The sequence below is a fragment of the Xenopus tropicalis genome, chromosome 1, assembly GCF_000004195.4.
Source record: "Xenopus tropicalis strain Nigerian chromosome 1, UCB_Xtro_10.0, whole genome shotgun sequence".
Taxonomy (NCBI): Eukaryota; Metazoa; Chordata; class Amphibia; order Anura; family Pipidae; genus Xenopus; species Xenopus tropicalis.
In genome coordinates, this window is record NC_030677.2 from 143,405,113 (window position 1) to 143,549,291 (window position 144,179).

Sequence of the window (144,179 nt, forward strand, 5' to 3'; positions counted from 1 at the left end):
AATTAGGGCCCACTTGCACCTGGGCCCACCAGGAGTTTTCCTGGTATCCTGGTAGACCAGTCTGACGCTGAGCTCAGTCAACCCATTTGCTATAGTAATGTACTAGAGTAAAGCAAGAGGGAATATAAGCAGCACTAGAAACAGCTTTTGATTTAGGTATGCTGCATATGCAATCATTTCTGTCTGACCACTGACACTTTTTTTGTGGTCATCTCTCACAAACCCAGCTCTAAAGAAAAGAGATTCTATATCAGAACAAGTTGATAGGAACACTTGCTGACTCATAACAAAACACCAGCAACAATCAATATTAATAATTGTATGCTGATGTGGTATTCATAGACTGAGGAGGGTTGGATGCCCCCAAACTACTGAATCCCTAGGAGAAAAAAGGTAAGACTTGGTAGCTACAGTATAAGGACATATACCTATGATGATGATTTCAGTCTTTTTTTAGAGCCTTCGGACATTGTTTAAATGAGAATCAGCAGCAGAGGTCACGCGGTAGCGAGGCAGAGTTGGGATTTTCCAAACTGATAAGCAGAAAATGCTTGTGAAAAATCATTTATGCAAAAGTGAAGTCTCTTTTCAGCAAACCTTTTCAGACAAACAGACTTTATCAGTACTCTATAGAGTACACAGCATTGCCTAACAATTGGCATCCGTCATTCAGCACAATCATTCATTTATATATGTCTGGAACAGTCCACAGTTATAATTCATTAATCTGGAGAGTGGTTTAAACAATATCACAATCAGTTAAACATCCATGAAGAAACTTAGGGTAACAGAAATCCTCTTGGTCCTTTCATGCCACCTGAAGCTAGCTCTTCAGGAGGGGGTGATTACGTCCTGAACTACAGGAGTGATGAATTGGTGCTGAGCAGCTGTACAAATCATAAAGCAGGGCTCATATCCTCATTTTCACTATCTTCATCTTTGGTGGTCCCGGTAGAAGTAAGAATAGGTAGGCGGTCTCCCCACTCAGAGTTTCTAGCACATCGATATAGATCCCTGAAAAAAGGCAAGCAAAAATGTAATATATACAGGATCTGCAAGTAGCATTGTATTCTTTTAGTTTCATTTAATAAAAGCCATATATGTTTCACACATCTAGAAACCCATACCAAGCAATCACGTGTTTTTAAGAAAAAAAAAAAAATCAGTAAATGCCACTTGCCGATTGGCTGTTATGGGTTAATGGACAAGTTGAATGCTTAAGACCATTACATTACCCCCTATAATTGCTCATTATTTACATAGATACAATGATATGATTCAATAATGCAAAAACTATTAAACATGATGGTGTGTGGTGATTAAAGCTTTAAACACTCGGTAAGTGGTTTAATAACACTAATAAGCTTAAAAGTGATAATAACACTTTCCTAAGAAAACCCATAGGAACACATCTGTATTAATAATGAGTTGTGACACACAAAATGTTTGGGGCCAAAAGTATCGCAAGGCCCAGCAATACTTACCGAGCCCGACACTGGCTAAAGGCTGTCCCCAGTGCACCATAACTTAAACAGCTAGGGGAGAGGCTTTAGCCATGTCGGAGTGTCAGGCTCGGTAAGTATTGATGGCTGGGGTATTGTGCCAGTATCACTTTAATATGGCAAACACCTAGCAAATCTGGAATGTTGAATTTTGGAAAATGAAGTTCCTCCACAATAATAGCAAAGCACAAACTATAGGAAAGTAAAATCAGTAAAGAATTGTAGTCACGACATCTTTCCTCATATTTTGCAATATATGACTATTAGTGTACTTGACTAGGGGTAATTTACCAATTCCCAGGGCACAAGTGCTAATGCACTAAGAGGTACAAGAGCGTGCCCCTTAGTTCTTACTTAAATATTTGCACCCAGGGAAAAGCTGTGTATCTGCACCTAGAGTCAGATTTAAAATGCTGTTACTAGAAGTGTTAACTTTACCGGCCATGCCTCCGTGCTGTAATAACTTCATGCTTTAACTCCCCATCAGCACAACACATGTGACAGTGCACGTGTCGTGGCCTACTTAGTACATGGCTAATTATACGTGGCCAGTAAGCGCCTCCAACATATCCACGGGAAATTATTATGAAGGAAAATTTTTCCCAGCGCTCATGAGGGTTCTGTGGAAAAATGTAATATATTTAGTAAGCAAGAATTAAAAACAGCTATAAACAAACTGAAAAATAAAGGGTAGAATCTAGCATCAATTAATTTTTTTGGGTCAATGGCACACAGGGCCATTGTTAGTAGCACAGGAGGCTTCATCAAATTGCCTCAAATTGCCCCCATTTCTTGCTAAGGCAATCATATAAAAAAGTGCTCCTGCTATAGTGATGTGCAAATCAGGAAACATTGCTAATTTCATAGGGACTGTGGCCATTTATGGGTAATCAGCAAGGGTGCTCTTGCTATGAGGCAAGGTGAGAAGATATTCTTGTTTTTATGGGGAGCCATGATTAGGACCTGAACTTTCCTTGATGAGAGGAGGAGAATTTTGGCAGCAGTATTTCAGACAGACTGTAAGGGGGGGAAGAGATGGGAGTTAGGGAGGCCAGTTAGAAGCAGGTTACAATAGTCTAGTCGGGATAGGATGAGAACATGCATGAGCATCCTATCTGTAACAGTTGAAAGAAAGAGACAGATTTTGACAATACTGCATAAGAAAAGTGACAGGTTTTGACAGTGCTGTTAATACAGCCAGAGAAGGACAGAGGGGAGTCAATGCTCACCCCCAGTTATAATATATGAGTCTCAGTTTCAACTGTTAATGAAGGAGTGGAAAAGTATATTTGGATATCATCAGTATATACTTTAAGAAATTAATATATTTAGGTGAATTCTAAAGAACTTTCAAGTCTTTTCTTTACAATATGAAACATTTTAACCCTATCCTCATAATTTACGTTTCTAGACCTGTTTCAAGGAATACAATTCTTTATATAAAAAAACACAGAAAATTCACAAGTAGAAATACAGCAAAGGGCATATGCAGTTAGTTTCACTTTAAAGTAAAATGTGTGTGGCTAAGGGAACTCACCCAGTTGAAAGGCAGTGGTTGGTACTTTTGAATAAAGTTACAGGGCATCTGCAGCCTGTTAGACAGCTTAGGACATGGCATCTGATGTGGACACTTAAGGAGAGAGAAGAGGAGAATTAACAAAATTCTTGAGGGATAACAGCTTTAACTTTTGTAGGCATCAGCCACAGTGCAGCTATGGAATATAAAATAATGTTTTCTACAAAACAGGGAGACCAAAATGCATAGCCAAAAACAAGTGCACACATAAAAGAAAGTAAAAGTCAGACTAGACAAAGAGGCAGACAGAATGCACCATGATGCTTGGAGGTCAACCACCATGAAGTGTGTGCTGGTCCAGTCATTTTTTAGATATATACTGTATATTTCTGTGATGTTCTTTTTTATATGCCATCATCTTTTATCCCTTTTTTTGCCCATATTACTTTACCACAGTTATATCCAACTCACCTCCCTATAAACTTATACCACCACTTTTCATAACATTAATCATGCTTAATCCCCCTTGAGCCTTTGCTCTAATCAAACCCACCCCCAGAAGCAGAGTGCCCTAATTTAAATGTGTGCCCTACAAAAAAATATGGTGCCTTCCCTCATTTATACACATACACAAATATCTACATTAACTGGACAAAAAGACAAACAAAATTAGCAACATGTACTCACTGGGGCAAATACTTGGGGGGGACGGTGGTCCCAAATCTCCTTGTCTTCTTTCTATGAACGAGAAAATATATGAACAAGAAAACATGTTTTTGCATTTTCCCACAATTAAGCTGAATCACAGAAAGAACTAGGTTTTACTTTTGGCGATCTTGAACTGATCAACTATACTCAATGTTCAGACCAGATTATAGCAAATTGATAATGATGTTTAAGGGAGTTTGGGAAGCCCTTGGGTCAGCTGGGGTCATAAAAATAATATAGCTGGAGGTCCAAAACCAATCAGTTCAGAGGCTTTGTGTTACATTGTTATTTTACCATACCATATCTATAAATGTGCATGCAATATATTACAATTACATATGTATGCTTAATTGTATGGGGAATATTCACCTGCAAAACTATGTCCCGAGCTTCCATCAGAAGTTGATGCCCCTCCTTTGTACCACTCTCCACCAACACCTATAGCACAGAGAAAATGATTAGGCATAGGCTCATATTGGCTAGTGTAAAGATACAGTACTTTTAAGAGAGCATCTTCAGAACTGGGGATTAAATGAATAAACAAACAAACCAAAAAGCCTCCTGTTTTCCTCCACAAAGCTTGGACGACTTTCTCCCTTTCAGACAGACTTGGAAGATCAGTTAGTGAGAAGGCAGAGACTACCAGATCATATTGAACCTTGGGGAAAAAATGGCAAAAGTAGTAGTCAGCACAAAGAAGGGCTCATTTAATAACATGGGTACCAACTTGCACTGGTGCAGTTACTTGCTTTCATTTTCTAGCTTGTTTTCTAGCAGTTGCTAATTGGCCACTATGTCTTGCAGCATTGGTGCAAAGCATGTAAATAAGTCCCAGTTTGCAGTTATTGTCCACTGGGGTAGATGAGGAGATCTGTTGCCTGTGGCAAATCTTCCGAAAATGCCTTCCCCTACCCCCTTTGCTTCACAAAGACTACTATAGTTTATATAAATAAGCTGCTGTGTAGTTACGGGGGCAGACACTCAAGCTGGAAAAAGGGAGAAAGGTGTAGGTTACATAGCAGATACCAGATATGTAACAAGATAAGTAGAATGCAATGGCGTTTCACAGAACCTATTTGTTACCTACTATGTAATTTGTGCCATTTAGCCCTATAATTTGAATAGCTACCCCCATGACTACACAGCAGCTTTGCTTATATGAACTAAAGCAAACACACAACCACTGTAGGGCAACAGTAGTATAGGTTTACTTGCAGCAGTTTGAAGGTTAGGCAAGGGACACTATAAGGTTTGTGCCCACAGTAGTGCAAATTTACCACAAGCAAGAAATAAGTATAGTAATAAACACAGTTTACCTTAGGTGAAAGTGGCAGAAACTGTCGGAAGTAAACTCCAGAGATATGCATCTCACCAGACTCTGAGCCGCCTGGAAACAGACTTTTGCAGTCAAGGTAATGAAACAGACTTAAAGACATAAAAGCACCACGTTTGTATTGTTCATAAAATGCAAATGTCAAAATGTACTTCAGCCTGACCTGGCCTCCTTAATTGTATTTCAACAATCAAAACCAAACCTTCTGAAGTGTTCTTGGTCAGTTAATAAATGTGCTTGGCTTCAAGAAACAACTGTACATTTTAAACAATATATATGGAGCTAGGATAAAATGTTTTAAATAACAGTAAGGAAACTGCATCTAATTCAGAAGTTCTATAACTGTGCGTATGCTCTCCATAAATAACAATTGAGTTAAATTCTGGGTTTATTTGCAAGAATGTTTTCCTGTATCTGTTAACATTTTGAGATATGATCTCTCTCACTGTTACGTTGCAATATTATTAAAATATATTAAAAATTGAAATCGCAAGGCAGGGAGCTTGACCCAAAAAACATTATAATAATAACAGTACAATTTTAAAATCACCTAAATGCAAGGTCCAAGGGTATGGGGTCAGAACACTCTATTTACAAGCAAGACTTTACAAAATGTAAAATGTCCATCTCGTATGTTTGAGGAATGTTAAGAGTTCTACAATGATTAGCCAGTTATTGTGTACGTAATTTTAGGAAAGTATTATCCGTTACCAACATATCATACAATTGATAAGCTACATATTGTATTATACAATTAAAGAAAGACAGTAACTGAATGCAACTGTATATAAACTCTTACCTTTTAGCACCAGTTCACTGAGTCTATTCATGGGTGCCGCACTGTCTACACACATGTATTCAACCAGACTTTTACCCCAGAGATTGTTTGCTGCCCTGAGATCCAGAAAGTAGATGTTACAAAGAACAGCTAAATGTGGTTAAACATATCAATACACATGTATTTAACCAGACTTTTACCCCAGATATATTATTTGCAGACCTGAGGGTCACAAAGTAAATGTTACAAAGAGTGTCTAATCAAGGTTAAACTTGTATGGAAGATAAAAGCACAAGGAAACATAGATAAACAAACAATACTATAATAAAAAAATACATCTATAAGGAACAGTGAGTACCTTAAAATAATGAACGAGTACCTTAATATAAGAAATATTTGCAAAACATTGTTCATGAACTAATAGTTTGCTCTCACCATGTAACTGATCCAGTACCAGAGCCAAAATCCAGCAGTGTTTGAGGCTTGAATTCCGGGCAACGCTGATGTATCTGGCATAGAAAATAAAACAGAAGAGAAATATACACCCACAATTGAGCGATACACAAATAATATAAAGAACGGAGAGGATAAAAGTGTAATAAGAGAAAGAATCAAAATACAGTGCAAGAAAGAGGTGTTTTCCTCTCATCCACTTTGGAAGAGAATCCCTTGCTTAGGGATAAAATAGGCACAAGGACAATAAACACAAATGCAATATTTTAAAACAGGTATATAAATTATCCTTAACAGCTTTTGGGTACTCTAAAATTCTAATTTTCTCCTCACCTCTTTCAGAGCTCGGGTTACTGCTGCATATCCTCCATCAAAACGAGCAGCAAAATACACCAGACTCAGTTCCTCTGTGTAGCTATGCCAAAGAGAAAGATATTAATGTGATGTGAAAAAGCATGGGCAAAATATAAAAGAATATATAGTAAGTCAAAGTGCCAAAGTGATTCAACAGGATACAAAAGTAGAGATGCACTGAATCCAGGATTCGGTTTGGGATTTAGCCTTTTTCATCAGGATTTAAATCCAGCTGAATCCATGTGCCTGACCGAACTAACTCCAAATATTTAAAATCACATGACTTTTTGTCACATAAACACAGACTTTTTCACTGCGCAAAAAGCACACGGTTCTCTTTAACCCCTCTATGTCCTAATTTATATGTGCAAATTAGGATTTGGATTCAGTTCTGTATTCGTCCAAATCTTTCACCAAGGATTTGGCCGGATCCCAAAATAGTGGATTTGATGCATCCCTAATACAAAAGTTCCTGTTATAATAATAAGCACAGGTTCACATTTTGTTGCAGGAGGGGTTAAAATGAAGCAAGATTTGAAGTAGATGATTCATAGCCAATATACTGGGTGCATGCAGAACTAAGTCTTTGATTTCACTTTATAAGTCTTTCAATTCTTGCTGTAATTTTTTATGCAGATCACATTTACTTCCCAGATCCTTTTGGCCCGTTTGCATGTTTAAGAACAAGATTTTTAGAGGGATTGAGAGGGCTAATCCAAAACCTCCAGCTAGCTTTTCTTTAAGTAGCTCGTGGTGGTTTTTGAGATGTGAAAGTGTGATGTGACTGATTTAGTCAAAATTGCATCAAACATACAAAATGCATTTTCAAAAAGCAAGAATGTGCTGAAACATTCAATATCAAGATCAAGATCAATAAAGATGACTAAAAACATGTAGAAACATCTCCATGCAAATGTATATTTGTTATACTATACAGAGTAAATGAGTGCTAAATACCTCATTGGCTGCCAATGATATATATTCTTGCGCAGAGTATTTAGCACACGATTCCTTAACTTCTCTTGCTGTTCAAAACTTTCAGTCTCTGTCACAGAAAGGCACATTTCACAAAACTAATTAGAATACAGTAAGTAAAGTGGTATAGCAACTCTGCTATGCATATACTGTAGACCATTTCCTTCAATTTACCTGCATCACAACCCACAGAGGCTCTAAACTTCTTCTCCAGTTCTTCAGCCCGAACTCTCAAGTCCTTGTCTTCAGCTGGGCGTTTACGACTCCAAAGAAAATTGTTTAGGGAGTTAACGTGTCCTTGTAAATCTCTAATAGTGCTACCTGAAACCAGAAATTGGACAGAAAATTAAACTATGTTAATACGGGCAAACAAAATAAAAGACATATATAAATTAAATGAGGCATAAGGTGGAAGGAGTTGGACTCTCGTTTGATGGTCTAGTGTTTCCTACAATATAAACAGCTGCTATTTTGGAAACAAAAAAAAAAGTGAATATCACCTCTGCTTGCTTCAGAGACTGATTTAGAAGGCCTCTCCTTAGAATATTTAAAATTATATACAGGTATGGCACCTGTTATCCAGACTGCTTGGGACATGGGGTTTTCTGGATAAAGAATCCATAATTTGGATCTCTCTACCTTAATCATTTAAACATTAAAAAAAAACCTAATAGGATTGTTTTGCCTACAATAAGATTTAATTATATCTTAGTTGGGATCAAGTACATTGTCCTATTTTATTATTACAGAGTAAAGGGTAGTCATTTTTAAAAATTTGAATTATTTGATTACAGTTGAGTCTATAGGATATGGCCTTCCCATAATTTGGGGCTTTCAGGATAACAGGTTTCCAGATAACGGATCCTATACCTGTATATAGATTTATGACATTGCACTTTTGAACAGCAATATTAATTTCTTTGTAAATTTAGCTACAAACACATACCACACATATTGAATAAAAATCAATATCAGCAATGGGACTTTATTTTGTATACAATTTATAAAATGTATAAAAATAATGTATAATAATTTATAAAATACTGTATCAATGTTTTCATTTGCTAAACACTTTTATCAAGATTACAGGAATGGACCTTTCGCAAAATACATGATAACAAATGTAACCCTTACGCTTTCATTAACTTCTCTTATATGAACCACTCAGGATGATGTTCACCTTCTCCTTAACATGAAGTTTGGTGGTGGCTAGGGTGCCCCTTGAATTTGGGCTTTCCTGTGGGCCTTGAGTACCCCAGTCTGACATTGCTTAAACCAATTTAACTGGAGTCCATTTTCCACCAGGTCTGTTAATCAGCTTACTTGCAATGTTGTTTTAGAAACCGGAGTACAGAGAATATACAATATCAATATTTGCCTGGCTGCTGTATGTATGTATGTATGTATAACTTTATTTATAAAGCGCCACAAGGGTACGCAGCGCTGTACAATCTTACAATATACAAAATTACACACAGGGAGGACAAGTGTTATAATAAATACAATAAATAAGTATAAATACACAGGGAATAAGTGCCATGTGGTATGAGACACAGTAGGAAGGAGGTCCCTGCCCCATAGAGCTTACAGTCTAAGTGGTTGGGTAACATACAGGCACAAATTGGAAGGTAAGAGTGCACCAGGTATGGGCATTTGCCCTTAAGCGCAGGACTGGGCAAAATAATGTTTTAGTGCTCCAGAAGGTAACAGCTGAGCTTTTTCTTAAAGAGAGTGGGTGAGTGTTCCCTACGGAGGGATTCAGGGATAGAGTTCCAGAGGTAAGGAGCAACAAGATAGAAAGGTTTAAGACGAGAGAGCGCAGTAGGTGTGGATGGTGTAAAAAGACGAAGGCTCTAAGAGGAGTGGAGGAGACGACCAGGAACATGCAGAGAGACCAGTGAAGAAATGTAGAGAGGAGCAGAGGAGTGAAGGGCTTGGAATGTTAGCAGAGGGATTTATATATATATTATACAAAAATGCTGGAAAAGCTGCACACCATGAGCTAGTGTCGATACCTGGGTGCCTGTGCAAAAAATAAGTATACAGGCTGGAGTGACGGCACACAGGATTTTCACAAAGGAGTCTCAGGATCAAAAAAAATTGAATAAATCAGAGGTTTATTGTGACCAACGTTTCAGCTCCACACAGGAGCTTTCGTCCCCTGACGAAAGCTCCTGTGTGGAGCTGAAACATTGGGCACAATAAACCTCTGATTTATTCAATTTTTTTTGATCCTGAGACTCCTTTGTGAATATATATATATATATTATATATATATATATATATATATATATATATATATTATATATATATATATATATATATATATATATATACACACACACACACACAAACCATAAAGTCACAAAAGGCAGGCACTCGCGTAGAAATCCATAATGTTGGCCTGAGTCCAAAGCTGAAGATATAAGTCCTGTGTTATACAGACCCTTTCTACCCTTTGTATACACCAAAATGTTCTTTACAATACCTGTAAAGGTCCTTCTAATAAATCTCACCTTTTGCATTCAATTATGATTTGTTGTCCTTAAAAACGATTGTGGAAATCCTGAGAGTGCCAACACTGTCTATTGCTATATATATATATATATATATATATATATATATATATATACAGAGATATATGGACTGAGTTTATTTTGCTATTATCTTTATTGCGTGAACCTACCTTGTAATAGAACCTTTGCTGCATCCTGAGCCTCCTTTGGCAATTGAACAACTTTCAGATTTATGACTCCAGGGTGTTTACGGTGAGGAACGTGAGCCAGGAAATCAGACGTGTTATCAAGCTGAGATACAGTGGGTGCCAATGAAGCCAAAGCCTGATAAAGGAGAAATCAGGATAACAGGATATTTGACCAGTATGCCTAACCTAGAGGGCTAGTTAGATGGAGTAAAACTGTGCAACAAACAGTGACATGACGCTGGTTTTGGAAGGGTGTCAGTTCTGGTATACTGGTATACTGAATTCAGGATTTGGCATAATCCCAGCATTTTTCATGCAAATTAGTGTACAACTTGGTTTAGTATTCTTTTATTAAGGATTTCATATTTAGACAAATCCAAAAATATGAATTCATTGCATTCCAAATATATATATATATATAAAATATATAACTATGATAAACCTATGCAGTGACACAGGACAAACATTTGAAAAAGAACAAAGTTTTTTGGCCTACCCCATTATCTGTCCCCCATAGAGGGCCAGAGCCACCTGCCAAAAATGGTTGAGCTGCACAACGCACAATGTTACCTCACCTGGGATTGCTCCCTTCTTCTATAGCGCAAACAGTCACCACAACAAAATGTAAGGGCTATTGTAACCAGAAAAGGACTACATGGGCATAGTCATCAAAATCCAAGTGGCTTTCTCGTGTTCTATTAATTCATCTCCAGTGTGAGAAATCGCAAAATGTTTCTTGCTATTTTTGACAGAGAATTCATTTTTCAAATGTATTATTTCTTGCATCAAACAAATGCTGGTGTGTCTAACTGGAGGTGATCTTGGGCCCCAGTCTAGGAGAATTTCCATCGGCCTATAACTTTTAGAAATTACTTTATAGAATTGCTGTGAGTGTGGGTCCAGAGTTTCAGGTTCTTTGGAGGGCCCAGGAGACCAAGTTCAACACTGCAGAAGCTAGTCACTTTCTGATAAACTGACTATAAGCAACCAAATTCAGTGCTTTAATGGGGGTGCCTCTCTACCTCATATATATATATATATATATATATATATATATATTTTTTTTTTATCTGCAGGGCACTCCATGACATCTTTTGTTTTGTGCAGGAGTGAAGGCACATAGGTACTACGAGAAATAAGCACTCCCATTCCATAAGTAAGCATCAGAGTGAGCTGCTATTTAAGAAAAAATACCAGTGAGTCAAAGAGTCAGGGGGATATGGGAACTTTCACACTTTGCACCTTTAACCCTATCTTGGTCTACGCTGATGCTTCAACTGCTGTAAAACACAGAGCTCTTTGCTCTCCAAATTGGGCCCTTCAATGTTGTGTGGAGAAATGAGTGGTGTTGTGAAACTACCCCTCTCAATTCTGCACAACCGCGATTTAAAGATGTGGATCTTGAACAGATAACAAATGTTTATTTAGCATACAAGGATAAAGTACTCATGCAGTACTAAGGTTGTTATGATGGTTTAAGGTTTGCAAAAATATTCATTTACAGAGCAGGATTACTGCCGCCAATGTGGATATGATCTGGTAGGCGTAAGGTGCAAGATATACCTTATGTGGAATACCATCTAGTTGTCTGGATCCCCTCCAGCGGAAACCACATGGAATAAGTCTAGCCCAAATCCCTTTCCTAAATTTGGTCCCTTAACGTTAAGGCCAGTAATACCTTGAGAAAACTATAAATCTTACGTTGGAGCTCAGTGCTTCTCTTCCTAGCTAAATCTGCCTTTCTTAAACAACTTGAGTGTCTGTGACAGAGTTAGCTCTTTTGCTGATCTATGCTTTGTTCACAGGTTCTCCAACAAACATCCACCGTATTTGTCATGTGGAGGCCAAAGATGGTTTCCAGGAACCATATTAAACAAAAACAGGAAATAGTAACTGTCTGGGCCAGGCTTACCAGCCTTTAGGAAAGGTGGGGGGGGAATAAGAGGATGGGGCTATGATGTTGCAGGGGAGCAGTTGTATGATTGCAGGCGAATTGTGGGTGAAGGGATCCAGTAAGCGTGGTGGTGATTTTGGAGGATATGGATCAATGATCCCTCTTAGCTGTGCATGAATTATAAAGTGAGTGCACAAAAAAAATTAGTGGCAAGCACAAAGGATATTAGGGCTGATTCACTAAAGTGCGATAAAACGTGCGCTATTTATAGTGTGCGTTATAAATTTTATCGCGTCTAAATTTTCGCAACTTTTCGCACGATACACTATAAGCATACTTGCGCTAATTTACGTGCGATGTTGCATGCGTTATTTAACTTGCGAAGACTATTTTTGTGCGGTAGTTGACATTACATGCGCTAAATAACGCCCGCGTATAGTCGCCGCATATAAATAGTAGCATTTAAATAGTAGCATTTAAATAGTGCATATAAATTGTCGCCGCATATAAATAGTGTATATAAATAGTAGCCACATATAAATAGTATCATATAAATGGTATCATATAAAGAGTAGATGCTTATAAATATCTTTGGTGAAAAATTTGCAAATCTTTCAAAAGATCCACGAAACGGCAAAAATGTTGTGCGGCCAAAAAAATTGTTGCCCGCGACTATTATTTTTTGACGCCTGTGTCAATTTTTGGACGTGCGGTGAATTTTTGCGTGGCGAATTTTTTCATGCGTTTTGCCATTGGCAGATTGTTTTGCGAAACGCATGAAAAAATTTGCCGCGGAAAAATTTGCCGCACGTCCAAAAATTTGCTGCAAATCCATGCCTGGCGAAACATTTCATCGCTTGTAGCCGCATATAAATAGTCGCGCGAATAAACGCACGCCATGTTAGCCATACTCGCCAATACTTGAGGAAAATTACTGTATTAAAAATGACCATTTCGCTGCAAACTGGCACTCTAGGGGAAACACAGACTTGAATAAATAACACTGTAAGTCCATATTTTATTGCCAAAAGCTCATGAACTGTACTTTTCTATAATTATCGCCTGCCTGAAGTAGGTGTTAATTTTCGCATAGCCTAATGCGATATTTAGCGCGCCTTACTGTTAGTATTCTTTTCTGTGCGCTAATTAACGCATGTGTTAAATCTACCGCATGCGGTCGTGCGAAAATTAACGCATGTGATATGCGACTTAACGCACTTTAGTGAATCAACCCCATTGTGTCAAAACACAACATTTTGCATTTATTCTGTCCAGAGCACACAGTTTTAACAATGCACACACAAATTTAAAATGTGCACACAAAATAGATTTTTTTCCCCACACATAGCCATTGAGGAATTAGAGGGAACACTGATACTGAACTATTTAAAGGATAATGACATTTTAGAAACAAATTCATGTAAAACTGCTCATAATTGCGCATTAATATAAATTACAATAGTGCTTAGGAAAGTGCTCTGAGCAATCTTACATTAACTTGATGTTAAGGTTGATAAAAGCTAGTTGGAGGGGCAGGTGATTTACCAGTAAGTAAAATATCTGCCAGGTGGGTGGCAACTCCTTACACAGATAATTGCCATGTTATCAAAACAGTCACAACAAAAGGTAAAGTGGAGGTGCTGCTTACTGGTATCTTACTCAAAAACACCAAACATGGAGTAGCTTTAAAGGGGTTGTTAACAATTAAATGATCGTGTAGGTGCATTTTTATTAACATTAGAGACAAACATCACCGGCATTGTTGCCCATAGCAATTGGTTTTTGTTTTTTCAGCTTTTTGTTCAGCAGCTCTCCAGCATGGATTTTAAGAAGCAATCTGGTTACCTTAGCAACCAAGGATGGAATATGAATAGGAAAGGGACTGACTAGAAAGATAAGTAATACAAAAATAACAATATAAATAAAATTGTAAGTTTACAGAGCAAAAGTTTTTGGGCTACTGGGGTCAGTGACCCCCTTTTAAAAGTTGGCAATATGTGGAAGGCAAATAACTTAAAAACTGTAAGAAATAAATAATGAAGGACAACTGCAAAGTTGGTAGGAATATGACATTCTAGAACAAACTAAAAGTTAATGCAAAGTTGAACCATCCTTAACTTCCCTTTGACCTGACTTGCAACAGATTTTTTTACTTGAGCTTTGAATGAGCTTTCTATCCCACCAGAGCTCGATAAACGCTGCAACTATGGGTTAAAAGCTACACTACTAGCGCCCTTGTTGCTATAAACAAATTGCTTGAACTCCCCAGAAAATGACAGCTTTGACGTTCGCAATGAGACGAAATGATTTTATTAGGTGTAAAACAGAGAAATCTAATAAAAGAGCGGCGGGAGAGTAGTCTGACTTGGGTTATGAGGTGCGCACCAATCCCGTGCTGCTACCTCACCTCAGCCATTGGACTAACTGTGCCAGCCGTGAGCCACTTCCAAGGTCCGGGGAGGAGGCAGCATCAGCTCGTCTGTGTCGCACATGGGAGGTGGGAGGTACCTCAATCTGTGGCACGCCTCCTTCCACTACGATCAGATTGCGCTTCTCCTGCATAGCCTCCACCACTTTACGGACTGTTCCACTCCAGCGTGGGGTTTCTGGGGACTCACCCACCCGTTACTCGGGTGACGCCCTGCGAGGGCTGCTTGCGGCTCAAGTCTCAGACCTTCCCGGAGGGAATGATTGGAGTGACGACACGGATGTGACGCACCCAGCATGTGCCCTCAGCAATGAGCTTCCCTTCCGCTCTTCTTACTTACAGCGCCTCAGCCGTATATATACCGCCAGAACAATAAATTCTTACATTAGGGAGATTTTATTCTTTGTGATATTAGTATTCCTGTTGACAACTTTAGTGTGAAAAATTAATTTCAGCAGTCTGTAAGGCTTTATTATATTTTAAAAATAATGAACGTTGAATTTAAAGCCAGAAAACTCCCAGAAATACCCACACGTTGTGAGGTTCATTTAAATAAGAGGCGGGCCTTTCAAACGTGTCCTCAAAGTTAAAGCTTACAATGTCATTGCTAGTTAATCTGCATTGGGCCCAAACGCGCAGTTACTTACCCGGAGCTGGCGGAAGCATATCTTTGAAGAGAGCATGTTTCAGAAGCAGGCAAGAAGTGTCAATCACCGGCTGTGTTGCCTTTTACTGGCAGTAGTACTTAGCACCCAACATGCTCCAATTCTCTCTCAGACGTCCAATGGGATTGCAAATCATGAACCAATCCCTGCGCGAAAAATATGCGTCATTTTCCCTCCACTGACATAGCAACCAATAGGGGCGTGGGGCCGGCGAGGAAACTACTGAGTAGAAGAGGCCGTAACGAGAGGAATACTGCAGCGAAGTGGGTTTGGGCAATAACGCACCCCGCTTAGTGGAGATGTCAGGGCGCAGCGGAAAGGTCCAAGGGCGGGCGAGAAAGGCCCGGGGTGAGTAGTCTGTCCGTGTAAACAAGTCATGTGTGCGTCACTGAGTATGACACCTGTCAGTGCCTCTATATATTCAGCCTTTGCCTCCTCTACCCCCAACTGGCTTTGCACTACAACTCCCAGCAGCCACTCACAGCTTTATTGGGTTTGTACAAAGCAGGCTGTCTCTGTAATATAACCAACACATAAAGTATGTTGCTTGTGCCATTTAAAGGGGATCTGTCTCCTAGGGAATAATTCCAAATTCTTTTTATTGTGGTTTTTCAAGAAAAGTAATCTTTACTTACTCTATATACATTTTTTTAAATCTTGTGTTCTTCAATCTTTTGGAATCCAAAATTAGAGCCATTTTGTGGGCACTATTATTAAGGCAATATTTGCATTATCCCAAAATCTTGTGTTTATGCACCAGAATGGGGGACCCAACATCCATGCCCACTTGCCCAGGCAATAGAATTATAGACAGTGAGTAAAGCTGGCCATACACGTGGCAATCTGACGATGTTTCATGCGACCATCGGTCGCACGAAACATCGTCAGATCCGCCACACACCATTCAGGGCTGAATCGGCAGGTAAGGAGGTAGAAACAATAGGATTTCTACCTCCTTCTGCCGATTCAGCGCTGAAGGGAGATTTTGGTCAGGAGCCTTCTATGGCGCCCGATCAAAATTTTCAAACTGGTCCGATCGACGAGTCGGCTGATATCAGCAGCTTCCTGCGATATCGGTCGACTTGCCGACATACCATACACGCACCGAATATCGTACGAAATGAGGTTTCGTATGATATTATCGGTGCGTGTATGGCCACCTTAAGAGGGGGAATGTAAGGAGAACAGGGACAGAAAGTGTAGCATGAAAAATGAAAGTGATTACTATGCCCAAGTCAAAGAGGCAGGGCAGGCAGTATATGATTGACAGGTGAGATTTTTTAAATATTCTTATGACAGGATAGGGATATTTTAATTAAAAAAATGGGTTTCATGCTTAATTTGAAATGGTCTTTTTATTATACAGATTTTTATATCTTAGTGACATGTCCCCTTTAAATTGAATTGTAAAACCAAAGGAGTGAGGATTTCATCTTCATAGTATTTAAGATATGATAACCGTAATAGAATTTTCTATAGCTATTTAGTATAATAGTATCTCAACAAATGTATTTTATTGGCCCAAGAGAAAAGAATATACTGTTCGTTTCATGCCAAACAGTTCTTTCAAGATCTTGCAAGATGTGCTTTATGAGAGGGCAGAGGCTGGGTCAAGATATGTGTCCTTTGAACAGAGCAAAGCCATTGATAGTGCATGTATGTATATTGGAAAATTATGCACAATTACATTTTCTTTCATTAAACAGCGTTTTATTTTTAGGTTTACATCTCCTTTAAATTGTACTCAGCACTGTGACTATGAACAGCCTGCGGAGTCTTTGGAACTGCTAGTCGTAGTTATTAGCAGCCATTGTCTTCAAGTACATCTGTTATGTACTGTCTGTTTATTGTAAAGCAAAATGCATATTAATCAGTTACGTGTATCTTTTGTTAATTTGCCCGTCAATTTGCTTTGTTGATTGGTTTAGTGGAGGAAAGCTTGGCAATTCTTCACAGACAGCATTTCAAATAGATAAATATTGGGACAGCATTTCATTTTTTGTTTGCTTTTTTGTCTTTGTTTTTGGCTCTATCTCAACTATACACAGTGTATTAAAACTCCTCTCAGTACTAAATTCAAATACATACAAAATTAAGATACAGGTAACTGTGCCCTTGTTATAAATTCTTTTATCTTAATAAATGGAAGCTAAATTGCTAATTCTAAACTGTGGTTCCTAAAGTTGTAAATGACTTAGTTTTCCTTTTACTTTGTAGTTTCCCAGAAGAGAAAAGCAGAGTCTGATCCAGAGCCAGACTTTGTGGTGAAAATAGAACCGGATGAGGAGAATAATGTTGCTGCAGATGTTTGTGATGGAGAGGCAAGGACCAGTATGAAAACAGAGCTAGACTCCCGCTGGGAATGGGAAGGAGATGGTGGCATTTGGATTCCTTTTTCCCCTGAGCTCAGCACTCAGATTAATTTGGCATTCAGGTAAGAAGTGCAAACCAAACATTCTCAGGATATTGGTGGATATCTTTCTATTTCTCAATCACATTATGAGAGGGTGTATTCTGAAGCTGTATAACGCTTTCTATCAAGCCCAGATTTGTGGGTAGGCCACAAAGGCCCAGGCCTAGAGTGGCAAAGATCTGGGGGCAGCATGCTGTCTGCTGGCCGCATCTGAGCTAACAGTTGTCCAAATCTCCCGCCCCCACCCAGTCCCCAGTTCCAGCAATCAAAGGAACTGCATTAGCAGCAATTATTGCTCTAGTAAGCAGTGAGTCTGTTTCCTTGTGAGTTAGATAAAAGATGGATGAGAGCATGGCATGGAAGATACCATTAGGGCCATGGTAGATGGGGAGATTAGTCGCCCGCGACAAATCGCCCTTGTTGCGGGCGACTAATATCCCCAACATGCCATCCCACCACTTGAATGTAAATTGCCGGTGGGATGGCAGTCGTGAAAGTTGCCTTGAGAGGAAACAGGGTGCAGTTCTTTATTTTTGGTGAAAATTTACTGCTTCCTCAGCCAGCTTATATGAACATTACAACTGTCAACATCCTGTTTTGTTTGCTGTTGGGAGTTGCATGTTAACAACAGCTGGAGTTCTGGTGTTTGGACATCAATATGCTATAGATTTTGCCTCTAGCCATTTTATCTTTTAAGAAACAGTGCAATTTCTATATGCTGCTTATGCTTAAGGAAAAAATTGCCATCAGTGGGGACTGAATAAGCCACCTACACAAAAAAGAGGGTTGACCAAATGACAACTAGAGAGCAGCAAATTTGAGGTATAAAAGAGATGCTACAGATAAGACACTGTGTAGCAATTTAGTAAAAGGTAATTACTCATATAAATTATATAAGTATATAATTACTAATATAAAATTATGATTATGTTTTACTTATAGTAACCTTTTACATTTTTATTGCATATAACCCCTCTTAAGTTTTTTGTGTGTTGAATAATATCTTGAAGTGAAAATTCAAAGTTGTTTTGTTTCTTCTTTAGTTCAGGGAAACGATTTGTGACAGTCTCACCAGCTGCAGGGGTGTCGATAAAGGTAGATATGCAGAAAATGGTTCAGAAAAACACACAGACTGGGTACCAGAGATTTGTCCGACTGGCAGTTCAAGATTGTGACAAATGTAAGATGCCAAATAATTTTCCCTGCGATCGTGTCTTTGAATCATTCTTTAATTTAGAGTATAAACATTTGACTGCAGAGAAGAACCAACATGTAATCTTTCAAATGATTAAAGATTTAAAAGATTAATTTCATAAATATTTATTTCAAATGGCCTTACTTTTGTGCAAGCCATGTATGCTTATAATTTAATATATATATATATATATATATATATATATATATATAATATGCTGTTACTTAATAAACGTCAAAAGCCAGCTTTTACTAATTCCACTAAAATTTTGCAGTTTGGGACATTGTTTCGTTCTGTGGAAGATATAAACTTATGTCACAAAAATAAGCAGTATGGACATAATCAGTTAATTATAGCTCTGGCATAGAATAGCTAATGCCATGTAATATTTATAGAAAGTGAATGTAAATGCTACTTATAGGCATCCTTCTTGCCTCAGACATTATAGGATAAAAATGGATTTAAAGGGGATATATAGCATATTCTAAAAACACCCTCATCATATAGGCAGTGCTAAATACATGGTGGCTGATTGTATTTGGGCCTAAAAGCGTCCTTAACTAGGAAGGGCAGATGCCATTAAAGGAGAAGGAAAGGCTAAGTCACTTGGGGGTTCTAAAATGTTAGGCACTCCCAAGTGACTTTAATCGCTTACCTTGTACCCCGGGCTGGTGCCCCTGTTAGGAGAAAACAGCACCAGCCCAGGGTACCTCTAGCGATGCGCTTCCTCCTTCTGGCTTCATTTCGCTGCGACTAGACGATAGGCGCATGCGCAGTACAGTGAAAAGCCGACTTCTCTGTTAAAGTTCGATTTTCACTCTACAGCGCATGCGCGCGCTCATGAAGACAGAAGGAGGAAGCGCTGCAGCTACCCCGGGCTGGTGCTGTTCTCTCTGAACAGGGGCACCAGCCCGGGGGAAAAGGTAGGCGATTCAAGTCACTTGGGCGTGCCTAACATTTTGGCACCCCCAAGTGACTGATTTTCTTACAAGCTAGCCTGCTTGTACAGCTTTTACAGTGACACAAGTCCATAGGATAGTTTTTCCAGCTTTAATTTAGCAGATACTGTGGATCAAAGTGGACAACCGTGGGTCAGATGCAACACCCTAATGATTTTGTTCCCATCAAACCACTACAGAGCATAACAAAAAGTTATTGTTTGTACTGTACTCATAACTTTTGAATCAGCTAGAAAATATCAGCACCTTAATTACAAAGTAGTTTTTTTCCTTGTAAAGTTAGTGTGCTTTATTGCGATTCTGTTGTCTTTCAGATTTTGTGTGGCAGTGGTGGTCTGATGAGGGAGACTGGATTTCCTATGATGCTTGCACGTGTGTGGCTCTGGAGGCTGGATTTCAATCAGAAGCTAAGATGGTGTCTGTAAGCTTGGGGGGTCGCCCATACATCATCGATTTAGAAACAATGGTGCAAAAAAACAGTCAAACTGAACATGAAAGACAGATTCAACGCTGTTTATCTGGTAGGTTCAAAGATGTTAAGAAAAAACCAGTGAACAAGTCTTCATAAAAGTCTTCTAAAATGTTTTGAAATTGCTTTGAGAGCGTTATTGAGAGAAGATTATATTAAACTAGGTATGTATGAGTGAATTCTCTTTTTTCAAGTTGGTAGGTAACTTGTGCTGATTTGATAAAGGCTAATTATTGGATCATATTTAGGAGCTATGCAGATCCAGGCAGAGGACCACAAATGCAGCCCAGTACAGTCCGTGTACTGCTGTACTGATCAGTATCCAACAAATACTAAATATCAGTCTGATACACTACATACATGGGCTGATAAGTTGCTAACTCACTCAAGAGTTGGCCGAGTGGGCAGCCAATATTGGCACATGTATGGCCAGCCTAGTTTACTAGTACATGTGTATGCTGTGAAATAGGAAAACATAAAAGGGCTTATCTGGCCTGGTTTCTCTTTTGCTGCAGGTCCTAGTAGTGCTCCTCAGCAAAAGAGCACCATTAGTGCACCTGCAAAGAGATCCCGTGGAAGCAAGAGTGTTATAAATGTAGAAGATGAATCAGAGGAGAATAAAGGTAAATATAGCAATATTTCTTTTATTGTTGAATTTTTATCTCTTGTGTCAAAAACAAATTATTTTTACTGAAGTGCCTCTTTAAACAGAACAGGTTAGGACTCTGGTAATGAAAGGCAAAGCTCCAGTAGATCCAGAATGCTCCACGAAGCTGGGGAGGGTATGTACCTAACTTCTTAATGACTATTTATCAAAGTCTTGCTGCACATGTAATGGACAAAACTAAATAGGCTACCTAGATTTTATTGCTCAACAATACTGCAAAGTCCCATGACAGAAGAGACCAACACAGGCATATGTTGTGATTAAATCTAGTGCCATGCATTATTTCTGCTTTTCCCTATATCCTGTGCCCCACCTAAGTTATCATTTAAAAAGTGCCAACATATTCCACAGAGCTATACAATAAATGGGTGTATGCAATACACACAAATATTTTACAATACAGAAACAACCAATAAGCAAAAGTCAAAATAAGCTTATTATTGTTATTAATTTAACATATTTATAAAGCAGAATTATATTCTGCAGTGCTGAAATAATCACTGAATTGCATACAAAAATACAACTGATAATCAAAAGAGGTAAAGTGGGCCCTGCCCAAAAGAGCTTAGCTCTTCAGCATATGCCATGCCCTCCGATACCTACTTCCCTAAACTCTCTGATATCTGCTTAGTATCTATCTTGCAGGGTTAAACATCTTCCTCCAAGCCATCCAATGACTGTGCAACCAAGCCAGATCTAAGTTGCTCTTAGTAACGTTAAGATTTTTCTCTCCCTAACAACCAATTTCAGTGCAATCCGTCAAATCTGTCAAATTATTGTAAGGTTAGTGGACACTAAATGATCAGACAGGTTTGAAAGTTTTCATTGTTAATGAAATTTGCCCATTGTTCAGTTGTTTGCAGGACCAAACAGGTAGTTTTTCTAGCTTCAACTAGACAATATCGCTTAAATATGGCTTAAAACGATCATTCCAGGATAAAGCTGCCCATACACGGGCATATCCGCTTGCTTGGCGATGTCGCCAAGCGATCGGATCTTCACCTGATATCCCCACCTACGGGTGGGCGATAGGGCCAAATGATCGAATTCTAATGGCAGCAATGGGGCAGTCGGTTCGCGGACCGCATTAACGAGCCGATGTCCCCGATCCGACTGAATTTTCTAACCTGGCCGATCTGGCCAATTTCAGGCCCCTTGTTTCTGCCCCTACACGGGCCGATAAGCTGCCGAGTCGGTCCAAGGGACCGATATCGGCAGCTACTATCGGGCCGTGTATGGGGACCTTAAGCTCAGTCTTACGATAAATAAAAGATATTTTTAAAATCTTGACGTGTATGGCCATCTTAAATCAAAGGACTGGTATCTGTTGTCTGCACTGTTATGGTAAATTACCTCCTCACCTCTTCCCAGCATTGATCTGGATCTGTCCTGTGCCATGAACTAATACTGCAAAACTAGAGGTTTAAGCAAAATTTGTAAAAACGCTGTCAGTTCTGCACTTAACCAGAGCTACGTATCCATGGTAATTGTTGAACTGGAGCATGTGTAAATTTTGATGGTGATGCCTTTGAATGAACATAAACTTTGTCACAAAAATGAGGAAATGATTGTGTTGTACCACTGACAAATATGCAGTTTTACAGTGTTCCAGTATTCTCAGGAGAATTGCATCTTAGCTAGCATGGTTGTCAGTTATTACTCTCCATGACTTAAGCATTATAACTTGTTGTTATACTACTTGCTCTCTACTCTATCATGCATTTAAATATGTTAATTCTATTCTGCATGTTCAACTGTACATTGTTGCTAGTATAGGCTACAGCCAATGATATTTTATCAATAACTAAATGTAAAGAAACAGACAAGTTATGCATGTTGACTGAATGGTATTTTATTACTTGTTTAGTGAGTTAAAATATTAAATTTCATATTTTAGCACAAGGCTGTAGTTTACAAAAAATGAAGTTGTTACTAAATCTAGATAATTGCGTGCAGTTTGTAACGTGATAATGATTTAATATGGAAGCAGCTAAACAATGTATTAATATCTACTCTTTCTTAGGCTCATGTGTTCTGTGAGGGAGATGATGTGTATGATGTCATGTTAAACCAGGTGAGACAAAACCATACATGTTTACTTAATTAATCATTAATGCTTTACTTCACCATGTCTGTTCACATAACAATTGCAAGCATTATCTGATCAAAATTAACTGATATTGGATCAAATTCTGAAAACACTTTTGTCCAGTAATAGGAGTCCTATGCAGGAGTGCTGAGAGTTAAAATTGTACTGTGGGGATAGCTAAGGCACTGATCACTACAAAAGGGCACTACAGTTTAACTTACAATAACCAGAGAAACTTAAATTGGCCTCCAGTTAAAATGGTCTCTGCATTTTATACATTATTCTTTGGTATTTGGGCAAAGCAATTGCTTTTAAAACTAGAACTTTTTTCTAACATATTGTTTGACTGCATAGTTAGCATGTTTGCACCCTGTCCAAGTATGATGCACAGATGGGAGCAGGGGGGTCTCCAGGTGCTGACTTGCTCCAAGAATCTAAACTGGAAGATGGCTTAATGGATTCTGAGATGGTGGGTTGATTGAGAGACATACTGAGAATCATACTGTTTCTCCAGCTGTGCCATGTATGTTCTAGTGCCGATAAACTGGTCAAGTAGGTTGCGGTGGGCAGGTGTTGATCTGCATTGCTAATGTATGTCACTGGCCTAATATCTCATGCTTAAGTAAAAGGGATATTAAACACTCTGTGCATTGCACAGCACATAGAGACACCCTGCACAAGTCACACAAGAATGCAGCTCACCTCATACTACTTGTCTGCCTCTGGTACAGGTATGCTATCTGTGCCTCACCAGCAGTACATTTGTAGTTTATTTACCACCGGCATAGTAACAACGTAGGGACAGATTTATCAGATATCAGACTATGGAATCATAAAAGATTTTGATATTTTTACAATGTATCAATACTTTCTGAACAACTTCCTACTGTATGGGGTGTTTGAAATAAGCAACATTCTAAGGGCGAAGACACAAGTAGCAGCTACTTGTGGCTACAAAAATAGACAATGCTAATCACTTACTTGTCTCCATGTGTGTTTTAGCAGAGGCTGCTGCTGCTAAGTAGTTCCATGTGTCTTCACCCTAACACCCCTCTGAATCCATAATTCCCCCTTAAAATTGCAATAAGGTTAAGTGTCTAACAATTTTTTTTCCCACTTTGTTATATAAAATTTGTTTCACCAGTCAGATTAACACTCAGCAAAAGAGATTAGGGTGTGATATATCTTGTCCAGATATGTGACGGGCTGTAACAGGCCTTCTTGACCCATAAGCTGTAAATGGTATATTTATCAGGTGAGAGAACTTTAAGGTCAGGGATATGTTTTTCTGTTTTTTTTTGTTTTGTTTTGTTTTTTTATTCAGCAGTTAGCACAAGATGTTGGTGCCATTTTAAGACTTAATCAAATGGCAGGAACATTTGACGTGCATGTGTAGCCAAGCCACAAATGCGCAAGGTTACTAATTACGTTCACTTGGCACTGAATCCCCCACATGGAATTAAGTTATACTGTGAATTCAAGATAACTAGTTATAGTATACAAGCCCATGGCATGGCTGCATAAGTATATCCTAAGCCTATTCAGGAACTACAGTCAATATTTATTTGTATTAACCTATTCCAGATATGGATACCAGCGATGGAGAGTAGTTTGTTGTGATTATATGAGAATCGGGGATGACTGCTAATATGGCAGCTGGCTGAATGTAAAGAACAGTATGAATGCATCGTTGAAAAGACATAAGCCATACAGTTAACTTGTAGACAAGTTGAGAATATTATCCTCCAGTCTCTGACAGTTAAAGGGTTAAATAACTATCTTAAACCCATTTATATATATATTGGTTTAAAATGACAGGTTTTATGTACTTGTTTACCTCCAATTATGGGACCTTCCAACTTATCTTATGTTATTAGCAGATATAATGAAGAAATCTCCACCACAGTTCCGCACAAGCCCAAAAATACAGTATTCTGCTTATGCTTCTAATTTAAATACTGTCTCAGAAGCAGTTGTTAATAAGATGTTTGTCATTCAGACTGATAAACTGAGAGAAAAATCTGCACCGAATATTCTTACATATCTTCTTAAAGGGGTGGTTCACCTTTAAGTTAACTTTTTGTATGCTATAGAATGGACTAGTCTAAGCAAATTTTTAATTAGTTTTCATTATGATTTTTTTATTTTTATGTGCAATCTTCTTTTGACTCTTTCCAACTTTCAAATGGGGACCTCAGCAGCCAAAAAACGATTGCTCTTCGAGGCTACAGTTTTATTATTGTAATTATCTATTACTTATTTTTCTATTCAGACCCTCTCCTATAAATGTATTTTTTATGTGTGTGTTCCCCAGTGGAACCTGTGCAATGCTTTTATAAGAATTTTAGTAAAACAGTAACATTTGGTCACATTCTTGTCTACTCTTAGGATCTGCAGCCACCCTAACTAGAGAGCTACATTTTGTAGAAGAGCAACCCATTATTGTTCTGAGTCACCCGGTGACACCATACATGTCTGGGGCCCTGGCTTCTGTTTATTGTAACTATGGGGCAATCAAGCAATGATAACAATTTACAGGCAAATAAGTCCAAAGTTTTGCAGTCTGAATTTCAATAAAGCTGCCTGTCGGAAAACCTTGAAAACATTTTAAGCCTTTCCCCTTAAAGTTTAGCATATGTTCCTCTTGTAGCATGTACCGAGAGGCTTCTTAAAATATAAGGTATTCACGTGCCTCATGCTATGCACATAGTACTGCCTCAGAACCAAAAATGAGAGCACTGTGTCCCAGGGCCCCCTAGCAAAAACATCTTTGGAGGGGCCTTGTGCATTCCTTGTGCTATTCCTACTCGGACTTCTGCCTCCCCTCCCCCGCCGGATTCTCCCGCCCACTACCTGTCCACAAGTAGGAAAGTGGCTGGGGAAGAGGAAGCAGAGTCTGCAGCTTCCAGACCAGCTGGATGCATATTTAGCCACAAGAACATTAAGGAGTAATTGCATGTTTGCCTATATATCCTTAAAGGAAAACTATATCCCCAAACAATGTAGGTCTCTATAAAAAATATATTACATAAACAAGCTCATATAAAACCCTGCGTCATCTAAATAAACCATTGTCATAAAAATATACTTTTTTAATTGTATGTGCTATTGGGTACACCTAAATAGAAAATTGGGATCATAGGATTCACAGTGCAGACAAACAAGCAAAGGCACACATACATGTTAGGCCACATCAGCCAATTAATGGACAGAGTTCTGCTTTTGCTTTCGCACTTCTTCCTGTTACAGTTAGACCTGGATTATTTCTGGTCATGTGATCTCTAATATAAACTAGCTATTGGTTAGGTATTCATTCTGAGGGTATAGTTTTCCTTTGAGTAGTAAGGTTAATGCCTTACTATTGTTTAGCATGAGGCACGTAAAAACCTTCTATTTTAAGGAATTTTAGTTGCATGCCTTGGGCTCCTTTTTATTATTTTTACCCCAGTTTATTGTGACTACCTGTGCATCTATTTGTTTTTTTTTGGGGGGTGGGGGGAGTAACACTCCCTTTACCAGGATCTTCATATGGACATTTTGAGGAATTGTGCTTTTTGCCACATCCAAAAACACCTGGAAAAAACTTTGGAATTGTATCACATTTAAAATGCATGAAGTAATATAGAATGGGCAGAGGTGTTAATTTGGTTGTATAATCACCAACAGGGAGAAATAACCAGGCACCTTTGGGAGCACAGTGTTGGTGAAGAAAATCAGCATCAAGAGCATTTCCAGCAGCCCCAGCAACAGTTCCAAACCTGGCACTCCATGTCTGCCTTAAGCAGTCAGCATGATTCCCAAATGCATTGTACAGGATTGAATCCACCTGATTTACTTGAAACTGGCAGCATTTACATAGATGATTGTCCTGATTACACAGACAGAGTGGCACTTACTTCTGGCAGAGAGGTAGAAAATGTAGAGCTCCACATGCCATATGCACACAGAAAGTCTACTGTATGGGATTTCTTTCACCTGAAAAACCCAAGTATTGGCATAAGGAATGCGACAAGTGCCTTTTGCAATCTCTGCACCAGAGAGGTAAAACGTGGCTCCACACCTGGAAGGCTGGGTACAACGGCAATGAGAAACCATTTAGCAAAGCACCACCAAAAGGAGTGGGCAGCCTCTGGCACTGGGAATGCAGCAACTCCACCCTCTTCAAGGAATAACTCTATCCGCCACTATGCAGTGACCTCAACCTCTCAAGCTCCACCCCCAGAGCAGGACCAACCCCTTTTACATTCAGTGTTTGATATCTGCTACTGCTTTTTTGCAACTGTATGCACACTGTGTGGGGCAGTAGTTTCTCGTGGAGAGACTGTCAGTGCCAACAGGGAGTATCTGATGTTGCAGCACATGCAATCTGCTCATTGCAGCATCCTACGGGTGTCTCTGAGTGAGATGAAGGGACATGCAGATGATGAAAACAGCAACTCTTCCTAAATTTTCAGGCTGCCGTCATGCAGCATATATAAAACCAGTCCAATTAAATAGGCATTGGGTAAGGTTTTATTGTGGTGGTGTGGGACTTATTCCAGACTCGAATATATCACAGTTTAAGCAAATGTAACTTTTTTTGACTGAACACTTTACTGAGCACAGACTTGGTATACTGTCCTTTAACAGTAGAACACAAACTGTATATATTTTATGCCAGTAGAAATATATATATAAATATATCGAGTTTTTACTATATGTTTCCTTTAGTATAATAGTTTAATATATTCAGGGTTTAGCCACATTTTAGAACTTTGTAGCGAGTGGACTTTAATATATAACTTTTCTTCTTTAACAGCCTGTTGTTAACACTTATCTCTTATCAGTGTTTTATATTTTATAATAAAACTATGATCAGTGTTATGTAGAGGAAGCTCGGTGCCATAGTGGTTAGCGTTGCAGCGCTAGCGTCCTGGGCTAGGCCCATGTATATTCTTCTTGTATCTGTGTGGGTTTCCTCCAACACTAAAAACCTACTGATAGGTTAATCAGCTCCTGATCAAACTGACCCTAGTGTTATGTGTTTGCATATAAGTGGCTTAGAATGTAAGCTCCACTGGAGCAGGGATTCATTTAGACAATAAACTGTAAGCCACTATCTAAGTAAAGAAGTAAAGCTATAAATATTTAAAATATAATAAAAATAACTTGTTTTATTGTTATATTTGTGGAACTTTTTTTTAAAGGAATTGGCTGTTCTAATGTTTATTAATAAGTACATGTTTAAGTATTTTAAGTGCTGAATTGGATCACATGCCCTGGTCTGAAAAGCCATCACGTTGATCATTTTTCTATTCAGCCCCCATGTACTATTGTTGTCCTTGAAAAAAACAGAGATTCTAAAACTAGACAGAAAAACATGAGGCTTTCTGCATGTCTTTTACAGACCAACCTTCAGTTCAATAACAATAAGTACTACCTAATCCAGCTGCTGGAAGATGATGGTGTGAGAAATTTCTCTGTTTGGATGCGTTGGGGAAGAGGTAAGGGAGCCACCTTCTCCTTTATTTTGACTTATAACAACTGCAGATGGTTCTCTTCAGAGGTTTCTGCTCTATTTTAATGTATTGAGAGCTTAGAGCATTAGGCTTCAGTGTACAAAATCTGGTTTATCACATGTCTCTTACAGTTGGCAAAGTTGGGCAGAACTCTCTGGTATGTTGTGGAGGAGACCTACAAAAAGCAAAAGATATTTTTCAAAAAAAGTAAGTATTAAATTTAGATGTTATATATATATATATATATATATATATATATATATATATAATGTTGTTTTTTGTAATGTTAAGTATAGGGAGAATATATATACAGGGACAGTAATAGTTTCTATGTTAGGCAAATGCTTCAGACTATTTTCTTGTGCTGTGTCATTTTATTGGCATTTGAAACATACCATGTGTTTTAGAACCAGGGATATTGGCCATGGTAGGTTATAGGTTAGCTTGTCCTAAACATGTATTAAACTGGCAGCACTAATAACTTTATAATATATCATAACCTGTAAAAATGTTTTCTTTGGAATCAGGATATATTCATTTATGTGTACAGGGAGGATATAAAAACTCCTTGGTATTGAACCTGGGTTCCCAATACAGCAAGTCGGCAATGCTAACCATTGTCTCATTCTTGGATAATACATAATTATGATTTGGGCTGGAAGTACAGGCAAAGTAATTGGTGGTGGAAATGTTTATTTCTGTATACATTTATGTTGCTCATTTCCATACTGTGATATAAAAGACCTTTCCTTTTGCCCACTTAATAGGTTTCTTGATAAAACGAAGAACTTATGGACTGAGCGAGCACAGTTTGAAAAATGCCCTGGTAAATATGATATGCTGCAGATGGACTATAATGCAACTGAGCAGGTATGTCTGTTTATTCAACATGAGCTTGTCTCATGATGAATGCAAGGAATTTTATTTTTCATAAATTATATATGTTCTATCTACACTGCTATGAGTACACAGACAAATATCTTGCATATTTGCAGGCATGTTATATTTAATTAAAACGGTGAAGGTACATCTAAATGCAATGCAGGGCAATGTAAGCAACATTATCTAATACAAGCTTTCTTCAAAATCTCTTTAGTTATGCTACTGCCCGAACCTCCTTGTGGTTAGAAAACATGGTTAATTGTGCCAGCCTTTTTCACTTTGCATTACTTTAGTAAATTAGCCCTTATATCTTTAACCACTTAGATCTGGTACCAAGGTGAATTTTTCTTTTCTGTGCATTAAAACCCCCAATACACTGTTGTTTACATGTTTACACAACAGGAAGAAGAGAGAGCAGTGAAGGAAGAGAGCCTGGCTGACCTTCCCAAACCAGAATGCCAATTAGACCTCAGTATCCAAGAGTTGATTCAGCTGATTTGCAATTTAAAAGCCATGGAGGAGACTGTACTTGAGATGAAATTTGATACAAAGAAAGCTCCCCTAGGTTGTAAATTTTATTTAATTTCCAACCTTACTAGCAACTGGCTAACAAGTATCACAAGGCAATGTTTTGATTACCACAAACAAGTTGAATAAATAGTACCATCTTCTCTATCACACAGGGAAACTGACAGTCGATCAGATACGTGCTGGCTACTGCTCCCTTCAACGTATTGAAAACTGTATTAAGAAGCAAAAGTTTGGCCGGGATCTTCTTGAGGCATGCAATGAGTTTTACACACGCATTCCCCATGACTTTGGGTCAGTATCTGGTTCTGTGGGGGACTGGTAGTAGGCTTGATGTAGTTTGTGCACAATACCCGGCAAAGAAATAAAGTCAACTAATTTTTCTCTACAGGCTACGAACACCTCCTCTTATTAGGACATTAGAAGACCTGACAGTAAAAGTTCGGCTATTGGAAGTAAGGCAGCTAATAGATAGCCATAAAGTACACACACTTTATTGTAGCCTGGTTACTTTAATTGAAGTCTATAAATATCTTTATTATTACTTAGACCCTGACCCAAAATTACATCCCTTATCTTATTGCTCAGTTACAGAGCACTGTGAGCACAGTTACTGCACTCTGTACTTTGCACCACCTCAAGGGCTGTCTGGTGCAAGTTATCCCTATATATAACACCTCTGTAGGGCAGAAATGATATGCATTAAATATATCCTTATAAATTGTGCTTAGTGGTGTCATTAGTTATTATGAGTGCTTTGTCATATCTCTTCTGTTCCAAAACCTCTGTACCATCTGCTGTAAAGTTCAAGAATTAGTTACCTCAAGGTTCTATGCCCTCTTTTAAAATCTAACTTCAGTTAATAGGGCTTGTGCTTTTAACTTATTCTTTTTATAAGGAAATATGTATGGTTTTTGTTATTTTTTGCACTGAGCAGGGCAAATTCTGATACTGAAAGTAAAGTTGCATTCTACTTTCAGTTCACATAAGCACAGCCAATACAAATCAGCAACCCACAGCAGGCCCACTTTATAATGAGTTGCTCCTTCTCGGACCTTAACAAAAGCTGCAACTTAGGGAAGGAAGGGGTTTGTTTATACAGAAGGCTTTACAGTGGACTGGTGATTTGTTTTGATTAAAATTGTAAGAACAAGGAAATAGAATGTGACTTTAATTTTAGTTTTGCCTAACAAAAGGAATTCTGGGAATAAATTCCAAACTCTTAAAAAAATCCCATTTACATGAGTTTATCCTATAGGCTACAGCTCACCCACTGGGTTTGAAGCTGAAGCCAGGATAATAGCTGATCAGATTTCCAACTACAGACCGGTTTCGCCTTTTTTGAGGCTCATAAGTGTAGTGCAGGGTTTTCTGATCAGCTTAGGTAGAGTCACCATGTGGTTCTACAAACAAATAAATAAGGTTGAGGAGACTGCCTCATACAGACAAAAGCAAACTCTACCTAAGCTGATCAGAAAACCCTGCACTACACTGATGAGCCTCAAGAAAGGCGAAACCGGTCTGTAGTTGGGAATCTGATCAGCTATTATCCTGGCTTCAGTTTTTTTTAAGAGTTTGGAATTCATTCCCAGAATTCCTTTTGTTTGCTTTTGTCTGTATGAGGCAGTCTCCTCAACCTTATTTATTAGTTTTGCCTAACAAAAGACATACATGTTTTTGAGGCAAAAAGTATGTTCTAAACAAGCCCTCTATTCAACTATTAGCATATTTAATATTTATGGGTTATTTATGTAGGTATATATGTGTTTATTGATACATCTAAATGATTGTCTCTACAGGCGCTGGGTGATATTCAGATTGCAGTGAAGTTAGCAAGCATGGATCTCAACTCTCTGGAGCACCCTATCGACCGACAGTATCGGCAGTTAAATTGTTCTATTCAGCCCCTAGACAAAACATCCAGTACTTTCCAGGTACTGCTCTTCATAAACAGGTTGAAATCTAGTTAAACAAAACAGCAAGTTTGTTTTTTAAAGGGGCACATGAGGGATACAAGCATAGCTCCATGGTTCTGCCCTTTCTGTTTTTGACTTTTTCCCCAGCATACCTCCAATTTTTCAGTCAGTTAGGGCAGTGAGAACGCATGTGGTATGGTGGATTGGGCATAATGAAAATGGTCAGAAAGCATATTGGCGTGCTTGTAGCGCAGAGACACACTAATAACAGTTTACTGCAAACTTTTCTAAACCTTGTGAAAATGATAAAGTCATGCTGCAGTTACATTAAAGCACCATTAGCTGGCTTTGTTTTTTCTAAACATTAAAACTGAGCAAGCCTATCTGTAGAGTTAAGGGAGACAGTCCACAGATATGTTTTCATGCCATCTCACCAAAAAAAATCTGTGGGTGTGCAATCAACTTTTGTGGCTGTTTAGGTTTGTGCAGATGATGTTAGTAATACAATGCAACATTAGTATTAATTAGCATAAAGGAAGCAAAATAGCAACAATATAACTTTGTTTATGCCTCTCTGGTCAGTAACCACTACTGTTTCCTCCTATCAGCTTATTGATGGTTATCTGCAGAGCACCCATGCTCCAACGCACAATGATTACACTATGACACTGCTGCAGGTCTTTGAGTTACAGCGAATGGGAGAAGAATGCAGCTTTAGAGCAGACCTACCTAACAGGTCTGTTTCGCACATAACTTGTTTCCATTCTAACACTCAAAGATCCATCTACACAAGTGTTGGAAAAATGTAACTAATGCTTAGCACTCAGTGAAAAGTTCCTAGTCATGTTTCTTGTCTGCTTATATAACTCCTATCATTGTACAGGATGCTGCTGTGGCATGGCTCTCGGCTAACTAACTGGGTCGGAATCCTTAGCCAGGGACTAAGAGTGGCCCCTCCAGAGGCTCCAGTAACTGGGTACATGGTAAGTAACAGCTACAGTTCAGTTAAGCAGCAAGGAAAGTAAATAGGATAGGATTTTTGTTCTTCTGTTCCTTCATTTGGAGAGATGGGCAAAAATGTTGATGAAGATGCTTATGTTAAAGAGTGGGCTTTAAATGTAAACCCGCCACAAAAAAATTAATTGGTGAACAGCCTCTTTAAAATCTTTAAATACCTGTCACTCCAGTTGTTCAAAGGTTGCAGCATCCCCTTAATTACTTGGGATTCCTTCTCCTCCTCTAACCTACTCGACCCTCTCCCTTAGGAATTGATTTTGGCTGTTGGCTACTGAACATGTACATTTCTTAACTCGGGTTACCAAACACACTCTCCAGTCTAGCAGCCAATGGAGAGATGGCACTGCTGGTTCCCATAGTCTCTAGCCATGGAAGAAGGAGTCAAATACTCTAAACAAGCTGGTCTGACAGTAGGACTCCTCAGAATAATACCAATAATCTAGCAACAGAATGGCTTTTTGTTGGATTTCTGGACACTTTTACTATATTTACAATATTTTTACAATATTTGCAATATTCAATATGTAGTTAGAAGTTACTATGAAAATATGTTTTAGCATCAGCGCACTGGGCAATTCACTAAAGGTCGTTAACACTTAACGCGTAGTTTTATGCGTTAAAAAGTGTTTGTTAATTAAGTACCGCTTCATCAAAGTAATTTCGCATACATTACTACTCAAATTGCATGCGCAAAAACCCCAGTTATCGCATAGCGTTATTTCCATCGCATTGCGGTAATTATCTAATAGAAATAATACTAACGCTTAATTCACAGACATATTTTAAGCATTAAAAGCATAAAATGAGGTGATAATTACTGTGAAACTTAACGCCTCCCAGTAGTAGGCGTTACTAAACAAAATTGCAGCTGGTGATTGTCTGTGGTGACAAGATGGGCGTTGCAGTCGGATTTTTTCAAGTATGTGATTGCCCTAGAGTGATGCATCCTCCAGTTTTCAGGGAAATAATAATTTTTATGTAGTTTTCAGAAAGTAGCGGTTACGTGCGTAATAGCGAGCACTAATATCGCATGCTACGAAATAACAAATATATTGCATGGTTTAAAATATTGCTTAAAATTATGTCATTGTAACATAAATAACGACAATAAAATTGCTTCTTAATTCAGTGTCCTTTTAGTGAATCGATCGTTAATTCTCCAAATATAAGAAGTGATAATATTTTTAACACATGCTAAAAATAACACCCGTTTTTTCGGCCTTTAGTTAATCGGCCCCACGGTCTCTTATTTACAGATGGATGGTAACTGTTAACCTCTTATACCCTTCTGCCTTTTACAGTTTGGAAAAGGGATATATTTTGCTGATGTCTCATCAAAAAGTGCAAATTACTGCTTCTCATCCCGGGACAAAAATGTTGGAGTTCTCCTACTGTCTGAGGTAATGTAATCCTTCCAGTGTATAAACGTCTTGTGCCTTATTTACCAAGTACAGAGCAGGGTGTAAAGTGCAAAAGATGAGTGCCAGTTCAAATCACCTTTTTTTTTTTTTAATATTTCCATGGGTGCAAACGGGCCACAAAGGCCTACACCCCCTCCCATGAATACAACACTGCAGGCATTCACCAGTAATGTATTTATGAGGGGTGAGCTGGGAGACTGGGGAAAATTGATATTCTGAGACAGTGTGTAGTTGGTTTTACTTATTTTTTTTGTGGAGTTTTTTGTTTTATAATTAAGCTTTTTGTTTAGCAGCTTTCCAGTTTAGGATTGCAGCAAATATTTGGTGGGTAGGGTCCAATGTGTCCTCACAACCAGGCAGTGGTTTAAATTTTTGAATAAGAGACTAGAGTATAAATAGGGAAAGGCCTGAATAAATGATAAGTAATTAAAACCCCATTTTAAAACTGAAAAGAACCAGAGGATTTAATACAAGTGAACTTAAAGGTGAAGTAACCCCTTTAAAGCAAAGAGTAAATGCATCTTTGGGGACAGTTCATAGACATAGTAAATATCTTGCTTCTGTCTAAAGCCCTACATGTTCCTTGTAAGTGTTTTCTTCCAGAGCTCACTCTCAGTCTGTGTGTTCATTCTCATAGGTGGCTCTCGGGGAAAGTAATGAGCTTCTTGCTGCAGATTATGATGCCCAAAAGAAGCTGAAGTCAAAGCACAGCACAAAAGGATTGGGAAGGAGCATCCCAGACCCCAAGAACAGCATCACCCAGTGAGTAAGATACAGGCAGTGGCACAGGGGCTAAATACCCCTCCATATAAAAGTTCAGCAGTGTGGATTTTAGACTTCTACTTTGTTATTTTAAGAGTCAGAACAAGGAGGACAATAAGGAATAAACAAGAAAAGTAGCCCTGGCAAAGCTGCAGGTTTAAAGAGATAATGACAAGAGTAAATTACATCCATGTCATGCCCAGGAACTGATTTGCTGGGGATGGCAATTGTTTTCTTTCAGAACAAAAGCCCTAGAACTTCCCGGCCTGATTCACTTCAGTTAAAAGTCTGGTTACTGCTCATGTTACTGTATACAAGCCAGCAGAAACACCTCCTTTAGTTTTAAACTAGTCTTAAATGAGTCAGGGCTATGGCTACACGCACATAGGCAGGTGCTTGGGAAGATGGCATGGGTACCAACATCCCTAGAAGCAGATGAAAGTGAGTGCATTAATTTTGTCAATCCTTGGGGGGGGTTGGCTACCATGCTGAGACAGACTGCCTAATGTACCTTAGAAATGCTAGCTTTAGTTTAATTCTTGTTCCAACACACTCTCATTGCAGTGACGGAGCTGTGGTTCCATTGGGTCCACTAATAGACACAGGCATGACGAATGACAGCGACTACACGCTAAATTACAACGAGTACATTGTTTATGACCCTCATCAGGTTCGCATGAAGTACCTGCTACAGGTCCACTTTAACTATAGTTCCTTATGGTAACATCTGTGCAGAAGGAGCCTAAGGAGATCTGATGCATCTCAGTGTCATGGGAGTAGAATGCATTAATGTGTTGTTACTGGCAGCAGAAGCGCTCAGAATGACATACATTTCTTTTATATAAACCCTAATTATATAATTACATACTTCTAAATATGTTGTTGCTTTTTCTATATTGGCTTATATAATAGAGGACATTAGTTCTACATTAAAGAAATTATTAACCTTATGTGATGGTGGTTGTGTGTTTATCCTTCTGTCTACCGGTAACCACATAAAATCCTTGTGAGGCTGGCCTCATACACCATGACCAGGTGATTCAGTTGATCAAGTATTAAGGAAGTGACTTGCCATTGGGTAATGTGTGTTGCCAACTAGCTTGTTGGCTAACAGATCTGCTGAATCAGACAAACCAAAATTGACCAACTGCCAAAACTATATGTTACCAGGTCTCAGGGAATGTTTTGGATGTGTCACTAATGAAGGAGGCCTGTACTACCAACAAAAATCAGGTAAGTGAATACAACCACTGGGGAGTGCCTAACATTTTGACATGCTGGCAAGATCACTGTAGAAGGGAAAATGTGAACATTAACCTCAGACATCCAATAGGTTTAACTGCACAAAAATTAGATTGAAAGCATTGCCTCACCCACACTTGCACAAGTAGAATACCACAAATGTATCGTCTTCTAGTCCTCCCATGCTGCTTGCCTTGTTGTGCCTTCAGCATGGCTAAAACTCCTGCATAAAAAGATTGCTTTATTTTTACTGCCCCTGGTAACTGCTCACTCGCTAACACCTGAGGCAAGGTTCTTAAAGTGATACTGACACGAAAAAACAACTTTTTAAAATATGAATCTACATAAAAAGTTGCCTATAGGTCATGTTGATTATCTTTTGCTGATAGGGCTGCTTTTGTAAGTAATTGCTACTTGAAATCCCAAAACCTGACTGTTTTGCCAACCTGACTGTCCCTTCTCAGCCTGACAGTTACAGCTTCTAATGCTAACGGCCCCCTGCTGGACAAATATGGCAGCCCGCTCATAGAGGAACATGGGGGATCAGATAGGGAATGTAAAAGTTTGGACAAATACTTTTATGGCAAAATTATAAATAGCATGCAAAGGCAATGTTATGACAATGTTATAAAAAAGGTTTAATTTCTGGTGTCAGTATCACTTTAACTTGGCTGGAGCAGCCCTGTCCCTGTGAGCCAGTCCAACCCTAAACAAAATGAAAGTCTATGTTTGCCTGTATGTGTTTGACTGTTTCAGGTAGATAATCCTTCTTTTTAATGAGGTATTAGCATTCTGCTGCTTGGCATATCCCTACATTTTGAATAGTAACACTAGTGTCACATGCAGGGCCGGAACTAGGGGTAGGCAGAAGAGGCACCAGCCTAGGGTGCAACGGTGGGAGGGCGCCAGGCAGGTATCTCTTCTTTCACCTACCTCTAGTCAAGGGCACTTTCCCCCTTACTGTAGTCCCTCCGCCAGCAGCCCGCCACCCTGTGTACTTGTTTGCGCATGCATGTGAGCACACACACTCACACAGGGGCGGGGTAGGTGGGCCAAGCTGACCAAGTTGCCTAGGTCGCCTGGCCGGTTTGGCCCAGCACTGGTCACATGGGCAATATTTGTTATCTGCTGCTCTTTACTTAAAGTGGACCTGTCACCCAGACATAAAAAGCTGTATAATAAAAGTCCTTTTCAAATTAAACAAGAAACCCAAATTCATTTTTATATTAACACATCCATATCCATTATAAAGGCATTTAAAAATTCCAGCTGTCAATCATATATTGCCTGCCCCGCCTCTATGCCTTAGGCAAACAATTAATTTCCATTCAGCACTCACTTCCCCCTTTACTCCTCACCATCTAATTGTGTAGGCCAGTGCATGAGTATGGGCATGAGGTCCCCCATTCTATCACATAAACAAGATTTCGGCATGATGCAAAGCTTGCCTTAATAACAGTGCTCACAAAATGGTGCGTGCTTGCTGCGATTGTGTAATTCCAAAACCGAAATAAACAACAATGACTTGTTATATGGGAAAGAGGTTGAGCGACTGGTACCAGAATAACTGCCTGACCCTAAGTGGCAGATTTACTAATGGTCATATTTTTTCGAGACAAAACACTTTTTTTTTTTGTGTAAAAAAAAAAAAAAGTAAATATTTCGCCATTTATTATGTATCAAAACCACTAAAAACACAAATGTAAAAACACGCCATCTAAAAGCTGTCAAACTCCTGTAGAAGTCAATGGCAGCTGTCCAAGGCAAACTGTCACAATCTTTATTTAATTCATGGTTTTTAAAGGCTTTCGGGAGGACAGTTAGTTTGTAAGTGCACGAAAATACTTACGAAAAAGAAAACCATTCAGATCAGAATATTGACAAATCTGCCTCCAAATGTTGAAAAGCCTAAAGAGATGATGATTGATTTTAGAAAAGCTGTGGTTCCCACCCCATTGTATCCAGAGGGTAGTAGTGTACATTTTGCAGGAGTAAATTTGGCAGACAATTTCTCATGGAACTTGAATACAGCTTCTATCACAAAGTACATTTTTTAGGGAAGCTAAAGAAAGCTGGACTTTCTATTCACACATCTTTTTATCAAGGGACTATTGAAAGTGTTTTAATTCTATTCCACTCATTTCACAACTTAACCGGAAACATGTCATTCATCGTGCAAATAGCATAGAGGAGAACATGCTTCATCCATCTCATGCAATGTTCTCTTCCCTACCATTGGGGAAGAGGTTTTCGTAGTATTTAAACAACAGCTGGAAAAATAACCATAAACACTGTAAGAGTTCCTTCATAAAGCAATTAAAATTTTAAATTCACTATTATAATAAAGAATTTGTATCTGTATTGGATTTTTCAGCTATGCACATGTTCACTTTGGGTCCATTGTTTTTGGGTTGTAGATTATATTTGGTAAAGGTGGCCATACACAGGCCGATTCTAGCTGCTGATATCGGTACCTTAAACCGACTCAGCAGCTTATCGGCCAATATATGGGCACTACCAAGGGGCCTGCCCATTATTGATTATATTTGGTAAAGGTGGCCATACACAGGCCGATTCTAGCTGCTGATATCGGTACATTAAACCGACTCGGCAGCTTATCGGCCAATATATGGGCACTACCGAGGGGCCTGCCCATTATTGATTATATTTGGTAAAGGTGGCCATACACAGGCCACTTTTCTCGTGCCCATGACAGGTGTAAAATAAATGTATCTCTCTCTATTGTTAGACATCCCCCCCTTCCTTTATGATGGGAGGTATGCCATTTTCCAAACTATAATTAGGTTTTTTTTTTTAATTTAGCCTAAACAGGACCTGGCCAAGAGAGCTGCAGAGGGTCTGAGTTTCTGGCAAACAGAGAACTACAATGTGCTGGGTCCTGCCTTCTGAGTTGAAGAAAGGATGAAGGCTGCTAAACAACAATAATCTTTTAAGTGAAATGAATTCTTAAATTTAAAAGCTGATAAGAATACATACTAAATGTATTTATAAGGCAAACTACCCTTTTAATTTGCCCTTTTTTCTCTTTTAGTATAAATAGGACCCAGCAATGAGTGCTGCAGAGTGTTGGAGTTTCTGGCAAAGAGATTTAAAGCGCTGGGTCCTGCCTTGAGAGAGGCAGAAATAGAAAGGGTTGCTAAAGGACAGAGCAACTTTTCTTTTTCTAAATAGAGGGATTGAATTCAATGCGGGATCCTGGTTTCCTTGTCCTTTAAGAATATAGGCTATTTTGTAGCATTCTGACAATACAATATGTAATGCAATATGTACTATAATGACAATTTAATGATAATTTTCTGATTTACTGTAAACAAGGCCAAGCAAAGAGCTGGAAAGCATCAGAGCTTCCAGCTAATTGATTTCTATTGCCAGAGGCACAAGGATCACACCAATGCTTGGCATGCCTGCAATTACTACACTGTGCCAAGAATGTGTTCCAGATTAAATGGAAAGAGGGCCTAAACTTTCAGGAATGTGAACCCTTAATAAAGCACTTGGTAAAGGGCTGTCAAGATAAACTGAGGGGGTCTGACTAACAACCCTTGTTACAGTAAGTGAAGTGCTGAACACACATCCCCTCCAACTGAGGTTCCTCCCACCAAATTGCAGTGTTATGAGTATGTTGCTAATGTGTCTGTAAACATTGCAACTTGTATGGTACATCTCTGTATATATATTGTACAACTGTATATCTCCCTGCTCAATTAAAAGAACGTTGACACAGATGATTATAGGCAGTTGGGAGCTGAATGCCCTTAATATCCAAGCCAAATAAAGAGAGAAACAGGTACGTTCTTATTCCCACCCCCAAGTACAATCCATTTGTCTCACTTAGAACTGACACAAAGACGCTACCTTGATAGGAAGTGCTTTGTACAAACTGTGGCTTTATTAAATCAGGTATTTACCTTCAATGTGTATCAGATTAGTATAGTGCTAGGGTTATATGTATAGTGTGTGTGTTTAACAAAACATATTTTTTCTACACATTAATGTTCAGAACAAGAAACACACACACTAGTGAGTTTTATATATAACACAGAAATCTCTTTTTATTGCAAAATATTCTTATTTGCCATATGCTCTTTATATTGTTATAAGGTCCCTTTCTTTGAAATTGTGCTGCTTTTTTAGGACAGGTGCAATTCTTATAAAGCAGGGGTAGGGAACCTATGGCTCGGGAGCCAGATGTGGCTCTTTTGATGGCTGCATCTGGCTCGCTGCCAAATCTTTAATAAAAAAAAATAAAGGGGGCCTGGCCTGCGCTCGGCAGATAGAAGACATGTTCTAAGGCTTAGAACATGTCTTCTATACGCCGAGCACAGGCCACACCCTCCTCCGCATTGCATCCAGCATCCTTGGGACCCACCCAACCTTGCCCCGCAGCATCCGCGGCCAAACATATTGTATGGCTCCCACGGAATTACATTTTAAAATATGTGGTGTTTATAGCTCTCTCAGCCAAAAAGGTTCCCGACCCCTGTTATAAAGTATCCATTAAGCTGGCTTGTCTATGTGGCTGCTGTATTATAATGAGTAACAGAGGAAAGGGTACATTTATGATGGCCAGTAGTTGTAGGTGTAGCATATAACAAAAGCAACGGCACAAAACTATAATAATCATATAAACAGCAAGTGATTACGAGCATTGGAATAGAATTAATAAAGCCACTGCAGAACAGGCCTGCATAGTATGTTGGTTTAATGTATATAATTATAAGGTTAAATTAGGTTTCAGACATTAAAGGGGTGACTCACCTTCAGATTAACTTTCAGTATGCTATAGAATGGCCTGTTCTTAACAACTTTTTCTAATTATTACCGTATTTTTCGGACCATAAGACGCACTTTTTTTCCCCCCAGAAGTGGGGGGGAAAAGTCCCTGCGTCTTATGGTCCGAATATAGCCTACAGATATACTTTAAAAAAATGTTTTTACTTGCCCGTGTGGTCTCCGTGCAGGGCCCTCCTCTATTTACCGGCGCTTAGCTCTGGCGCTGTGCGCATGCACAATGACGCACATGCGTATGGGCATGCGCAATATGTTGGGTGCTGCTGGTACAGGTGGGGGGCAATATGTTGGGTGCTGCTGGTACAGGTGGGGGGCAATATGTTGGGTGCTGCTGGTACAGGTGGGGGGCACTATTTGTTTCAGAATCTTTTTTTCTTCATTACCTTCTCTAAAAACTGGTGCGTCTTATGGTCCGGTGCGTCTTATGGTCCGAAAAATACGGTAAATTATTTGCTTTCCTCTTCTGACTCTTTCCAGCTTTCAAATGGGGATCACTGAACCCAGCAGCCAAAACTATTGCTCTGTGAGGCTACAATTATTATTGTTACTTTTTACTATTAATCTTTCTATTTTGGCCCTCCTCGATTCATATTCCTGTCTCTTTTTCAAACCAGTGCCTGACTGCCAGGTTAAACAGGACCCTAGCAACCAGATTGCTGCTAAATTCCAAACTGGAGAGCTTTTGAACAAAAAATGCAAAATAAAAAAAAAAAAAAAAAAAAAACCCCACAAATACTAAAAAAGTGTCTCAGAATATTACTCTCTACATAAAATGTGTCTCAGAATATTACTCTCTACATCATATTAAAAGTTAATTTAAAGGTGAACAAACCCTTTAGGATATAGTGAATTTGGGAGATGGCTCACATTAAGATGTCGCCCAGACATCCAAATCTCATGAAAATGCCATCCTCTTCTCTAACTTTAGAATTAACCACAGACAACAAATCTGTGTGCCATGCCCCTTACAGTTAATATGTGCCAGGCCTTGGGGAGATGCAGGCTATTATTCAAGTATCTAAACACCTTCCTCGTGCTCGTAATCACAACCCAATCTGAAAGTATGTAAAATATAAGATCCATAAAGCAGGACTAGGAAATGGTCTTCTCTCAATATATGGAAACCCAACCACCATTCACTATTTAAAGTATGAGCACTATTAAATCATGAAATTTAGTAAACATAAATAAAAAGATATTAGTGTAGTATCATTAATCTCTTAGGGACAGCTTAGGATCATTGATAAGGCCACCTAATTGTGCTCCACAGGTTACACTGGTTTAGAGGCAGCTTAATAGATACACATTGCCGTACTGGTCACCGCAGGCGATGTGAAACTGCTCCGCACACGATTCGTTTCCTTCAGTAAAATATGCCGACAGGCAGGTGACTGCACCTTTGCACTGGAAAAGTCCAACCTGAAAATAAAAAATTAAACATTAAAATGTTGGTTAAGATATACAGGTCTCTTTAGTAGTCTTTTCATGGGAGCACTCACCTGTCTGAAGGTCCTACGTTCCCACACTTTAACAGTCCGGTCTGCAGATCCTGTAATAAAGTGCTCATCCAACACATAGAGACAGGAGACAGAGGCACTGTGTATCTGAGAACCACCAACAACAGAGAAGATTAACATGGAAACATTTTAAGCAAAAGACAAGACAATTTGTATCGTTGCCAGACTTGGATACATTAGTGATGCCTCCACATATCAGTCCGGACCCCCCATGTATTCACGGTTTTCTACTGTTATTGCTCCTGATATAAGTGTATAAGATATTAGGGCTAAGCCTCATGATTTCAGTTCTCTAACCTCTTAGTCAGTGATTTTATGGGGCAGCCATATGGGACATAAGTTAAGTTAGTTTGTAAACACGCAAGTCAGACTGAAATACAAACTAACTGAACAGTTATGTCCCATATGCCCCCCCCCCCCCTTCATGTCACTGATTGGTTACAGACTGCTAACAGCTTAGAGAGCTGTAAAGGAGGAAGTAGTGTTCTGGCTATTATGTTAGACATCTGCTCACTCTAGCCTTTATAGATTATATTTTTGCCTTATTAACTATATTGAAAATTTTTTTATTTTGTGCAGTCTGTCTATTTTACCTAGTTTAATTTTTACACTGAACTATTCCTTTAAAACTCCTCAGACTAGTGGAAAACTTAATGAAGAGACATTATAAAATCACATTACAAATAAGCCTTTACTGATTTATTTTAAAAACAAAATGGCACATTGGAGTGAATATTATCGGCAGAACATTTTTATAAAAATATATTAGATAGATAGATAGATAAGATATAGCCAGAATAGTGATGCATATATTTAGGGGCACATTTACTAATCCACGAACGCCCGAAAAGCGTCCAAATGCTTTTTTTCTCGTAATGATCGTTATTTTGCGACTTTTTCGCGAATTGTCGCGAATTTTTCTAGCTCAATACGGAAAAGTTGCGACAATTCGCGAAAGTCGTAATGGCTATGAAAAAGTCGCGACAATTCACGAAAGTCATAATGGCTATGAAAAAGTTGCGACAATTCACGAAAGTCATAATGGCTATGAAAAAGTCGCGACAATTCACGAAAGTCATAATGGCTATGAAAAAGTTGCGACAATTCACGAAAGTCATAATTGCTATGAAAAAGTCGCGACAATTCACGAAAGTCATAATGGCTATGAAAAAGTCGCGACAATTCACGCAAGTCGTAACGGCTACGAAAAAGTCGCAACAGTGACGGAAAAATCGCAAAAAATACGAAAAAGTCGCAAAATGTTTGTTTCCAATCTGATTTTTTCCCATTCGGGATTCGGAATTGTGGATTAGTAAATCAGCCCCTTAGTATTGCTACATAAGAACAGGAATAAATAACAAAGAAATGGGAACTTGTATCAAAGCAGTATAAGCATAAGGTTTAGTTTCCAGGCATCTGAAAATCCTGCATTAAACAATAATGTACCCAGAAAGGTAAGAATCTATGGTGGCAGAGTGCCCGTACCATAGATTCTATCGTCTATGGCTTAGAAAGGGTTAAACAGGTGCAGGCCTGTTCCTTTAAGTCTTATACAATTGGATCAAGAATGCAGAGGGAAGATATATCCAAGACAAAACATATGGGATCAGTAATCCAGAATGCCTGGACCTGGCGTTTTTTTAAATTAGGGGCCTTTGGAGAAATTTGCCTTAAGTAAGGCTACTACATTTTCTTTAACCCTTTTACTGCCAGCCATTTTGGTCAAAGCGGAACTTGTATTGCCAGACCGTTTTTGAACATTTTGCACTGTTTCACTTTAGGGGCCTTTCCTCGGGGGGACTTTTAGTTTACCAAGGAAAACAATATATCGTTTTTTTCAGAACAACCTAAGCTTTCAAAATATGGTAGAATTTTTGTGTAATTCCAATTCTGTAACAAGATATAGGCTTCTAAATGTCTAAAAATGCAAAAAAAATCAAATTTTCCATAATATAATCACACATACTAGAAACAAAAATTATTTTATGCACGAATATACAACTGATTTGGAAAGTCCCATGTCTCCTGAACGTGCCAATACCAAATATATATAGTTTTATGGAGATTTCTCACTTGTATAGGTCAAAAACTCCCAGCAGTACACTACCAAATTTCCAAAGCACTGCTCCAAAAAAACTGCATACTTTGGATTTCAAGGCCAAAATTCCACTAACAGAAGGTTTATCCCAGAAAATTGTACATTTTTGGAAAGAACAGATTCTGGGGAATACAGAATAGGCACAACTGTCGGTCTACTCCAAACTATCAAGTCGCAATGCTTTCCTAAAGTTATTGGTTTTTATCAAAATTTGTGATTTTTTTTAAAAATCGCTTCAAAGCTTCTAGTCTATAGTATCTTATCTCCTACAGGTCATAAAGTAACCAAATAAAACACCCTAAATATGAATGCCTGGGGTCCACTGAACAGTTTGATGCCCAATATGTATAGGTTTACCTAAGTATGTGGCATGTAGGGGCCCGAATGTGAACATACCCCATATGAACTGTCATTTCTGTCATTTCAGCTCCTGCAAAATCAACACATTTACATCATTATATGTGAGATAAAGCTACAAAAAAGTACGCTCACCCCAGACAGCCATATATTTTTGGAAAGTACACATTCCCCCGAATCTAAAATGGGTACCCATGTCTTTCTACTCCAAAGTACCAAGCCGCACAGCTTTTCTAAAGTTAGCAATTTTGATGACATTTCCAAAAATCCCCTCAAAGCTTCCATTTTGAAGCATCTTATCTCCCACATAGCATTAGGTACCAAGATAAAACACCCTGAATTTGAACGCCAGGGGTCCACTGAACAGTTTGATGCCCAATATGTATAGGTTTACCTAAGTATGTGGCATGTAGGGGCCCCAATGTGAACATACCCCCATATATACTGTCATTTCTGTCATTTCAGCTCCTGCAAAATCAACACATTTACATCATTATATGTGGGATAAAGCTACAAAAAAGTACGCTCACCCCAGAAAGTCATATATTTTTGGAAAGTACACATTCCCCCGAATCTAAAATGGGTACCCATGTCTTTCTACTCCAAAGTACCAAGCCGCACAGCTTTTCTAAAGTTAGCAATTTTGATGACATTTCCAAAAATCCCCTCAAAGCTTCCACTTTGCAGCATCTTATCTCCCACATAGCATTAGGTACCAAGATAAAACACCCTGAATTTGAACACCAGGGGTCCACTGAACAGTTTGATGCCCAATATGTATAGGTTTACCCAAGTATGTGGCATGTAGGGGCCCGAATGTGAACATACCCCCATATATACTGTCATTTCTGTCATTTCAGCTCCTGCAAAATCAACACATTTACATCATTATATGTGAGATAAAGCTACAAAAAAGTACGCTCACCCCAGAAAGCCATATATTTTTGGAAAGTACACATTCCCCCGAATCTAAAATGGGTACCCATGTCTTTCTACTCCAAAGTACCAAGCCGCACAGCTTTTCTAAAGTTAGCAATTTTGATGACATTTCCAAAAATCCCCTCAAAGCTTCCATTTTGAAGCATCTTATCTCCCACATAGCATTAGGTACCAAGATAAAACACCCTGAATTTGAACGCCAGGGGTCCACTGAACAGTTTGATGCCCAATATGTATAGGTTTACCTAAGTATGTGGCATGTAGGGGCCCCAATGTGAACATACCCCCATATATACTGTCATTTCTGTCATTTCAGCTCCTGCAAAATCAACACATTTACATCATTATATGTGGGATAAAGCTACAAAAAAGTACGCTCACCCCAGAAAGTCATATATTTTTGGAAAGTACACATTCCCCCGAATCTAAAATGGGTACCCATGTCTTTCTACTCCAAAGTACCAAGCCGCACAGCTTTTCTAAAGTTAGCAATTTTGATGACATTTCCAAAAATCCCCTCAAAGCTTCCACTTTGCAGCATCTTATCTCCCACATAGCATTAGGTACCAAGATAAAACACCCTGAATTTGAACACCAGGGGTCCACTGAACAGTTTGATGCCCAATATGTATAGGTTTACCCAAGTATGTGGCATGTAGGGGCCCGAATGTGAACATACCCCCATATATACTGTCATTTCTGTCATTTCAGCTCCTGCAAAATCAACACATTTACATCATTATATGTGAGATAAAGCTACAAAAAAGTACGCTCACCCCAGAAAGCCATATATTTTTGGAAAGTACACATTCCCCCGAATCTAAAATGGGTACCCATGTCTTTCTACTCCAAAGTACCAAGCCGCACAGCTTTTCTAAAGTTAGCAATTTTGATGACATTTCCAAAAATCCCCTCAAAGCTTCCATTTTGAAGCATCTTATCTCCCACATAGCATTAGGTACCAAGATAAAACACCCTGAATTTGAACGCCAGGGGTCCACTGAACAGTTTGATGCCCAATATGTATAGGTTTACCTAAGTATGTGGCATGTAGGGGCCCCAATGTGAACATACCCCCATATATACTGTCATTTCTGTCATTTCAGCTCCTGCAAAATCAACACATTTACATCATTATATGTGGGATAAAGCTACAAAAAAGTACGCTCACCCCAGAAAGTCATATATTTTTGGAAAGTACACATTCCCCCGAATCTAAAATGGGTACCCATGTCTTTCTACTCCAAAGTACCAAGCCGCACAGCTTTTCTAAAGTTAGCAATTTTGATGACATTTCCAAAAATCCCCTCAAAGCTTCCACTTTGCAGCATCTTATCTCCCACATAGCATTAGGTACCAAGATAAAACACCCTGAATTTGAACACCAGGGGTCCACTGAACAGTTTGATGCCCAATATGTATAGGTTTACCCAAGTATGTGGCATGTAGGGGCCCGAATGTGAACATACCCCCATATATACTGTCATTTCTGTCATTTCAGCTCCTGCAAAATCAACACATTTACATCATTATATGTGAGATAAAGCTACAAAAAAGTACGCTCACCCCAGAAAGCCATATATTTTTGGAAAGTACACATTCCCCCGAATCTAAAATGGGTACCCATGTCTTTCTACTCCAAAGTACCAAGCCGCACAGCTTTTCTAAAGTTAGCAATTTTGATGACATTTCCAAAAATCCCCTCAAAGCTTCCATTTTGAAGCATCTTATCTCCCACATAGCATTAGGTACCAAGATAAAACACCCTGAATTTGAACGCCAGGGGTCCACTGAACAGTTTGATGCCCAATATGTATAGGTTTACCTAAGTATGTGGCATGTAGGGGCCCCAATGTGAACATACCCCCATATATACTGTCATTTCTGTCATTTCAGCTCCTGCAAAATCAACACATTTACATCATTATATGTGGGATAAAGCTACAAAAAAGTACGCTCACCCCAGAAAGTCATATATTTTTGGAAAGTACACATTCCCCCGAATCTAAAATGGGTACCCATGTCTTTCTACTCCAAAGTACCAAGCCGCACAGCTTTTCTAAAGTTAGCAATTTTGATGACATTTCCAAAAATCCCCTCAAAGCTTCCACTTTGCAGCATCTTATCTCCCACATAGTGTTAGGTACCAAGATAAAACACCCTAAATTTGAACGCCAGGGGTCCACTGAACAGTTTGATGCCCAATATGTATAGGTTTACCTAAGTATGTGGCATGTAGGGGCCCCAATGGGAACATACCCCCATATGATCTATCATTTCAGCTCCTGCAAAATCAACACATTTACATCCTTTATGTGGGATAATGCTACAAAAAAAGTACATTCACCCCAGAAAGCCATATATTTTTGGAAAATACACATCCCCCCGAATCTATAATGGGTAAATATTTCTTATTGCTACAAAGTACCAAGCTGTAAAGCTTTCCTAAGTTTGCAGATTTATATGACATTTTCGAAAATCGCATAAAAATGTTGCAATTTGCCGCATTTATCTCTCACAATTTCTTGATAAAGATCAGATAAAGACAAATCACCCCAAAAAGGAACACCAGAGGTCTACTGAACAGTTTGATGCCCAATATGCATAGATATACCAAAGTCTGCGGTATGTACTGAACCCTAAATGAAAATAGCGCATAAGGATTTCTCGCCTGCCAGCTCAGCTTTTGCACACAGAGCCCCCTGTCAGTGTATTATGTGCCAAAACTTCCCCTAACCATACAGTGACCCCCACAAAACCATATATTTTTGGAAAGTACACATTCTGACAAATCCAACAAGGGTAAAGAGTCCTTTCTACACCAAAGTACCAATCTGCAGAGCTTTCCTAAAGTTATTGGTTTTTATGACATTTCAGAAAATCGCCTAAAAATGTTGCAATTTGTCGCATTTATCTCACACAATTTCTTGCGTACAAAGGCAAGTCACCCCAAATAGGAACACCAGAGGCCTACTGAACAGTTTGATGCCCAATATGCATAGATATACCAAAGTCTGCGGTATGTACTGAACCCTAAATGAAAATAGCGCATAAGGATTTCTCGCCTGCCAGCTCAGCTTTTGCACACAGAGCCCCCTGTCAGTGTATTATGTGCCAAAACTTCCCCTAACTATACAGATCCCCCACAAAACCATATATTTTTGGAAAGTACACATTCTGACAAATCCAACAAGGGTAAAGAGTCCTTTCTACACCAAAGTACCAATCTGCAGAGCTTTCCTAAAGTTATTGGTTTTTATGACATTTCAGAAAATCGCCTAAAAATGTTGCAATTTGTCGCATTTATCTCACACAATTTCTTGCGTACAAAGGCAAGTCACCCCAAATAGGAACACCAGAGGCCTACTGAACAGTTTGATGCCCAATATGCATAGATATACCAAAGTCTGCAGTATGTACTGAACCCTAAATGAAAATAGCGCATAAGGATTTCTCGCCTGCCAGCTCAGCTTTTGCACACAGAGCCCCCTGTCAGTGTATTATGTGCCAAAACTTCCCCTAACTATACAGAGACCCCCACAAAACCATATATTTTTGGAAAGTACACATTCTGACAAATCCAACAAAGGTAAAGAGTCCTTTCTACACCAAAGTACCAATCTGCAGAGCTTTCCTAAAGTTATTGGTTTTTATGACATTTCAGAAAATTGCCTAAAAATGTTGCAATTTGCCGCATTTATCTCACACAATTTCTTGCGTACAAAGGCAAGTCACCCCAAATAGGAACACCAGAGGCCTACTGAACAGTTTGATGCCCAATATGCATAGATATACCAAAGTCTGCGGTATGTACTGAACCCTAAATGAAAATAGCGCATAAGGATTTCTCGCCTGCCAGCTCAGCTTTTGCACACAGAGCCCCCTGTCAGTGTATTATGTGCCAAAACTTCCCCTAACTATACAGAGACCCCCACAAAACCATATATTTTTGGAAAGTACACATTCTGACAAATCCAACAAGGGTAAAGAGTCCTTTCTACACCAAAGTACCAAGCCGCAAAGCTTTCCTAAAGTTATCGGTTTTTATGAGATTTCAGAAAATCGCCTAAAAATGTTGCAATTTGCCGCATTTATCTCACACAATTTCTTGCGTACAAAGGCAAGTCACCCCAAATAGGAACACCAGAGGTCTACTGAACAGATTGATGCCCAATATGCATAGATATACCAAAGTCTGCGGTATGTACTGAACCCTAAATGAAAATAGCGCATAAGGATTTCTCGCCTGCCAGCTCAGCTTTTGCACACAGAGCCCCCTGACAGCCTATTATATGCAGTAAGACCCCCAAACTACACAGGGACCCCCAGAAAACCATATATTTTTGGAAAGTACACATTCTGACAAATCCAACAAGGGTAAAGTTATTTTTGTACACCAAAGTTACACCTGGCAAAGCTACGCTAAAAACAGATCAGGAACACTTATATAGAGATAAAATGTGATAAAACCACAAAAATTGTGCAAATCAGTGAAACAACAAAATAAGTTACATGACAGTGTAATTAGTGGCCAGAATATCTGATCCAATAGTTACGCTGTCAAAATAAACAGTTTTTAGGTAAAAGAAAATAAAAACAAAGTGGTAAAATGAAAAAAAAAAAAAAAAAAAGCAAAACAAAAAAAAACCAAAGTGTTTGTGTATACATGTGTGTACATGTGTAAAAGTTGTGTGATAGTGTGTAAGTGTGTATATGAGTGTAAATAAGTGTATAAAAGTGTGAAAAATGAAAAAAAAAAAAAAAAAAAAAATGCTAAAATGTGTGCTGTAAGTGTGTGTAAATGTATGTAAGTGTGTATAAATGTATGTATAAGTGTGTAAAAGTGTGTAAAAGTGTGTAAATGCAATAAAAAAAAAAAGTCCTTACCTGTTCCTGAAGACCGATCGCCTCCTTCGTCATTTGGGCCGGCGCTGGGGGAGAGGGAGGAAGCAGGAAGCAGCAGATGCGATGCGATCGCATCTGCTGCTTCCTGGAGGGTCCTGCGAGCGATCGGCTCGCAGGACCCTGATGACAGCCCCCCTGGCACATTGCCCAGGGGGGCTGTCATTGTTAGAAGCCCTCTGCAGCAGCGGCACATGCCGCCGCTGCAGAGGGCAGCACTTAAACGCCAACGACGTATGAGACACGTCGTTGGCGTTTAAGCCCTTTTACTGCCAGCACGTATGCCATACGTGCTTGGCAGTAAAAGAGTTAAACACTAAAATGACAAAATAGGATTGTTTTGCCACCAATATGGATTACAGCAGCTTAGCTACCATGAAGTACAAGGAACTGTTTTATTATTACAGAGAAAATGAAAAGGAGTTAAAAATAAAGGTTGTTTAAATAGGACCCTACAGGACACACCAATGTTGCTTCCTAATAATAAATCCTACACCCCTATTAAATAATAATAATAACACATAACAAAAGCAGTTTTACCTGTTTCCTCTCCCATTTTTCAGCAGCCGTTAAATTAGAGTCACCAGTGTCTGTACTTGGGCACCACAAGCCGCCGGCGGAGTCACACAGGCCTGTTGTAACAGAAGATGCAGAATAGCTTGGAAAGCTGCAGTAGAAGTCTTGCAATTTGCAAACATTTTGGCACTTCAGCAAATGATTAATGAATGATGTAGTGTGAGGGAACTACTCAAAACTGATTTTAAGATCTATAGGCAATTAGCAAGTGTCATGAGTCGGTTAAATTATGTATGAACTTCGTTTCATATTCCAAGATCTTAACATTATTGTTTTGCTAATCCCACTGGAGTTGAAATTTGAATTAGGAACACTCCTCTCATTTAAGTGGCTAAAAATTGTTCTAACCTGTGAAAGTCCCAGTCTGATTGGCTATACTTTGGTTTTAGTCCTGCACCCTTTAAAAGCAATTAAATTCAGGACCGTATTTACCAAACCAGAGGGTTCGTGTGTCTAGGGCAGTAGCTTTAGGGAGGTGGCCATCAAGGGCCGATATAAGGGAAAAAAGTGCTTAAAAAAAATAAAGCTCTCTCAGAACATGCACCAATTGGGAAGGAAAGGAGGTGTGTGTCTGTGGTGTCTAACGGTCCTGATTACATTAGAGACATAAAAAGGTTTTTACCAAAATCAGGATGGGATGCAGTGATTATACTACCAGGATACATCCTTTCTTGTGAGATCTGCTGCTCGATGTTTGAGCGTAATGTTTGGCTCCTATTTAGCTACAAGTAGACAAAATGGGTGAAGCAATGAGTTATGTACAGAAAGGAAAATTAGCTGCATTAAGATAGATATCACTAATCAGCAACAGAACTAATACCTTTAGTGACCCATTCTTAATGTCCAGAAGAATTCTGTGTCCATTTATTGTTTGTAACTCCAGCTCTTTGTTTGTAGGTGCAAGGGAAGCACTGACCACCAGGGAATCTACCTCAATACTGTATGCCTTCTTGGCTCTGAAGTTAGAGAAAATCATGTACTCTCTTGCAGCTAAAATACAGTCCAACCACCCTAAGTTCTCCTTCCATTTTACACATACCTCAGGCCACCTCCCTTGCACGGAAGCAAGATCCACCGAGAAACTTTCAGATCATTAGAAATAACACAGAATGTTCTCTGGGAGGTGAATAGTAGATGGGAGATGCACATTTTGCTGCACTAAAAAGGTACATAAATGCAGGAATCAATACTGTAAGATCAGTTATAAAGGTAAGGAGCTATTAGTAAGGTAACACATTTTCACAGACTCCATGATGGTGTCACACTTTACCTGAAGAGATAACAAGACTCTCTGTTGGCTCCATAGAATTACATCACCATTCTCTCCTCCTGAGGCAACCAATTCAGAATCAGGAGAATAAGCAATTGCTGAGACTCTGCCAACGTGACGTGTCTCCATCACATGCCCTACAATATATAAGAAAAAAAAACATTTCTAACCTTATACAAATGTGTTGCATATAAAGTTCTAGCCTATACCTGTCTCAGCCACATACCATCTCTGCTTGGCTCTTCCCACAATCTCACAGAACCATCCAAGGAAGCTGTAGCTATGACCTTGCAATTTGAGCTTGATGATGATATCACTGGACCTCCATGGCCATATAATGTCTGTATTTGATCCATCTAGATAATTACAGATACCCCGTTGGTGTCATTGCTTTATTGTATCCCCCCTTCTTGAAAGAACAAGAAAGAACTGTTATAATTCTTACCTGAAGAGGGCTCCATTTCAAAACTGAACCATCAGAACAGGCAACATAAACAACAAGATTAGCATCATCTGTATGAAGAGAGACAATATGCTATTAAACACTATTACCCATATTATACACAGTATAATACAGTATATAGCTCAGGGCTGTCACACTTTTGAACCTCGTCAATGACTTTAAAGGTCACCAGGAATTGCAAATGTGTCAGGCACCCCAAGTAACTCTAATCTAACTTCCAAGTATCCTTTGTGCTGATATTAGTGGAAAAACATGCAGTACAGAAACCTCCCAAATAAGTTCTATACTGGACATGTGCACACCCAGGCAGTGCATGGGATACCTGGGAGCCTGAAACAAGATGGCAGCAGCATGTTGCTGGGCTGGTACATTATTTTGGTTTGTTTTTTTAAGAAAAGGAGCCCTAACCTGTGGGAGTAGAAATGTAGTTGATAAAATTTCTTTTGTATGGTATGTAGGATTACTGGCCAATACATGGAACAGTTTTAACAGCACTGATGTAGCTTTACAAACCCTAAAGCTGCCAGTTATAATATATCTTACCCTGCCTATCAACTGGCATCCAGAATGCAGCACTTTGGTTTATCTGTTCTTGATGAGCAGAAATGTTAGCAACCTCTAGGCCTGCAAGGTTCCACACCTTCAGACATCCATCCCTGCTGGTTGTTATTACACGCTCCCCCTTAAATAAAAGAGAAGTCATTAAAGCCAGGCTTGAAATTTTCACAAATGGGAATTTTTCTGCAAGGAAAAGTCACACCCATGATCCTACCATGCATATAGCACTGCTGACTGCACTTTGATGTCCTGCAAAATCCAAGAGGCGTTCTTCTCGCTGAATATCCCAGAGGCACACAGAGCCATCCCCTGAGCAAGAGACCTGCAGATAAAACAATGTGTATTGTGTATTATATTTGAACACAGTAAATATCCCATACCATAGTACAGTGCTGTCCAACTGGCGGCCCGCGACCCCCCTCTGTGTGGCCCCCCCACCTGTCTGGCTGCTTTGATGGCTTACCTTTTTGTAAGCTTTAAATGGTATCAGTACTGTGATTAACTGCCCCCCCCTGCATGGTTCTCACCTCAGATTCAGGCTGTAATCAGGCTGTATTGTTTAAATATGTAATCCCCTGTACTGTTCACACCTTTTAATCTCTGCATTGTTCTACCCCCTGCAGTGTTCACACCTCAGGCTCAGGCTGTAATCACACCCATTGTTCACTTCTTCACACCTCAGGAGCAGTAGAAACCCACAAATAATCCCTGCATACTACAAAAAGAACATATACTGAGGTGGTACTGCAATTAAAAAGTTTTTTAATATATAGTTATTGTGCAGACTGTAGGAGCAGTGCCAGCATTATGTCACTGTAGGCTGCCTGTGTGTGAGCATAGGGCAAGCAGAGTATGGCACACACAGGCAGGGTAGGGAAGGCAGAGTATGGCACACACAGGCAGAGTAGGGCAGGCAGAGTATGGCACACACAGGCAGAGTAGGGCAGGCAGAGTATGGCACACACAGGCAGAGTAGGGCAGGCAGAGTATGGCACACACAGGCAGGGTAGGGAAGGCAGAGTATGGCACACACAGGCAGAGTAGGGCAGGCAGAGTATGGCACACACAGGCCAAGTTTGGCACAAACCAGCCAAGAATGGCACACACAGTGAAAGTATGGCACACGCAGGCAGGGTAGGGAAGGCAGAGTATGGCACACACAAAGGCAGGGTAGGGCAGGCAGAGTATGGCACACAGGCAGGGTAGGGCAGGCAGAGTATGGCAGGTTTTTGCTGTACTACAACCATTAATATGGGTATGGTCATGTGATAACATGGGTGTGGTTTCAAGTGGGTGCGGTTTCAAAAAGGGGAGTGGTCAAAACTGGCTTCCATTATCGGCCCTCCACCACGTAGGTCGGAAAAATTCCGGCCCTCGGTACAACAGATGTTGGACAGCACTGCCATAGTACATTGGGACATAGCTACTTTAAATACAAAATATCAAGAAAATGAGCAGGAAGGCACAACTTCTTGATTGCTAAAAAGGAGTGGACCATAACTGTAGCTCCTAAACAAGAGTGCAATAATGCCTATTCCCTGTAATTCACACTGAGAGGTCTGCTAATGTATCCCTTCTACTGATTTCTACCTTTGGTTTTGTATTTTTGTGATAATTCTAGATTGGTCCAGTGATCGACACACTCTCCTCATCAATTCCAGAGCACATGATAGAAGTGTAACCTAAACGGAACAACTGCACTAAAAGTATATCGTATATCTGTGGAACTCACCAGCATATCTGCATCAGTCCATGAACAGGCAGTCACCCAGTCCCTATGGCAAGATGGCAGGGCGTGTACCACAGAAGGTGGAATCAAAGACACATCCCAACACAGCACAGACTGGAACACAGAAAAAGTTGTTTGATAAAATGTAGTGTGGTTGTCAAGTCACCATGTGGGCGACATGTTTGTATTTCCACTTCTCACAATTATCTAAACACAACACCAGTCCTCCTCTGCCCTCAGGCTACTTGGCACCTTTTTCACATCTTATATTTTCACCAAATACTAATAGACTTCTACCCTCACACTGCAGGAAATGGCAAAACCAGTTCACACGCACCATATGTCATATAATCGTCTGCCAGACATACAGTTTGTAGACTGAAAAGATTTAACCTCGCACAATAGTGTATTATCAGGGTGCACTAGTGTGTAAAATTTGTATACCTTGGAAGTAGTAGAGACACACCTAAAGTCTAGGCACACCTGCCTGGAATCTTTATAAAAACAACTTTTATTTTTCCAAACTAAAATCTGGTTGTTTAAAAACTTAGGAAAGAGAAAGGTAAGAAAAAGGTATTAAAACCACAGTTATCTCTATACCTATTGACAATATATTACAAGCTATACTCTAGCTAACTGATCCTGGATCTTGTTACTTTGTTGCGGGTTACTTTAAATGTATGTGTATCCCTTCCTCTGTGGCCAATCGAGAGGACAAAGTATAGCAGTCCAGAGAATCATAAAGACATCATAGTGTCAAAATTGTAACAACTTAACGTATCAAATACATGTGTAGAGAATATTTCTCTTAACCTCTCGTTCAAGAGAAGAGGCTTAGAGTGGACAGTTGCAGTGAGTGTAATCACTCTAACGATCCTTATATTGCACGTACGGGTATATATTCAAAAGTTATGCATTATCATCGACTGGGTAAGTATATCATTTGTATTAGGTAATTTAATTTTTATTTCTAACATGATCATCGACTGGGTAAGTATAAAGTTTGTTTTTAATGATTTAGGTTTTATTCATCAAAAAGATCACAACCTCAAATTATATCGATTCAAAAGCGTTCTTGGTCTACGGATTAAAATACAAACCTAGATTAAGTATATTGGAAGCTTCAATTTTCATTGCTCAAAAGATCACAGTGCTACAGAGTTATATGATTTGCTGTGATATGCCTGTATATTTCACCCGAAACTGGATATGTTAATCACAAGGGTAAGTATGTTTGTACTACTGCCAAATAAATATTATGGACAATCCAATGTTTCTAGAGTTTTATTTTTTATTATTCGTTCATTTGGTTGTATGTCAATAAAAACCTTCTATAAAGAGTATACTTGGTAACACCTGTTACCTGTTTGAGGTTGTGATCTTTTTGATGAATAAAACCTAAATTATTACAAACAAACTTTATACTTACCCAGTCGATGATCATGTTAGAAATAAAAATTAAATTACCTAATACAAATGATATACTTACCCAGTCGATGATTATGCATAACTTTTGAATATATACCCGTACGTGCAATATAATGATCGTCAGAGTGATTACACTCACTGCAACTGTCCACTAAGCCTCTTCTTTTGAATGAGGGGTTAAGAGAAATATTCTCCTTATGATTCTCTGCTATACTTTGTCCTCTCGATTGGCCACAGGAAGGCCATACACATACATTTAAAGTAACCCGCAACAAAGTAACAAGATCCAGGATCAGTTAGCTAGAGTGTAGCTTGTAATATATTGTCAATAGGTATAGGGATAACTGTGGTTTAGTACCTTTTTTTTTTTTTTCTTACCTTTCTCTTTCCTAAGTTTTTAAACAACCAGATTTTAGTTTGGACAAATAAAAGTTGTTTTTATAAAGATTCCAGGCAGGTGTGCCTAGACTTTAGGTGTGTCACTACTACATACAGTTTGTACTCGCTGATAAACCAGCTTCTATGAAGAGAATACATTGAAAAAAAGTTACTGAGGCAGTTTATTGCCAAAATAGTAGCCACCGCAGTGCAAACTAGAATACTTTACCATACCTGAGTAAACATCACACTCTGTTTAAGATGCCATGTTAGCTTGGATGTCACTTCCCTGCTTGCATCTCTCCTGCTCTGGACTCATATTACAGCAGAGAAGGAAGGAGGGAGAAGGGAGGAGGTAAGGAAGGAGGGAGAAGGGAGGAGGGAAGGGGAGAGGGACATGGGTAAAGGGAGAGGGGTAAGGCAAAGGGAGAGAGGAACAAATTGAGCAGGCTCAAACCCATGCCCTGGAGGTTTAAGCTGGGAGAAGGAAGTTCTAATATAACTTCTAATACAGAAGCTCATGTGTACAGAATAAAAGGAAAGAAATGCGGTGTTTGTTCTGACAGAGCAGCAATAATGTGAGGGTTTATTGGTGTACCAATACTTAGATTTAACCTTTCCTTCTTTATGTTCTTACATAGCAGTACTTTCATACAAGGGAAAGCAAATTCAAATAAAAAAAAGTCTGTATAACTAAGCTAATTTAACACAAATCAATTTTCCAATATATAGCATTAGAAAATGATTTACAGAAATACTGTAAATACTATTGGAAAAATCGAATTTGCTATTCACTTCATTGCAGGTCCAGGCTAGACACATAGTGCAGCATTAGTTAGCTCTCCTCAAGCCAAGAGTCACTTTCCCACAATAAGTGCTCACCTCTTTGATTCCCTATATTTACAGGTCTGTTAATTACAGAACATACAAGGCATTGTGGGAACAGAAATCTTGGATGGTGGGGAGCTGACAATTGCAACATTTAATTGTACATGTAGTCAGGACCAACAGTGAGAGAACAGCAAGGGACATACATATATTACTTCAATGCTGCTTTCAATAGCAGTTACATTTACAAGTAACAAAAGAAAAAGTCCAGGTATTTTAATGTATATTGGGAGGCTGCTTAGAACTAAATTTGCATCATTGGGCAAAGTGTTATAATTGGGTTCACCCTTTAAAAGGTGCTTTCAACAAAGCCTTATCTGTCAGACTAAGTGGGGTTAGCATGAAAATCAGGATGTACAGATTAGGATCGCTGGGGACAGCCCCAGTGCACTGGATTGTCCGTTCACATTCTCTTTGTTTTGAGTGAAATTTTTCTTCCTATCCTGTGGTCACTTCCACATGCTTGTCCTGTTCCTCCGCGTTTGCAAATTGTAAACTGCAAATAACTTTTCTTTTCTATAGTCACCCATCCCACCTACCACAATTCTACTTTAGTATGCATGTGCTTTTGTTTCCCCTTTAAACTCACCCGGTCCTGACTGCCAGTTGCAAGCAATTTTCCATTTCGACTAAATGAGCAGCATGTGACTGCAGCAGAATGGCCTTGTAGAACAGATGCAGGGGAGGGAGGTGAGACGCTATTAAGTAGGCTGTTCAGGGACCAGAGACAGACAGACACATCCCCTGAAACAAGAAAAACATTCTTTAAAACAGGAACTATGCATATCATTTTCAGTATATGTATCCAAATAGGAAATTTATATTACTAAGCTGATGGACGCAAGCAGCTGAACACTCACTCATTTTTTTCCAGAGAAAAGTTCTTTTAATTGGAAATGTTAACTGGAAACATGTCTATGCTCAAACTGCTTCAAAAGTCAACAATGCCATTGTATACAGTGTGTTGTTTAAATGAAATATTTTTGCTTCTTGCCTGATTCCGTGACTCTTTAAAATTCATTTTTAAATATTTTTTGCAAAATATCTAGAATCATATTAGTAATAAATAAGAGGTTTGTATTTCTAAACTTTTCTCACCAGAGGCTGAAGCCAGAAGTTTAGAAGAGACAGCAAGAGCCTGCACAAAGCGTTGGTGTTCTTTAAGCATCAGCTGGCAGGTAAATTGACCGGAAGATATTTTCCAGACACGCACCAAGCTATCTGAGGTCCCAGTCACCAATACCTCTTCTGATAGCCAGGCAACACACAGGATAGTCACATCTTCAATGGAGGTCTGGGCTACCAGGTCACCTGTAATAGAACACAATGTGCAGCCAGGGATTTGGAAAATGTCAGATGTCAGAGTCATATTCTAGGTTCCCCATTTAGGGTAATTTTTTATGATAATTCCTTAAATCAGAGCAGTTCTTAGTCTAAGTGGCTGATTAGTTAATACTAAGGCATGGCAATACAAACTGATCATACTGATGATAGATAATAAGCATAGTTTAAGAGATGATATAACAACAAAAAAACTAGTAGTTTATTGAGAACATACTCATGATAAACACACACACAATATAGAATCCTGCACTAACATTAGATAACAGTACACCACTAATTTCTCACCCAGCTCTTACCTAAATCCACACTGTAGACTGACACAGTGCCAGTATGGTATCCAACAGCCAGCAACTGTCTGCTAGGTGAGACAGCAAGGGAAATTGCAGATGAGTTTTTTATTTCTCCATCTACTCTTCCAAGTAACCTACCAAGGCCCCCTGACCACACCTGAACCTATAAAGGGAATAACAATTCAGATAATTTATTATCTGCTCTCCTTCAAACGTATCACAATACATTTGTTCTTTCCCAGACAGTCTCTGCCTCTGTGTTCTTACCTTGCTATCCTCTCCCCCTGTAAGAAGGTATTTCCCCTGCTGTAGAAAGCTGCATGTAAGAGTGGAGCCAGAGTGTGCTTTAAAGTGAGAAAGTTGCACTTGTGCCTCCCATGCCCAGAGGGACACCCAGCCATCAAGACTCCCTGATATGAGCCATTTGCCATCCTGGGAAAAAGAGACTGCTCTCACAGAAGAACTTCCACAGAGAACCTAAACAGCAAGACAGAGACAAGAGAAGACAGCAGAGACAAACTGAACATGGCTTGAATGTAGATGTGTACAACACTGGCCTAACCAAATGTAACCTGTGGCCCATCAACTACAACCCATTCTGTGATGAAATCCATTGAATGTATCCCTACTATACTATACACAACAGTATTAATTTATAATCCATGCTACAAATATTTAATAAGCATATAAAGATGGTGGAAAAAGTGGCAAACAGTAATTGTGAGCCGTGGACTAAAGGATTCAGAACAAATTGATTAAGTTTCTAGTTTATGCCATTAACTTACAGCAGTTTTCTCCCAGTTTTCCAGCCTCAGTACAGTTATCTTCCCATCCCAGGATCCCACTGCTACCACATGACCTCTGGGGTGAAAGGTTGTACAAGCCAGTGGATAAGGAAAGGAAATGGATCCTAGAAGTGAGCCACGGCTGGTTTCCCAAAGCTAAATCAAGAAATAAACAGTCACCAAAACACTGTGTATGGAATTAAAGCATTGCAAGGTAATGTATGGGGGAATGAGTTACCTTTAACTGGTAGTCCAAAGAACAGGTAATAAGTTGTCTTTGATCAGGACTCACACAACAACCTGTGATTTGCCTTCGGTGAGCTTCTGCTCGGTGCATGCTGGGAAAAAAGGAGAGTTCAAGGTCAGTGAGTATCAGAATTATAGCCAGTACCATTCAATGGATGTTTAGTGACACAAGCAAGGTTAATGAGTCCAAGGGACAATAACATAATGACAGTGATGACTCCTGGTTGTTGGGACCCTTTAAGTTGTGTCTGAAATCAGGTTGCTTTATTCAGTAATAAAAGACTTCTCTTCTATTCAGTTTTATTGCTAATATTATAAATGTAAAAACTAGGGAGTGGAGATCTATCATGCCTGGTGTCACTCAAACAGCAGGAAATCACTTTGACTTTCTGCACACTACATGATACCCCTAGTTACTAAAATTGCCCCACTGTGCTGAATGAATCTTTAAGAATAAGAGTGGTACTGAGAAGATTCTTCTTGAGGCCTACATAAATGCTTCCTCATTTTCCTATAACCGCTTAGGGTCAAAAGTCCTATTTAGCCCAATATTCATTTGCACCGAACTAATAGAAAATAAAACTACGAGGAAATAGTAATTAATCAATGGATATGTGGCATTTTGGTACCGGCAGCCATCAGAGATTTTCCAGATCTCCAATATTCCATCATAAGAACCAACACACAACAAATCATCTGAGATAAAGTTGCAAGCAGAGACTCCATCACAGCCACTGTGTAGTATTCTGACTTCCTGCAACAGAAAAGAAAATCAGAATTGAGAGCAAATCTAATTGTACAGTATAATGATTCTGAACTCAGCATTAAAGAAGATGCCAAGACATACTGAAAAAGGTGATCATTATTATCTACTCACCTCCCCACTATCTGTGTTAATGAGATGCAAGGCACCACTGCTCGCACCGACAGCTGCCATTCTGCCTGATGGACTCAGGCTAACACAACCCAGGAGAGACGGGATCTCTAATGATTTACTGTCGGGGAAAAGGCAGAAAACAATTTGGCTGATTCTACAACATATAAAACTTGAAAATTGTATTTCAAATGCTACTACCAACTCCATGAACTCATAAGCCAATAAATTCTGTCTGTAGTTACTGTGGTGCAAAGCATCTCAGATATATAAAAGCACTTATTTTTAAGAGATCCATGACATATACATTGTGAGGGAAAAAAATCTCTAACCTGCGGCATATACTCATGTAAGCCGGTTTGTTGTTCCACAACATGGTTAGATGGGATGTGCATTCCTTTCTATTGTCTATAATGACACGAGCTTGGAAGCATACTGGAGTACAGTCAGGTTCATTTAAGGCCTGTTGGTAGAACAGTGAAGGATTTTTGGAGAGAACTGGGAGAGAGTTGTGAATGAACTCTCTAAACACATCTACTGGCAGCTTTGACACCTGTCGATCCAGCTCATGGATTGTACAGTCTTTTGTGGTAGGGCCATTTTTCTGCTCTAAAATTTCTGTGAATAAAGAAACATAATTAAACGTTTAAGTGTTTTCTTATAGTCGCATAAGGAAAGTTGTTTTTTTTTCTTCAAAAAAGGCCTACTGCATTATGTATGTAAAACCTGCATTAAAGATATATGCAACCTATTTTATCTAATATCTTAGACAGAAAGGCATGATGAACATATAGCTTAAAGCTGCTGTTTTTACTTCTTTGGCTGCGGCATCCTCCGAACTCCACAACAGAACAGCACCAATTTTAATTTCCCAAAAGTCACCTATATCAAGGGCACATTACTGCGGTCTCCACAGCAATATTTTAGCTTAAAGCTGCTGTTTTTACTTCTTTGGCTGCGGCATCCTCCAAACTCCACAACAGAACAGCACCAATTTTAATTTCCCAAAAGTCACCTATATCAAGGGCACATTACTGCGGTCTCCACAGCAATATTTTAGAAACCAAATGGCCATTTTGGTGCCAGAAATGCTGTGCAGACTGCTGTAGTTCATTGCAGATGTTCCTCTGTCAATAAAGGAAGTTTTATGAATTTCGAAATCAGTGCTGTTCTATAGTGGAGTGCTTTATTATGACCATTGGAAAGTGGCCACTGAGGAACATGCACCTGAAGAGATTCTAAAGATGCTGTACTGACTGCTGGCACCCATGGGGAACCTCTAAAGGGAAAAACAGTAAAAGGATTATTGCTATGCTGGGGTACAATTAACATGTATTTATTAAGGAACAAGATAATTCACATGGCTGTACAACACCAAAACTCCACCCCCAGCACCCCAAGTCATGATGTCTGATCTGGACAGCAAGGGGGAAAAAAGTTTTTAAAATGCTAATGCAACTGTCATAATATAAACAGTGGAGACTCCAACAGTAGATTCTGCAAGGTATTGTCCAAGTAACACTAAATCTGCATAAGCTTGTTGTGAAAAGTAAGTGCCCCAGGTTGGTTTAACCAGTAGTAGTGCCAGCACAGCAAAGACATTCCACACATGGATCTGAACACAGTTCCCACAATATCTCCCCTTAACTAGCTATAAATTTGTAAATTTCAATTCTGTAAGAAATACACCATGCCAGGGAACTTTTACATTGATCATCATGCCTCTAACTTCAGGTATTTCCCAGCTATCCCTTTTGGCTAGTGTGCAGTAAGTTAGCGGTTCTATTTTTATTATACAGCACATAAACCAATTTCAGATTGTACAGTACTGTACAGGAGCCCAGTCTGGGCCAATGCATGATTACTATATCATTTTTGGTATTACTGAAACATTCTTAAAGAGGTAAAGAGACTGGGCAGTACATATTGAATGTTATAACATATTTTAAAGGGACAGAGAAAACAAAAAGGGGTGTGTGTCTATGATTTAATACCAAGTACCAAGCTGTAGAAGCAACTTAATTATTGGAATATTGCACAGACCCACCCAAGTAAATGAAAGAGCTCCCGATGCAGTGAGAAAAGGGTCATAAGTCTGTAGAAAAGTCTTAACATGTGGATTTTAATCTCCCATATACTGACTGGAGCAGAATTACTACCAACAAATGTAATGGAAGAAAGATTTTGATTTGAGGAACCCATTATCATGATGCTATAAGGGAACATCTGGATAAGAGTCACAAGAGGCCAACATATTGTGATTCTATACAGTATTTACAGAGGAGAACAAATACTCTAAAAAGCCAATTTATAAATAACCAATACATTTCATTGAGCAGTAATAATAGTTATCATTCAGTAAAACATAACTGATCATATAAGATTAAACAGTTCAATTTTTGCACTATAACAATTTGTTTCAGCACAGAAAATAACTATCATCCTTTCTCAAAGCATATGATTAGAATGGCTTGATGATGGTCCAAGTAGCTAATACTTCTATTGTTTTACTAGCCTCCTATTTCAAGTGGAGTGGTGATTTACCACAAATGCTTTTGTCTGTGTATTTTTATGGAGAGTAACATAGTGTCTCCTAAGTACATATCAAATTAATCCCAATGTTGCTGGTTTCCCTATACAGTATGTTTGATATAAAATTTGCTGGCCAAGACAAATACTCACCATACATGCTGTAAACCTGGCAAAGATGTGGTAGAAGTCCCAGAGCGGCATGTACCCGCAGAAATGGAAGGTGTGTAAGAAGCCAGCCCAGTGTGTGCAACTGCTCACTGCACAGCTTAAAAACAAAGTGTTATATTATCTGTTTACAATTTTGCAAGTGATTCTCGATTCTCATTGATTATAACAGGGAATGATCTAAAAAAACATCCCCATTTATACCAGAGTTACTTTTTATAAGAAATATCTGGGCAAAAGAACATGGGATTTAACCATATGCCATCGCCCTAAACATGGCAAAGTATTAGGGAAGAAAGCTAATTCTAATAGTGCATATTTCAATTGAACAGTCCAATAGAAGATACATTTATGTTTAAAGTAGAAGTATAAAGGTTATCATGCCTTAACACAGAATAACTTGTAGAAAATTTAAAAAAGCCAGTGAGGCCAGTACTACCAATTCTTGCATGAATAAAAGATTCCCCCTTACCCGCACACCATTTTCCGACTGTTCTACACTTTTTAACATTTTACAAATGAAATCATTGTAAACAGGAAAGTTTACCAGGTGGTGAGACAGCTCACTCAGGCACTCAGCATTAATCACAGGGACAGAATCTGGATCTTCAGGGGAACAAACTGTCCAAAAATGTGCTGGAAAAAAGACCCAAAAAACTGTCAGAAATACAAAAAAAAAAAATAGCAACAAAGAGGACAAGTGAGGGTTAATATTGCTCCATACCGGCCATGAGAAGGTGTGCAGCTTTAGTAACATCACGTTTCATTAAATAACGCTTTTCCACTGCATCTCTCAGGAGACAGCTAGGAAGGTGCAGTCTATGGTCAGATGTCAATGCTGGTAACCAGAGACCAAGAACACTATAAAAGGATTGTACAATGATTAGAAAATAGCAAAGACACATGGATTTTTGTAATTCTAAACCACCTAGAATACATTTAAAAGAAAATGTCAACCTCAAAAATATTTTTTTTCTTAATAAAAGAAAGCAACATTCCAATATCAATTCATTAAAAATTATTAGTGCTTTAAAAGTTATTTGTAAATGTAATTGCAATACAAAGCAGCATTTTCTGAACTCCCGATTGTTACTTTTTAAACAATGTTGCAAGTGCCAGGATCCTCCATCTTGGAGAAAGGACACTAAGGAGTTAATGTAGCTCCTCCTCCTGCTCATCCCCTGCTTACTCCCATCTACCCTCAGTTTTCAGACCGAAGAAGGAAAGAACCAACTGACACAAAAAACCATAACCTTGACCAGAGGAGGATCCCCACCCAAGAAGCCCCCTAAGTGAGAACACAAACTACTCCAAGGTCATTAACAGATAGTGAGGACCCTGAGATTTAAGTAAAATCGAACAACCTGCAACAGTTGAAAATGTAACCTTTAAGCTATAACCATTACAGGGAGAGAAGGCCTGTGTCCCCAAATGATAGGACAAGAGAAAAAGATTTAACAATAAGTACAAAAATCTCTTTTTCTTGCTTATATTGGGGGGCACAGGTACCATGGGGACATCCCAAAACCACCTTTCTCCCAAAACTGGCTTTGGCCTGTCGGATTTTCAGATAAGATAATTATTAATTACAAGAATATTTTGATTTGTTAATGATAATGTGATTATGTTACTTAATAGAATATATATTCATGAATGATATTATGCTTTTTGATGAATCATATAGGAATAAATAATGAATGTTATTTTGTTTAGTTGATCAGAAACGTATATGTTGAAAAGGAGGTTTGTATCGGATTACTAGCCCAGATGTATAACCTTTGGGTTAAAGCAAATATCAAAGGTTATATAATCCTTGGTGTCTAGGTGAACAAGATGAGAACACCTTGAAGGATCTTACAAACTCTCCACAATATAGAGCATACCTGTTGAGAGGGTAATAATTAATCAAGGACAGACCAATTCTGAATGGCTAGTGTGTTCACAGGTATATTGTATGTGTACTAAGGCATTAAGTAGTTACACAGCATTGTTCTAGTGTGGAGCAATGTCAACAATAGTGTGTAACATCGAATTAAGGAAGGTCAAAAGTTATTTTATATTTTCTGAATATTTTCAGACCACAATATTGAGGAAACAGTGACATCCACAGATGGTGGAGGACATTACGGGTCCAAAGGTCACTGTAATAAATATTTAAATCAACTGGTGATAGTTTAACTTAAAGACTGCCCTTTGATGCCAGTTGGCTAGTTGATAAATCCCTGAGGTGGAGTTTTAGATAGAGATGAGGGATAAGTTAGGAGACAGAGGAAACTAAGAAAAGGACTAAGATCTAAAGATCCGAGAAAACCTGAAAAAAAAAGGAAAGAGGGATCTAAAAGAAAGAACCTGAAAAAGAAAATCTAAGGGGATCTAAAAAACTGGAAGAGGAAGGAGAAACTACTCTCAACTATAAGAAAACTCTACTCTGGTAAATATAAATTTTGTTATACTTTTTCTCGATTAGGTTGTATGCTTGGATATTTATTATTCCTATGTATATTATAGTCTTACCCTAAACATTGACTTTCCCAGAGTTGCAAACTGGGAATAATCTGTTTAATTTGGGTCCATTTTATTTTTCATTAACACATATATGATATCCAAGTTAGCGATTTAATGGAGAAATAAGAAAATTTAAGGATAGAATTCCTTAAGACCTCAAAATCAATTATTTACCCTTCCTTTGATTCAACATATTTAATTACCTTGTTATTAAGTATTGAAAGTGAACATACATATATTATCTTGTGGATGCTTGCCATTTATTGAATAATGTCTATTGGTCAATGTTCATTTTGATTAATTATTAGATAGATATCAGGGAGTGTTAAGTAATAATTTCATTTTTGTAATATTCATATTTAAATAAATTATTTTATTAAATAATTGTCATGATTTTTCACCTTTATACCAATTGATTGGGAACGCTCGATATCGAATTCAGAGTTGGGCATATATTATTTAAGACTCCTCCTGTTTTACTAATAAGGAGCCTTAAATTAAATATACGCAGAATTAGCCCGACAGGCCAATGAATATGTGTGTATTTTGTAGAATCTGGAAAACGTGTTCAGGGAGGACTACACTGCGGCCCTACACATCTGTTCAGCCGATGCCCGATGCCCTGACTAAGAATGGTGGGGGTCTGCCTCTGAGCACAAAGATAGCATTCTACCCTTCTGATCATCTGTGTTACTCCACTGTACGGCTGGAGGGAATGAACTAAACCAAGAGTGTGCAACGTTTTCTCTTGGGGTCTGGACAAAAGAAAGGAAAAACTAGGTCCGGATTGATGTGAAATTCTGGACATCACCTATGGGAGGATTTCTGGAGTCTTAACACTACCTTGTCCGAGTGGAAGATGGTGAATGGTGACCTACAGGACAATGCCATCAGCTCTGAGACACATCTGCCTAAGGTGATAGTCAAGAGGAACACAGTCTTGGAAGTCAGCATATGAAACTATATAATAATTATTGGTAATCTATCTGCAGTGAATTTGGGTGGATGATTGGGCCTTGGGACAGCAGATCTGCAAAGCAAGTTCAACACGGCCAGTAGGGAGCTACCAGAATTGTTTTTACTCTCTTTCTCTTTATCCTCTTGATGACCTGTGGTATTAGAGCCAGCGGTGGAAATACATAGGCAAACCGGAATGGACATAGCGTTACCAGTGCATTGAGCACTAGTGCGCTTGGATGCCTGCTTCTTGCGATGAACCCTGGTAGCTTGCGGTTGTATCTGAATGTCATCAGGTCCACTTCCGGAATGTGCCCCACCGATCCACTATCACCTAAAAGACCTCCAGATGTAGATCCCATTCTCCTTGGTCCAGGGAGCGTTTCCTCTTCCTCTTCTGTCTTTGGAATCCCTGGGCCGGCGCATGCGCAGTAGAGTGAAAAAACCAACTTTTTTTGTTAAAGTTCGGCTTTTCATTCTACTGTGCATGCGCAAGTGCGTGCAAAGACAGAAGCATGAAGAGGAGACGCTCGCTCGCAGGCAGGACAGGGTGGTGCGTTTTTTTTCCTAACGGGAACACCAGCCCGGGGTAAAAGGTAAACGATTAAAGTCACTTGGGGGTGCCTAACATTTTGGTACCCCCAAGTGACTTAGCCTTTCCTTCTCCTTTAAGTCCAAAGTGGCTGGAAGGGCCATAGAAAGCCAATGGTGGCCCCCATGTGGCAGGGTGTTGGACTGAGTCTACACCACTGCTCCCTGCCACCTAGTATTTGTCCTCCTTCTGAGGACACTAAAGGAATACTGAGGGTAGAGGGAAGTAGGCAGGGGATAAGCCCTGAGCAGAAGAAGCTACTTTGACTCCTTTATCTCCTCTCTCCAAGCTGCAGGACCTTTATCCCCAAGGTGCCTGTGTCCCCCAATATAGACAAGAGAAATATTAACTCTTTTACTGCCAAGCACGTATGGCATACGTGCTGGCAGTAAAAGGGCTTAAACGCCAACGACGTGTCTCATACGTCGTTGGCGTTTAAGCGCTGCCCTCTGCAGCGGCGGCATGTGCCGCCGCTGCAGAGGGCTTCTAACAATGACAGCCCCCCTGGGCAATGTGCCAGGGGGGCTGTCATCAGGGTCCTGCGAGCCGATCGCTCGCAGGACCCTCCAGGAAGCAGCAGACGCGATCGCGTCTGCTGCTTCCTGCTTCCTCCCTCTCCCCCAGCGCCGGCCCAAATGAGGAAGGAAGCGATCGGTCTTCAGGAACAGGTAAGGAGTTTTTTTTTTTATTGCATTTACACACTTTTACACACTTATACACACATTTACATACATTTATACACACTTACATACATTTACACACACTTACAGCACACATTTTAGCATTTTTTAATTTTTTTTTTTTAATTTTTAATTTTTTCATTTTTCACACTTTTATACACTTATTTACACTGATATACACACTTACACACTATCACACAACTTTTACACATGTACACACATGTATACACAAACACTTTGGGTTTTTTTTGTTTTGCTTTTTTTTTTTTTTTTTTTTTTCATTTTACCACTTTGTTTTTATTTTCTTTTACCTAAAAACTGTTTATTTTGACAGCGTAACTATTGGATCAGATATTCTGGCCACTAATTACACTGTCATGTGACTTATTTTGTTGTTTCACTGATTTGCACAATTTTTGTGGTTTTATCACATTTTATCCCTATATAAGTGTTCCTGATCTGTTTTTAGCGTAGCTTTGCCAGGTGTAACTTTGGTGTACAAAAATAACTTTACCTATTTTGAATTCATCAGAATGTGTACTTTCTAAAAATATATGGTTTTCTGGGGGTCACTGTATAGTTAGGGGGGGTTACTGCACATAATACACTGACAGGGGGCTCTGTGTGCAAAAGCTGAGTTGGCAGGCGAGAAATCCTTATGCGCTATTTTCATTTAGGGTTCAGTACATACTGCAGACTTTGGTATATCTATGCATATTGGGCATCAAACTGTTCAGTAGGCCTCTGGTGTTCCTATTTGGGGTGACTTGCCTTTGTACGCAAGAAATTGTGTGAGATAAATGCGGCAAATTGCAACATTTTTAGGCGATTTTCTGAAATGTCATAAAAACCGATAACTTTAGGAAAGCTTTGCGGCTTGGTACTTTGGTGTAGAAAGGACTCTTTACCCTTGTTGGATTTGTCAGAATGTGTACTTTCCAAAAATATATGGTTTTGTGGTGGTCTCTGTATAGTTAGGGGAAGTTTTGGCACATAATACACTGACAGGGGGCTCTGTGTGCAAAAGCTGAGCTGGCAGGCGAGAAATCCTTATGCGCTATTTTCATTTAGGGTTCAGTACATACCGCAGACTTTGGTATATCTATGCATATTGGGCATCAAACTGTTCAGTAGGCCTCTGGTGTTCCTATTTGGGGTGACTTGCCTTTGTACGCAAGAAATTGTGTGAGATAAATGCGACAAATTGCAACATTTTTAGGCGATTTTCTGAAATGTCATAAAAACCGATAACTTTAGGAAAGCTCTGCAGATTGGTACTTTGGTGTAGAAAGGACTCTTTACCCTTGTTGGATTTGTCAGAATGTGTACTTTCCAAAAATATATGGTTTTGTGGGGGATCTGTATAGTTAGGGGAAGTTTTGGCACATAATACACTGACAGGGGGCTCTGTGTGCAAAAGCTGAGCTGGCAGGCGAGAAATCCTTATGCGCTATTTTCATTTAGGGTTCAGTACATACCGCAGACTTTGGTATATCTATGCATATTGGGCATCAAACTGTTCAGTAGACCTCTGGTGTTCCTTTTTGGGGTGATTTGTCTTTATCTGATCTTTATCAAGAAATTGTGAGAGATAAATGCGGCAAATTGCAACATTTTTATGCGATTTTCGAAATGTCATATAAATCTGCAAACTTAGGAAAGCTTTACAGCTTGGTACTTTGTAGCAATAAGAAATATTTACCCATTATAGATTCGGGGGGATGTGTATTTTCCAAAAATATATGGCTTTCTGGGGTGAATGTACTTTTTTTGTAGCATTATCCCACATAAAGGATGTAAATGTGTTGATTTTGCAGGAGCTGAAATGATAGATCATATGGGGGTATGTTCCCATTGGGGCCCCTACATGCCACATACTTAGGTAAACCTATACATATTGGGCATCAAACTGTTCAGTGGACCCCTGGCGTTCAAATTTAGGGTGTTTTATCTTGGTACCTAACACTATGTGGGAGATAAGATGCTGCAAAGTGGAAGCTTTGAGGGGATTTTTGGAAATGTCATCAAAATTGCTAACTTTAGAAAAGCTGTGCGGCTTGGTACTTTGGAGTAGAAAGACATGGGTACCCATTTTAGATTCGGGGGAATGTGTACTTTCCAAAAATATATGGCTTTCTGGGGTGAGCGTACTTTTTTGTAGCTTTATCTCACATATAATGATGTAAATGTGTTGATTTTGCAGGAGCTGAAATGACAGAAATGACAGTATATATGGGGGTATGTTCACATTCGGGCCCCTACATGCCACATACTTGGGTAAACCTATACATATTGGGCATCAAACTGTTCAGTGGACCCCTGGTGTTCAAATTCAGGGTGTTTTATCTTGGTACCTAATGCTATGTGGGAGATAAGATGCTGCAAAGTGGAAGCTTTGAGGGGATTTTTGGAAATGTCATCAAAATTGCTAACTTTAGAAAAGCTGTGCGGCTTGGTACTTTGGAGTAGAAAGACATGGGTACCCATTTTAGATTCGTGGGAATGTGTACTTTCCAAAAATATATGACTTTTTGGGGTGAGCGTACTTTTTTGTAGCTTTATCCCACATATAATAATGTAAATGTGTTGATTCTGCAGGAGCTGAAATGACAGAAATGACAGTTCATATGGGGGTATGTTCACATTGGGGCCCCTACATGCCACATACTTAGGTAAACCTATACATATTGGGCATCAAACTGTTCAGTGGACCCCTGGCGTTCAAATTCAGGGTGTTTTATCTTGGTACCTAATGCTATGTGGGAGATAAGATGCTTCAAAGTGGAAGCTTTGAGGGGATTTTTGGAAATGTCATCAGAATTGCTAACTTTAGAAAAGCTGTGCGGCTTGGTACTTTGGAGTAGAAAGACATGGGTACCCATTTTAGATTCGGGGGAATGTGTACTTTCCAAAAATATATGACTTTCTGGGGTGAGCATACTTTTTACTAGCTTTATCCCACATATAATGATGTAAATGTGTTGATTTTGCAGAAGCTGAAATGACAGAAATGACAGTTCATATGGGGTATGTTCACACTGGGGCCCCTACATGCCACATACTTAGGTAAACCTATACATATTGGGCATCAAACTGTTCAGTGGACCCCTGGCGTTCAAATTCAGGGTGTTTTATCTTGGTACCTAATGCTATGTGGGAGATAAGATGCTTCAAAGTGGAAGCTTTGAGGGGATTTTTGGAAATGTCATCAAAATTGCTAACTTTAGAAAATCTGTGCGGCTTGGTACTTTGGAGTAGAAAGACATGGGTACCCATTTTAGATTCGGGGGAATGTGTACTTTCCAAAAATATATGACTTTCTGGGGTGAGCGTACTTTTTACTAGCTTCATCCCACATATAATGATGTAAATGTGTTGATTTTGCAGAAGCTGAAATGACAGAAATGACAGTTCATATGGGGTATGTTCACATTGGGGCCCCTACATGCCACATACTTAGGTAAACCTATACATATTGGGCATCAAACTGTTCAGTGGACCCCTGGCGTTCAAACTCAGGGTGTTTTATCTTGGTACCTAATGCTATGTGGGAGATAAGATGCTTCAAAGTGGAAGCTTTGAGGGGATTTTTGGAAATGTCATCAAAATTGCTAACTTTAGAAAAGCTGTGCGGCTTGGTACTTTGGAGTAGAAAGACATGGGTACCCATTTTAGATTCGGGGGAATGTGTACTTTCCAAAAATATATGACTTTCTGGGGTGAGCATACTTTTTACTAGCTTTATCCCACATATAATGATGTAAATGTGTTGATTTTGCAGAAGCTGAAATGACAGAAATGACAGTTCATATGGGGTATGTTCACATTGGGGCCCCTACATGCCACATACTTGGGTAAACCTATACATATTGGGCATCAAACTGTTCAGTGGACCCCAGGCATTCATATTTAGGGTGTTTTATTTGGTTACTTTATGACCTGTAGGAGATAAGATACTATAGACTGGAAGCTTTGAAGCGATTTTTAAAAAAAATCACAAATTTTGATAAAAACCAATAACTTTAGGAAAGCATTGCGACTTGATAGTTTGGAGTAGACAGACAGTTGTGCCTATTCTGTATTCCCCAGAATCTGTTCTTTCCAAAAATGTACAATTTTCTGGGATAAACCTTCTGTTAGTGGAATTTTGGCCTTGAAATCCAAAGTATGCAGTTTTTTTTGGAGCAGTGCTTTGGGAATTTGGTAGTGTACTGCTGGGAGTTTTTGACCTATACAAGTGAGAAATCTCCATAAAACTATATATATTTGGTATTGGCACGTTCAGGAGACATGGGACTTTCCAAATCAGTTGTATATTCGTGCATAAAATAATTTTTGTTTCTAGTATGTGTGATTATATTATGGAAAATTTGATTTTTTTTGCATTTTTAGACATTTAGAAGCCTATATCTTGTTACAGAATTGGAATTACACCATATTTTGAAAGCTTAGGTTGTTCTGAAAAAAACGATATATTGTTTTCCTTGGTAAACTAAAAGTCCCCCCGAGGAAAGGCCCCTAAAGTGAAACAGTGCAAAATGTTCAAAAACTGTCTGGCAATACAAGTTCCGCTTTGACCAAAATGGCTGGCAGTAAAAGGGTTAAAGACCAGAGCAATTCATTAACTACTTTGACAGCAACTGTATCAACATACTTGAGTTTCTTTTTAGAATTGCGATCTGCTGTTGATTTATATAGACTGGGCAACATATCCCACTCCTCACCTTCTCACTCCCCTAAGGAGCAGGGCGAATGTGGCCATTGGAAGATTCTGTGCTCCAGCAAAAGCTGCCAGCATCGCATTCCACTTTGCAGTAAACACACAGTTCAGTGCTTGCAGTGAGCTCAGAATCCTGAGAAGGTCTCTCTCTGGTAGGCCTGCAAATATTTTGAGAGTCACAGTTACCTTGCACCTAAATAATGCTGAGTACCAAAGAGATTTATAAATATAAAATTAATCTACAATTATATTTTACCTTTACGTGACAGGCAAATCACAGCTAATGCAATGGACACTGTAGTCACTCCATGTTCTTGCTCTAGACTCTCTAGTCTTCTTTGAATGAGCGCTGGAAGAGTAGCGGGCAGCTTCTCAATATCATCTGAGAGCTGCAATAATGGATACTGCTTTACTGGATGTAAAATATGTAAAGACAGTAGACTCTTAAAAAGCATTTTTACTAGGGCAAGTGCGTGTGAAGATCAGCAAATACCCTAGAAAAAATTATTGAAAGTAAACAACAGTAAAGTTTCTGTTTGGGATCATAAATAGATGAGGTTTCACATACAATGCTCCCCTCTGATGGGGCACAAACGAAGCGGATACTATAAGAAAGACTGGAATGTTCTTACACTTCATGGCACATACATGACTGCCTAATTCCACTTGTGTAAATATGTAATGCAATTACTGACCCTTTCAAAGACAGCAGTGGCACGTAGCTCCTCACATGCCATTGTCAAATACAGGGGGTGCTTTGTTCCCTTCTTGATCAGTAATAAGCGCATCTGAGAAGATAAATATAACTTTAAGAACAACCAGAAGCCCCTGCAGCATGTGCAACAATAAGCAACACTGCTCTCAAGGTTTTAAGGCTGGTGTTATACTGTTCTGCAACAAGGAGACAGTTGTGCAAAAATCTTTGAGACCACTTTGTAACACGTGAGGCCTACACTGAGTGTAAGACAGAAACTGTGCATCTTCATAAGCTGTATAAAATACTGAAAGTATAAATACGTTTGGTATAAGAAAATGATCAAATGATCTGTTTCCTTGTAGTCGACAGGGGGACACAGGAGACCAATAGGGTAAAGCTCCATCCTCCAGGAGGCAGGATACTTAAAAAACAACAACGAGGCATGCCTAATATAATCTTAATATACTATCTTTACGCCTAAACATGAGTGAGTGATAAATCCTATTGTCTCTGGCATCTCCATGGGACACAGGAGACCAATGGGTACTGCTATTTTGTGGTCTCCTGGGCAGAATCTCCTTAGAGAGAGTAATGACCCCTGTATGACTCGAGTAAGGGGCTAACTTCTGAGAGATAAGTAGCCTTGCCCTAAGTTTTGCCCCTGGTGTTGCTGGCCAAAGAATCCTTTCTTTGGGTCTCCTGAAGACTAATGGGCCCAACCTTCTGTCCAGGAGGACACTTGAATACTGAGATATAAGAGGAAGTTTTCGAGTGTCCTGCCTCCTAGAGGATGGAGCTTTACCCCATTAGTCTCCTGTGTCCCCTGGAGATGCCAGAGAAAATTATTTCAGAGAGTTCCACACTTGCCAATAAAGCACAGAATTAAAGAGAAATAGTATTGTTATAAAGATGTCTAAAGCTAATGCATATCGGTCAGTTGTCCCTATAGTGCATATGTGTCACTTTGCAGGTCGTAGTGTAAGGTGTCAAAGGAAGTTTCATAACAACAAAAGCAGACATATGCTTTAAGATTGAAGACTTGTACAAAATGCTGTCTTTTATGATCCACCTGACTGTAGTGAGTCGATGAAAATTCTTCTTGAACAAAAGCTAGAGGAAACAGGTAGCCATGGTCTATGGAACTATAGAAAATATATAGAAAATAAAGAGTTGTGAGATGTACAGCACCTGGTTATTGAAGGCAGATTCTTCTAGTTTCTTCCCATACACAGCCAGCCAATGTCTCACCAGTTCAGCACGGTCTGATGGTTGGAGTGATGTGAGAGAAATAGATACTGTGTCCTTTTGTCTTGCCAAGGAGTAGCCAAGGGAGGAGCCCTCAGTCACACTAAGAACCAGGTTTATTCTCTAACAAAAAAAAAAAAAAAAAAGAGACAATCTAAATGATATCTTATAATCGACATATGCATAAAACACATTCCAAAAAATACAAGGAACCATCTTATTCTATAACATTCTTATCCAGCCAAATACTGAATACTCTACAAAAGATCTGGTCAAATAAAAAACTTAATGCTAATTTACATAAACTTTGAAAGTTTGTACTTAATTTTTATCCTTTATTTGTAATGATCCAACATATTCTAAAGTGCTTTACAGAGATTACAGATCATTCATATAAATCCCTGCCCCAATGGAGATTATAATCTAAGGTCCCTATCACATTCCCACAGTAGGGCCAATTTAATCAGGAGCCAAGTTGTATGCTTGTAAGTTTTAGGAGTATAGAAGGAAACCAGAGTACCCAGAGGGAACCCACGCAAGCACAAGGAAAACATACAAACTTCTTGCACATAGTGACCTGGCTGCAAGCAATAATGCAACCATTGCACAAATCCCAAAGTGAACTGGGTGCATCCCAAGAAATACATTTTAATAACTTCCTAGATATAATGCAGGAATGACTATTACAGGCCTATCATTTCAAATTGGTCCTTTTTCATTTTTTTTTTACAGTACTGGGCCTTTAAAAATCTAGGTATTGAGCTACCTAAATTCCTGTTCTCATGCTTTGTTTTTCTTTATATGAATTATAAACAGTAAACCTCCAAGCTGCAAAAATATAGAACTTTATACAACTTCACTACAGAATGTTACCTGAGGAAGATGCTCAGGTATCCATTCAGATGTGGTCTCCCCTGCGCGTCCACATAATAAGTCCGCCCCATCAATTAGCAGAGTTAATGTATTATTCCGTCTCAGGGAGTGGGAGGTTAAACGAAGAAGGTCATGGAACTCAGAAAGTAGAGCCCTACAGAAAGAACAAGATGTTACGTGTATATTACATCTATCAAACTATAGGGCTCCTTTACAAACCAAGATCAAACAGTTTTGTCTCACACTGTAGGTGGCATCTTGTGTTAGGCGCAACATACCAAAGGAGCTGCAGGTAGGCAGCCTTCCTGTCCATAGCTTGCACATTTTAACAGGCAAAATGGGGAGCACCAAAAAACACAATGTGCTCTGGAGCTCTATACTTTGTGATAGGAAAAATCTGTATAGACAGAGCTCACCCGCAGAATTGTGCCCCCCGTAAGTGGTGTTTCATGACTTCCGTAGTAAATTTAACTATGTCAGTACTGAAAAGAAGACAATTTTTACCTATTATGTGTACAAGAAAAACTATTCAATATATGATTGGCTATCACTTTAAACTGACCTGTAAGATGTGAAGTTGCAGCATTCTCTGTTCAGACCCTGGCTCAGTTGTTTACAGATGCGTGTGAGCATTTTCTCTACTTCATGAGCCCCAGGAGTGGCTCCCATAAAATGATAAATTACAGTAGTGGAAGCAGAACTTCTCAGCTGTTTTACAAGGTCAGCCTGCCAACAAAGTAAACAATACAGTGTGTGGATTAAGGCAAACTGGACTCTCCCCAGAATACTAATTGATCACAAAATGGAAAGCATAATCTGCATAAGCATCAGTCCTAGTTGCATTATGTCCATTAAGCAACAACAAAAGTATGAAGTTAAAACATATTTAACGGTCTTGCTTGATGTAACAAGAACAAAGCTAACCCCATAATTTGTCAAGTTAAGATTTAAGCAAAAACCTACCATAAATATAGTTTTTCCCTGGCTTCGGTCTCCACAAACAAGGAAGAGACGCCCATTAGTTGGGGAGGCATGAGTTCTCTCCTGTATCTGAGAACAAGCGCTTAATACCAGCTTGCTTCTGGCACAAGACAGGCTTGTTTGCCTCTCCTGGAAGCCCTCCTGCGCAAGCTCCTCTTCATCTTCATTAGATGCCAGCGTCCCTTCCTGCAGCATTATCAAAGGAATAAAATGTGTTTACAGTATAAATAGTAGATAAAACTTTTTTTTACAGAATATGTCTTAAGAACCACTATTACTGCTTTAATAACTAATTACAGGATGCATGAAACATCAAAATGAATGAACAAGGATAAGAAACCAAAAGAAGTCTCACTGGTACCTACTTTAATATAATCGCGCTCTATAGCTTGCCAGATGTCTTCTAGCACTCGAATCCCAAAATTCTGAAGTCGTGTCAAGTGAGGTTTCCCCTGCCGCTCACCACCCCATTGGCAAGAGTAACTGAAAGAAAGCCTGTGACTAAGGAACTGTGCTTACTTTTCAGCTAGTGTTGTGCATCTGGGTTCTTTACATACCGGTAAGTTGCAGCAGAGGAGTGCTCTGTCAGTCTGCTCTTTAGGGATGACATTTTCATTTCAGATTCAGCAGATTCAGCACCAAAGTCTGACACCCACTTACTAGGAATGGAACTGAATAATAAGTTGAGTAAATATCATAGGCCTAGACTCCATATAAGCAACGAGGCACAATAAAAAGAATAAAAAACAGGCAACTGGATATGTTGGTGCTTATACACAAGTACCCTTGTCAGAATCAAATTCAGGGCACTAGTGCTGCAAGGCAGAAATAATAACGCTGTCTTTTTCCCCATAACAATTTTACCGCCAAGCAGGAAGAAAAAGTGGCCATGTGAAAAAAAAGAGTGCACCTTAAAGTCCTGGCCCATCCTTACTGCTATAATAGGGCACATTTTACAGAAGCTGGTAGAACAGTGTGTTTCTGTAAATATAGTGTGCGGTGAATTTCCTTTTGCTCAGGAAAGAGATCCGAAGACCTTTCCTAAGCAAAGCAAGATCAGAACAGGCCTCCATCTGAACATTCTGTACATCTCTCCTATCTCTGCATAACATCATAGTGAGAATTAATTGCCTGCCCACTCATTTAATTTGCTGGTTAGCAGATGCAGATGATTGCTACTATTGTTGCATGTCAGAGATGATGCAGTTGATTTTTTTCCAACTCGCGCATTACTAGAGTGCATGCCTTCATACAAATGACAGTATATGACAAAAACGAAAGAAAATACATAGTAAAGATTATTCATACCGGAGGAGATCTGCGTCCCTAAGGTAGAAAAAGGCCTTGCAGTGTCCTGGATTTTCAGTATCAGAGTTCTGCAAGAATTGCATGGCTTCTAGTTCAGTGATGGACCTCCCAGGGGGGTACCTTTGAATCTGCAAAATAAAGTAGGTAAGGGTATCTAGTAGAATTAAGTCTAAAACAGCTGGACTTTTCTGAGTTTTTTTTTTAAAAACATTTCACCACTCATCCAAGTGGCTTCTTCAGTTCAAATGACTGGTAGGGAATTCCCCGATATTTAAAACCTAAAGGGTAGTATAGTCACAGGCATCCAATCATCAACTGAAGAAGCCACTGGGATGAGTGGTGAAAGGTTTTCAAGAAAAAACTTAGAAAAGTCCAGTTGTTTTAGACTTAATTCTACTAGATACTGTATATCATGACCTAGATGAATGAGAATCTTCATGGACAAAGTAGGTAAGGTAAGTCTCATAAAAGTGGGAAATGTGACTTAAATGAGTTTTACCCGCAACCCCAAACTACAGCACCTCCAAACCATACCAGACCCCCAGCTATGGGCCAGCTTCCAAGTCAAGTATATACAGGATATAGTTAAGGAAGGGAAACTTTTAGACTTCCAGACCCTAAAAAATAATTTCAACCTACCAAATAGGATGCTCTTCCGATATTTACAACTGAGACATGCAGTACACTCGCAGTTTCAAGGAACAACCCTACAAACTACCCCCCTCCCGAATAGAAGAACAAGCACACAACTGCCCACACGCCAAGGCCCTCTCCCGCTCCTATGCCCTTTTGGCACTGGCTAACGATACATTATTAAACAAACTCTATATCAAATGGCTAATAGATATACCAGACATGAATAAAGAGCAATGGAAGGAAACCCTTGACTCAATCTTTGATTATATAGTGGCCTCAAGAGACAGGCTAATACAGTACAAATTCTTGCACAGGGCATATATCACACCCAAAGTACTAGCAAAGATATCTCCATCCCAGGTAGACGAATGCCCCCGCTGCCACCAATCCCCAGCAGATTTCATCCACATGGTCTGGACCTGCAACAAAATAGCGAGCTTCTGGACAGAGGTGGCAGACTATATATCTGATCTAACCAGTGCCCCCATCACGGCAACACCATCCGGAATGCTATTAAACCAAATTACTGATCTAGCCCCAACAACTGCGGAAAGAGCTCTCATTTCTATTCTGTTAGCATATGCCCGTAAGTCTATCACAATGAAATGGAAAGCCCACTCAGCTCCAACCATACAATTCTGGGTAAGCCAAGTCAACCAAGCAATGCCCACATATAGATTGCTATATGTCAGAAGAGGATGCCCAAATAAATTTGAGAAAATTTGGTCCTTGTGGCTAAACAAACACAATATAGGAAATTGATACCACCCCGATAACAGAACAACCCAGTATCAGAAACAAAAAATGAGCGTTGACCCCCTCCCCCTCCATCTCTACCACACAATGGTCCTTCCGTCCCATCACTCTGGTCTAGAAACTCTAGGAACAAGCGTTGGCAATGCACAGTTTATAGTTGTGTTAAGGTAGTAGTAAAGTGTAGATGTATAAACCACAAAAACAGTGGAACTCAGAATTACAGGGTATGTAATGCTACAGCGAGATCCATCAAAGCACATGTTATGTCACAAAAAGTTTGATATATGTTTTGTACCATATGATCTCTCCTTTGATGCTCTGAATTGAAACTATGTCTGTAATCTGTTTCTGAATAAAACTCAATGGTTAAAAAAAAATGAGTTTTACCCTTGTATTAGTTCTTTTTTCATTATTACAAATGGTAGAATATACAATCAGACTAACTTACTTAGAAAAATAAGCTTAATGTTAGGGTGTTCAGTATTGTGATTTTGTGCAAACTGGTGTGCCTGATGCGTCCACCCATTTTATAAAGGTGTGTGTCTCTGTTATTAACAGTTAATTTGATCTGGGAAATAAAATATCAATAAGTCAATATTTCTGGGAATGTACTCCACTCCCTTTCCGAAAATAACAGAGCCCTAGACAGGTGCCTTTGCTGCCTGTTCTACTTCTGGCCTTGCATAAAACTACAAAAGCTGAAAAACAAAGAAGATGGCTTTTTCTTTTTCTTGATGTGCCATTTAGTCCCATAAGAGTTGTGTGTATATGTATTTCATTTGTCTATGCTGTCACTTAACCATAAGTAAAAAGAACATAATTTCAAGTCAGAATCATACCCATTCATATTCGGACAGGAGAGGTAAGGAGTATGTTTTAGGAACATGTCCATAACGTTCCCCCAAAATGCCTATGAATATCTGGCTCCTGCATACTTCAGAGAGGCAGAGATGCAGCTGCCTAATAAGAAAAACAAAATTGAACAGATCATACAATTTCAGGGTCTAAATTTCTATCAATCTGCTCTCTCTTGACCATTAACATTTTATATTGTTTGTTTTACTACTCCTCTCACCTGTCTTTTCTGGTTTCCTCCTCAGTTATTCCCCACCTCAGATCTACTTCCTCTACTGACAAGTAATGGCATGCAGCCCGGGATCGCAGTTCTGGGATCACCTGCCCAATAATCAAATTTCGCTCTGAGTGCATGTCACGGAATGTGGAAGATATGAAGATGCGAATACTGCGCCACCTTTAACACAAAGATGTTACAGGAAGAAACATGAGTCCAAGAATTATACATGTATGCCTATGACCACCGGTAGTAAGGTACAAACACAATATAAATATCCAACTTAAGATTCCAGAAGTATCAACGTGACCATCACATTCCTAAATTCTACTGCAACCAATAAGGGCTTGTTTAGGAAATGTATATCTATAAAGCATGTTAAGATATTAAACTCTGGAAGTTCTGACCTCTGTGTAATGGGAGAGGGAATCACTTCATGACCAAAATCATGGCTTCTCTTCACACTGTCGGGATCTTCAGGTACTTGAAATCTTTCATTCACTTTGGCCACATGATCTAAGAGTCGAACAGTGCCCCGCTCTGACACATACCTAAAAGAAAAATTAGTTTAAAAAAATATTATGAAAATCAAATATAATTTATTAATGGAAGCTGAAGCTTTGTAAATCAGGCAGTGTGGATATATTGCATTTTATATACCTCAGCACCTGTTCAGTGAACCCATGAAGTACGACATCATTACACTGATCAAAACTTTCCTCTCTAAAAGAGAATACAAGAAATAAGATAATTAGTGTAATAGAAGATAGCAGCAGACCTATCCACCCTACCTACCAGTAGTGAAGCAACCATTCCAACTTAGTGGAAGGCAGCAGCACAACTCCTATGACTGAGTGATCATACGAATGGGAAAAAGGATCCCCATCTGAGAAAATTAAAGCTCCCTGCAGCTTATACAATTTTATTATTATTGTATTACCTGCAAGCTTTTGTCAGTGGCTTAACTATTATATCTAAGATGTGCAGGGTCTGCTGTATAGTTGTCTCACTCCCAGTCCCTCTCCTTTAACTTTGCCACCTGTGCCAAACTATAATAATGTGGGAGTGGGCAGTTGAGGGCGATAGAGAGGAAAGATTGCTGTTAGCAGGGACTTTGTATGCCAGACCACAACCCCCCTCCAAAAAAAGTTTTTCAAGCTTTTAAGTTATGCCATTGGCTTGTATTAAATTTGTATCAGTATATTAAGCTTGGAAATACTGGTCTTGATTCTCACATCTAAATGCCAATTGTCATAATACAAACCATTACATAAATTGAATAATTATAATCTTCTGTCGGTATTCGCCAGCGTCCATCCATGATAATCCTGCTGTAAGTTTTGTACCTAACTCAAGCTTCCCAATGCCAGTCCCTTTTTCATTGATTAACACTTTCAATGAAATAGCTATAAGGGTTTCTTTTTTGAATTATACAATACTGTATATGTCAGTAATACTGAATAAATGGCAGCTTGCATGCATGTTTAGACTGATCTTATAATGTATAGTTCTATAAAGGTCTACAGTAAATTCTATTTTCAATTTCATGCAAGTAGGCATGGAAATTCACTGCTCCAGCATTAAAACTGTTATTTAAAAGTTTACCCTATTTCCTGAGCTGATGACTCTGAGTGGCTCTCCTCAGAGCACTGGTCTGGCTCCTCCACTCTACAAGAAAAAATCAGGTGTCAGAAATTCAAGTAACAAACAGCTGTTATAGAAATACAAAAGAACATTCTGTTCCCCTGTCTTGTTTAGACTTTAGAAACAATGTAGCAGAAGCCAGCTGATTAACAGGATGCTTTAGGTGCACCTATCACCCCTATACTGATTCCCCCACCAGAGGTGCAGGCTATTGCTTCGAGGTCAGGCGTATGTGCATAATAAGCGATTGGGGAGATTTGCACATTTTGCGAAGGCACTCCAAACAACATGGCAGCCAGCACTGGGAGCTCCCTCTTCAGAGGTGCTGCCTGTTTTCAATTAGCCCACACCTCTGGTGGCGGAAACAATATGGGGCGATATGTGCCCTTTAAAATGCATGCAAGATTGCTATTTCAAGTAAGCCTCACAAATGAGAAACCTGTGTTAACCTATAAGACATCTGTTGACACATTCCAGCTATTTGCTGTATAACTTATCTATCACTATTTTTAGGTATGGCTTTAATTATATTTATTTCATATTTTTGCAATTTATAATGTATGTGCAAGCAATGAATACATTTTTCCTAACAGACTGCAGTTGCCACAAATAACTTGTAATAGGCAAGAAAGAGAGCAACAAAACAGGAAACTGTGGAATGAATTATTAGGAATTAGATTCCAATAGTACCTTTGCAAGTTTTCAGGCACCACAGTCACACACAGACAATCTGTATTCACCTCCCTCCGGTACTGTTTGAGAACTGACTTGAACTCTGCACTTGGTGGGCTCAATCTGAAAAGCAGCAGAGTATCCACCTAGACAAGAAAAAACAGATCTCTATGTCTTAAATAAAAAATTGTTGAGTTTAGCTTGCAAGATGTATATTCCAGAAATGCATAGCTACATTATACCAGCAATAAGTTCAAAGGGGGTCTACTATGATTGCAACTATGGATGCACCGAGTCCAAGATTCAGTTTGGGATTTGGCAAAGATTCTGCCTTTTTCAGCAAGATTCAGCTGAATCCATGCCTCTGGCTGAACTGAATCCAAATATTTAAAATCATGTGACTTTTTGTCTCTGAAACATACAAGTTTAAAAATTTTCGCCAGGTGGTGCATGAGCGGTTCTCTTTAACCCTTACCTGTCTTAAATTGCATATGCAAATTAGGATTCTGATTTGGTTCGGTATTCGGCTGAATCTTTCACAAAGGATTCAGGGTTTGGCCGAATCGCAAAATAGTGAATTTGGTGCATCCTTAATTGCAACACTTAAAAAAGGATTAAGAAGGTAGCGCTCCCCCTACCTTAGTTCGATTTGCAAGGAGCTCCATTAAGTATTTTTTTGCAACATTTTTATTTCGAGAAGAATATCTCCCTTGGCTTTTCAGGTCCTTAAAAGAAAAAGAATGAAATATATCATGCTTGTTTTTTATATTATTGTTTTAAATTAATGTTCTCACAATAGTTCTGCATTGCAGTTACAGCAACTCATATTAATTTACCATCTGGGTCAGACTTTCTAGCCATCCTCCACCTCCCATTCCCCAGTAGAAGCACCTAATCATGCTACACAAATAGGATACATGGGATAGCAAGTATCCAAACCCAGAATCTGAATTTCACAGAACTACTGTATGTTGAAAATGATACAGCAACCCTATGCTTTACTATTGCCTAAATTCCCAAATCATTTTGTAAGGCTTTAAATCCCAAACAGACAGCTGGTAATATTTTTTTGTATGAAACAAAAGTTAAACATCTGTTGCCTTTCTCTCACCTCAGCTTGCTTCTTAAGATGGCTCACATTGTGAAGAAGAGAGCTGGAGTTGAACTCAGCAAGAATGTAGGTTTGATCATTGAACAGGACAACCTGAACACTCTCTGAAGTGTCTCTTACCATGCCACTAAGAAGAAGACCCACTTCTATAAGCTAATGGAATGAGACAAAAAGGTATTCATGATTTATCCATGCATACATTTTCTAATACCAGAGGAAGAGTTACAGTAAATGCTTCGTTATTCATACATACATTATTCATGCAGAAACATGTATACAATTGTGCATAACATGCAAATGTGTGTGCTCACACAGGTTTATGCACAGTGTATATCACACAATTGCAGTCACAATCAGTCCTCTTCTATGTAGTCTTCAAAAGAGCCCACAAATCTGCAGCTGCCAAATCAAATCACTGCATCTGGATGCCAGTAATCTCTGGAATTAGAAGCAGCTAGCTACACATTTCAGATGTAGGTTTGTCACCAGGGGTGTCACTACTTACTTGTAAGCAGTGTAAATATCTGTTTAAAACCAATAAATATCTGTTTTAAAACCAATAAACTAATAAATATCCACCAATATCCATGCCGCCATCTTATATTTGCTCATAGCCTAAAATAAAATCAGGAGTACAGGCACGGGACCTGTTATCCAGAATGTTAAGGACCTGTGGTTTTCCAGATAAAGGATCTTTCTATAATTTGGATCTCCATAAAGTCTAAAAAGTCCACTAAATATAATTTAAACATTAAATGAAACCAAAAGGATTGTTTTGCCTCCGATAAGCATTAAAGGACATGTAAAGTTTATTTCACTGGTGGGTGCCAAACTGTTAGGCACGCCCCCCAGTGAAACAGATTGCTAAATTCTTCCACAGGCTGGTTCTCCTGTTAGGAGAGAACTGCACAGGCCTGTGATTGCTGCACTTTGTCATCTCCTTACATCAGCACTTAGTTCCCTTGGTGCTTGGCATTCTGCACATGCTAAGTAGAGTAAAATCTCAGGAATTTGCGCAAGGGATGCCTAGGACTGATGATATAAAAGTTAGTAAAATTACAGCGTGGTGTTCAAGACAGCTTTTTCAGGATGGTGCGGTTATCTTCTAACAGGAGCACCAGCCTGGGGAAAAAACTTAGCGATCTGTAAATACAGCCATAAGCACTCACAGAAATGCTGCACTGAATCCACTTACAAAAGACACAGGATTTCTTCTTTTGTGTAAACATGTTCTTTGGTATGAGACTTCCTTTCTTACAAAAATCATTCACTCAGGGGGCAAGAGTATGAGCAGCTCTCTCCCTTCTCCTGCTCCCCCTGCTTCTAGGGTTGTTTACTCAGGTATGGTAAAGCTTTCTGATGAATAAATATAGCGTTCTAGCTTGCACTAATGTGGCAAATCTATTGGCAGTAAAATGCCAAATTGCCTTTCCTTCTACTTTAACATTCTTTAATTATATAATTTTAATACTTTAAAAATGTGAATAGGTTATTAAAATGTAGTCTATGATAGGTGGCCTTCCTGTAATTCGAAGCTGTCTGGATAACGGGCTTCCATATAATGGATCCCATACCTGTATATGTTATTTAAGTATCTAAGTATTTAAGTGTCTATTTGAAAAATCTAAAAAAAAGAGTATCTAAAACTGCTTCAGTCCTAGTACTGCACAGGTTGAGATACTGATCTCTGATTCGTTCCTTAAATTTATACATGCCAACCATTTTATAACCATGTTCCACTATTACTGTTGATACTGAAAATAAGACTAGGAGACAAGTCTTTACCCAAGGTTCTAAACTATATATATATATATATAGAGTTTAGCTATAAATCTCTAACGCTTATCTAAATGAGCAATCTGTTTGACCTTTTACTACTTACTATTAGTCTCCTAAAAAGTAGCGATTGCATGGCTGGGCACAGCATTATGATCAGTCAGCGCGACTTGGTCACTACGGGAACGCGCTCTTACACGGGACAACTTAGTACTTGGATATTTAGCCCTATAATGATTTTTTACAAATTTTGTCGAGCGCTAGTGACACCAATAAGTTGTAGGCTGCCCCAGTGATATTCATCGTGTGTCTTTTTGTTTTTATTGGTACACAAGCATATCCGTCACCCACAGGGTGTGAGTTACAGTTCAACTCTACGGAATAGCCGTCTATATCTGGTCTTTCATTTCACTTAACTGTCCTTCTCTCTCTTGAGTCTCTGTCTATAATTTTAGCTTTGTTTGTTCTTTATACAATATACATGAATTCTGTATGATAAAGTTGTATATATGTTTGGATTTGGGTTTATACACATGGGATTGGTGATTGGTGGGTTACACGATGACGTCATGAACTTTAGATTGGCGCCAAATAGGGTTTAAGAGTGGGCTTGTAATTTGTTTGTGCACTTTGAGAAAGGCTGTGGATGCGGCCGAAACGTTAGTTTGAGTGTTTTCCATCAAATAAACATTTCTTTATTTTTACTAAGTCCTGTGAGTGCGGCATCTATTTTGGACTAATATATATATATATATATATATATATATATATATATATAAGCTATTAGTGATAGGATCCTGGATGGTACACCAAGATTATTTTTTTATACATATTGACTCCTATAATAGCAACTAAGGGCTTTTTCACTTGAGACCAATGCATATCTTTTTGAGTTTAATGAGAAATTGTAATTTTTGTACTATTCCTTTAGATGTAGAAGTGAAGCGCCTTTGATTCTTTGATATATATTAAAATTCCATACATTGCTCAATCACTTTAAAAAAATATACCACTTCATGTTACCAGGAAGATTGTTTTATGGTTTCAAACTTCTCTGTTAGAAACCTTCTTGACATTAAATTGAACATGAACATCACTCACATTAATTTTAAAAAAAGTTGATGTCAAGATGCAAATCTCATGACCACTTAAAAGTAAACTTTCTGTCACCTCCCTATTTCTCTGGGGTCTCGGGGGACACAGGAGGCCAATGGGGTAAAGCTCCATCCTCCAGAAGGCAGGACACTTAAAAAACAAGAAAGAGGCATGCCTAGTTTACTCTTTACCCCTAGCACTTCCTCATCTATCTGAATTTTTCAAGTGTCTTGTCCACAGGAGGTTAGACCCATTGGTCACCAGGAGACCCAACCAAATGATGCTGACACCAGTGGCAAAACTTGGGGCAAGGCAACTTACCCTTTAGAAGTTAGCCCACGATGTGGGAGTCATACAGTCCCTGTGGTCATTAATCTCCCTAGGGAGACCAGGCCACCCAGAGGATCGCCTGTACCTCCATAATGGGGCGCTCGGGAATTCTGGCCAAGAGTCCATAGAGGAGCAGGAAGCTTCTTAAGCTTTGCTGGTCTCTAGCGCAATCCCTCCTTGTAGCGTGTCTGCCTGCCTGCCTAAATGGTTTCTGCCCCTTCTGCAGGACTCCCTTCCTGCTACTGGTACCCTCTGACTGACTGCACATCAAGTGCTTGGGGTTCATCCTTCTTGTACTTCTGGCACACATACAAAAGGAAGAGGCCTGCACCAAAACTCCCTGACTTCTAGCTCCATAGGCATGTTCCGTATGACGTCACTCAACTCTTTGTGAGAACTGGTGCCATTATCAGTGCGCGCAACCATCTGTGTAGACCAACAGCAGATCAAGCAGTGGCTATTGGTGGAGAATCTCCACACTACCTCCCCAGAACATTCACTGTTCTCCAAGATGGGAAATAACCCACACAGAGACCAATGGGCAAAAGCTCTGTTCTCTAGACAGTTGGCACACATCCTAGGACAGGAGCATTATATCCCCGGGGGGGGGGGGTAGATAGCATCAGGGCCCTGTAGTGGGTACTTCCTCTGACTCAGTGGCGCCGTTGTGAGCCGTTCAGGTATCTCAATCAATTTCTTCCCTACAGACCATCCCTTCCCTGGCAGATTCAATTGCGGGCTCTATTGCTGAATCCATTGGGAAAGCAATTTCCAAAATTCAACATGTTCCAGCAGAAAAGCGTAAGCGTACAACCTCTAAACATAATGATACCCTCCACCTTGAAATGAAATCTCACTATGCATCTGAGGGGGAAGTATTTCCCTCTACCAACCCATCAGAAGATGAGGTGAATAAGATTAAGGACAGAGACACTCATCATGATGTTGATGGTATCATTAAAGCCATTATGGAGGTTTTGCAACTTGATCCCCCTCAGAGCCATCATCTCAATCCAAGTGTCTTTTCAAGTGGTAAAGGAAATTGGGGCGTGCTTCCCTTCACATGAGCAACTGCTGGTGGTGATTCAAGATAAATAGAATGTTCCTGAAAGAAAGTTCCAAGCAACATGCAAGTTCTCTAAATCCTATCTCTTTCCAAAGGAATTAATGGAGAAGTGGAGCATCCCCTCTAGTGGTGGACACACCAGTCTCCCGCTTATCCAAAACTACAACATTTCCAGTCATGATCGCAGCCACCTTCAACTACCCCATGGACAAGCGCCTGGAAGGATTCCTGAAGACGATATTTTCTGCTACAGGCTCAGCAGGGCGACCTGCTTGGGTTAGAAGACTAAAAAAAGCGTGGTACAATTCCCTTGCTCAAGGACTTACAGATGGTGTACCCAGAGCCAACCTTCTCCATACAGCCCAATGCATTTAGCAAAGGATACCTATGTAAGGCAGTACTACAGCTCAGAATCCAGCCTGGCCTTAAAGGGGATATATACCATAATTTTTTACAATGCACTAAACCATGTAAAATAACGTAAAATAGAAGGAAGTGCTTTTATTTTAACACCTTTGGGTTCAAATATGTCCATAACAGCTTGAAAACTGTGCTCTACCGAGACCTTATGCCAGCTTCCGGTATCTTCAGTATATTGGCTCAGAGCCGCAGGCCCTCATAGACTTCTATGACACCCTCCTCACCTACTTAAAATGAAGTGAATATTCTTAGAGTGGGCGGGCCTTAGCGAGCTCACAGACAGTCCGTTCCTGCTCTACTCGCTCATCCCCTGAACAGGGCTATTAGAAAAAAAGAGAGTTCATTATGTTATAGCGAACTTACTGTTGGAGAACGGTGTCTTCGTATTTCTTCTCTAGATTGTTGAGATGAATCGTCTGATGAAACATCTTCTGAAACATCTTCAAGCATCACACTCAGATCCTTTGCCCCATGGCATGGTTTGTCCATGGACTCGCTTACATAAAATAAGATAACAGTGCGTCCTGGCAGCGGTGTAATGTTGTACCGAGCAGAAATCTTAACAGCACTTTCTAATGCTTTCTTATATTTCTGTAGGATAGCTTGGTCCATCTTACAAGCTCTGAATATAGAGGAGAGATCATCCCATCATTTTGTTGCCATATACTCTATGCTTCTGAATCATATCTCATTTGTTTAAGCTTACCTGTAAATACTCTCTATTCCTTACCTCAACTTCCTCAGAGCCTCCTTTTTTCTTTTCAGCAGCTGTCGTATCGCTGGAACTGCTAAACAACCTCTAAGCTGGCGACGGGACCAGGTATATCTTTTCAGTTCTGGTATGCTTGCTGCCTCACTGGTAACAATGTTTTTAATTAACCTCACATTAACAGGGAATGGTTTTCCTATATAAAGAAGATACAAATACTGTATGAAGGATTTTTAGGACATTACTGTTATTCACTGTTGGAAGAACATGTGCAAATTACTTAGTACCATGGATTAAAGGAAAACATCACATAATTTTTTTATACTCACGAAAAAATCATTTTTTTTGAAGGACAGTTAGGAGACACAGGGATAAAAAGAAAGAAGGGGAGTTCATAAAAAGAAAGAAAGGGAGTTCACTGGCTTCACCTTCAGGGCTGATAAGTAGTTGGTACACTGGAGGAAACCACAATTCCTAGGCTGAATACTTTTCAAAATCTGCTTACTATCCCTTCAGACAGATGTCTCTGGCAATGATGAACCAAGTGGAAATGGCAAACAGGGTTCCCCCTGTTGAAGTCAGGAATGAGTTGCCACCACTGGGAAATAGTTTTTGCAAGCCAACACAGAGGGTCGTAGGTGCCCCTGATGTCTAGGGAGGCTAACAAATAACATTAATGATGGATTGTAAAGATTCTGAATCTGTTGGCCAGAACAGGCTGTTAAACGCTTTCAAATTTAGACACAGTTCTGAAATTATTTTTTTTTCACAAAAATATTTTTCCATTTTTCTTGACAATAATAAAGTAAAGGTGGCCATACACGTTAAGATCCGCTCACTTGGCGAGGTCGCCAAGCGAGCGGATCTTCTCCCAATATCCCCACCTACGGGTGGGCGATATCGGGAAAATGTAGGCTATAACGGGAGCAATGGGCGCAGTCAGTTTGGGAACCGCATCAACGAGCCGATGCGGTCTCCGATCCGACAAAATCTTTTGACCTGCCAGATATCGGTCGGGCATGCCCCTCGTTCCTGCCCCTACATGGGCCGATAAGCTGCCGAAAAGGTCCAAGGGACCGATATCGGCAGCTACATTCGGCCCATGTATGGCCACCTTAAGAAACAAATATACTGTACATAGCTGTCCACAATAAATCATATTGTAGGACTTAAAAGTATAGGTAGACAATGCCATCATGTCATAAAATTGTCTGTGCAAGGAAGATTTGATAGTCAATCAACATCATTACAACTAGAAAGGGAAGTTTGAGAACAAACTTCGTGTTGGGTTGAAAAACATGAAGTCACTGAATGGGCTCCGCCCACTTTCTCTAACCTTGGACCACAGTTATACAGTAAAAACCACTGTGCAAAGTTTGGGGACCCTGGTTTTAATAGTGTCTGCATGGCAGCAACTTAAATTTCCCCACTGGAAGTCAACGACATCTGATTGGCGGCTCCACCCCCTTTTTCTAACCTGGAACTGCAGTTACCCAGTGACTAACTCTGCGAAGTTTAGGGACCCTAGGATTAATAGTTAAAGAACGGCAGCAATTACACCAATAAAAGTCAATAGGTGAATTGTGATTGGTGGTTCCGCCCACTTTTTCTAACCTTGAGTCGAAGTCACCCAGTGACAAACAGTGGGCACCCTGGCATAAATAGTTTGAGAATGACAGCATTTTAAATTTAAACCAATAAAATTCAATGGATGAAATCGGATTGGCTGTTAGTGGCCCAACCTACTTTTCCTATTTTTGAACTGCAGTCCCCCAGTGACCAACATTGCAAATTTTGGGGACTCAGGCATTCATTGTGAGGCTGACAGCATTTTACACTTCACCATTGAAAGTAAATAGGTGAAATGTTATTGGCTGTTGGTGGCTCCACCCACTTTTTTCTAACTTTGAATGGCAAATACCCAGTGACTAACTCTGGAAACTTTAACAACCCTGGAATTAATATTTAAATAATGGCATCAGTTTAAATATATAAACCAAGGAAATCTATTGGGTGGAAATGGATTGGCTGTTGGTGGCTCCTCCCACTTGTTTGGAAACCCTGACAGCAGGTTGGATTTCCCTATTGAAAGTCAATAGGTAAACTCGGATTGGCTATTGGTGGCTCTGCCCACTTTTTCTTACCTTGAATGCGTAGTCACCCAGTGACTGACTGTGCAAAGTTTGGAAATCTGGCATCAAACCAATAAAAATTAATAGGTGAAATTTGATTGGCTGTTAGTGGCTCCGCCCACTTTTAAAAACTAAAATTGCAGTCCCCTAGTGACCAACTGTGAAAAGTTTGGGGACCCTGGTGTTAATTCTGTGAGAATAGCAGCAGGTTGAATTTCCCCATTGAAAGTCAATAAGTAAACTCTGATTGGCTGTTGGTGGCTGCGCCCACTTTTTCTTACCTTGAATGCGTAGTCACCCAGTGACTGACTGTGCAAAGTTTGGAAAATCTGGCATCAAACCAATAAAAATCAATAGGTGAAATCTAATTGGTTGTTGTTGGCCCCACCCACTTTTCTAAACCTGGAACATAGTCACCTAGTGACAAACTGTGCAAAGTTTGGGGACCCTGAACATGTGAGAATGGCAGCAGTTAAAATTTTCCCACTGAAAACAATGAAAGAAATGTGATTGGCTTTTGGCGGCCCCACCCACTTTTTCTAACCTTGAGTACAAAGTCACGCAGTGACTGACCGTGCAACGTTTGCGAACTCTGGCATCAAACCAATAAAATTCAATAGGTGAAATCTGATTGGCTGTTGGTGGCCCCGCCCACTTACAAAATAAATAAATAAATACATCTTAAATGCGTAGTCACCCAGTGTCTGACTATGCAAAGTTTGGGAAGCCTGGCAACAAACCAATAAAAATCAATAGGTGAAATCTGATTGGTTGTTGGTGGCTCCGCCCACTTTTCAAAACTAAAATTGCAGTCCCCTAGTGACCAACTGTGAAAAGCTCCGCCCACTTTTGGGCATCCAATAATCATCCTATTTTCATTCAGGCTGACCCCATGACTATGTGATTCAAGTTTGGGGAGTGTAGCCTCAAAGCTGTAAGATTGGTATTAGTTTCAATTTCCCCATTAAAGTCAATCATTAAAATTTGATTGGCTGTTGTTGGCCCCTCCCACTTTGGGGTCATCCAACAAATGTTGCTGCTTCATTCGGAGTGACCCCATGATTATGTTATTCAAGTTTGGGGGGTGTAGCTTTAAAGCTGTAAGTGTGGCAGCAGTTTGAAAATCTTCCCTGTCAAAGTCAATGGGAAAATTGGGGGGTTCGGAGCGGCGCCACAAAAAGACGGGGGGCCGGATCGCTTAGAAAAGTACAAACAACCTGCTCCGCTATAGGGTGAAGATGTGTGGCGAGTTTGGGTATTGTACCCCTAAAACTGTAGGAGGAGTAGCGTTTAGAAAATGGGGGGCGCTAAGAAGAAGAAGCTGAAGAATAAGCTAGAGTCGAAGAACAGTATGTTGGGGTTTTCAACCCAACACAATAAAATGAAACATGAGTTAAAATTATATAAGTAAACCAAAGAAAAATAGAAATAAGCATAAAGAAAAACGTTCCAGCAGATTAAGTGAGCTAAAGGGGTATAGAAAGGATTCTCTTCTCTGTGTATATCTTGCGGTTCCAAAGTAACCCTAGCTGACCAGAAATTATAGAATCATGTTGATGGTTGTGGCAAGAGGGTTGACATCAGGGGATTCTTTTTTGTGGTCAGTTTTAGTTAATGGGGTTGGTTATATGATACATTTGAGTGTGTATTAAAAAGGGGAACCAGATCTTATTTAATTGTTTTTCTCCATTCGTTTATTTTCTCCATTCCCTTTCTGACGGTAAAAATTGTGAGTTCCAGGCCATTGAAATTGTTTGTTTGGCTGTACTGAAGTCATAAGTAATTAGTCTCTCTGAATATGAAGGTAAGCCTTCTATTGGTTTATTCAACAGGGCTTCAAATGGGTATATTTCAGGAGTAATGCCTGATGTGTTGTCTAGCATTGCATATACTCTACGCCTTGGGACGATGCCACCAAATACCTGTGCCTGATTCAGGACTACCTCTAAAGTAGTTGGCGCTGAAGGAAGGAACCTATTAAGTTATACATACAGGTACCTAGTATCATAATGTTAAATTGGAGGGGGTTCAACTTAATGGACTACTGTCTTTTTTCCAAGGAAAACTTAATGTAAATATGACTTTGTAGGATGTCTCTTAACTTGCTGAGCTGAGCTTATGTTTTTTTAGAGATTTACATAAAGTAGAATAGTTCTTCGTGAAGGAGTTTATATATAACTTAGTTATACAAGGTAACTTTTCAAAATAAGACTGTGCAGTTGTTAAAATGCACTGAACCACTGAAATGTTAGAGCTGCAAGTCCCGGCAGGCATTTTTGGTTATTCAGTAGCCTAGCTCCAGGTTTATGGGTGGATGTAGGTTTTGTGGCACCAGTCCAAAAGTCTTAGAAAGTGCAGATTCACTGGTTTGGTTTTTTGTTCTTACTTTTTTTTGGGGGGAAGGGGAACCCATTGGCATTTTATGTTGTACATTTTGGAGAAAAAAAGTGAAGTCATACTGAAGAAACCCTAACTAAGTACTAAAATACAAATACCACTGACCTGATACATGGCACTGATTTTCCAAATCTTGTATCACTTTGTAAGCAGAAAGAAACCGGAAGGGGAACATTCGGCTTTTTATTACAGCTCTCTATTACAATAACAAATAAAAAAGGTAAGTAACACATTACATATAGATAAAGCCACAAAAACAAAATCTGGTTTAAGATTACAGGACAGCATTGCAAGTATGCTATTGGTATTGTATGACAAAACAAAACACAAACACTAGGAGCTGTTGCACACTGCTCCCCTTTAAACCAACAGGAATTATATTAGTTATGACTAAAACCTGCAACACATCATAAAAAGGTTAACAAGAAATTTAGAAAACGGAGTAGAGAGGGCAACAAACATGTATGAGAAAAATAGAAAAAAAAAATTATATTACAAAAGAATTTCATTAATCAAAAGAAGTATACATTCAACAAATAATATGCAATTGGACCATAGGAAAAAAATGATGAACACTGCTTTACAGTATGAGAATGTATTTAGATTAAAAATATTAACCCGTTATAGAAATAATACACACAGAATATTCTAGTGCTGATGTATTTACAGTGGACAAACTTGTGCAGTAACCCACAGCAACCAAATAATATCTTTCATTATCATTCCTGCAGCTGGCTGATCACTGGTTTCTACAGTTCACTGCCTACATATAAATGTGCATGTTTCTTAATTCACATGCCCCTCACTGTAATAGTGTAACAATGTAATGTAGTGCAGTGCCTTCCATGAGTAGTTACTATCTTTAAGAAACAAAACATGGCTAACAGAGCTCCATTACTACCTCACTGGAAAGACGAGATGTCACTTGATTGTGATGTTGCCGACTGATGCCAGCTCGAATCATATTTCTCAGATTTCTTAATAATGCCATGAAGGGAACCTGGTCACTATCTGTGAGAAAGAGAAGAGAACAATAGATCTATAACGTTAGAAGTGCTTTCCTACAGCAATAAGTGGTGCTAAGAAAGCAATCTAAGGACATTGAAAAGTAAAGCTTTTCTATTAACAGAGGGCTACGATCAACTTTCCACAGTAAACCAAATGGTCTTCAAATAAGAGACCTATGTCCCTGATGGGCAAACGTAGCTCTACACACTCTAAAACATAATGCTGTGGGATTTATATATGTTACTTTATATTTAAATAATTTGTCTGCCAGTTAACTTGCAGATACAGTCACTACAGAAAAAAGTTTCCCTTGTAGGGTCTTCAACACTAAGGGCTCTGGCGCACAGAGGAGACAAATCTCCCTTTACGCGGGCGACTAATCTCCCCTAATTGCCATCCCACCGGCGAAAATGTAAATCACCGGTGGGATGGCATATGCGGTGCCGCGATTTTACTGAAATTGCGGAAGTTTCCTCTCAAGGCAACTTCCGCGATTTCGTTGAAATCGCGGCGCCGCGCATGTCATCCCATCGGTGATTTACATTTTCGCCAGTGGGATGGCAATTCGGGGAGATTTGTCACGGGCGACTAATCTCCCCATGTGCCAGAGCCTCCCCGAGTTACCTACCCCTGCCATCCCGCCGGCGACTTACATGTTCGCCGGTGGGATGGCAGGGGTAGGTAACTCGGGGAGATTAGTCGCCCGCGAACAGGGAGTTAATCGCGGGCGACTAATCTCCCCCGTGTGCCAGAGCCCTCATTGTGAAGGAAGATAAGAATCCATTGTTCAGGGTCTATGTTTTCAGAATGAGCAGGGTTTTTTGTTTGTTGCATTTCTTATTTAAGGCTCTGGCACATGGGGAGATTAGTCGCCCGCGTCTGCCATCCCGCCGGCGACTTACATGTTCGCCGGTGGGATGGCAGGGGTAGGCAACTCGGGGAGATTAGTCGCCCGCGAACAGGGAGTTAATCGCGGACGACTAATCTCCCCCGTGTGCCAGAGCCCTGACAGTACAATAATAGTAATGAGAACAATAAAGTTAAAGAAAAACTTCCTTGTCTTGTTAGGGCTCTGGCACATGGGGAGATTAGTCGCCAGCGACAAATCTTCCTTGTCACGGGCGACTAATCTCCCCGAACTACCATCCCACCGGTGAAAATGTAAGTCGTCGGTGGGATGGCACACGCTGTGCAGGCGATTTCAGCAAATTGGCGAAAATGCCTCGCGAGGCAACTTCGGCGATTTGCCGCAATTGCCTGCGCAGCGTGTGCCATCCCACCGGCGACTTCCCAGTGGGATGGTAGTTCGAAAGGAATGTAAGGAAGGAGAAGCTAACTGACAGGGACTTGAACTGACAGATCTAACAAGTTGATTTACCTGTCCTTCTCTGAAGTGTATGGGACTAAAAAGACTACAGCTTGGAGGCTCAAATCCTCACCAAACCTAAAAATGTGTTTTGACACAGTTTTTAAGGTTGGCAAAGTGTGGCTATGGGAAAATCACCGTATATCCCTTAGGCAAATAAGCATGCATACAGAAGGTATTAAACTTAAACAGTTCCTATTCCTAAAGAAGGCATCAGACTTTGACAGTTTCTCCCTACTCTTGGCATTTTCACACGGTGACTGCAGCAGGACTCTAGGCAAAGCCCATAAATATAATAATACGCATATGTGTTAATTCTGAGAGCAGCAAAATCCACAGAGGAGTTTGATGATTATTGGTATAAAATAAATACAATTACAGCACAATTTAAGGAAAGGTAAATGTAAAACAAACAAGACAGGGCCTGTGGCCTGCAATACTGTATAAGATGTATACCACGTAATTTAGTATATTAGCTCACAACCCAGTTGAAAAGTATTAACTTTTGTGGTTTTTAGTATCCCAAAAATCCAACACCAAAGAGTCCAAATCAGCTCCCTCCCTTAGACTTAAATGCATCCCTCAGGTTACTATCAGCTGATATGACATGGATTATTAGTGCATCACTGGGTTACATTTGTCCCTAGGTCAGTGCTTTTTTTGCTCCTAAAACGAGCACCAGCAAAGGAAAAAAAATGTAGAGACTAGATTCACTGAGGGGTGCTTTCCCCACTGGTAATATTTTTCTAGATCTACCTTTTGGTGTGCAAAATGGGGCATCCATAACAAAAGGTGGATAAAATATTTTACACTAACTCCATAAGTGCCTTCAAAGTGAAAATATATTGAAATAAAATAATTTACTCCACAAAATGTGTAAACATTGGTGTACAATACTTGATATATTTATAAAAAATTATAGATGACATTATGTGTAAATGAATGCCATGTGTAACAATGGGGCATTACAAAGAGCTTAATGATGTACTAGTAAAATGGGATGAATTTAGCAAAGAATTTGTGACATAAGAAATGCTGTGTAAAAAGTGCAATACAACCATAATCTTTACAAAGCTTTTTCATGCTTACATTTCTTTTTAAGACTTTTACACTCTAGTATATATTTGCATAAAATCATTACACACCCAGCAGCTTCTCCCATACAAGGCCTGTGTTCCCCTTTAGGCTCAGTTCTCTGTCCCAAGTCTGCGGCTGTTTCAGCTTCATCTTCTGGCCAGAAAGATCAGATTGCCAGGGACCCTCGAGGCCACTTTTAGAGAATGAGTAAAGGTCCTTGGGATATCTGCAAATTTAAGAGGAACCCTGGAAAGTAATGGGAAAACAAACAATATGCAATATAACAAAAAAAAGAATAAAAAGATTATTACTTGCATCCAAGAATGCCCATGACGTGGTGAGTAGGTTTTGAGATGTGCAATCTTTGGATCAGACTCTTCATAGAAAATCTATCCTTTGTCTTCATTTTCGGCGTAGGGGGAGTAGAAAACTAGATCATATGGCAAAAAATATAGTGAAAAAGCATACAGTTGCAAGTAAACCTAAGAGAAATGCGTTGATTTTATAGTGGAACTTACCTTTTTTTGGAGAAGTTTCAGTCCTTTGTCCACTGATCGTAAATTCCTACCAATTTTCATAGTACTCTGTAAAGGATATTTAAGAATTAAATTATTGAAGAAGGAGCAGGAAACAAGTATTCTTTCTACATCTATGACCGTGAATAGAGAAGAAACAGAAAATATAATTTCTATGGGCAAAGGTCAATGAAATCATTACACACAATTTCCTTACAAACTTCATTTTCAAATGTCATATATATTCTTTATACGAAAACATAGCATATCAATAAATATTACTGTTTTACATATTTAACCGTGAACCACCATTTTGTAATTTTCTGGGTGCTCCCTCACAAAACACCTAGGCTCTAATTAGAAGAGGAAGAAGTTTGGGTACAAGTCTATACTGTCCGTTGGCTGTTATAAATTAGCATGAGTGTATGTCATATGCGTCTCAGCTCAGTCAGAGGGATGTGATGGATTACAGTATTTAAGATGGAAATATTTAAGTTTAAAATAATCCATTGTCATATTAGAAAATATATTCTCAATACAAAGGTTTTATTTTCTGCAAAATTTTTTTTTTTTTATTATTCTTGTTTTGTTGCAATGTTGAATGGTATAGTTTCACTTTAAAATATTTCCCCCCAATTATATAAAAAAGACATAACAGATTTCACAGGCTGAAAGGAAACCAAGATAGTATACTTGTGCTAGACCAACTCCCCACCCACCTTAGGCTAACAGTGCAATGCAACCCCCTCCCATACCTTGTTCCATTGTAAAGTTGAAGATTCTGAGACTAAATCCTTCTGCTTTCCATGGAATCTGTGCCCCCCCCACCCCCCAATACGGAAAATAGACATCACAGAATCCATCACTTCACAAAGATTACCACCTGATTTCTACAACAAGAAGCATTTTTGCATTCTAACCAAACAGTGTTTTTTCTTTTCCATGTAAATTCAGGCAGTAGTTTATGTTAAGTTTATTCTTCCCAAAACTGTGAGCCTACCCTATACAAACTAGAAAACTATGTTATGATATTGGGACATTGTTTTGTCTTCTTGGTAAAAACATACCCAGTGTGAAAACAGGGATGTCTTTATCAAAGAATACAATTATTGATGTAATCATTAAAAAGTAAAGTGGTAACTATTTTTCTGTAAATGGGGCAAGAAGAATTACACTGCTTAATAAAACAAAGGTCCTCCTATTGCCATATTCTAGGCAATCCATAAATTACTGCTAGGGCAAGCTATTAGACATTTCTGTATTTACAAGAAATGATAAGAAGCGTTATGCTGTGGGTTAAATTATAATGAGCATCAACCTTAGCCAATCCCCACTTTTAGATGTTTTAACAGTTGTGGGGATGAAAGCTTGTACATGATCAAGAACATAAACAAGAATAAGCAAGATGTATTACTTTTCAATTACCAAAGGAAAAATATGAAAAAATAAAAAATTTAAAAAACGAGAAAGCTTAAGTAACTCACTTGACAATTTAGTACTTTTGGCTTTCTGATTGAATGTTTGCCACGCTGCCTTCTCGTGTTGTACTTTGCCAGCTGATATTCTGTAAATTTTTGGAATTTTACAGTAAGCACCCTCCGAAGGCAAGAGGGCAATGGAGCAAGCTTCTCACCCTGTCCTGCAAGACTCTGCAAAAAGAATTAGATGCTTCACAAAATAAATACATCTTATTAGAGTATTGAGAAGGAATCTAAAAGACAATTTTTAATGCTGAAAAGCTGTAGGGTGATTATAATAAAACAACCTGATCATTAGCCTTTCTACTTTCTACGACTCATACCCCCTCCCCATGCCCTGAAATTTCAGGCTCTGCGGTATGGCCTTGATCTGGGCTTTTACCCAACTAACCTAGCAAATGCTACAATAAGTTCTCCTGCTGGAGTCAACAAAGGATGACAGCAAACTGTCTATAAAGGATTCATCCAGGCCATGGTATATCTAGTGAAAAAACGAATGAAAACTAGAGCAACTGGATTTGCAGAGTTATCATTGAAGATGTTTACTCAGTAAGTTTAGTTGCTCTAGATTTACTTCTACTAGAGTATTCTACACATTACTCTAAAGAGCACAAAATAAAATGAAAGAATATAAAGCCCTTAAAGACTAGGGTAACTCATAAGTAATGCCTTATACATTGAAAAATGCCAATATACACCCAAGCAATGCTCCCTCTAAGCTGTGCACTTGTGTACACAAATTCTGAGGATGGCACACACTAAAAATTTTCATGCACAAAAAGAATTTTTTCATTTATTTTGATGCATTTACATTTCTGTTGACAGTATTTAACAAAAGGTAGAAGGGCAAGTATTATCTTCTAGCGCATACCTGATACAATCGCGGTATCTCCATCCAGTCAGCTGGAAGCTGGACTGAAGCACAAAAATACCTTCGCAAATGTGGGCGGCAGGCAGGCAGGAATGCAGAGACAGCAAGCATGAAGTTGGCTGTACTGCGGATATTTAGCTCCTGTCGAGTGTATAGAGCAACCTAAAAAGTTTTGTGTTATATATACAAGTCAGTAATTGCTTTGACAATACATGACAACTTTGTAATGTAATTTCATATGTAGACCTTCATTTGCAAAAAGCAAATATTCATAGATGTAAGTCTAAACACCTCTTACCACCACTACACTTTATTTTAGATTGTATATTAAACAATTTTCTGCATATTCACCTGTACTACATTGTACATGAGGTTGAAAGCTAAAACCCAACATAAGGGTACTGGCAGATGAGATTTGTTTCCCACAGTAAATCCACACTATAGCAGTCAACAAATCTCCCGAAAATACCTTTCCCTTTGCCTAGCCACATATTGTGCAGATAAAACATATTACTGGTGGCTAACTGGATTAACTGCAGGAAAACCCAGAACAAGTCAAATTTCTGTGATTAAGCCAATTCATCATTTAGTACTTGCAGTGACCTAAAGGTTAGGCAAGGGGGTGGCATTTTTAAGAGATTTCTGTCCGTAGTAGCATAGACTTACCATGGCCAACAAAATCGTATCTTCCAATACCCTAATATGGAAAGGGAAACATAAAAACTCTTATTAAAATAAATGAATAACTAAATACATAATTTTCATGGCCACCAGGACACTGGAGAAAAAGTTGGAGCTGAATTGCCCTAAATGTTGGGGTTTATAAAGTGGCACAAAACCAGTGACCAGAATGATTTAGTTTTTTCTGTGATCAATAAAGCCAAGAGAGCATCTGCCAGCTAAGACAGCAGACCCAGTAATGCCCCACCCACTGCATTTATCTACAGCACAAAGACTGGACAGGGGTGACAGCCAAATTCACTAATGTAGACAACTCAGTTGCATTCTTCTTACCAACAAAGATGCCTTTTCAGTTTCTAGTTACTGTGGGTATTTGCTGCCTCTAGTGAAGCGCCACCTGAGGCAACTTTCTTAACTTGGCCTCATAGCAGAAAAGGCACTGCTCATACTCTTCATGGCCACAGCCTGTTTTCTCTAAATATCCCAGATATCAGTTCCAAAAATGCAACAAAGGGAGAATTTAGCACCCAACCAACTAAAGGACCAGTGAAAAAGATCTCAAATTTGTTTGGGGGTAGCAGCATAGAGTGTGCCTAATCCTGTAAGGCATAAATCCATTATGATACATGTTTTTATGTTATTTGCACTTTTTTTTATTAATTTACTTAACTTGCCTTTAGAATAAACTCTGGATCCAGGTTAGACAGCTCCTCACAAAGTGCTAGAAGCTTTACCCGGGTCTCATCACAGCTATCAGAAAACTTGGGCCCACGTACTAGTGAGCAGCAGACAGCAGAGACCAGCTCCATCTGTAAGATATGTAAACATACATACATACAAAGAAGCAGTCACAGGGTTTGATAAAATTTCCAGAGTACTTTCTCTAACTTTGAACTGAATAATTATTACATTTGCCTAAGTTATAAATTAACAGGGGAAAAAAAGGATTTAATGAATATTAAATGTGGATTTAATGAACATTAATAATAAATTAATTTGTGTGTAAGCAAGAGACAAGTAATCTCAAAGACACAAACACCAGGGCATTTTGTATTATGGCTATACATGCAGCACTTAATTTACACAAAGTTATATATTATATATAATATGTAAGTGTGTGTAAATATGTCTAATATACATGCATATAAATACATAGTCCAATAAGTGGTGCACTATAAAAAGTCTATACACCCCAGAAAAATGGCAGGTTTTTGTATAATAAATAAAAAGAAACAGAGATATTTAGCAATAAAGGTGTGACAGAATTTATCTCTTTTGGGTGACCTGAAGAGAGCTGGGCACAGGAGATACCCTCGCAATTTGACAGATCTGGAAGATTTTTTGCAAGGAGGGTGCCAAACTGATAAACTCTTACCCAAAAAGACTGCTGTAATAAAATCAAAAGGTGCTTCAGCCAAGTATTAGTTTAGAGTGTGTGCACAAACGCAAGATTTTTGTATGGTTTCTTTTTTTTTCCCTTTTCGACTGATACAAAAACTTGCCATTTTGCAGGGATGCGTAGACTTTTTATATCCAGTCTATTAGGCCAGATTCCTCAATAAGGAACGCACAGTATGTATCTATATATTAGTGCATCATGGAAGAATATAAGCAATCCACAATTTGTTTTACATTTTCTAACAAATCCAGTGCCATGGTGGTAGTCTGATATGGTCTAGTATTGGAATTGCTGGAAAGCTCTTTAATAAATATGCAATACCACCTGGCAAAACAAAGTATACATGTATGCCTAAATGTTGTCATATATGTGTTTATAATATGCAGTATGTATGTGTGTGTTGTGAACTTGAACGTGTTAAAAATGTATTGATGATCCAATAATTTAGGGAATATTTATTGCTTGTCGAAGGTTGGATTATAAAATGTCAGAATATGCAAGCGAGTTCCAAATTTTTCATCTCATTCATGGGGAAAAAATCCCCCCATATTGCATATAACATGTATTCCATTAAATCATGAAATCAGTTTTAGAGAAACACTGCCTGCATAACTGTTCCATAGTTGCATACAGCTTGTCACTGGCACTTGTGATGTGTGTGTCTAAATAAAATTCACCTTTTTCTGGTGAATAAGTGACTGTTGGCTGCTCTTAATGGTAGAATTTTCTCTTCCAGTCAACTCCTCATTCTCTTTAGGTCTAATTATAGGTGGCAATGTTTTAGGCAGACAGTTGTCCAAGGTTTCCTAAAAGATAAAAAATAAATATTAATACCATATATTGATATGAAATAATCACATTATTATTGTAAAAGCCAAATAGGTAAGTACCTCTAAATATGATGATGACAAACCACCATTTATAGAGTCTGTTTCATATGAGTTTACTCTTTTCTGAGTAGTCACATCATCTTGAAATACAGGAAGACCTTGATTTTCTTGGTTATTCCCCAAGTTGGATGTCGAATATAAACGCACCCCAGAATGTTCCATTTGCTGTAGACACAAACTGTTACCATCATCACAACTTGTTTGTGTACTGTTTAAAGTTGTAAGGGTTACATTGGGATTTAAGGCAGGGTTAGAGATTGAAGCTATATTAGAGGTTCCAAGATTAGAGTTTATGGAGAATTGCAGTTTCTCATTGGTATCAGAAGAAGACAGACTGGTGTGAGCGCATACTGGATGGTTAGTGTGCAAAGAAAAATTTGAGGTCACAGCAGGACGAGAATTATCAGTTGAAACACATGGTTCAGAGGAAAGTGTAGAATAGGACAGTATAGAGGTGAAGGGAGTGCAGGATGTAGGAAATTGTTCAGCGTTCAAAATGCGATTAGAGGTAAGTGCAAGTTTAGATGTTAACACAGGAGAAGTCAGCTTTAGGTCAGAAGACAACAAGGAGTTAGCTGTCCTATCACTCATAGAGGACTCTTTCTCCCAGGAAGGCCTAAGTAATAAATGATCCGATCTTTGGAAACTCATGTGACAAGCAGAATTACTCAAGTAATCTGAACCAGGCAAGGTCAGAGCAAGTCTCCTGCGAGGCTGCGACAACTCCCGCCCTTTACGCAGAAGTGTATTTTCTAATAAAAGCCCAGAAGGACCAGAGACATTCTTTTCTGGAGAAGGCATCTTTGAGTCTCAATCTAGAAAACAAAAATCAGAAGGTTCAGCGCATTAATGACACAAAACATAATGCATCAGAAAAAATACAAACATAACCATGCTTTGTAATGGAGACCAGGATTTACAACAGAACCTATTTCTTCCACAGACAGCAGTAACTTTCCAATAAACATCCATTGATATGCTTTTAAAGTTATGAGTAAATGTATTGAAAACATCTATTTGTCTCTTGCTAACTTCTGCACTACTGTTTTTGGCTTAAGCAATGTAGCAGAAGCCAGCTGTTTAAAGCTAATGCCAAAGGAGGAGATTAGTCACCTACAATAAATCCCCTCTAACACAGGCGACTAATCTCCTGAAAATGTTTTCACACCAGCAATAATGTAAATCGCCAATGAAAAACCATACGCGTCCCTTTGGCCTTGCAAAGTAGCCCGTACAAAGGGATAGACAAATACGGCTTTCAACTGTAATAACATCAACAAATGTTTCTGAAAACATTTGATTTAATGTATACCTCTCTGCAGCAAGAAGCAAGGCTTAAACTATAAAATGCTACAAACAGGCTAGAGTTTAAAAGAAGTCATGTTCTGCAACAGAGGATTCAGTTAAACACTAAGCAGAGAGCAAGCCTTACAAAGAGCCCTGCAGTCAACATAGCAAGGCAGAAAGCAGGGTTTAATGGCTTAGCCAATGACTTCTGTAACAATTCTATCAGAGCCTATCTATCTGCAAGCACCTGAGAATATTTAGCAAGTAATTTTCTTTGAAATATGATTTCATAATAATTTCCTGTATGATTAATAAATAAGGTTGCAAAGGTTTTTATGTCTTAAACTTTTTCTAATGTGTTGCAAGAATCTGGGTGGTGGACTTTGAACATCTGATATTATAATGCCAAAAGGCTGTATGAGTTATGATTTGTCCAATTAAATTACAGGAGAGTGAAGACTGAGCATTTTATACAGGTCATGGAAAAGATTACTTCTAATGTCTTCATATTTTACAACATTGATATATACATGTGCACATTTAAATATACTTTTTGATTTGCACAGAAATCCCAGTGTTGCTGGTTTTTTTTGGATCTATTCTTGGGTGCAATTCCTCACCCAAAGTCTGTTTCTCCCTTCCTCTGTGTATTAGTGTATTGCACTATTGCAGTGCCTGTGAAAGATCAGCACAAAGCATAGTTTAACTTTTTTCAGTACTAAAACATATTCTGATCTCTACTGCCATGTTTAGGATACTTGGTACCATATGTAATAAAAGGCTTAAAGTTTTCCTAGGTGCAGTAACCCTTAGCAACAGGTGACCAGAAAATTCTACCTGCTGATTGGCTGCTTTGGGTGATTAGACATGTAGCAAACTTTGCACCTTTTATTAGATAAAGCATTTACTTCCTGGATTTAGCACATTATGTTATGCAAGCATTATAATTAAAAATAGTTTTATACACACACACCTTTTTATATGTATATAATGTATCCAACTGTGGCTATAGGCAATCTCATTGTAGGCATATACTGTATGATGCAAACTATAGTAAGTAGTTAGTGTGAGTAATGCAAGCTGAGTAATGAGCAGCAGCAGTAATGGACATCTCTACTGCATGACAAATGTAATATGCAGAAAAATGAAGTATACAGCGCTCCTAACAGATCCGTCAAAAAATTCATACATAAATAAAAGCTATTTTCACAGTTTTCGTGTCATTTATGATTGAAAAATATACAAAAGTAGCACGTTTTCACTTCCGGATGACTCAAAGTTCAGTGGGTGTATAGAACTAATTTCTGTATCTCCACTTGTACTCCCTCCAAAAAAACAGAACTCATAGCTTCTTAATTAGACCCCCGCATTCAAGCAACTTACTTTCAGTAAGTAGTGTCCCGCTTTGTATGAGTTACTAGATGTGGCACTCTCCCTCAGTCACTGTTTGACACGCACACTGCTCAGCCCTACCTTGCTTCCCTTCCGTACTCAATGATCATGTGACTTTCTTACTGGTGCCTGCAGGGTCCTAATGCTCACTGCTAGTCAGTTCACTCACAGCGTTCCAGAACAAACACTTCAAATACAAGCACTCCAAATAGCACAAGAACCGAAATATACCGATGAGAATTTGAATTTATATTACACAAACTTATATATCTAAACTTACATGTAAAATCCTGAAAACCAAACGTTTGGTGTATACAATATATACTATGCCTTAGAGCCTTCCTCTGTTCTTTTAGCCCTCTCTGCTGGTATTTATAGTTATTGGACGCTAGAATATTATCAAATTGTCTAGATTAAATGAATAAATACAAAAATAGATAAAGAAAATCAGGCACCAGTAAGGGCAGTGGTAGACAGGGACATTAGTCGCCCGCGACAAATCTCCCTTGTTGTGGGCGACTAATCTCCCCGATATGCCAGCCCACCGGCTTGAATGTAAATCACCGGTGGAATGGCATATGCGGCGCCCGAAAATTGTGGAAGATGCCTTGAGAGGCACAGCCCTAAGAATGTTACATGGGCATTAAAGAGATACTGACACCAGAAACTAAACCTTTTTTGCATCTATCATAACATTGTCTTTGCATGCTATTTATAGTGTATCTAGTATTTGCCCAGCATTTTTACATACCTATTTACATTTACCTATCTAATCCCAGATATTTCTCTATGAGGGGGCTGCCATATTTGTGCAGCAGGAGTCTGTTAGCATTAGAAGCTATAACTTACAGGCTGAGAAGGGACAGTCAGGCTGGCCAAACAATCAGGTCTAGGAACATTAAGTAACAATTACTTACAAAAGCAGCCTTATCAGTAAAACACCATCACCATGACCTATAGATAACTTTTTTATGTACATTAATATTTTAAGAAATAGTTTTTTAGTGTCAGTATCACTTTAAGGACGAAAGGTAAGCAATATATGGGACTAAAGAAGGGTAACATATTTAGTAACTTTTACAATGCAGGACATTTTGGGACAAAAGTTCCTTGAAAACACCTACCAAGTTACTTTTATTTATGTATGGAGTTTTTTACAAAAATAAAAATGAGGAGCGCACTTTTTATAATCATACCCCCCAACTGTCCCGCTTTTCGCGGGACAGTCCCGGTTTTTACAGCGCATCCCGCTGTCCCGGATAGTTCAATGAATGTCCCGCATTACGGAAATGCAGAACATTCATTGAACAACCCAGGACAGCGGGATGCGCTCCTCTTACTGCAGCGACAGGCCCTTTTATAATGTTGCGCCCGTGCGTACGTGTGACGTCACACGTACGCATGGGCGCAACCTTATAAAAGGGCCTGTCGCCGCAGTAGAAGGAGCCGCATAAGGAGCAGGAGTCTCAAGAAGCAGCGTCTATGGGGGGGAGCACTGTGTATTGGAGGTACTCTCTATGGGGGCAATTAGGGGCTACTGTGTATGGGGGGTACTGTGTATGGGGGCACTATGTATTGGAGGTACTCTCTATGGGGGCAATTAGGGGCTACTGTGTAGGGGGGGCACTGTGTATGGGGGGGTACTGTGTATTGGAGGTACTTTCTATGGGGGCAATTAGGGGCTACTGTGTATGGGGGGCACTGTGTATTGGAGGTACTCTCTATGGGGGCAATTAGGGGCTACTGTGTATGGGGGTACTGTGTATGGGGGGCACTGTGTATTGGAGGTACTCTCTATGGGGGCAATTAGGGGCTACTGTGTATGTAGGGCACTGTGTATGGGGGGGCACTGTGTATTGGAGGTACTCTCTATGGGGGCAATTAGGGGCTACTGTGTATGGGGGGTACTGTGTATGGGGGGCACTGTGTATTGGAGGTACTCTCTATGGGGGCAATTAGGGGCTACTGTGTATGGGGGGCACGTGTATGGGGGGTACTGTTTATGAGGGGCACTGTGTATTGGAGGTACTCTCTATGGGGGCAATTAGGGGCTACTGTGTATGGGGGGTACTGTGTATGAGGGAAATTGGGGGCACTGTGTATGGGGGTACTGTGTATGGGGGCATTGTGTATGGGGGGTACTTTCTATGGGGCACTGTGTATGGGGGCTACTGTCTATGGGGTCAATTGGGGGCACTGTCTATGGAGGGCATTGACTATGGGGGTAAATGGGGCACTGTGTATGGGGGGCACCGTCTATGGAGGGTACTGTCTATTGGGCCATTGGGGCAAAAAAAATAAATTTAAAAAATGGGGTGTGGTAATTGGGGCATGGCCACAGAAGTGGGCGTGGTCAAAAAATTGCCGCGCTGCGCACGCCAAATCTTTTTGTCCCTCTTTTCATTTTTCAAATGTTGGGAGGTATGTATAATATATATTTTCTGCATGACAAGCTTACCCTAGTCACTAGATCCCTTTCTTCATTTAAAAATCCACTGTTTAAAGGACCTGTTCAGTGTAATAATTAAACTGGGCAAATAGATAGGCTTTGCAAAATAAAATATGTTTTCAATATAGTTAGCCAAAAATGTAACCATAAAGGCTGGAGCGTAGAGATGTCTAATACAATAGCCAGAACACTACTTCCTGCTTTTAATCTCTCTTACCTCTTCGATCAGTGATCCCCAACCAGTGGCTCTGGAGCAACATGCTGCTCACTAACCCTTTGGATGTTGCTCCCAAGGGCCTTAAAGCAGGTGCTTATTTTTACATTTCTGGCTTTGATTCAAGGTTTGGTTGCATAACAATCAGGTGTACTTTCTGAGTCTCCTGTAGGCTGCCAGTCTGCATAGGGGCTACCAAAAAAACAATCACATCCCTTAAATAACCCCAGGTATATTTTTCATGCTTTTGTTCCTCCACAGCCCTCCTGTGTTAGAAGGGGAGCCACATGGGAAATAACTTTTCAGTTTGTCTTCAGTTTATTGGCCTTTGATCCTAAACACACAGGTCAGACTCAAAAGCAAACTGACTAAACAGTTATGTCCCATGTGGTCCCCCTGTTAATTCGCTGATCACTAAGAGAGATACAGGTTAAAGGTTATAGAGATGTAAAGGAGAAAGTTGTATTCTGGCTATTATTTGTCCATTCACTCCAGCCTTTATAGATTACATTTTTGGAGAACTATATTGAAAAACGTTTTTATTTTGCACAGCCTATCTATTTATCCAATATTATTTTTACACTGAACAGTTCCTTTAAAATAGTATCTACTCACAATCCTCCCATGCTCTACCCTAATGTCACAAAATGATCCCCCACAAACCGTTTGGCAGTGTAGCAGAGCACAAGGAACCTGTAAAAGAATTTCACAGCCAGGAAAGTCTCTACTTCCTTCTAGCAGTTTATTGGGAAATCAGCCAATCAAAATGATGCTGCATTCTTCCTGAGCTATTTGTATAGTGGCACATGGCCTGCACATGATATTAACACGCTTGATATGTAAATGGTAATTCTTGTATAAAAACTTTAATCAAAATGCTGAGTTCTACTGGCAGCTTAGCTGGAATACAGTGCCCTTTGGACCACAACATGCTATCACTGAGATTGATCTCTTCTATAAGTCAGAACAGATCAGGGCTGTCCAACCGGCGGCCCGCAGCACCCCTCTGTGTGGCCCCCACCTGTCTTGCTGCTGTGACTGCTTACCTTTGTGTAAAATTTAAATTGTATCAGAACTGAGATTAACTGACCCCCTGTATGGTTCACACTTCAGATTCAGGCTGTAAACCCCTCTATTGTTTAAACATGTAATCCCCTGCATTGTTCACCCCCTGCATTGTTTACACCTCAGGCTCAGACTGTAATCACCCACATTGTTCATCTGTTCACACCTCAAACAGACTGTAGGAACAATGCCAGCATTGTGTCACTGTATGCTGCCTGTATGTGGCATACTCTGCCTGCCCTATGCTGCTTGTGTGTGCCATACTCTGCCTGCCCTATGCTGCCTGTCTGTGCCATACACTGGGCAGGCATAGTATGGCACATACAGGCAGGGTAGGGCAGGGACAGTATGGCCCACAAGGGCAGGGTAGGGCAGGGAGAGTATGGTATACACAGGCAGGGTAGGGCAGGGAGAGTATGGCACACACAGGCAGGGTAGGGCAGGGAGAGTATGGCACACACAGGCAGGGTAGGGCAGGGAGAGTATGGCACACACAGGCAGGGTAGGGCAGGGAGAGTATGGCACATACAGGCAGTACTGGCCTGCCTTATGATCCCTGTGTACCATACTCTGCATGCCCTACCCTACCCTGCCTGTGTGTGTACCATACTCTGCCTGTCCTATGCTGCCTGTGTGTGCCATACTCTACCTGTCCTACACTGCCTGTGTGTGCCATACTCTGCCTGCCCTACACTGCCTGTGTGTTCCATACTCTGCCTTCCCTATGTTGCCTGTGTGCCATACGCTGCCTGCCCTATGCTGCCAAGGTGTGCCATACTCTGCCTGCCCTATGCTGCCTGTGTGTGCCATACTCTGTTTCTTTAGCGTAGGGCCACGGTTAAGACATAGGAGGCAGGTATCGAAACCCTGATCTATAGTTGCTGTGGGACCCTGATGGCTAGAGGTAGTAAACCTGAGGAGTATGGTATCCAATCTAACTGTTCCAAAGGGTGGGCAAGCTGACCCGGTGCATTGACCCTGCCCAGACTCAGGAGGAGTTGGGAAACACCGGTATGCACCCTCTCTGTGCAGTCCTCAGGGTATCACTATCTTATAGAAGCTGTATGTGAGTATTGCTATAACCTTGCATATGCATTGTCTCTAACAATAAACCAATTCTATTGTTCAACTGCAGGAACCTCCTGGCACCCATTTGTTACTTTGCACCGCACACAGTTACAGTGGGTTGTAGTTGGACTACACCAAAGCTCCGTTCCCTTCCACTTAGCGAAGGCCCATCCTCAATGATTGCGTTGCGTGTACCCCGTGCTTTAAACCTACACTAGCCATGCTGTTGGCTTGGCTCCAGCCAAGAAGGGGTTACATATCCTTCATTTCTGTCTGTACCTTGCACAATTGTAATCAAAGCATTACATTATCGCAAAGAAACTGACAGCAACCAATAAGGTGTACGTCTAGTTGAGGAAAAATGTCCTTGTATAGGTAAATTACCTCCCCACTTCTAATGGTAGACCTTTGAAATTATAACCCTCATTTGGGGTTGTCTCTTCAGCATATTCCATCTCACAGAGGCGCTTTATAACATATAATACTGTATATCATTAAAGATAATTGAAAGGTGAAATATTGTTTAGTAATGAGACTTTTACCTTTGTGTGGGTGTGTAATAGAATTGACATTAATAACGCAGTTACACTGAGCCGAGTGTAAACAAAGAAAAGGGACAGTTTGATTCTGTGATAAGTGTTGCTGTCCTGTTAACCCTATTATAATAGCCACTTATTTAATACTGAATTATATGCCAAAGATATGTGTATATATATATATATATATATAAAGGCTGAGGCACACACTTACAGTATAGGGATTACAACCTGGGTGCAAATCAGAAAAACAGTGTAAATATGTAAAAAATGCTGATGCACACCAGGAAACTTTCATCAAAAAAAGATACTTATTTTATTTAGATCCACGTTTCGGTCCTCACCCGGGACCTTTATCAAGATAACATCTATATCTACATATATATATATATATATATATATTTGCCTATTTGTGTCTGTTAGTTACCCTCCCATATAGATTGTAAGCTCTACGGGGCAGGGACCTCCTTCCTCTTGTGTCCTCGACTCTTAACTTATTGCTGCTGTATTTATCTGTATTTATTATTATACTTTGTATTTATCTATTATCTTATTAACACCCTGTTTGTATTAATGTTTTCTACTGTACAGCGCTGCGTACATAAGTAGCGCTTTATAAATAAAGATATACATACATATACATACATACATATATATATATATATACATTTTGAAAGCAAATGCCAGGAACATATTATTTTAAGTAAAAAAATGACTATTGAGCTCAACCTTTTTATCTAAATGAGACCTGCCTAACTGCTAGTTAATCCAGAGAAAACCCCATCTGAAGTAATTTCCAAATTGCAGTGGCCTAACTAACTCCCCATGGTCCCAGGTGCAAATGTTACATAGAGGCACTCTTTCACCCTTGTGGTGGTATCCCCATTAGCTTATTTTGCCTCAGAAGAGCAAGATGGTAATCCACCAGTCCCTGGATCAGATTTGTGCTAAGAATATCAGGACATCAGGGTCAGAACTAGGGGTAGGCTAAAGAGGCGCATGTCCCTAGGGTGCAACAGTGAAGGGGCACTAGACACATACTTCTTTTGCCTACCCTTAGTTTAATAGTTTTAGGCCCATACCCCCCCCCCCCTCCGTTTACATTTGAAGGTATACTCCTTTTAACAGCTCAAAACCTGCAGGCCATTGCTGCTGCATTGTTTGGTTCAGATACGTTTGTTATCCACAAAAACCCATAGGTCCTTCTACATCAAGGACTCATCTGAATAACCTTTGTGAGAGTTGCAATGGAAAAGATCATTATTTGGTGTGTTTTCCACCAGTGTTGAAGGTGGGATACAAGTAGCACCAGGTAAAATGCCTGGCTTTGCAGCAGGTGATGCTGTGTTTAAGTTACTGGCTTAGGAAAAGCCAAATTAATAGGTCCCTGGAGTGAATGGAGGGAGAGCAGGAAAGACCCTCCATTCCAAACTCTAGTTAAGGCTGATGCCACATGAGTCGTAGGGCGGATATTTTTGGCAAGCGTAAAAGCGCTTGCTGAAAATTCCGCCCTACACCTCCTACATGTGCCTGCACCCGAATGAATGAGATACGCTCGGGTGCAGGCACATGTAGCCGATATACGCATGAAAACGCAAGACTTTGCATTATCTCACGTTTTTCTTTTTTTTACCAGCTTGAATGGCTTAATGGCTGACATCATGGCTACACATCAGCTTATTTTTATTTACTATAGTAGGGTTCCTGAAGCAAACACACCAGTTTTACCAGTGCAACAGTACATTATATTTTCATTTTTTGGTGTTACTGTTCCTTTAAAGAACATAAAAAACGAATATCATTACATATTTAAGTTGAGCGCATCTCCCCACCCAAATTGCATTATTTGTACTGCACGTATTCCCTCTGTTTGCCAGCACCATCACATTTTCCTAAAACAAATAGCAGCTTTCACCCAGCGGCCATTTTCCCTCTAACACATCTTCAGTGACATTTACATCTGCAAACAGTACATCTACTTGTAAAGTTCATGCAATGAAGAATGGAAAAATGCAGGCTCACACAGGCTGAACTTACTTTGATAAAAGGTTCTGCATGGATTGTGCCCTGTACTGGTTAAGCTGAGCTCGGAAGAGGAGGTTAGGTGAAAAAAATAGGAGCAGACAGCTAGAGCAGAGTTTCTATGGGACCCAGCAATTCCATCTCTTTATTGGGCGTTAGACTAGAGGGCAAGTTTAGTATCTTTATTTGAGAAGAACTGAGCATGCTCAGTAGCCAACAGCCATAGTAAGTTCCTGAGGGATGGTTAGAAGAAGAGAAAGAATCCAAAGTGATTAAGGGGATGCTGCAACCTTACTATTAACCTAAGTGGCTGGTATTTAAAGGTTTCAAAAAGGCTACTCACTGATTAAATTTTTGTGTGGGGGGTTTACATGTCCTTTAGGTCCATAAATATTGGGTAGAAGTAAAAGATTGACCACCAATAACAAGTAAAAGACCAGTGATGGAAAGCTAACAGTTGGCCTTGTCATTATTTTCTCTTTCTCTTATGCATCTGTAATATGTGAGACTGTGTTATGTTGTATCATATGAATTAATGTTCAAAAAGCTCGGCCACAAGAAACACATCCTGGACTCAAGCAGACAAAAAGCACTGTGTTTTAAAAGGAAAACTTAATGAACTATATGGAAACATGCAGTGCTCTCTGTCTGCTTGGGTCCAGGATGTGTTTATGTGGCCAAGTTTTGTTTCTGAACTGTAGTATCGGGAGCCAGAATGGAGTTTTGGATCAAGATCTGGACTTTGAAGAGGAGGGAAAGCTTCTCATTACAGTCCAAGTGATATTTTTTTTTAAATGTTTTTGTTTTTAATTAGTGGCTTTCTGTAATGTATAAAAGTGAATAAACATGTAGTAGTTTGATAGACATTGCACACTGTTTATAAAGATTTTTACATTGTATTGTAGTGCCACTGGTATAGCTTTCATTTACAAGATTTCACCCTGCATTATAACACCACTGGTGTATTGTTCATTTACAAGATTTCACCCAGTATTGTAATGCCACTGGTATAGCGTTCATTTACAAGATTTCACCCAGCATTGTAATGCCACTGGTATAGTGTAATTTACAAGATTTCACCCAGCATTGTAATGCCACTGGTATATCACTTTTAATTTACATAACAGGTTCTACTATTGTAATGCCACTGATGTGGGTCTTTCATTTACATATAAGGACAATCAAAGACGTATTTCCTTTATTGGGGTGTTAGACTCCTTTCAAGCATAAACATTTTTACGCGGCTGTTATATTGTTGTTAGATTGATTTTAAAATGTGTTAAGATCTGTCATTCATTGATAGAACTTTGCTGCATCTTAAAGGAACAGTAACACCAAGAAATGAAAGTGTATAAAAGTAACTAAAATATAATGTGCTGCTGCCCTGCACTGGTAAAAGTTGTGTGTTTACTTCAGAATGTATACTATAATTTATATAAATAAGCTGCTATGTAGCCATGGAGGCAGCCATTCAAAGGAGAAATGGCGCAGGCACATAGCAGATAACAGATAAAACACTATTGCATTCCACAGAACTTATCTGTTATCTGCTATGTAACCTGTGCCTTTTCTCCTTTTTTCCAGCTTGAATGGCTGCCCCCATGGCTACACAGCAGCTTATTATATAAATTATAGTAGTGTTACTGTAGCAAACACACCAGTTTTACCAGTGCAGGGCAACAGTGCATAATATTTTTATTACTTTAAAGCTCTTTCATTTTTTAGTGTTACTGTTCCTTTAATAAAGGCTACATCACTAAGATTCACTGCATGCTGTCTATGCATTTTGTGTTCACAGACACTTAAGGCGCTTATGGTACTCTAATAAAACTATTTTAAAGAAGAATTCTGCCTGACGATTTGCTCATTGAGTGCCTGCTCTTAAAAAAAATGGTGATATCCGCTGCCCTAACTGAAGGCTCAGGGCGGAGCACCTGAGCCTTCCTTCTTTTATTTTAATTGTTAGGCCAATTGCAGAATGAAAGTCATTATGAAACTGTGTCCCCTGTTGTTACTCTGGTTTGCCAATGCTGTCCCCACATGCTCTTACAATATACAATTAGTGCAGTTCAACTGAATCAGAACAGTCTGTCCATTAACTTTAATGGGTTTCACAAATTTTCACTGTATCACTGTTTCAAGGATAACATTTTAAAACTTGAGCTGTTGCCACCATTAAGGCTAACACCGAGCTGGAAGAATTAAGATTGAGATAATAAATAGTAAGATTTTTTTTTTTTTTTAGAAAACTGCCAACCCCATTTATCATCATCACAAGAGACATACAGTTAAATGTAAAAGTGTGGTACACTTAGCAATGTTAATGCACAGTTATGTTTTATTTCACCAACTTGAAAAAACAAGACAAAGATTCAAAGAATATAGTAGTTGTGGCATGGGCAAATATTTGGAGGCCCTTCTGCTTGTCCAGTAATAAACACTGTTTTTGTAAGGTCCCTGACCCTAATTACTTTGTTAGGCCTTTACAAGTTTTTACCTGTTGTGAACTGCAGAGCTTCCTAATTTCTTTAGCACCCCAAACTTTGGGCTGTTACTCAACAACTATGGGCTTTCCTAAGCAACTGAGTGAGATCTATGAAGTTAACTGATGCCTTCAAAGCTGGGGAAGGCAATTATCCATAATGACATAAAGAAATAGCAATTCTCCAACTGAAAAAGCCCCAAAAAAAAAAAATCTTAAAGAACAAGAGAACTTGAGAGAGAGAGAGAGAGAGAGAGAGAGAGAGCTGAACGTATGACAAAAAAGGCAAACCTTCCTCCAAAGGCCCTGCAGGAGAAAGTTTTGCTGATGTAGTTGTGTTACACTGTTCCATGTTGCAGTGTTGCTTGCACAAACATGATCTGCATGGAAGAGTTATAGGAAACAAGCCTGCTACCTCAATTTGTGTTCTATTCCCATCTATTCCTGAGGGCCAAACGATTACTCTGATATCGCCCACTTTAGGTGGGCATATCAATGGAAAGATCCGCTTGTTTGGTGAACTCGTCAAAAGAGCAGATCTTTTAGTGTAAGGCAGGGATCCCCAACCTTTAATACCCTTGAGCCACATTCAAATGGAAAAAGTTTTGGAGAGCAACACAAACATGAAAAAAGTTCCTGGAGATGCCATTGAGAGCTATAATTGGCTATTGCATAGCCCCTATGTTGACTGGCAGCCTACAGAAGGCTCTGTTTGGCAATTAAGGTGCCCATACACCATAAGATCCGCTCGCTTGGCGATGTCGCCAAGCGAGCAGATCTTCACCCGATATCCCCACCTACGGGTGGGCGATATCGGGTAGGAAGCTGCTTTAAAAAAAAATAATCTGATTGTTTGGCCCTGGGGCCAAACGATCGGATTACATTTGAGTTTATGGGGCAGTCGGTTCGGGGACCGCATCAACGAGCCGATGCGGTCCCCGATCCGACCGGATTTTCTAACCTGGCCGATCGAGATCTGGCCAATTTCAGGCCAGATATCGGTCGGCCAGGCAGCTCTGTTCTGCCCATACACGGGCCGATTAGCTGCCGAATCGGTCCAAGGGACCGATATCGGCAGCTATAGTCGGCCCGTGTATGGGCACCTTTACACTCTGTATTTATGCAACCAAAACTTGCCTTCTAACTAGAAATTTAAAAATAAGCACCTGCTTTGAGGCCACTGGGAGCAACATTTTGCTCATAAGCCACTGCTTGGTGAATACTGGTGTAAGGCAAGGGGGAGTTCCCAGTGAAATTTTTTTTAGTATGTTACAGAAGTATCTATTCTTAAAGGACAAGGAAACCAAGATTCACTGGGTGGTCTAAGAAAAAATACAAGATAAAAAGTTTAATCATTATTAATCAGCCTAGGTTGTTTTTACAAATTAATCTTATTATAAGGCAATGCACGCTCGTTTTTTTTAAACATGTTTCCATTTACAATTACTATTGTAGACACAAGCACAAAAATACACAAGCGCCCGAAAGCTTCATCTCAATTGGATTACACTTCCAACAGCCCAACTGTTACCCACCGCCCCCGCCCCCGTTCCCGTTGCCTATTGGCAAAACCTCAGCGCTTCCAGTCTGATTGGCGTGCGGAACTTCCAATCAGCGATCGGACACGCACCAAAGCTTTTCTTACGTCAGAAAGCTTTAGTTGAGCTGCGCAGTGGGTCGATAGAATTTTCGCCATTTTGTGTTGAAGACGCAGATTCGGTCTTAATCTTCTGTTAGCGTTTAACGAAGTCGTGTATTTTGTTTACGTGCCTGTCCTTTCCGCCACCAGTTTTTTTGTTTCCAACGACTCTCTAGAGTCTCAAGCGTGTCTCGTTAACGCGAGTCAAAGGTAAGTATAACCGGCTGATGAACGCTCTGAGATGGCATCAGAAGGAGGCCGCAGTAAGGCCTTGCAATACGTAATTCCGGCTATAAGAGTTTCAAGCGTAATATAGAATGTGCAAAGCAAATGTTATATGCAATGGTGCAAGGCCACTCATCGTCTTGTACTATTTTCTGTATCCGTAGATGCAGCGGAAATCGTTTTAGCGGGCTGTAACTACGATCTGTGCTTGTAGACATAACTGCGTCATAATAAGCATATAATATCAGTTCTGGTTTAATTAAATTAAGGGTTGTGAACAAATCAATTAGGAAAAATGCGCTGCATAGGGTTATGCTGTACATGATCAGGTGTATTCCTAAGCGCCTTAGTGATGGCCACCGCGTTACAGCTACAAGTGGCCGAGTGGTTTAGCAGCGAGTATTGGCAATGTAACTGGGCTGCAGGGGGGCTCCTTAGTATGTTTAGCCGTCTCTTATCTCTGCAGTATAATCTAGGTCACATATTTGAAGGTTAAGGGCCTGATTGTTTAGGGTGAAGACACACGGAGCTACTAGTAGCAGCTGCTAGAAAAGACAATGCTGATCGTTTACTAATTTCCTCTACGTTTGTTTTAGTTGAGGCAATTCTCAGTATTGTCTATGGCAGGGTATTTTCTGGAGCTTAGTAGCCTTGAAAAAGTAGCTGCTACTAAGTAGTTGTGTGTGTCTTCTCCCTAAAGGCCATGATTGATACTGGTTATTTCTAGCATGTTTCTGAAAGGTATTGACTAAACAATAGGTATTTAAATATTATCCATAGACATTTTCATTTGGCAATTTATCAAACATAAGCAACATTGTTAAAATGTCCACCCACTTAATGTTTTAGTTCCCTGTCAGCAGGAGTTTCTCTTCTTATTCAATTGCCCTTTCATGATCCCTTTCTGGTTTAAAAGTGCACTGGAGCCTCAAATAATTTTGGCTCCATTTAGTGTTGTATTAAATGTAATGTACCATTCCTGAAGTTTTGCAGCTCTCTAACAGTAATGATCCAGTTCTGCGAAATTGTCCGCTGCAGCTGTGTATCAGTGACACTAAACATGTGCACTGAACTGCTGTTGAGAAGCTAAACTTAGGGGTTATCAAATTATTAAAACATTAGAAGAAAGTGGGCAAACATTAGATTACATGAGTACAAACGCTGTCTATTACTAAGTCAGCATCTGAGGGCTGATAATTTAAGGTGGCCATACATGGGCCAATAAAAGCTGCCAACAATCTGAGTCAGCAGCTTATCGGCCTGTGTATGGGGCCCTCGGATGTGGCCGAAAATTGGCCAGATGTGTATCGGGCAGGTTTAAAATTCCCTTCGTGGGAGCCTTGCCAAACAAGTAGATCTTTACATATATGGCCAGCTTTACTCAAGCCCAAAATATATGCTGTGGATCTTGAAGGAACATTAACACTAAAGAAGTGTTTCAAGTAATTAAAATATAATGTACAGTTGCCTTGCACTGGCAAAACTGGTGTTTTAGCTTTAGACACACTAGTATAGTTTATATAAATAAACTGTTATTTAGCCCGTCGGGGTAGCTATTTAGTCTGAAAAGGCAGAGGTTAGGCTAGTGCCAAGGCCAAGAATCTGCCCCTATGCTGAACCAGCCTGCTACCTTGACGGTACCTGGAAGCATAGTCGTGTTTAAATTTTTTTGCCCATTTCTGCTGCGTGCTCCACGTGACACTAGCCATACATAAATACGAGAAGTTCTGTGGAAGACAGTAAGTTCTTATTCCTATGTAAGAACTATACCCACTGTATTCTGCGGAGCCCTATTTCAACTTGAATGGCTGCTCCCTTAGCTGCATAGCTTGTTCATATAAGCATATATAGAAGTGTTTTTGAAAAAAACTTAAAGGGGTGGTTCACCTTTAAGTTAACTTTTAGTATGTTAGATTGGCCATTTCTAAGTAACTTTTCAATTGGACTTCATTGTTTACTTGTTACAGTTTTTGAATGATTTGCCGCCGCCTTCAAACTCTTTGCACTTTTTAAATGGGGGTCACTGACCCCAGCAGCAAAAAATCTATTAATTTGTGAGGCTGCAGTTTTATTGTGGTTTTTTGTAACTTCCTTTTCTATCCAGACCCTCTCCTGGTATTTGTCACTTGGGCCCTAGCAACCAAATAGCTGCTGAAACTCCAAACTGGAGAGCTTCTAAACTTAAAATGAAATAACTAAAAAACTACAGATTATAAAAATTAAAAAACGATTGCAGATTGTCTCAGAATATCATTCTCTACATCATACTAAACGTTAACTTAAAGGTGAACAACCCCTTTAATAGTTTTAACAGTGCAGGGTAAGGTTAATGCCACACAGGGCAGATTCTTGGCCTGAAGTTAAGCAGCGTACAGAGCCATTGCGTCTGCCTGGCTGCAGACACATGGAGCGAAATAAGTTGCGAAACTGCATACACAAGTAGTTTTGCACCCAGGCCGACACAGTGGCTCCAGGTGCAGGCATAACAATACGATTTTTAAAGCATTTGGGCAGATTTTGGCCATGCATTTATCCACAGGGCGAGAATACACCTCATGTAGCTTCAGCCTAACGGTACATATATATAGCCCTAATATATTTAAATTACTTTAAAACATGAGATTTGTCTGAAATTCACTCATAGCTATGCCAAGTGCATATGTTTAGTTTCATCAGAAAGTAGATATCTGTATTTAAAGGATGTTATTCTTTTTATTTTAAAATCCCTAAAAAGACTCTTAATAACAACCAAAATGGCATATCTCTCTCTCTACATTGAGTCTGATGTCTTTTCTAAGAAAGAAGCTGAAACCTGCAGCTCAAATCAGTAACTCTTTTATGTATCTTTAAGCCCCCCCCCCCTTTAGTATACTGAGCCTTCTTTCTTTAAATAGAAAGTCAGTCAAATAGTTGTCTTCTCTTCATCCCCTCTGCCTCCAGCTCCAATGGAAATCAAGTAGGCATGTACAGTAGACTGCTCTTTGACCACCTTCCCATTCAAAGGAAAGGGAAGGTTCTGTAAACTTCACACCACATAAGGAAGTTAACTGATTTGAGCTGCAGGTTTTAGCTTCTTTCTAAGAAAATACTTTAGACTCCGTATAGCGAGAGAGGGTACCGTATGTCATTTTGGGGGCTGTTTAGAGTCCTTTTATTTTTAAATTGGCTCTGGTACTGACTGGGCATGTTACAACCATACCTCCCCGTTGGCACACAGTAAGATTTGTTGCCTGCAGTATTTCCTGGTGTTTAGTAACCATGACAGGTAGCTGCTATTAAATAGCTGCATGTGTCTTTGCCCTTAGGGAAAACAGTGGTAGTAACTTTCTGGATAGAAAATCTGGAAGTGCAGGGACATTTGCTGAGAAAAAAACACGAAATTTACCTCTGACTTGCCTGTTTAATCTGGTGACCTTGAACAATTTTGTCATCCTGGTCATCCCAGATGTGAAAACGTATATGGCTGAGGGAGGATTTCCCTAGTTAAAACTGCCTCTTCAAGAGCTGCTGTGAAACAATACTGCTAAATGAGTTATTAGCAGTACTCGGCAATAATAAATTAATATTCCAAATTATAACAATCTTAAAGTAATGCTCAACTGCTGGAATATAGTCGCTGTCTTGCTAATAGATTTGAATTTATGTTTTACCAGCAAGCAAGATAGCTGGGCAAGGATTGGATTAAGTTTATAACCATCTTGAGTTTTTAGTTGCTTGTTTCTTGTGGCTTTTTTGCTCATTGCAATGCAGGTGCTTTGAAGTTAGGTGGCATACTGTTGATTGTTGGGAACAAATGTACAAGCTGCATATAGTCCTCATTTGTGTGTCCTTGTCTTAGGAATTCACTGCCAGCTGTGTCTAAGCATTGGCTGTTATGTACATTTCACCCAACAAATTGATTAAAGGATCAGTAACATTATAGTAATTACAATATAATCTACTGTTGCCCTGCACTGGTAAAATGTGTGTTTGCTTTAGAAAGATTGTTTAAGTTATAGAAATCAGCTGCTGTGTAGCCATGGCAGCACCCATAAAGGATTTTGACACACAAGGAGCTTGGTCAACACACGATTAATTTTCTTTAGTTGTGGCAACTAATCTCCTCTGAATTCTTTCCTACCGGCTGTAATGTAATGTAAAACGCTGGTAGGAAACAGTGGCAGTGCAGCATTCCGGGGCAGTAAATATTGTCCTTTTACATCCTTTCCCTTGAGCCATCATTTTGTGATGTGCTCCCTCCGTGATCACCTGACAGGAACTAATGCAGTTACAGACTGTAACAGGAAGATGTGTGAGCGTAAAAGACAGAACATTTGTCCATTAAAGGAAAACTGTACCCCCTGATTGAATACTTAACTAACAGTTTATATTATATTAAGTGACCTATTAAAGAATCTTGCCAGACTGGAATATATATATCAGTAAATATTGCTTTTTTTTTTTTTTTTTGCTCGAGCCACCATTTTGTGGTGATCTGTGTCCTCCCTGAGATCACATGACTAGAAATAATGGAGCTCTAAATGTAATAGGAAGAAGTGTGGAAGCAGCAGACAAAGCTATGTCCATTAATTGGCTCATGTGACCTAACATGTATCTGTGCCTTAGTTAGTATGCACCATGAATCCTATGATCCCAGGAGGTGACCCTTAATGTTTAAAATGACAATTTTTTACTTCCCAGGCGGTGGACCCTTAGTACTTAGGCAGTCTGCAGTTTTGTTTTTAGAATGAGCCAATAGCACATACTACTAAACAAGTATATTTTTGAAAATGGTTTATTTAGATAGAAGCTGTTTAATGCAATATGTTTTTATAGAAACCTACAGTGTTGAGGGTTATAGTTTTCCTTTAAGACGCATTTGCTTTTCAGACCACCCAATGTGAAATGATAGCTAAATTTTAAGTTCAGCCTTTTTTTTTTTTTTTAACTTAGTCTGAGTGTGGGTCCATTAACCAGCTATTTGGAGCTACTGTTGTGTAATCTCATTGTGTCAGTCTGTTTTGGACAATATGTAGTTTTTTAGTACTTCACATGTCTTCTTGGGGCAGGGGGAGGTCAATTTTAAGCTGAACTGCCCTGTAAAGGTCCCCATACACTGGCAGATTCGCTTGCTTGGCGACATCTTCTCCCGATATCACCCACCTATGGGAGGGCGATATCGGGAGAATCCAGGGTAATTCGATCGTTTGGCCCTACTATCGGCCTGTGTATGGGGACCTTAATGGTGTAGTGTCACTTTTCAATGAAAAATGCTACATTTGTGTAGATGCTACTGCTAAAAAGCTAAAAAGTTTCTAATTAGTTTCCCCAATGAGATTTTTACATGGCTAAATGGATAGGTGGATGTTACATTGCTTTATTCATTGTACCAAGCAATCATTTTAGTAGCTAGAAACATTAGAAATTAACAGTGATAATAGTGGGTGCTGACAAAATACTCCTCATAAAAATTGATGTGCTTTTCAGCTAGTTTTTCTGTACCTTCATTTTTCATTATGTTCCAATTTTTTAACATAATTTTTCTATTTACACTTTTAAATCTTTTAAAATTCATGTGTATTAATGACTCTGGGATTAATAGAATGCCAGATTAAAGGAAGAGGGGGCAAAGCCAGAAGCTTTGTTTACTTCATTAGCCAAGATAATTTATGCAGGCACTTTCTGTGTAAGAAAAGTGGTCGAAATATTTAATGGAAGTCCAAGAAATATAGTCAAGTGTAGTTGAGACACACACATTTCTTGTAGATCATTGTATGGATAATTGCACTTCTGTAGTGTTTTTAGTGGCCTAATTATTTTCCCGTACTATAAAGTAACCCTCATTTTTGCTCCTCTCAGTCTGAAACTTTTTCCCCTTCTCATTTCCACAGGAGAGTGATCTGTGCAGTTCTCCAAATTACCCTTCCTTCTCCCCCATACCTTTTCTGACAGAAATACATTTTTCTCTTCCTCTCTGTTTCCAATTAGAGAAGGTGCTTTTTTCCCCTTTATCCCCACCTGTGAAAACCGGAAAAGTGATGAGGGTTATGCCAGCCCGCGGTGACATGGGGGAGCTAAAGTTCATAGCTTCAATCCTTCTAGACTTATGTGTCACAAAGCTACCTATCACACAGAACTCTAAAATCATTTGCTTCTGTCCCAGTTGATTTTTGGCAGGTTTTTTTTAGTGATAGCAGTTTCCATTGTTAGCGCAGGATAGTTTTCCATTTCCTACCTACCCCCCACCCTTCCTATCCCATTCTGTAATTGCTGAATTACAGGGGTTTTACATGACAATACAATTTAACATAGCATTTTTAGAATTGCTAGAATTTTTAAATCAAATTTTTAAATATTTTGTTTTTCCCCCTAGTTTGGATTGTTTTCATAATTTTTCCCCTTTTTTTTCACAGCGAAGAATTTTTTTTGAAACTTCAACTACAGTAAGTCTCGCTTTCCTGTTTTTTTAAACACATTTTTCAAGATTTTTAATGCCTTAATGGTCTCCTTTTTAACATGTTGATGTATTTCTGATTTTTTTTTATTTTTATTTTTTTTCTATTTTTTATTTTTATTTTTATTTTTTTTTGTATAAATGTCTAATAATACTGATGCTAATTTTTCTGACTTTATTTTTATTTTTCCTGGTGGGGGGTGGATTGGGAAGGAGAGGCTTTCTATCCTTTTCAATTGTGAATAGTCCATATTTTTATGATGAAATTTTACTTTCTCCCCATGCTTCCGGTTATGTTGACAAATGGACTTAATTGTATTGTTTAAATATTTTTATGCTATGTGTTTCGCATTTTTGCCACAACAGGATTTTTATTGAATATCATTTTTAGTTTTATAATGTGAGTGGTATTACTAATGTTGTTGGGACAGTTACCCCCTGAATAGTGTTTGCCCCGCTGTGTGGTAGCAGTATAAGTGGGCATTTTTTTTTTAATAATTAGTTTAACTTCCCTTCCTGCAAGTCCTTCCCCCCCCTACCCCTCCCCAGCCTATCCCTACCATCTTTGCCCCTTCGCTGGCTGTCAGCAGAAAAGAACTCTGCAAGATGAATTGGGCATCTAATTCTTCTGGCTTATGGTAAGACTAGATAATGAAAAGGTAAAAAGCTCCTGTTAAAGTTTCTTCTTGTCCTAATTTTGATTTGCAAAACACATGTAATTTGTTAATTACTGCTGTTTGAACTATTTGATAATAAACTCCAATACATTCAGCACTTTAAAGGAACAGTAACACCAAAAAATGAAAGTGTATAAAAGTAATTACAATATAATGTACTGTTGGTGTGCTTGCCTCAGAAAGACTACTATAGTTTACATAAATAAGCTGCTGTGTAGCCATGGGGGCAGCCATTCAAGCTGGAAAAAAGGAGAAAAGGCACAGGTTACATAGCAGATAACTAGTAGATAAGCCCCATATAATGAGGGTTTGTCTGTTATCTGCTAAGTAATCTGTGCCTTTTCTCCTTTGAATGGCTGCCCCCATGGCTACACAGCAGCTTACTTATATAAACTATAGTAGTTTTTTTGAGGCAAACACACCAGTTGTAGCAATGTAGGGCAACAGTACATTATATTGTAATTACTTTTATACACTTTCATTTTTTGGTGTTACTGTTCCTTTAAGTGTTTTAAAACTACTCTATTAAACACCTATCCCATTGCTACTGTATCCTAAAACTTTAAGCAGGAGCTAGTATTTGACAACCCATGAAATACCACTTGTTTTCTTGTCATGAAAAACCCTACACACCAATTTATAATAGATAGCAAATGATTTCTACATTTTATAGTATTTTACAGTGATGTTGATTCTAACCTTTCAACATTTGCTTAACATTAAAATGCATTTCATTGGATTTTTTTTTTTCTTTTTTTTTTTTTTTCTTTTTGATTTTTTTTTTTTACTTCAATGTGAGTCTTCAAGTCTTCCTAGATCTATTTTTTTGTGTTTTTATTTCTAGGCAAAAATTGCGTCCCCGGGCTCAGACATGATGGCCAGTAATGTAACTAACAAGACCGATCCACGGTCGATGAACTCTCGTGTATTTATTGGGAATCTTAATACTCTTGTTGTAAAGAAAGCTGATGTAGAAGCAATCTTTTCTAAATATGGAAAGATTGTGGGCTGTTCTGTGCACAAGGGCTATGCATTTGTGCAGTATTCCAATGAACGCAATGCCCGTACAGCTGTTGCAGGTGAAGATGGCCGCATGATTGCAGGGCAAGTCATGGGTAAGTAAAGTAAGACACATACTTTGTAAAGAGTCTGGTCATGTATTTAAGGCCTTAGCAGTGTGGATTTATCTTGTACAGCTTATATGTAAGCTACTTTCAGGGGTTAAGCTTTGTAAGGTTGTTGTATAGTGTTTTTTTTTTTTTTTTTTTTTTTTGCAATGAGTTAATCACGGAAAATTACCGCCTTCCACATTTTCCTGCGATTTAAGCCAAATTAAATAGTTTTTTTTAAAGAAACTTGTCGCCTGTGGTAGCAAATTTTTACCATGGGCAACATTGCTGCCATTTTCTTAAAGGTGCTATTATATCGAATCGGAAGAGTTTAAATTTTCCAGCGAACTATATCGATTAAGGAAGGCAAGATTCTGCGTAATTGCTGTGAGCTGCTTCTATGGAGTAAATATTTATACCCAGTGGCATTCCACCTTCTGCTGCTCAGAGCATTAACTTATTTATTTCTATTTTCAATGTTTTCAAATTTACTCTTAAACAATGCTGACTCTACTAGCTGCATTTTGCCTGGAGTTAAGATTTAGTGTAACTGGTAAAAAACTGCTCTTCCCATTATTGCTGTGACAGCCTTTACTGTTCTGGGAATGCTTTCGAATCGTTGCTGCTGGACTTTGTGTCGTTCACCCATTAGAATTAATAAGATTGGGTTATGATGGTGGCTTATGGTTTGATTTCCATAATAGTTTATAAAGTGCCAACATATTCCACAACTCTCTACAATTAAAGGGTATATGCAGGAAACATGCAATTACTGACTGGTCTTTTTATTGGTGTTCAGTTACATTGAGGACAGGGCTTTGCCAGGAAATTACCTTTACTCCCATCTCAACAAACCACTTCTGTACTGACCTTGTTTTGTGCTTAGATATTGTAAGAAGAGCCTCCTCCAAAGTGTTGCCACAAAGTTGTACTCTGTAGCTTTAATGTTTGCTTTCACTGGAACCGGAGTTCTTCATGCACACTTTCTGCTATGTACATGTTTTGATGATTACAAATACAAACGTAAGATAGGACTTGAGGAAGACGCAGTAATCCTAATAAAATGCTGTCCAACTTCTTCAGTGTGAATATTATCATATTGTGCATTTGATTACAGTTGAATGAAGACCCAGTGCAAGTAGAGGCCATAAATTACTTGGACACATGCAGACCTCTTTCTGGACAGCATTGTCCTATTGTTTACTCTTGGTTTTGCATACTACCAAATTATCAGTCGGCTTTCTGCCAAGAATTACAAGGCCAGTGGGTCAGATGCATTTTTTCAAGTTTATGTCCCACAAACATGGTCTATGCTAACTCTTGCCATGCTACATGGTAAATGTAGTGCAAACCCTAGACATTATTCTGCAGATTTGTTATCCTTAATATAACAGTAATGAAATATTCATTGCATTTTTTTTCTCCAATTATATGCATTTTGTTTAGATGCACCAATTCTTATGTTTTTTTTCCCAGATATTAATTTGGCCGCTGAACCTAAAGCAAACAGAAGCAAAACTGGTGTCAAACGATCTGCTGCAGACATGTATGGGTATGTTTGTTTTTTTTGTTTGTTTTTTTTTTAAGATAGTGGATAACTATTGAATAAGGGGTCTTTCCATAAGCTGGATCTTTATACATTGTCTGATAAAAATCATCTTAACATTAAATAAACCCAATAGGATTGGTGGGCCACCAATAAGGATTAATTATTAGGGATACACCGAATCCACTATCTTTGGGATTCAGCGGAACCAAGAATCCTGCATATGCAAATTATGCCATGAAGGAGTTAAAGACTTCCGTTTTCATGTGATGAAAAGTCTTGTGATTCGGTTCAGCCAGTCAATTGGATTCGGCAAATCCAAATCCTGGATTCGGTGCATCAGTATTAGTTATATCTAAGTTGGGATCAAGCACAAGGTATAAGGAAATCAGTTTTAAAAATGTGGATTATTTAATTAAAATGGAGTCTTTGGGCAATGATCTTCAGATAATTCAGATCTTTTTTGATAGTGGGTTTCTAACTGAACCCATACTTGTACAAGCAATGTTTTGCTTGCCAAAAGAGCCATGTGCTCACATGACAGAATCAGAGATTTGTATTCTTAGGCTTCAGATTAGCTTCTCAGTAATATTTTCTACTATTTCCTGACATTAAAGCATTTTGTAAGCTGTAACATTTCTTTTTTTGCCAACTTAATATTTCTTTCCTCTACTTCATTCTTTAGGTCCTCGTTTGATTTAGAGTATGATTTTCAGAGAGATTACTATGACAGGTATATGCAAGGCACTTAACTATGATGTGTTTCTTTTTTATTGCATATTTTCTAAATATTGCACATGTGAAAGATATGTATATTCTTAAAATGTGTCTTTCAGAGTTCGGATATGTTTTTATTTGCATAATACTTCATAATACTTTACTCTTGAATATATACAGCTATTCTGCAACACGTGTACCACCTCCCCCTCCAATTGCTCGGGCAGTAGTGCCATCAAAAAGGCAGAGAGTATCTGGGAATGCATCTCGGCGTGGCAAGAGTGGCTTCAACTCAAAAAGCGGACAGAGAGGCGGTTCCTCAAAATCTAGTAGATGTGAGTTATTACCTTATGTAACTACATCTCTAAACACATGAATCAATTATCCCAGTTGCAAGTGTTACTGTTGTAATCTACCTTGTCCTAAAAAAGCTATTTTTTCCATAATCCTTGCTCTTCCTTCAAAGCAGTTATCAATGTACAAAAACCACATTTGTTGGTTTTACATTAAACTCTGTGTGTATGTATATATATTATATAGGCACACCCTATAAAAATAATCACAAATTTATTGTGAACACATTGCACAAAAAACAATCCGTTGTGTGTGCCAGTCGTGAAGTATTTTTTGTGTAAAATAAATTTGGCTGTGCACCCCGTGATATAGAAATAGATAGTGAGATAGAGAGGTGTGTGTGTGTGTGTGTGTGTGTGTGTGTGTGTGTGTGTGTATATATATATATATATATATCTATATATATATATCTATATCTATATATATATATATATATCTATATTGTAAAAACGGCTATGACAGACATCGGATTTCTTATTACAGTGAAGGGAGATGATCTTCAGGCAATCAAGAAGGAGCTCAGTCAGATAAAGCAGAGAGTGGATTCTCTCTTGGAAAATCTGGAAAGGATTGAGCGTGAGCAGTCAAAACAAGGTAAAACTTCATGCTGTAGTTACTATGGAAATGTGTGTTTAAAAAGTTTAATAATCTGTTACTATTTATTAATCTGTGATTATACTTAGATGGGTCTTTTTTCTTTTTGTCCATTTCCTTTTACATCTGTTACATAGTGTTTAGCTGCAATGTGGGTATTCCCTATGGGTGTTGCTCATCCAGCAGGCAAAAACTTTTACAAGCATTACTGTCAGCCTATTTCCACAATAAATTTAAAGGCATCAGTCATCCTGCAAAAAATGTAAAGGTCACATTTAAAGTGTTTACTCTACATTTTTTTCTGTCTTTGTTTAGATATCAAATTAGATGAAGAACAGAGCAGCCTTTCTACTAAGAAAGATGAGACTGGCGTTAAGTTGATTACAGAGGAAACAGGGGATTCTGCAGAGGAAGGAGACTTGCTTGATGACGATGAACAGGGTGAAGACACGGTAAGAATGTTCAATACAAGAGTTTTCCTATTAGCTTGTTTATGTGGAACCGCCACCCCCTAGAAAGTGTTTTGAAACCTGCCAAAGAGTCAGGTATGTAAATTGAGATAAAGCTGACTTTTTTACTTTTTTTTTTTTTTTGCAGTTATTCATATCCAGATTAGCTCCAAAAAAGGTTCTTTGAATGTATGACATGAGCTTTTTTGAGCTGCCCCCTATGTATGCAGCACTTACTACTTTTGTCTAAAGCGTGGAAGTCCATGATTCTCTGCCCTAAACTATTCTCATTTGCATACATTTTAATTAGTGTCTATAATTGGCATGTTGCTTTTAATTGAGTCTAATACATTTTAATCAATTTCTGGTGTGTATGCTATATAGCAACATTTTGACTGGCTACGGTACATCACCTTTTCCTGCTATATAGCAATTAATCCTATATATTTTCCATAAAATGTCCACTTGCCAATCTGATTGCTGATCTGTATGTGTGGGTGAGGGCCATTAACCAATCCATTTGGCCTGTCAGACTGGTCACACTGCAGTTGATTGATCATTATAGAGAATTTAGAATCATGTGACTTGTGTGTGCAGTTTCTTTTTTGGCTTGCTTAAAACTATATAGGTTTGTAGTTATACTGCAGCATGTTAGGCCAGATTGCACACACCTATCATAGCCACAAAGGTATTCTGTGTCTAAGAGCAATGCTAAAAAATGAAAAGAAGTTTGTGCGTTATATTTCCTAGCCGGATATAGCACATAACTTTTTTCACTGAAATAAGTCTCCTGACTGTAGAAAAATCAACACAGTACTTTGGAATGCAGCCACTCATTCTTCTTATTGTTCAAATGTAGCAGCAAAGAAGAAATAGATAGAAAGAAGGTTTGGGAGTATAAGATGGAAGTGCTGCATCCTTGATAGTATATTCTGTGTGTGGCCAGCTTTGATGCATTCTGTATCCTTGTTAGTTAGGTTTTTGCACAGCAGCTTTCCAGTTTGACATTTTAATTTTCGCAGCCACCAGGCAGGGTAAAGTTGCCACCAGACAGTGGTCGGAAGGGCCTTTAAAAAGTCCTTCTAGATTAGAAAAATAACTAATTGTAAATGTAACAAATTTGTAGCCTCTCAGAGCAATGGTTTTGGGCTGCCAGGTAGAATCATAAGCAAATAATTCAAACTAAAAATAGATTGGCTAAAAAATGGTTATTCTAAAGGCAAACAAACACTTAAACTCCTTTTTAAATTTTTTCATTTAGCTTGAAGAAATCAAAGATGGAGACAAAGAAACAGAAGAGGGAGAAGATGAAGGAGACAGCGCTAATGAGGAAGACTCTTAAATTCATGACCCTTTCACTCTTCATCTGCTTGTTTTTTTGTCTTGTCTCATAGCACCTTTTCACCCAACCCATCTGCTCTTTAAGCCTGTTTAAATATGCACCCTCCCTCAGCCTCCATTTCATTTTGATACCTCTTTGCAACTTCTAGAATAAAAGTGTATTGTTTTTACCAGGTCTGTTTCTAGGTTTCTATTATGATTTTGTTAGTACAGTGGGGAACAATCGTGAAAATGCAGTGAGCTTTATGTCATAGATATAAGAAACTTTATAAATATAATCAATTGAAATTCTGGTACTGTTCGGAGATAATCCGTGTACTCTTCACTATCCCTCTCTCTTCATTAAAGATCTGGAGTTTGTACCAGTTATTTTGAAAGTTAACATTAGGATTACTAACCTTGTTATAAATTTACGGGATTCATGTTTACAAAAGCAGGACTAAATGACTAAAGTCTGAGGTTTTTTGATTGATTTAATCCTGTGAGTGCCTGCCCATTTTCACACCATTTTCCATAAGTGACAGCTACTTTCTGAACTACTTGTGCTCTTTTACTTTAGAGGCATACTTTGGGGGTATTCAACCTAGGGAAAAAAAATAGGTTTTATGGTTTATTTATTGCTCAAAAACCTGCAGCAATAACCTTACCATATTTTTAAATCAGTGCTTCAGAAATAAGTAACACTAGTAGGGCAGCTAACAGTACCCCTGACCCCAAAATACCATATGTTTGCTTAGCACATATTGTGGAAAATTTAAAAACTGGTAACTGTCTTTGAAATTTAAACTGCCTCTTCACTGAAGTTAGTTTTGCCAAATGTTCATAAAAAAAAAAGAAAGCATAAGCTAATGACACATGATGGACTGGGGGTGGGAGAGAATGGCTTATGAATAAAGCTGAAAGGGGTGGCGTAAAGGAAGGTGCTGGTGAAGAGAAGGAAGACAGACCAGGGAAGAAAGGACAAGGAGAGAAAACTTAGAAATCCAAAGAAGAAAACTTGAAAATGTTGGAGGGGTTTAAAGGTAGATTTTTTGGTAAAGAGAAGTACCTTTCCTTATATATTTCCTTTCTCAGAAGTTTGGGCTAGGGCACATGTTTGCCTAGGGTGTCAAAACAACTAGTTCTAGCCTTGCACAAACACTCTTGCCTCTCAAGCTTTTTCTTTTGCATAATCCCATATTTAAAACCCCCTAATTTTTCTTTGTCTATTAGTAAGTGCAATGGCAGACAGGGCTTTTTGTCACACACTCGGTTTATCACTCGCTAACACGCTAAATAGGACTTAATCCACATTTTGCTGTTTTCCTGTTATAAAGCATTAGATTGATAGTTGGGTTTTCACCTTTCTTTATAAACAGGGCAATTTGCTCCCTATCTACCTTTGAACAAACAAATGCTCCAGCCTTTGAGTAGCTCATTACCAGGGGCCTCTCAATAGACTGATCAATAAAGTGAAACTAGCTTCATATTGTTTAGAGCCAGAAACCATACATCATAATACCTGTTTTAAGAAATATGTTCAGCACAAGCCCTATTCATTCAGCTAATGTTAAAAAGGGTTGTATACTAACCCTATAATATCCGGGCAAGCACCTCTCCTGACTACCTCTAGTCCACGCATCCTTAGCCCTGCCGGTGCTTAGCCTTATAATGTGCCTGTACAGTGCCACACAGAGCTCCTGGTACATTATAAGGCTGATGAAAGCAGAGGGGCTGATCAGGGGTGGGCCAAGCTGTCTGGGTGCCCTAGGCACACGGCAAGCACACAGAGTAGATTTTGTTGCCAAAATACTTACTCATTCATTTTTGTGTGAAAAATCTGCTTTGTGTGCCTGCACCTAGTCTTACTGTTTTTCCAGTTAATGGTTGCATTTGTTGTATATCTGCAGAGAGAGAAAAGTGACTAGTAAGCACTTGCAATTATGCCCAAGGCTTGAGTGAGACTACTTGCTGGGTCTACAGGTGGTGGATCATGGAATTGCATTCAGATATGTGGGTTCATTGCGAATAAGCAACCTTTGGTCAAGGTGTATTGTATGCTCGATAAACCCACATATACCCAAGGACAGATAAAATAACTGAATGTTCTGGGTGTAAGAAATGTGTCCAGAAGACAAATGCTGCAAAGGAAAACCAAGGTAAAAGTGTATAAACATAAGAGGCTAATCCAGTTCTTAAAGGGTACCTATCACCATAAAAATGATTTTCACACCGGAGGTGCAGGCTAATGGAGCCCACACTTGAGTTGGTGGAAACAATATTTAAAAAAAAAAAAAAAAACCCTACAGCGCTAGGCTGCCTACACTGGGAGGGAGCTCCTGGTGAGGCAGATGCATGTGCATAATGAGCAAGTGCCACAACATGGCTGCATGTGTGTGATGTTGGTAGGTGAAGCGCATCCATTGTGCACTGGGAGCTCCCTCTCCTGTAGGCAGCCTAGTACTAGCAGGGGCTGTTTTTTTTTTGTTTTTTAATAACAAAAAACTATTGCCACCCCCAACCAAAGTGCAGGCTCTATTAACCCGCACCTCTGGTGGGGGAACCATTTTTATGGTGATAGGTGTCCTTTAATAGATGGAGTGAGTACTCCCAGGAACTCCTTGACATGAACATAAATATGGTGGATGAGAACAGGACTGGATAAGAGAAAGGTGACCTGGCAATGAATAGGGAAGAAATAAATGATGAAATGGTTCCAAGCCCTATCCTAGAGGAAGACAAAGGTGCTATTAGATTAGTAAAGCGTTTGGCTCAGATAGCGCAATACACCATCTGGTGTCTGATGGTTTTCTCAGGAGTATGGTAATAGAGAATCAGTAAACAAAGGGTTCTGCATACATTTTAGTGGGAAACAAATGGATTGCAGAGTGTTAGGTTTCTTTCTCTGGAAAGCTGAAGAAACAAAGCTGATAATTCATACATTACTCTCTTAAGGTGGCCATGCACCTCCAGATCCGCTCGTTCGGCAATGTCACCAAGTGAGCGGATCTTCTCCCGATATCCCCCACCTACAAGTGGGTGATATCGGGGGAATCTGGGCCAATTCGGTTATTTGGCCCTGGGGCCAAACGATCGAATTCTAATGACGGGTATAGGCAAAGTCAGTTCGGGGACCGCGTCCCCAGTCCGACTAAATTTTTTTAACCTACCCAATCGATATCCGATTTCGCGGAAAAACGCTTGGCGAAAATACAGCCCTACGCCTGCTACTTGTGCCTGCGATACGCTGGGGTGCAGGCACATGTAGCCGATATACGCATGAAAACGCAAGGCTTATCTCGCGTTTTCATGCGTATATCGGCTACATGTGCCTGCACCCAAGCGTATCCATATTCTCCAAAGGCTTAACACAGGTCAGAAACGTGCTTGCCATACTAAGCAGTTATTAAACTTCATGGCATTTTGGCCACCACATTGCTCTAGCTTGAGCATGTTCCTGTGTCTAAAACTTATTATAGTTTTGTGACTTAACATAAGTCAAACTAAAGATGTGGAATATAATTAAAAAAAAAATATTTCTACCCTTCAGTATATCCAACCCCCAATGCCCCCCCTCCAATAGTTCCTTCCAATAGTGTGAAGACACACTAAGCAACTAGTAGCAGCTACTTGTCACAGCTACTAAACTCCAGAAAATCCCCTCTCATAGACAATACTGAGAATTCTGATTGTAACACAAATTCAACATGTGACTATTGAAGAAATCACTTTTTCAAAAACACAGTATTTGGTCGTTGGGCCCTTGCAGCAGATACGAAATGTGTAGTCAACTTTGCATCACTGCTGCCATCTACTGTACACAGTCTGGAATTACAACTTGTTGACAACAGGTGGAAAATGTGCCAGTGCCAAGCGATGTTGTGGCTGTGCCAGGGAAAGGTGTCCACCCTTATTACGTTAAGGTGTGTGGGGGATACTTAACTAATTACATTATATTTACATTAAGGTAATCTTTACTGTTGTTAATTCTAGTATTGTGGCAGTGAACAAGTTGTGTCCACTCAGTTCCTTTGGCACAACATCCCTGTAAACAAAAAACTTTGTGAACATCGTGCCCAAACGGAATTTTGTTTTTTAATCAAAATCTCCCACCTTTGGGTCCCAAACCATTAATTAGCAGTTAATGAACATTCTCTTGCAAACTACTTGGCAATGAAAACAAAAGCGCACTGAGGGAACACAGTGGGGGCATTGTGGGACCCTGCTTTCTCCTCAGTGCTTAAATAACAACTCCTTCAGGAGGTTACCCCATAAATAAGTTTGATTTCAGTTTGATGTAGGGCTCATGGGATACAAGTTCCAAGTGATAAAATGAATTAATTATGTCCGAATCTTTCAAAACCGAGCAGAGTGCAGTGGCCTGGAGTGTGCGTCTCCCAGGAGATATCTCACCTCCTACAGTTCAGCTTCTTTTCTCTTCACTGGGAGACGAAGGGATAACTACCGAGAATGTTGTTTAGTATACACAAATAAAGCTAATGTAGGTTAACAGAAAAAGACATTAAAAAGTGGTGCTTTTTTCAGAAGCACTTTCAGGGAAGCTTTACCCCAGAATGCTTTGCATTCCAACATGCCCTCAGTGTGGCTCTCTTTGTACAGGAATGGGACCTGTTATCCACAATGCTCGGGACCTGGGGTTTTCTGGATAAGGGATTTTTTGCTGGGACATCACTTTCATATGATTGTTGTCTGGCAATTTTTAATGATTTGTTATATTTAGGACTTTGATCCTACAATTTCAATCTGAATGTTGCATTAAAACGTACAATAGATACCTGAATGTTCATCATAAGACAACTAAATTCTAAATGTGTTTGGCCACCTTAAAGAGATACTGATACCAGAAATGAAAACTTTTTTACATCTATCAAAACATTGTCTTTGCATGAGCTTTATAATTTTGCCATAAAAGTATTTGCTGATGCTTTTCCATTCCTTATCTGATCCCCCATGTTCTCCTATGAGGGGGCTGCCATATTTGTGCAGCAGGAGTACTTTAGCATTAAAAGCTGTAACTGACAGGCTAAGAAGGGACAGTCAGGTTGGCAAAACAGTCAGGTTTAGGAACTTCAAGCAACAATTACATACAAAACCAGCCCTAAGAGTGAAAAAAGATCAACATGACCTATAGGTCACTTTTTATGTAGATTCATAATTTGAAAAGTAGTTTTTTCGTGCCAGTATCACTATGGGGCAGATTTACTAATCCACGAATCCGAATCCTGAAAGGGAAAAAATCGTATTGGAAACAAAAATGTTGCGACTTTTTCGTATTTGTCGCGATTTTTCGTATTTGTCGCCGTCGCGACTTTATCGTATTTTACGCGACTGTTTCGTCGCTGTCACGATCTTTTTGTATTGCGCGATAGTAAACGGCGGAAAAGCCAATCCGATTTTTTTGCGACTGCGACAAAAAAAAATCGCAAAAATACCGATCATTACGAAAAAACGCATTCGGACACCTTCGTGGATTAGTAAATCTGCCCCTATGTATGACAAACATAAACCCCATACCCCGAGTTGGCTCTTTGAAAATTGCATGGTCCTTGGGTATTTATAGGGAACTTGCTCATTGTTTTCAGATATCAGCCATGGCAAGTTAGGCTTTTTTATATGCACAGACCTGAATTTTTCTAAAGAGTTTAGATCTGCGCATTCGCCAAGCCTGACCTAGCACAGGCATTACTGTAAACAAGATGGCAGCCACTCACCTTGCCATAACGTTCCTTTGGGCCATTGTGATTTTTAAGCAATTGAAATTTCTGTGGGCTGCCTAACAAATTAGTACCCCAGGGACAAGATTCATTAGCATAGCACAGTGACTGATATATGAAAGGTTAGCAAGAAAACCAGTCTAATGCAACTATACCCCACACCAAAATCTTTACAAAAGCCTTTGGGTATAAGACCTAAAATTAGCCATGAACCTGGAGTCTTGCTGTCATCACCAAGCTGGAGCATGCATCCAAGTGGGAATATGTATGTATATCTTTATGTAGCACGACTTATGTACACAGCGCTGTACATCTGTGTGTTTCCTGCTTGCATAGATCCATTGGGATTGTTCCTAATCCTAAATAATACTTATACACTACACTTGGGTCAGTGCTTTCATCTTTTACTTACATTGATTCTTGAAACACCAAACTTAGGTGGTCAATATAAATAGGTTGAGGGTTCCCTTAATCAGTGCATGATTTACTATCCATCACCTTTAAACACTAGGTTGCAGGCAAGTAGATTGCATTTGTGAGTTCTCCTTTAGTTATCCAACAGCTGGGCTACTCATTACACTTCACTATAGTTGCACTCAATCATCAGTTTGTTGACAAATAAGAACCCTGTTGCTACCTCCACATTCATGCTGGTGGAAATTCCAGGGTTCCTTTTGGGGGTCTGCATAGATAGACATTGCAGATTTGTGCCCAGTAACACACAAACATGGCTATAACACTGAGAGCTAGAAATTACACAATATCTTCTATAATATATCCACATCCCATGTAAGCAGCACTTGGCCAGAAGACCCACCAACAATCCTGCACAACCCCCCTGCCATGACTCTCTCACCAACAACACCCCCACTGTACCCAACATGCTCACCACCAAACCACGCTACACCACCCTTTATCCTCCATCCTCCTCTCTAACCCCCACTCTTCTTGCTCACCCACTTGTACAGAATCTACAGAATGTGCTGGGTGCATAGTTTTAACAAGGCAGCAGAAGCATGTGTCTAAGGCATAGCACCCCCCTACTTGTTGCACCCTAGGCACATGTCTTATATCATGTCAAGGACAGAGGGTTTCTGTGTAATTCAGGATGGAAGAGAGGCAATGGTGTGCATCATGGCCTAGACTTACATGCTATTCCTCAGACAGCAGTAGTGTAACTGTATCAGTCCCTCCCTTGTCCACTTCATCTGCGGAGGCCTCTTTTGAAGTGTCCAGTGGAATGAAACACAGAAACAGAAAAGAGGAGCTAAAGAGGCTTCTCAAGCTTTGCGGTATGTTAATGCTGAAAGAGTTCCACAGCTACATTCCCAGATGTCTTACAGATAATGGAGATTGTTATAGAGATGGAAATAAGATTAATAGACATTAATTTGTCTGTTAAAGAAAGGCACTGAAGAATACATGGTACAGAGGAATAAAACATAATTTTTATCGTGTATCATTTTGTTCTCATATGGTAAAAAAGGAGTTAATGGTTATGAAGAGGATTAAACATATTAATAAGCTAAATCCAACAAAAGTATAAGCCAGGTAATTAAACATGCAACTTTTCTGGAACGTGAAAGGAATTACAGAGACCGTGTTGCAAACAAACTTGCTTTTTGTTATGGACCCAGCTGGAAACATTTAGTGGGGGCAAATGACTTGGCGTTAACAGGTTTTCGTCTGTAAGTAATTGTTCAATATAAATAAGGACATTGTGACCCAATCGTTAATCCTTGCTAAGTGAAAACATTTATGTGGTTTGTCTAAAGTTTAGGTTTTTAAAATGTGATGGGAGCACTATAGGGGGCTTAAGGGGGCAGTATACCCCTTATTTCAACATGAATGCAACGAATAAGGCTTGTACTGAACATTATTTTTCCCATTTGTTTTAAAAAAAAATCTATGGTTTTTGTTCTTTCTTGATCAAAAGAGAGCAACCAGGAAAATTGGATCTACTCCATGTTTGGCCCTTGTGAGGGAGCTTATAGGTTACCAGGAAACAAGCCCCTCTTTCTCCATTTGTTGTGACTGTTTTGTTAACAGGAGGCCTTTATGCAGGGTGATTAGCTGCACCTAGTACTCTAATTATCTACCTTGCAAATACCAATCTTGAAGTAGGTTTGCTCTGTTAAAATCAATAAACAGCTAAAACTATTGTTTTTTTATGATTATTACAATATGCAAACAGTATGTTTAGTACGAGCCCTTGTGCGGTTTTCATGTCTCAAATTAAATTTCTTTATAAGTTATAGAGTTGCCTCTGCAACATAATCTCAAAAGTGACCATGTTCATGGGGGTATACTGCCTCTTTAAATGGAAATGTGGCCTCTTAGCCATTTAAAGGGGTTGTTCACCTTTACACTTTAGTATGGTGTAGAAAATGCTATTATAAAACAGTTTGTCTATATATATATATATATATACAGTATGTATATATATCACACCTTGGGGCACATTTACTAATCCACGAATGCTCCGAAGGCATCCGAATGCGTTTTTTTCATAATGATCGGTATTTTTGCGACTTTTTTGTTGCCGTCACGACTTTTTCGTATTTTCCCCGAATTTTCGTCACCTTACTGAAATTTTCGGATTGAACGAAAGAACATTCGTTGCACAACGAATGTTCTTTCGTGCGCAAGTGCACTGATAGAGCCCATGCAGACATGCACTGAAGGATCAAAGTCAGAAAGGTTTTCCCGGCATTTACGATCGTTCAATATGAAAAATTTGTAACGAAAAGTCGTGAAAAATACGAAAAAGTCGCGATGGTGATGAAAAAGTTCCAAAATTTTCGTTTCCAATACGAATTTTTGCCGTTCGGGATTCGGATTTGTGGATTAGTAAATGTGCCCCCTTGTGTCTCAACCCTTTCTCCTTGTAGATTGTAAGTTCCTTTGGGCAGGGCTCTCTTCACCTCTTGTATCGGTTATTGATTGCTTTATATGTTACTCTGTGTGTCCAATCTATGAAACCCACTTATTGTACAGCGCTGCGGAATATGTTGGCGCTTTATAAATAAATGTTAATAATAATTTTATATATATATAAAGGAAAATGAGTAATAAAAAGTAGCCATAACCATGAAACTGTAGCCTCAAAGGGCAATAGTTTTAGGCTTCTAGTGTCAGTGACCCCCAGTTGAAGGCTGGAAAGAAGCAGAAAAATAAGGCAAATAATTAAAAAAACTATACAAAATAATATATGAAGACCAACTGAAAAGTTCTTAAGAATAGTCCATTCTATACCAGTAAAAGTTAAACTAAAGGTGATTGTGTTGGTGAGCATTTATGGAACAGTGATCATAACATGCAGATACCACTCTAGAGGGGAGTAACTAAGATTCTACATCTTAGATGTGCAGCCAGTAAAAGGGCATCTCTGTAATACATTAACTGTGAAAGAAATGGCTAAAGAATAGACTGCAAAGAAAAATGATAAATTAAACATATTTTAATTAGCCCTTGCTTTTTAACATGCATTTTAATGGCCTTGAGGTTTGCATTGTAAGTAATTATTTTTACTGATGCTGCCACTTTGAAGAGAAATTTGACTTAATTAGTGAACTAGGCGGCAAACTGGCAAATGAGGTTCAACGTTGGTAAGTGCACTTTATGCATGGTACATGTTTATGCACTTTCATTAGAAATAACATAAATTTGAGTCACACACTAAATTTAGTATGCTGTGGACATCTTTGAGAATGATTTGGGAATTTTTGTGTGATAACAAGCTGTGTAACTTTAGGGCTGTGGCAGATGGGGAGACTAGTCGCCTGCGACAAATCTCCCTTGTCGCGGGCGACTAATCTCCCCGAAATACCATCCCACCAGAGAGTTTGTAAATCGCCGGTGGGATGGCATAAACTTCTGAAATCGTGGAAGTTTCCTCTCAAGGCAAGGTGGGATGGTATTTCGGGGAGATTAGTCGCGGGCGACTAGTCTCCCTGTGTGCCACAGCCCTTAGATAGTGTTACTGTCACGATCGGTATCCCAAAACTCAGAACAGACTCCAAGGGTCCGGTCTTGGCTCACGCTTCTGCCTTTAACAGCCGCATTTCACGTCGGGAGGAGCCCTTCGCTACTCGGATGCCACCAGGTCTTATTGTGAGAGACCAAAGGAGAGAGTTCTGAGCAAGCGAGGGAACCAATCGGGTGGCAGGAAGGCGGGGAACACTTAAGAGTAGTCAAGACAGGCCGGGGTCAGCAACGATCGGGCAACGCAGCACTGAGTCAGGATCCAAGAGAATAGTCAGTCAGGCAAAGGTCGGTCCAGGCAGCAGGCAAGAATAGTCAGGAACAGGCAAGGTCAAACACGGCAGGAACAACAAGAGAAACACACCCAGGAACTCACAGGAAGCAGAACCTACGTTGGGCAGGGATTACAAGCAAGAAGCGCCTTAAATATTTGAATTTTGGCGCCTTAAATATTTGAATTTTGGCGCCATATGACGTCACACGCACCCGCTGAACAGAGACACGTGTGCGCATGCGCAGAGTGACAGACGCGAGCGCGCACATACGAGCCCTCGCACACACATTAAAAGGCAGCGCGCGCCTAGGAATGGACAGCGGGCGTCCCCGCAACTAGACTACCAGGTACCTTTACAGTTACTCAGTGGCTAACAAAGCAAATAGAGTACTGTTTTGCATAAAAAACACATTAACTCAAGTGAGGAAAACATTTTTTTCTCTTTATAGGTCCCTGGTAAGGCCTCACCTTGAGTATGCAGTGCAGTTTTGGGCTCCAGTCCTTAAGAAGGATATTAATGAGCTGGAGAAAGATAATATGAGGACAGACTGTCAAGGTAGGGGAGGCTTTCTCCAGAAAAAACATGATTACTCTTCACAATTACATTAGATGTAATTTTTTTTAACCCACATTAACTATAAAACTATGTAATAATGCTCCAACAAGGCAGCGCAGAGACAGGAGTCCTGGACCCTGGTTTATGAGTGAGTTTTTTAATAGCAATTAATAGGCCCTGCTAATGCACAGTGCCTTGCTGATGGCTGGCTGTATGGCCATATATAATGTCAGAGAACGCATGTGTATGATCATTTTTTTTTCTCACCAGCACACTTTCATTCAGAATGCTGGAATCATATTCTTCTAAACTATTCCTTTCCCCTTCACTGTAGTTAGGGCCTATGTATGAAAGGTTTAAAGGAACGTTGCTGCATAATTTAGACCTAATCTTGTCTACTTCTGGTACAGCAAAATGCCCTTAGTAGCCTTGTGTTTATGCCATCAGTTTCACTTTGTAGGTATTTAAAAATAAGGTTTCTGTGTTGTAGTTAATTTGCTAAAGCAAATAGTCCAAATCAAGCTCCCCCCAGAGCAGGGTATGTGATTTTATATACTCGTGTTGTTATATAATCCCACATAAAGGTAGTTTTGCTTACTTTCGTGATCACATTTTCTCATTTGATAGGCTTGTTATAATTTATATATATATATCAGTCCTTGGAGTGTCTGCACTCTAATGCCAAAACTAATTATATGGCAGGGTGCACAGCCAAATTAAATGTATAAAATTATTTCACGACTGGCACTCCCTATGTAAAAAATCACAACTCTATTGTGAACACATTGCACAAAAAGGATCTTTTTCAAGGAAAAGGACCGAAACGTTGGACTACTTTTGTGCAATGTGTTCATTGGTATATATATATAAGGTGCTTGAGAGAGGGTCCGCACTCACGTATAGATAAGTTGCTGTTGCCTGGGTGCAGGTCCAAATAATGTGGAAGGTGCTTGAGGGAGGGTTAGCACTCACGTATAGATAAGTTGCTGTTGCCTGGGTGCAGGTCCAAATAATGTTGAAGGTGCTTGAGAGAGGGTCAGTACTCACAGGACTTATATAAACAAATTATTTTTATTAAAGAGACTAACGTTTCGGCTAGTATAAAATATTTAATTTAATAAAAATAATTTGTTTATATAAGTCCTGTGAGTGCTGACCCTCTCTCAAGCACCTTCAACATTATTTGGACCTGCACCCAGGCAACAGCAACTTATCTATACGTGAGTGCCGGCATTTACTTGGAAGTTTATATATATATATATATATATACTAAATTACTCTTTTGGGACTTTCACTGTGGTGATTTTAATGATAATATATTGCTTCAGGGACAGCAAATGAAGGATCTCCCAAAGACTTCAACGTTGCAATACGTTTAATGACGTGTCCTGGGGAAAGAGTAATTCCAGAGCAAGAGGGGATTAGCGTCTAATAAGAACTCTGTCTGCTTGTCTTACAGATTCAGTATTTCAGCGATTTATACATGAGTGGAACACGCATGGTAAGTCAGTTCTATAACACAAGGGTGCACCTTTAGATAAGCAAGGCCAGGAGTGGAAGTGCAAGAAAGAGAAACTTTATAGTGTGCAATGTGCCTTCCTTGCATTTTCTTCATCATTCTTTCCAAAATATTTGAATTCAGTTTTATCCATTTTGGTCATTGTTTCAGCCCAGATTACTTTAAAATAATTTCACATATTGATGAAGACAGACAAATGTAAATTGATTGGATACTTGGTAGATTCTTACTTTGACATTTTTCTCAATATAATGTATTCATATTGAAGATATATATATGCAATACATTTGTCTGTTTGTCTTGTTGCTAATATCTCTAAGAAGAAAACACATTATACAAAACGTATAGCCTATCA

The 144,179-nt window shown here is 39.2% G+C and overlaps 4 protein-coding genes across 8 annotated transcripts; 2 read left to right on the forward strand and 2 right to left on the reverse strand.

Moving 5' to 3' along the window:
* Window positions 1-548: 548 nt before the first annotated feature.
* mettl17 (methyltransferase like 17) lies at window positions 549-15,408 on the reverse strand. The gene is made up of 14 exons (NM_001127148.1): window positions 15,293-15,408; window positions 10,306-10,459; window positions 7,794-7,940; window positions 7,602-7,689; window positions 6,624-6,705; window positions 6,273-6,346; window positions 5,859-5,953; window positions 5,043-5,113; window positions 4,277-4,384; window positions 4,096-4,164; window positions 3,706-3,756; window positions 3,040-3,132; window positions 1,941-2,122; window positions 549-1,014 (listed from the first exon to the last, which is right to left on the reverse strand). The coding sequence occupies exons 1-14, from the start codon at window positions 15,326-15,328 to the stop codon at window positions 897-899; spliced, it is 1,368 nt and encodes a 455-aa protein (NP_001120620.1). The 5' UTR covers window positions 15,329-15,408; the 3' UTR covers window positions 549-896.
* Window positions 15,409-15,464: 56 nt separating this feature from the next.
* Window positions 15,465-36,076, forward strand: parp2 (poly(ADP-ribose) polymerase 2). Its single transcript, XM_002934277.5, has 19 exons — window positions 15,465-15,658; window positions 17,528-17,744; window positions 18,767-18,903; window positions 20,192-20,398; window positions 20,862-20,969; window positions 21,058-21,128; window positions 23,037-23,087; window positions 28,489-28,585; window positions 28,732-28,807; window positions 29,368-29,470; window positions 29,885-30,047; window positions 30,166-30,304; window positions 30,402-30,465; window positions 31,810-31,944; window positions 32,535-32,662; window positions 32,810-32,909; window positions 34,245-34,343; window positions 35,002-35,126; window positions 35,691-36,076. Exons 1-19 carry the CDS (start codon window positions 15,610-15,612, stop codon window positions 35,848-35,850), a joined length of 2,229 nt encoding a protein of 742 aa, XP_002934323.3. The 5' UTR covers window positions 15,465-15,609; the 3' UTR covers window positions 35,851-36,076.
* A 5,515-nt stretch (window positions 36,077-41,591) lies between these two features.
* Window positions 41,592-106,983, reverse strand: tep1 (telomerase associated protein 1). 2 transcript variants are annotated; one of them, XM_012970132.3, is made up of 55 exons: window positions 106,849-106,983; window positions 104,179-104,993; window positions 103,966-104,094; window positions 102,564-102,698; window positions 101,209-101,370; window positions 100,344-100,508; window positions 98,863-98,928; window positions 98,656-98,774; window positions 98,413-98,570; window positions 95,795-95,904; window positions 94,999-95,089; window positions 90,386-90,560; window positions 90,019-90,277; window positions 84,969-85,121; window positions 84,496-84,582; window positions 83,876-84,003; window positions 83,147-83,209; window positions 82,202-82,264; window positions 81,949-82,092; window positions 81,545-81,721; window positions 81,309-81,429; window positions 79,078-79,205; window positions 78,327-78,440; window positions 78,135-78,252; window positions 77,752-77,955; window positions 77,351-77,514; window positions 76,789-76,942; window positions 75,859-76,038; window positions 74,669-74,761; window positions 74,230-74,362; window positions 73,978-74,131; window positions 65,244-65,380; window positions 65,067-65,155; window positions 64,505-64,619; window positions 62,155-62,440; window positions 61,826-61,943; window positions 61,578-61,702; window positions 60,941-61,040; window positions 60,703-60,858; window positions 60,185-60,394; window positions 59,924-60,080; window positions 59,382-59,594; window positions 58,873-59,027; window positions 55,593-55,703; window positions 54,075-54,182; window positions 53,846-53,984; window positions 53,285-53,352; window positions 53,066-53,195; window positions 52,840-52,976; window positions 52,609-52,727; window positions 52,390-52,525; window positions 52,192-52,291; window positions 51,534-51,625; window positions 42,680-42,784; window positions 41,592-42,599 (listed from the first exon to the last, which is right to left on the reverse strand). In XM_012970132.3, the coding sequence occupies exons 2-55, from the start codon at window positions 104,977-104,979 to the stop codon at window positions 42,462-42,464; spliced, it is 7,992 nt and encodes a 2,663-aa protein (XP_012825586.2). In that variant the 5' UTR covers window positions 104,980-104,993; window positions 106,849-106,983; the 3' UTR covers window positions 41,592-42,461. The 2 variants fall into 2 exon arrangements, with proteins under 2 accessions (XP_012825586.2, XP_031747393.1); XM_031891533.1 differs by having other exon boundaries at window positions 106,939-106,970.
* Window positions 106,984-118,343: 11,360 nt separating this feature from the next.
* Window positions 118,344-131,952, forward strand: hnrnpc (heterogeneous nuclear ribonucleoprotein C (C1/C2)). Of its 4 annotated transcripts, none has more exons than XM_012960151.3 (9): window positions 118,344-118,542; window positions 124,428-124,979; window positions 126,512-126,782; window positions 128,253-128,328; window positions 129,008-129,055; window positions 129,220-129,374; window positions 129,877-129,987; window positions 130,303-130,439; window positions 131,698-131,952. In XM_012960151.3, exons 2-9 carry the CDS (start codon window positions 124,827-124,829, stop codon window positions 131,776-131,778), a joined length of 1,032 nt encoding a protein of 343 aa, XP_012815605.1. In that variant the 5' UTR covers window positions 118,344-118,542; window positions 124,428-124,826; the 3' UTR covers window positions 131,779-131,952. The 4 variants fall into 4 exon arrangements, with proteins under 4 accessions (XP_012815605.1, XP_012815609.1, XP_012815611.1 ...); XM_012960155.3 differs by having other exon boundaries at window positions 124,950-125,628; NM_001005088.2 differs by having other exon boundaries at window positions 118,398-118,542; window positions 124,950-124,979; window positions 131,698-131,950.
* Window positions 131,953-144,179: the final 12,227 nt, after the last annotated feature.

Bases quoted from the DNA above. Each gene is read 5' to 3' on its own strand.
- mettl17 (NM_001127148.1), bottom strand. From the start codon at position 15,328: ATGCTCTCTTCAAAGATATGCTTCCGCCAGCTCCGG. The intron at 10,460-15,292 runs GTAAGTAACTGC...CTCCTTTATCAG, and splicing joins TATGCTTCCGCCAGCTCCGG to GCTTTGGCTTCATTGGCACC. The intron at 2,123-3,039 runs GTGAGTTCCCTT...ATTTTTCCACAG, and splicing joins AACCACTGCCTTTCAACTGG to AACCCTCATGAGCGCTGGGA.
- parp2 (XM_002934277.5), top strand. From the start codon at position 15,610: ATGTCAGGGCGCAGCGGAAAGGTCCAAGGGCGGGCGAGAAAGGCCCGG. The intron at 20,970-21,057 runs GTAAATATAGCA...CTCTTTAAACAG, and splicing joins TGAATCAGAGGAGAATAAAG to AACAGGTTAGGACTCTGGTA. The intron at 23,088-28,488 runs GTGAGACAAAAC...TGTCTTTTACAG, and splicing joins ATGATGTCATGTTAAACCAG to ACCAACCTTCAGTTCAATAA.
- tep1 (XM_012970132.3), bottom strand. From the start codon at position 104,979: ATGCCTTCTCCAGAAAAGAATGTCTCTGGTCCTTCTGGGCTTTTATTA. The intron at 98,929-100,343 runs GTGAGTTACTTA...TATCCTTTACAG, and splicing joins CAAAAGTACTAAATTGTCAA to AGTACTATGAAAATTGGTAG. The intron at 78,253-78,326 runs GTATGTAAAGAA...GCTTTCTTTCAG, and splicing joins TCCTCTGCTGCAACTTACCG to TTACTCTTGCCAATGGGGTG.
- hnrnpc (XM_012960151.3), top strand. From the start codon at position 124,827: ATGACAATACAATTTAACATAGCATTTTTAGAATTGCTAGAATTTTTA. The intron at 124,980-126,511 runs GTAAGTCTCGCT...TTTTATTTCTAG, and splicing joins TTTTTGAAACTTCAACTACA to GCAAAAATTGCGTCCCCGGG. The intron at 130,440-131,697 runs GTAAGAATGTTC...TTTTTCATTTAG, and splicing joins ATGAACAGGGTGAAGACACG to CTTGAAGAAATCAAAGATGG.